This window comes from Athene cunicularia (genome assembly GCF_003259725.1).
Source record: "Athene cunicularia isolate RWA chromosome 4 unlocalized genomic scaffold, athCun1 chr4_part3, whole genome shotgun sequence".
Taxonomy (NCBI): Eukaryota; Metazoa; Chordata; class Aves; order Strigiformes; family Strigidae; genus Athene; species Athene cunicularia.
In genome coordinates this window covers 2173456-2317634 of record NW_020799100.1, presented here as the reverse complement: position 1 = coordinate 2317634, position 144179 = coordinate 2173456, and positions in this window count along the sequence as shown.

Here is a 144179-nt window from a genome sequence, read left to right as displayed (position 1 = left end):
CTGTGTATGTAATACACTACGCTCAGCTGGTATTGCTCCAAGAACTCCCCTATATTTTCAGTTGGAATTCTTCTTCAGCTGACTGTTCTCCTGCATTCAGACATCATGTAAATAGATACATATTCCCTACTGTAATGAACAGTTCAAAACTGGTGAACATCTTTATTTGCTGTTGATACTACTTTTACTGCTACTGTTTTATTCCCAAAATTTTGTATATGTGTGATATTACTTTTTAAATCTCCTGATATATTAATTTTACCAAAGTTCACACCTTCCTAAGACCATAATCTTTATTATATTAATAGAAGATATATATTGACCCTAATCCTCCCATTCAGTTCTTCCAGATAAGTTTTACATCACCATTTTTCAATATAATGACTCCAATATTTGAAGTACATATTGAGCTCACACTTGAATCATCTAAAAGATGTCATAAACACTTTCTGAAGAACTAACGAAATTAGTTTGCCTTTACTTTCTAGTTTCAGAGCCTAATAGAAACTCTTCTGTCCAGATTTTTTGCAGAGACAAACTATACGGGGTATTTCAGTACCAGGTATATGAGTAGGGAGCTTCTTGCTTGATATATTGACCTGAAAACCAAGCTCAGAATGCCTTTCATGCTGCACCTGATGAACAAAAGATCTCAGCTTTATGATTCTAAACCTTAATGGAAGGAAAAGAACTTAAACCAGCACCTCATTCACTTCTATTGACTTCCATCTAGGAAGTGTGATCTTAGAAAGCTTTCAGAAGTTTTCAGGATACCAGGAGACAACCAATCAGATAAGAGTTGTTCATGAAACTTGTCTGAAACTCTTCATGACACTTTGAGACCATACACAATTTCTGAAGCCATTCTCTGCACTCATTCCTTCTAAAAAAAAAGAAAAAAAATTGCTGGCATAATTCTAGACCAGCCTCCATAAGGTAGTATTCTAGAGAACTTAATCACCACAAAAATTTACAGCTCTCCCCATGAATACTGTTGTGAGATAAAAAAAAAAAAAACACAAAACAAAACACCAAAACAAAACAAAACAAAAAACAACAACAACAACAACAACAAACTTTATTCAGGCTTCCTCTACCAAATACATCTTTGAGATATTTACTTTCATAAACAATATACCACATCTTCCTCCCCCTTAGAAATCTGTGCATTTGTGCCACTGCCAGCCACCTCAGGAACAGGGAGCTCAGCTAGAGAATAAAAAGCAAAAAAAAAGGAAAAATAGTTTAAGGTCCAGAGATTTTAATTTCCCTTTAAGAGGTATGAGTATTCAACTTGGCCTGAAAGCAAATGCTAGCACCTAAACAGGAGTCTCATTACCACAAAAATCCTAACATAAATATGTTTTGACTATATAATTTTCTGCAAGGATAAAAGCCAGATAAATCCATTTGTCCTTCAGACTGGTTGTAAGAGAAGGACAGGGGAGAGCTTATTTCTAAGGGCAGTTAGATAAAATACTGTCACATCCAAAGCTGGCATAAATCTCCACTGTTCCATTCACCTTAGTCAAGCTACAAAGATTACACTACCTGAACAGCTGGTCTATTTTCCCTTTCCATGCAAACTTTTTAAAATTTCATATACAGATAGTAAATTTCAATATGTGATCACAAAAATTGAATTGAGTTCCTGTTCAATGACTTCATAATTTAAATAAGCAGTGTTTTGAAATCCTATCCAAATTATTCTTGCAAGCTGAACCCTTGGAAAAACCTTTTGACATTTGTAAAGTAAAGGTTAATTTGATTATTTTTGTTCATGCGAGTTATTAACATTTTAATATGCAAAAATGTGACCATTTCAAAATAAACACAGTAAATCCTTTACAATTCAAATAGATTTAGTCCCTTTCATTTAATAATGGAAATAAGGCTTTCGGTTCCCAGCAAGTCACAAGCATACTTTTACTCACAAAACAAGTTAGAAGGATTAGAACATTAAATGTTCCTGAGAACAATTCATTTATAATTTCAGCCAGGAACATTTGTAGTGATCATTCGAAGGGGAATAAGATGAACAGAAAAAAACACATTTTTATTCAATTCCAAATCATCAATTTCCTACAATTAAGGGTTTACATTGACATAACACTTGCCTTCTGGCTCTTTTCTGAGTCAATTATATTATCTGCTTTTGACAGAAATGAGATTTGACTTAGATATTGAAATTTCATCAACAGAAAGTGCTTAGTGAAAACAAAAAGCAACTGAGGCTGTTTAGAGAACATGTTTTGCACTGACTTGTGTGTCTCTTTGCATCTTTCTCTTCCCTGTACAAATACTTTAGATTTTCTAGTATGCTGCTGTAATTCCGGCCTTGTCCCTTATCTCCTCCTGCTTTGTTTCAAAGCTAAAGGAATATATTACTTACAAGCCTTTTCTGAAGTTTCTCCTAACAAGTTCCATCTTAGGTGCTTTAGTCCTTATTCAGTTGCAAGTCAGTAAGATCGACTGTTCATCCTTCTCTGTGGAAAATACTTTTTTCAATACTTATTCCAATGTCTTACTAACAGAAATCAAGAAAAATCCCCGCTACTTTTTCTTACTAATATTGTTTCTTAACTGTAACTTCATAGATGAAAAGCTGTCTAGTCATGGACTGAAAGTGAAGAACAGACAACCACAAAACTACATCAGGGTGAAAAAAGCTGCCAATTTACAATCAAGACAAAAGGACCTTTAAGAGAAAGATAGGAGTTATTTTCTTTTCTTCAGTACTTGCTTTCTTTGGCATCATGCAAATTCTCCAAACACATAATGGACTAGTTTCAGAGACATAGGCACATTTAACTCACAAACACCAGTAACAGAAAAAAATCAGAAAAGATTCTACTGACAGATAATCTCTATCAACAGAGGGCCAGGTAGCCCTCAAGCAGCACAATAGCATTAATGGTCTGAAAATGCCAGAGCAGATTCTCAAGGAATATACATTCTGAAAATTATCTTTAGACTACCTAGCAATGATGCTGTGTGATTAATAAGCAAGAAACATTAGAAACACCATTTAATAGGAACCATTCTTTATACAGCAACAATTACAATAGCTTTGATTGAAAAAATATTAGAAAAAATAGCTCTTTTGTGGTACTATCTGCTTCCTAGATTTTAAGTAATTGCCTCCTATCAGAAATTTTTTGCCTATTATATGCTTCAGTACTTGTCTGCTTCATAGCATTCTCTGAGTCTTTGTACTGAGCTATGAAATCCTACCCTTCAAAGATCCTCATTCCTTTTACTTTCCTTAAAATAAGCCTATATATCCTGTCTTGATTTAAAATGCATATCAATAACATGCCAAAGGGGTTTACTTAACCTAAGACCTTTCCTTTTTTTTTTTTTTTCTTTTTTTTTTTTTTTTCTTTTCCCCTATAGAAGAAATCTCCAAGGCAGGCTTTTTATAGTAGTTTCACAAAAGATCATAGCATTACTCAACTATTTTTGTACACTCCTTTTCTTTCCACTTGTTTTTGGTAGTGTTTTCATTACTGAAACTGAAACCCAAATTTGGTGCAAAAAACTGGAAGAAGTAGGTGCAATCACAAGTTGGCAACAGCCGAGAGGTGAACAGCAGAACTGGTCACCTGTCTGCAGTAATGGCATTTCATCCCTTGCCAAAGATTCATCAAATTCCATCATTCAAAAAACATCTTTAATGGTCATAACGAACAAACGAATGCTGCATATTTGCATAAAGGCATGGTGGATTTGCTGTATTTGAAAGCTGTATTCTTAAATTTTATGGTCCTTTTTGTCCAAACTGGACTTGGACTATAGTTGTAGAATCTGAAGCAAAAGTAGGACACTAAGGAGGAGCTTAAATAACTTAATTACATCACTAACGTTGTTTTTTAACACAGATGAGCCATGTACAGGACTGACTGTATCTTGGCCGCTTCTGCAGACAGTTCATCTCAGAGCATGCTTGAAAGTGAGAAATAACACTTAAGTTCAAGTAAAATGACTTTTTTTTTGGAAGTTTTTCATGTCATGTATTTGAGACTTTACAAACCATGCACCCATGAGACATTACTTTTCTTTTTTCTTCATTTATTTCCTCTTGTACACCTGTTAAATTTAACTGAAAAAAATAGCCTCTGTGCATTGCTAAGAGACTACTAAAGGTAGGTTAGAAAACATCTGTAGTGTGATAAAACTTTAAAATGTAAGTCTAGAGGTTTACTTTAAAAATGTTGACTTGTGCTACTTATCAATCATCATATGATACCTTAAACAGAGAGTGTCAAAACATGTCAAATAATATATTCTGACTCATTTATATGTTACTCACCAGGAAAGAGAACTCTGAAGACTGAGGACCCTGAGGATACACACACATTACTCTTTTTAACCTGAAAGAAAATGGGTCTGAGATGGTTTATCTATTTTACATATCCTGTCTCTAGAAGGCAGATTTAATGTTTAAAACCGACTCTCATTCTAAGGTAACTACATCCAACAGAGGCAAAACCAAAATACATAGATGCAAAGTCTCTCTCTACATATGCAGGTTTTTTGGTTGTTTTTGTTTGGTTTTTTTTTGCTTGTGGAGTCAAGGAAATACCTGTAAGATTTAGATTCTGTTTATATGACATGGGGTCATTAAAAAAAACCCAACAAACCCCAAACCAAAAAAAATCCCCCCCAACCCCCCAGGCAAGCAGAGCAGATAACCCACTGTACCTGAATTACTCTGTCATTGGAAATTCAGCAAGGAATGGCCTTTTCCATTAGGAGCCACTTACAGCCTCTGACTAGAGGTCTCTCCTGCACAAATTGAGGTTAATTTTTCCTCTCACAAAACTTAGCTGAAGGCTACTTAATAGGACCTGATCTTGCATATTCATCTGTCAGATATTCCTTTAAGACTTTTTTAGCAGACATGCTACACATTCACAGTCAATGACTTATTTCAGTGGCAAATATTTATCAGTCTTTTTAGAGTAAGATTATCAAATGAGTTTTTCCTCCACTGTATCTCTGAAATCTAGCTACTCAAAATCAACTGGCTTTTTACAGTAATGAAACACATATTTAAATACCTGTGACAAGTTAAAGCAGAAATAGAGAGCAATGACGAGTGGCATCCTCGGGGGTGGGTGCTGGTACCATCACTCTTTAACATCGTTGTCAGTAACATGGACAATGGGATCAAGTGCACCCTCAGCAAGTTCACCGATGACACCAAGGTGTTGGGTGCAGTCAACATGCTGGAGGGAAGGGATGTGCCATCCAGAGGGACCTAGACAGGCTGGAGAGGTGGGACTGTGTGAACCTCATGAAGCTCAACAAGGCCAAGGGCAAGGTCTTGCACATGGGTCATCAATCCCAAGCACAAATACAGGCTGGGTAAGGAGTGGATTGGATTATTATTTCTTCATAATGCAGTTCATCATGTAATGTTTGAATACTATTCAAATAAATACGCAAAGCTAGAAAATATGAAGTAATATTAAATGACTTGGTTCCTTCAGAGTGATTTTTTCCCATTTCATGGAAATTTTAAAATCCTAATTTTGTGATGAATCAAACACAAAACATGTCAAAAATTTTCCATGGGTGCACTTAAAAATTTTAAAAATTGAGGCAAATATTGAGGAGTATAAATTTCTTTGAAATTGAGAATTCCTAAATATTTTAGACAGCAAACCATTAAAAAATCAAGCACAATAAGAAAATAATAATGATAATCCCTTTTGACTTGAACCTTCTAGTCAAATACTCTATAGTTATGTTCTCAGTTACATTTCAAATGCCCTTCTTTCTCTCCTCTCTCATGACTCCGAGTCTTTAACAATGTCAACACTGTTAAAATCACATTTCCTTAAGATATTGTCAATACAAATTAAAATTATGTATCTCTGTTTTTTATCAACATGGGAAAGATAACTCCAAGCACTGTAACAATTAGATATCTTGGAAGTTTTTGGATAATATTAATAATAGTAATAATAATGATGATGAACAAAAAAATTACTTAAAGCTAATAGATCACAATGTCCTTCACCAGGAAGGGAAGACTATCACTCAGGATGCCTACATTTTAATTAGATTTAGGCACTGAAACTTAGATTTTAAATTTAAAATTTAATTGAATTTGCTGCTGCAACTGCATGAAACGTATCCATATTATTTCTTATTTAATTTACTCTGATCATGCTTAGAGTCCCTGAATCCCCCGTCAGTCCACACAAAGATTCTCTTGGCCGACAGAGGATATCCTTATTTATTATATCACTTTGCTCATCACTCACGCCTAACATTAATTTTGCAATGCTACTGATTCTAAAATGATCCAAGTTAACTCTCTGACTGCCTCTTTACAGCAGGATTGGAACTTTTCTAGTGAAATCTAACAGAATTTAATTGTCTCTTGAGACATTTCCATTCAGTTTACCTCCAACTGTATTACCCATCTTCAGCCAGGTTGCTAATACTGTTAGACATATTTAAAATCTAAGCTTTTTTTTTATCAGTTAACTATACAAAACAGAGATTGCAAAATTTGCATATTAATTTTGAAAAAGTATAAAGCTCTTTGCTAAAATTAATGCTTATTCTGTATGAAATAAAAAGACATTCCTAAAATTTTAATTGCAGCCATAAAATTACATTCAAATTTTTATACTTTGGCCATTGTGCCTGTATCAAGGTACAAAGACTCAGAACTTCAGAGAAACCAATGGATAAACAAGGCAGAGTCAAGAACTTTCTGTGCCTGTTTAGATGAAACAGTTCTGCATAATAATTGTAGGACTGATGCATGGGAGAGGAGAGGGCGAGGGGAGAGGGAGAAGGATAGGGGAGAGGGAGAGGTAACGTAAAGTCTCTTCCTGGAACTACTCCTAACAAGATGGAGGATGGAGAATCCCAAAGACTGTGTAGGGTTCTGGAGTCACATTCAGCAGTCTGCTTAGTAGTCCTGGTTTTATTGATTTTTTGATCTCTGAGATTATGGACTTAATGCGCTGTGTTTTGGTACAATATAAATATATTCCCAGTTTAAGAAACAAAATCATTGTCGTCACTGAAGTATATAACCACACACACACTTTAAAATATACCTAGAATAGAAAAGAACGCTCAACATTAAAAAACCATGAGCTTAGAAAATGCCAGGCTTGACTTTAAACTTATTTAATAGCTCTGGATTGTACTGGTAAATACAATCAGTATCAAATCTTCCATGTTTGCCTAGAGTTTAAAGAATGAGGGCTGGTCTAGATATGAATAATTCTGGAAGTCATTCTTTTTCATGTGCATAAATAATATATTCTAAGAAAAAGCTTGAAATAAATTTAATCAAAGTTCATACTATTTTTTAAAAATCAACCTAAACAAGCAATTCTTGACTTACTCCCAAACTGAGACATTGTGATCCATTTCTTGGCTGGAAGATTTTTTTACAGTGAAGTCACAAACCCTTGAAAATAAAGTATTATAATGAACAGTCTGTGAAACCCTGAAGTGTAGCAGCAGGAATAGTGCTCCTATAATATTAAGAACAAATTCATACAGCTGCTTTAAAAGCAGAGTAATAGCCGAACAGCATAAAATGACATCAAACCCAAAACACAGCAGCATTTTAATAGAAGAGAGAAAATTTATCATTCTGGCAGTCAGTAATTTTATAAAAGCTCCTGTTCTCATTATGCCTTTTAGTGTTTTAACTACAGATGAAAAATAGAAACAATTTTAGTCTATTCCCGGCAGACTCAAGTAGGTTTAAGGGTAGCTGACCAGATGGAAGAGGCTTACTTTTAAAGCACTATATTTTACCTTCCGTTCCCTCTGGCACTGAAAAGAGAGGGAAGCACTTCTGAAAATTTCAGGCTCTGCTTGTGGAAGCAGTAATATATGTTTAGCTAAAATTATTTTAAATAGGCTTCTGTTGCCACTGAATTTACGATCATAAAAACAATTGGAACATGTTTCATGTAGCGCAGGAAGAACCTAATTTCACCTTAGATTAGAGAAACCAGTGAGAAAATAAATGTGTTCCATAGTGAAACACGAGAGGCCATAGGTAAGGAAAGGTTTACATGGAACATGCACAATAGATATTTAATGCTACTGTCAGGAAAACCTTAGTTCTGGAGTAGTGAGAAAATTATTCTCTTGGCCTGTGGTTTGAATCCTACCTCAGGTCCATGAAAACAAATTTTGTCTTCTGAGTGTCCAGTGAAGACAGGTTATTCTTAGTCTTAGCATGTTCAGAACCATTAATGCTGTGCAGTATAGAGTATGAAACAGATTTATTCATCAAAACTTTCTGACCATTTTAAGAAGATATAGTCAGCAGGACTCTACTGAATCCTCCCACTCTATCCCTATGATAAAATATCTCTGATGATTTTAATTGGGATCCAGTTCTGATCATACTGACATGAGTATAAATTCAACAACAACAGTGGCATAAGCATAATACTCCCTACCCAAACCATGTTCATCATATAAAGAGTAAATTTTCCAAACATTTTAATTTGGAATGGTCACTAAAAACCTCTATTAGGCTTTTAGCAATAAAATGACAAGGAATAGAATGCCCATCTTTTATTATGCTAATAAAAAGAGTTGGCTTTTTTCTTTTATAGTGGGTACCAGCATGAGAAAACTCATGCCACAGGTAATGTATTTGTGACTTTTTTATTAACTGCCACTCAGAGTCAGTGATGTTGGATGCTCTTTTTGGCTGTTATGTACCAACTAATGGATTTTGAACTTTTACTAAAAAAAATGCCCTCTTTCCACTAAGATGCAAGTGTTGGGTACAATGGCCAGCCTGGACATCAAAGCCAGTAATAAGATTCTCTGCATGATTTCTGTTGAAAATGCATTCAGCAGTCCACCCTGAGCTATGGTGTGGTGCTTCTGAGGAGGGTAAAACTCGTAATGCTTGCAAAGTAAGGAGTGACTTCTGAAGTAGAAAATAAAAGTGGAAGGGATTCCTATCTATTCGGCAAACTGTGAGTCTAAGTATAAACAAGAACACAAATAAAAATAGTCCAAACCTGTTGGAGCATAAGTGACCCAATGGCAACACACCAGTTCCACAGACAGTATCTCACAAGTGCCAATAGATGGTCACCCCTCATCTAGACAAAACAAACTATCTTCTTTTTTTGTTACTGAAGTGAATTTCACTGCAAATGCAGAGCAAGACTTCAACTCCTTGAATAAGAAAAAGAGACACTTTTTCATTCTATCCAAAACAATACAAGTTAGATTATGCAGTTCCATTGATTTCATCACTCCAATTCCTTCCTGACCTGATTATAACTGAAAGTAGAAGATGAGTAATTCAGATCCATGGATGAACATGAGATATTGGCTATGCACAAGTGTTTTAAACTTGACTGTTAAGGACCTAGAACGTTACGGATTTTTCCACTGACTTTTAAATAAAGCACAGCATGTCTAAAATAAATTGAAATAAATACTAAGAAATGAAGCCTAGGAAATCCAGAAAAGTGAGTAGTCAATAAATAGTAAGTTTATTGCCCAGTTTGTTAAAAGATGTAATTAATAACATTACTGTAATTGAAACTTACAGACATTACATGTTTGAGCCCATGGCAGGTTCTCTTTTTGTGCTTATGCTACGTTAGTTTACAGAAGCTGAGCTAGTGAAATCCATGGGGGAAGATTTTCTTTCAAACATATTGCCCGCTATCAAGAGCTGGGCTCTGATATAACTACTTGCCTAGCAGGCATCTTGGTCTTTTTCTTTTATATCGAACTGAATAGAAGTTCCTTTGATTTACAAGTCTTTAAGGGATAAAGATCAAATTTACACCTTTAGAGTAAAAAATAAATAAATAAATAAATAAATCTGGATGAGGGTTTTAGGAAGAAGAAAAACAGAACAGGAAACAGAAACCGGGAATGAAGATTCTGGAAGAGCAAATACAGGAACATCCCAACCTGAGCACTAACCTAAGATATGTGCTTGACAGAGTAAGTGTGCAGATAAGCAGCAGGAAACGAGACAGAAACTGGCTTTCACTTCCCTATTTGTTATGATTTTATTGTAGCCTAATACTTATGATAGTTTTCCTATGGGCAGAACTAGTGGCTTTGCAGATTTCACTGACTACGGTGCTCTGAAGTACTCTGATCTTACACATCTTTAGAGTTGTTATGACTTATTTTTAGATGGTTGTTCTGGTTATATGCTGCAGTGACTGTGAGAGTGCCTTCTTATTCCTGCAACTTCTAGCTGTGGGAGTGTATTTCCATTTTACTACATAAACGTCCAGCATGAGTAAACAGGGAAGTTAGGCAGACATTCTGATTTTCTTTTCATTACACAATCTTAGCAGTAGTGCTCCTGGGACATGTTCATCTATTGAATGGACTATATCACCCATTTATACTTATTTTGAGCAATGGCCTCTTAAACACTTATGTATTGGCATGCCCATGTGGTTCAGCCTGCATAGCACAGAAGAATGAGAGGTAAATATCAGGGCAGAGGTCAATAGTTGAGACTGGAGAGGTATAAAAGTATTCTAAAAATCAAGTTACAACTTGTCGTCCTTCCCACACATCTCTTCTCATCAAAAACACATAAAAAGAAAATCAACAACCTCAGTAAGTTGATGAATTTCACTTATTTGACTTTCATGAGTACGGATTGTATTGAAGGTTTTCATAGGAGTAGAGTTAGCAGTATTTCATCCTTGCCATGTAAACTGCAGTTGTCTAATTCAGCTAATTAGGACAAAAGCCAGTTTATGTTGAACTCAGCAGTGAATTATGTTCCTGAATCCAATATTTTATCCATAGTTACAATTTAAAAATAGTGACATCAATTATTAGCACTTCCACACACAGTACCGATCAGCTTCTAAAAGTCACTCATCTTGGGCATTGTACACTTAGGTTTTACAACACTCAGGCAATAATTGTCATGTCATATTCACCTCAACGCAACTCAAATATGTGGGCAAGACAAAATTTTACTTCTCCAAAGATAAAAGGAGACAGACTAAGAAATTAATCTAGTAGTCCTAAGAGGAAGCCAGAGGAACAGTAATGAAGCCGGGGGGGAGATCCTAGAAGATGTGACTGGTAATTGCTGCTGGCACTAGAGAGTCCTAGTAATTACAGCTGCTGTGGCCCCATACAGACTTATTTGTCCATCAGTGATGATACGGCAGCAGCTTTCTGCAGCCCTGCAGAGAAGGACTTGGGAGTAGTAGTGGATGGAAAACTGACTGTGAGACCCTCTCCCTGCAGTGCTGTGTCCAGCTCTGGGGCTCCCAGTATAAGAAGAACATGAACCTGTTGGAGAGGGTCCAGAGGAGGTCACAAAGATGATCAGGGGGATGGAGCACCTCCCCTGTCAGGACAGTCTGAGAGAGTTGGGGGGGTTCAGCTGGAGAAGAAAAGGCCCCATGGAGACCTTAGAGCGGCCTCCCAGTTCTTAAAGGAGCTACAGGAAAGGTGGGGAGGGACTTTTTATCTGGGAGTGATTCCAGGGATAGGATGAGGTAATGGTTTTAAACTAAAAGAGGGTAGATTTGGATTAAAAATAAGGAAGAAATTCTTTACTGTGACACTGGAAGACGCTGCCCAGAGAAGCTATGGATGCCCCTTCTTTATACGTGTTCAAGGCCAGGTTGGACAGGGCTTTGGGCAACCTGGGCTAGTGGAAGGTGTCCCTGCCTGTGGCAGGGGGGTTGGAACTAAATGAGCTTTAAGGTCCCTTCCAACCCAACCCATTCTATAATTTTATATTCTATGATTCCAATGCTCTAAGGTATGAAAAATACTCAGAAATTTGGCCATTTTTCTGCCCCCCGCAGTGCAATGCCCACAGTGCAAAATCCAGACATAACTGGAATCCAGGACCACTAAAACAGAGAGCTCAAGTTGCTTGTCCAAGGTGAGCAGATAGTGGGAATTCAGCTTGTGGTTCCTAGTGAATTTTTCCCCCTTGGTTTGCACTCCCAAGACAACACATTTTGTTGTAGATGTGCCCATTCAGCAAAGGATTTGAATACATAATTCATGAAAAAATTTTAGGCAGATGCTCAAAAATCAAAATGCTGACAGACTTTCTGAAACAAGCCCATACAAATACTCAGAATACTGCTTGCAAAAAGTTGCCATTTCATTCGTGTCACCAGTCACTTGAGTTTTACAGTGAGTACTGCAGTTTCAGAGAAGCCATGAATCCTGAGAAGTAATTAATGCACAAATTAAAAGGAAGACTCTGACCATAACTATTTTTTCTTCATAATCTAGTATCTATACAACAAGTGGATTTCTAAGAGAGGTCATCTTTACTGTTGCTGAAAGCCACATAGTGTATGCTTTTATATAGCAGCAGCAGCGCAGGCACAGTAAATTGAACTATGTCAATGAAAGTTTCATTGATTCTTCTTGCATGGGCTACTTGAGGGCATTAGCCCTGAGGATTTGTTGTGATTGTGTTCCAAGTTTACTGAAGACAGTCATTAGAGAACAGCAAATCATCATCCATTTGACTGCAATCTGCAGTTAGTTATGTAAGTCACATCCTCGAGCTCACTGTTTGCATACTCATTATAGCTTGGTCTTAACAGTTTGTCATCTAACTTTCCATCCCCTTCTTTTATGAATTCTATCATTCAGTGACTGTTCATAATTTCATTATAAAGTCTATTTCTCTCTGGTGAATTCTTAACAATTGATGGGTCAGAAATTGGCTAGTCCTCTTAGGAAACAAGTAAAAATTTCAGAAGTAGAATTAGTGGTTTGTTGGTTTTTTTTTGTTGTGGGGTTGGGGTTTTTTAGGGGGTGTGTGTGTGAATCTGGCTAAACTGCATTGCTGTTACTGTATAGAATATTAGGTAATTTTTAAAGTTTGACTAGAAAATGCCCTTATGTCATCAGTTATTCTTGTGCATTTTTAAATAAATATTTGGAGATTTCATAGGTATATCCAAATTTCTTTCCCATTAATATTAGCAAGAATTGCTAATTAATGCCTAAAGCTATAAAAATCTAGAATGAATTATAGAATGAAGCACAGTACTGTGAAGAAGATGCTACCCAGCTACATCAGCTGAGCAAAAGATACATTACACGTGATTCCTGTGTGTATATTATAAAGATTCTGCTAAACAGAGATAAAGATAAATGTCGACTCTGGATCGGAACGCTTTATCTATAATTCTCCAAAGCCAAAGAACTACAAGAAGTTTTACTGAGTTTGAAGTTGTACAGTTCAGATATAGTAAAGACATTCTGTTTAGCAGAATAATCACTGTATTGCAAATTACACTCAATTTATGCCCAGTACCAGTTAATGTTTGGATCTTCCATCTATATTGACAACTGCTGCTCTGCATGAGTTTATGTTCACATTTCATTCACAACAAGCCAGGAAAGTTTTTAGCAGATAATATTAAGCCTGGAACTTTTCAAAATAAATAGGTGCCATCACATTTTAAAGCAGACTTTACAGCCTAGTCCCACACTACTCAAAGAGGATTGGGTTCCTCAGGCCCTTCTGTGGAATACTTTGCATATTGCAGGATCTACCTTATCCTATGTAATATAGGGACCTCAACATACCAAGTTGACTTTCTTCATTGAATGTCCCAATTTAGAAATATTGACAATTAAGATTGACCTTTCTTGTTATATGTTTATTGATTGTGCTTTTTATTATTTAATGGATGCCTTTATGGAGGGACTGTTATAGAAGATCAATTTTAAATTATAAACTTGGCTCTGATAATTTTTTTAGCTATAAAGAAAGATGAAGTGTTACTATGATACTTCTGTGAGTTAGATGAATTGATAAGTATGTGTGAGATAGTTTTCATAACTCTTAAAGAAAAATATGGTGGAAATAAATGCGAACTATACTGAAAGAATGGAATAGGTTTTTCTAAGAAATGTGAACATTAATTTAAAGAATCATATTTCTATTTATTTTTATCTTTTAATTGTTCCCAGCTTTATTATATCCAGATTCTTTTAAATTATCACCATTATCTACAAGGTTATATTCTATATTCTGTATTCTACAGAGCTTTTCTTGAAAGACTTAAAAAAATAACTTAGGAGGATCTTATCAGGAAATAGTTTTCTTATGATATTACACTTTTTAGATTTTTTTGGGGGAAAAGGTCATGTAAAATTACAATAGATTTTTAAACTACAAAGCAGTCACAGGTGGAAAAGCAACTCTCCCTGAAACCTCATCTGTTATACTAAACATATATATATATATATAAATTCTGAAATGTTTCATTATAATATGAACAATTTTGTCTTATTTATACACATTTTTAATTTCAAAATAAAAAATAATTTCAAATCAATCATGGGCCTTGCCTTTTCAAAAATGTAAAATAAAATATTTTTATATTTTAAAACATTTTCTATTTAAATACACTGACAATCATGTATTTCCAAGCTTTTTATGAGCTAACTTTTTATGAAGGCAAAATTTCCAACTAATTCTGGTGATTTCAATTTATAAAATAATTCAATGTTATTTCTCCTTTGTAGTTTCATTAAAAAAATCCCAAGAGTTTAGTGCAGTAACATTGCTTTTAAAACGATTTGTTTGATACCCAGAAGAAAAATACCTCTTTTGGTAAGATAAATCTGCTGCAAATATCTGTAAATTAGGCAAAGATATATAGCAAGGTGACATTTATCAGTATTGCTTTATCCTGCAAATAACTGAGCATTCTGGCCTCAGGCCAGCTAAACAAGGAATGGGCTATTCACTGTAGGAAGTTTAATTCATGCATAAATTCTTTAGGATATTAGAGAATAGCACTCAACATCTAGCAGATATACTTTATGAAAAGCAGGTTAGGGAATATACAGTGGACTTAAAAATTTGTTCTGAAGTCTGCATAAATACAGCAAAGGAACCCCTTAACTCCTAATCATATAGGAGATAGATGTTAGACAAAATGTCAGTATGATTCAATGAAGTATCACAGAAATGCTCAAGCTGTACTACTAGCACATTCACACACTACTAGATCATTCAGTGCTCTCTCAGGCAACTCTACGATGTACTTTACTGGGTAGAGTAGATATATCTGAGATTTCAACAAAGGAACTTGGTGAAGCTTAAACTAGACAGTCAGCAAGGGTGAGAGTAATTAAAACAAATGACTAAAGAACCATTATTGACTGTATGGGTTTCATCAGTACAGACTGTTTGGTTTAAAGTTAGTGTTTTCACAGTTCAGCACATTGGCCTAGATGAATGAACGTGAGCATGGTCTATGGAGTGCAGTAGATGCTATTGTAACAATAATTCCAACTAGTTCTCCAATTATTCATCTATGAATATTGGCCGCTTTACAAAGAGTACATTCAAAGGCTACAATCAATTAGTTTTGCAACCAGGTATAAATACAGAATAAATACATTGAGTTCATAGGATCTTATTCGCTGAAAAAGTGAAGAGGAATTTATCCCAAGGTATCTTGTCTGAACGGATGTCGAAGTGCTTGAGGTAAAAAGAAACATGCATGAGATGAGCTAATGGACGGTACGTTCGGGTCCCAGTGCTGAAGGCCTAGCCAAATGATACATTCAGGTCTCAGAGCCTTAGTATCATGCCATAAGCATTTCTACAACTTGCAAGAGCAAAGTCTAGCCTCTTTTTCTGAGAGAGAGAAACCAAACACACTATTTAAGGAGAGATCCAAACTTTCTAGATCTGCATGGGTTTGCAGCCACTGATCTATAGAAGTAGGGAGATCCCAGATATACATCAAGTTCTGGACACTCTCCATTAGACTGTCTCCTTCTGCTCCATCAGTTCTGCTTGTTTATTTTCTCGCTCTCACTGTCTGCCCCCCACAAAGCAGAATGAAGTCTGGCTTGGATGTGAGGCCCAATTTCCTTCATTACATTTGTGGCCACAGTAACCACATTAAGCACCACTGTTCTATGGGAAAGAGGTGAGGTTTTAACCTGGGAAACAGAAAATCTTGCAAACGAGAGACTTCATAATTCTCAGACAAGCCCACAGAGGCACCCAGTTCATACATATTATCTACATAGAGCAGCACGCGAAGTCACTAATGTGTACATGACAGCAAGATCAAAACTTTAAACTGTATGTTTTAACTTTCAGTAATTTATTTTCTTCTTTTGTTCACTGCAGTCGCTATTTCACTGAAGTGCTGAAACTCAACGAATGACCCCAAAACATGAGTTGCTCATGAGCAAGTTACTCAGGAGCCACATCAAACCAGCATTGCTTCTTGCAACTTCCCGACAAAGAAAACCACTGGGAATCCAAATTAGTCGAGGAGCTCAGTGTTAAATACAAGGAATTTGTCTGCACTCCAGTCACTTAGAATTGACTCAAAAACTCTAAACTAACCTGATGTTTCTGTTCGTTGCAAAACAGTCTTAACAAAAGGTGGCAGCGCTGTATGTATAGGAATAGGTTGTGATGGCTGCACACAGCGTTTTTCCGAATTCCTGCTCTGCCCTCTCCCGGGACAGCCAGCACACTGCTGAGCCAGCCACAGCAGGGGTGGCGCGGGCAAAGCACCTCCACCTTCCACACACGAATGAAAGACCCTCTGGGAACCACTTCATTTTCCTGAATATCAGCTAGGAGAACAAACAATCGAAAAGCAAGACAATTCACATACATATCTGCTGTTTGCTGTCTCATTCTAATTATTATAATGAATTAACATTATTATTAGAAATTATCATTTTTTTAAATGCAACTTAAAATTAAAAAAAAAAATCAATCCGTAGTAAGAGTTCTTTACTTTTTATGTTATACTACCGGAATATTTTCTTTCAAATTTTGAACTTCAAAAAAGACCGGAAAGTACAAGACATATTTATATGGATTTGTAAAGAGATTATTAATTTTATATATGCAACACTGTATGTAGATTTTACCATTTGTGGGTTGGTTTTGACTGACATATATCCTTCTTTTTACTTACTTTTCAATGGAAAGAGGCATTTCTAGGTAATTTTAGATAAATCACTCATTGCTGGCCATCATTACATGTAAGAGTTTAAGGAAACTCAAGTTTAGTATTTTAAAATGAGAATGCTTAAAGTCTGAAATACATTTTAGGAACCTAAAATAACCTACTGTTTCCAAAGCTGCTGAATGCCTCCATGCTATTTTGGGGAAAAATAACCCCAAACCAATTCAGAGCTGTTTGAAAGTCTAAAAAGAAAGGTACCCTAATTTAAAACTGTAAGTTTACCAGCATTTGTGAAAACTTTTAACCAATTGAGAAACAAGGTCAGAAGTTCACATAAGTACAATTTCTGTTTTAAAATTAAATTTTTGTGGTAACTGCCTTCTGACGGGCCAGACAGCCTTTAGATCTGTTCTTTGTACAAGTTTAAAAGCATTCTATTAATAACGCTTGACTGAGTAACTGTCACTTTACAGCACCAATATCCATCAGACAAAATGTGTACATCTACTTCAATTGCAAGCATACAAGAGTAAAAGTTACAAAAGTAAAGCATTTTAGAGACAACAGGTTATTTTCATTGACAAGATCTCTATAAGAGACTATACGCTCTTCAGGTGTGGTAGGTCTTGTCTCTTCTTGAATTTTGAACTACACTTTTTACAAAGTAGAGGCCAAGAACTTAGACAAAAACTCATCAGCAATTCATCAAGGCACAGCATAAGTACACTTCATGAATTGTTTATTTGCCGTTTAGTTAATGCAATGACCTGTTGAGCTGAGGATAAGTTATTAAGTAATGAAATAGGATGATTGGATTAAGCTAATTACTTGCTTTGAAATGACATTTGTACATAGATTCATTGGCCTTGCCAGAATGAATTATATAATTTAAGTGGTGTTTTTTGTATTCCATTTCACAATTTCCAAAGCCACATTTTACCTGATAGATGGGATCACTAAAATTGTGATTAAAAAAATAGGTCACATAATACACTATGGCTGTGAAAGATTCTATACCAGGAATCACATGCTAATCAATCTAGCCTGAGGTGCCTAGGCAGAGGATATTTAAATAAGTGTCATTATAATAATAGGTTTGATCTGATTATTTACCAGAACCAATATTCTATGCAGAGGGATATAGAATCTAGGACTGCAAAGTTTTATATTGAAAATAATCATACTGACAAAAAAGCTGAAGTATGAAGAAGTGTTTTTTACTTCTGTTGAATTTTACTGGTAAAACCAAAGTTCAGAAAGTAAAAGAAGGCGTTATTACAGTATATCTGCTGGGGACTCTTTGTGAACAGGCTAGAAATTCCCACTGGTCATGCTCCCCATCTGCTCTTTTTTACTTTGTGTACATGAAGTGAGCAGTTAATGGATCTCTGGGTAGGAGTACAAGGCTGGTAGCTGTTTCACATTTAATCCTACAGCCGGAACAAGCCAAATGAGAAAATGTTTCTGTAGTACATCTCTACCTGCATTGTACGTCCCAATACCTTAATCCATCCTGACAATTCTGCCACTGTTTCTGACAGGTTTTCTGACAAGAACAACTGAATGGAGAATAGGGGATCCATAATCAATCTATCATTAGCTCAATCATTGCAGCCTTTGGCACAGAAAACAGCGGGATTAGGGTCAAGAGAGGCCGAACATGTTGAAGGGGTGGAAAGAAGGCGAAGAGAAGAGAGAAAACACTGCAGAGGAAGAAAAAGGAATAAAGTAAATGAAAGGAGTTGAAAAAAGATGAAATGTCTCAGAAGCAGCAGATGCTTGCCATTGTTGTGTTGCCCCAAACTGGCCCATTCCTGTAGAATCTGAAACACCTGCACTCGCAGGGATAATTGCTATGGGTAGTTTTTTGAGTAATTTTTGTTCTTGGACTAATTTTAAGGTTGAAAAAGGTGAAAGGAGCCCAAGAAGAAGTGAATAATCTTTCCTTGCGATAGCTCAACAGATACTAGTGCTGACCTATTTCCCAGGGTGAAGCTTAGGGTAAGGTAGGTGTCAGGGCACTGCTCCATCCACTGTTCCTGCAGAGACCTACCCCTCCTCTCAGGAGATCTCAGCATCTCTGCTGACAGCTGCTCACTGCTGTACATGTGGTACAGACGTGCAGCATGTCCTACAGCTTCATGGCATGGATTTTCTTTCCCTTCTGTAGCTCACCAGTTGAGATGCCAAGTCATGACATGACTTGTTCCAGCACAGTCTGGAAGGCTGGCATTTGTGGGAGTAAAACCATGCTACTGAGTTAGAGAGCCCAGCTTCTTAGAATGACTCTGTCTTTCCTCCAGGCCACCTGTAGTTTAAGGCTAAGTTAACAACCTCTGATATTTTAAGTGCTAATATTAGGCATAAAAAATATAATTATCATTCAGTATTCATTCCCATGCACCTGTATATATATTTCTTTCTCAGTGTGGCAGCAGAAAAATATAGTGAGATGTTAATGTTTTAACCAAGCTCAAATCATCTCCGTGTTACACGGATCAAAGTTATTTGAAATTACACTCACAAGCAGAATTTATATCTGAAGGGACTTTTCACAAGTTTTTCATTGTCTTAGGTTAGAATCTGAGCCTTTGTATACCCACGAGACAGCTAAGAGATACCATTTCTTGTCTCAAAATCTTGGGGTCTTTTCCTCTAAAAAAGTAATGTTATTTTTATCTATTTTAGTTTTTAATTCCTTCCTGAAAGATAATTCAGTTCTTGTAAAGTGGCTTGTTCTTTCCTTTGCTGTTAATCACAAATCGCTTGTCACCTCAAACTTTTATCTTGTTGTACACTACATATTCGTGCCTCCACTTGCATGCATCTTGGCTCTGATATATATGCTCTGGAAAAAGTCCTACATGAAAGCTAGTGTTCTTCTCTTCTAAGATGTTTTGTTATATCCTAATGTGAAAACAATTTATTAGATTTGTCCAAGAAGACAAGAATCTATCTGCAAAGAAATGATGAGCTAGTAGAGTTAAATATATAAACTCCGTGAAAATGATTACAAAATAGGATCCTGCAGAAGTCGGTTAGTATCATGGAAAATGTAAAGCCACAAAGTTTAATACGGCTAAAACACTGAAGAGGTTTTGAATGTTAGCTTGTCAGAGTGAATTACACCTGAAAGAAAAAGGGGTCTCTCTTGTAAATATTATCTTTATAGTCTAAGTGAAACCTTGAACTGTGGTTAAGTAGTTAGCATGATTTTTTGTTGTTTCTAATTATTTTTAATAGCACAGTACCACCTAGAGGCTCTCTTGTTCTCTTTGCTGTTTATGTGAGAAGTGGGAAGCAAAACTTTTGGAGCATTTTGACATTAGATAAGATAGACACAGCACGAGAAAGGAAATGGAGCTCAAAGGTGGAAGGATCGAGTTCCTTCATAAAAAAAAAAAAAAAAAAGAAAAAAAAAAAAGCAGCGAAATGTCAAAGAGAACAGAAGTCATTTCCTCAGTCTTGACATTTCTCCAGTACAAAACAAATAGCCACTCAAACTGGTGCAAAGATTATTTTAGATCTAAAGCAGATTTAATATCCAGCCCTTTTTCATGTCTCAAGTCATGCTATGTCATATGAATTTCCTACCCCAACTGCATCATGGAGTAGGTGCAGATTTTTCCAGCTGGCAGAGTTATATGATCCCTCACTCTCATCCTTGCAGATATTTTCAACCTGGAGATAAAAAGCATGATCATTTCCGCAATGCAATTTTACTGTAATTATGCCAGAGAAAATTTTCCTTTCTGAATTACTAAATGAAACCATTAACATCAGCCATACAGAATACTCATTCTAAATATAAGCATGCCATCTTATTGTCTGAGTCTAATTCTTTCTCAAGCACCAAAACCTACCAGACTAAACAAATTAAAAATATTTTAATGTTTGCCAGCATAATATTGTGTTGGTCATATTTATCATATGTCATGCTACCTGATCATTTATATTATTTGCAGCCTGTGAAATTTCCTGGATGTTGCAAAAAAAAGGTAAATAGGACCAGAGTGATTCTATTTAGCAGTCACTGAAGATAATCTGGGGGGACAGGGCCTTAGAAGACTGTTGCCTCCATTAAAGGGAAGTAGAGGCAGTGTTTCTTGCCTCCTCACTTGCAAGGTTTCCACCCTTTTTCTTAACTCCCCTTATTGCATTTCAGCAATTGCTATTTGTCAGGCTCTCTTCAACACGTTCCAGGCAGGAATCATGTGCATACAGCAATTTCCATAAACAGGAGATTGCATAAATAGGGCTCTAATGTAGACAAATAGAGTTCTTATGACTGTATATTGCTTTAAGGGTGGGATTTTCAAAAATAGCTATTAACTCTTCTCCCGTTATAGTCTCACCTGTAATTTAATGCTCTCAATTTTTCCTATTTGAATAGTCCTTATACTACAGCAGAGACACTTGATATTTGCAGGTATTTCATATTTGCTGTTATTTCCCATGGTTTTCTGGGTCCTCATCCTCCAAACTGCCAAGGGGTCTTAAGGGAAGCTGATAATTTCCCTTAACTATTGTAGCTTATAGAGCAGTTTCTGCGATTCAATATTACCTGTTTGACAGTGGCGTTGGGGTAAGCATGCAAAACTTGCTCCACTGTGAGATAAAAATCTCATAAATAGGTGGTGTAATCTATTAATACAGAAACAAGAAAGAAGCAAGGAATTCTCTGATGTTATTCTATCAAGCTTTTAGCTCATAGAAAATTATATTTGGGTCTTCACAGAACACTGTATAATGATAGTGACTACTTAAAATTGGAATGTCGAATAAATAAAGCCTAAAGTTGCTTAATGTGTTTCCAGAGTAAAATTTCTATTAGTTATACAGGAACATAAACTATTCTAAAACCTGTAGCCAATGTTAGGAAGAGTTACTTATTTGGGATAATTTAAGAGAATAATCTAGTAGCGAGGTTTCTAGTGTTCCTCTCTACCTATGATTTTCTCTGAAGAACTCATCAAATCACATAAACAGCTCAAGAAGTTGCAGTTGAGCCTTGGAAAATCAAATCACATTTAATCCACAACCACAGAATTTACTGTATGGGTTCTCTTAAACTAAAGGTGATGGTACTGTTTTCTAACTTTAGCTGGGTGTTTACCTTAGGCACTCATACACTATCTCCAGCTCTTCCTGCCACATGCCGTCAATGTTAGGCCCAAAATTTAGAGTCCTTTCTAGTTGCACAGGGCCATATTTTTGACTACGATTATTATTTACACTAGCATAACTTGTGAAGCTAGCATATAAAACCATACCAATGTTCTCTGTGAGGAAAATATACTATCTCTAAAGAGAAAAAAATATAATACAAGCAGTTTTTGGTTTCTAAATATTTTCTTGATTATTAGAAATGTTAACAATGTTAAAAGTTGTTGTTAACATCTTGGTCTTTCTCACAAAAAGTATTAAAGTCAAGGTTAAGAAACTGGGTGAGAGAGACAGAAGATTTGTCATTGCATGTTATTGTTTATTTATGCAGTTGTGATTTAAAAGATATACTGTTTGTTAGTTACCACGGTATTTTTTTGAGAATGAAAGCAAAAAGGTCATAATATGAAAGTAGACACGGAAATTATTCTTCCAAGTACTGATCCAAAATACTGAGTCTGTGCATAGGCAATTATAATTAATTGTTGTAAATATGCAAGCTAATATTATCTCATGACAATCATGTCATGAATGTCAGACAAATTAAAAATTATGCTTAAATTAAGATTGAACAAAAAGAAAAAAATCACTCCAAACAACTCATGTAAATTTGATGTTTTTTTAGGAATATCTTATCTTCTATTTCCAGCAGTTCGGTATTTTTAAAAAATAGAGTTGTATTTGAGCTCACTGTTATTCTTTTGATTACCAGAAAATCACATTAAAAGAATTTGGGTCCAATAGAACTCTCAGTACCACTCCCCATCTATTTCAGGATCAGATAATTACTGAGCAACGAGACATGAAATGAAATAATGCCATTATGATAAGAAATGCACTAAAACCATCCACAAATCTGGCCTTTTAGCATGTCAGGCAGTGACATTTTCTATAGGTCTATATATGCAGATATAATATAGATTATATAAAGTTATATAATATATAAATATATACATACATTATATGTGTGTGTATACATGTGTACTATGTACATGTATATATACTTAAACCCAATTTAGTTACCATGATAAAAATGTCACACTACAGTCAGGGAAAGAAACGAAGTAGCTGAGGAAAAAGCCCTCTTTGAAGGCAACAGACATAACTGTACATTTTCCTAACCAGATGTCCAACCAAGAAATTGCAACCCTGAAAGAATACCCCTAAAGAGGAGGGTTTTTAACTGAGTCTGAAGCATTTTGAGAAGCTGGACAAATGCTTCTGAAACGTTGTCTGAATATTAATATTGCCCAGACCAGAACAGCTTTTCCTTGCACAGCAGGTCTCCTTCCTCAAATGCCTTTATAAAAGCTTTTTGAAGATTTTAGTAGAACTGTCTGGTATATTCCTGTGGGTATGTCTGGTTTCCAGGTTCTCTTAATCCAAAAAATGTTACTTCTGTGGTGAAGCTGTATTGAGTAAATTTATCTTGGCTACACAAAGACCTGAGAATCATTTTCTACTGCCTTCACAATTATTTCCTCAGACAAGTAGTTGGATCGGTTCAGAGGTGGTTGACCAAAGGTGCTCAAAGGAGTGAAGGGATCCCAATTTGGATCTTTTACATCCTATGCAGGTGTCTGAATAGCAAAACTCCTGGGCAGTGTGAGCTTTTCCTCTTGATAAATGCATTACACTTTGGATCTAAGAAGCATCCTCAGTGAAAATACTGTTTTTAAAAGTATATTTCTGAAAAAACCTACTGCTTTGATAAAATGATGTTTGTTACAAAAATCAAAATAACAGTGAAGAAAACCTAAACGGTTATACTAATTTATGTTGTGATAATAATTTGTTATTATTATAAATATGTCTTGGAAATACAGGAAAAAAGTGTGTCAGTTATGCAAAATACCACTTATAAGCCCTCAATAACAAGAGGTCTTTGTTGTTGTACTAAAGCCATAAGGTAAGGAGCATCATGTAATGACTAAGCGATCTGTAGTCAGTAAGCAGAGAGGTGGCTTCCTGAGCTTTCCCGGCAGCTGGCTGCCTGTGAGGCTGTTATGAGATATTCTGGATTGGACTTGTCAAACAACAGCACAGGAAATCTCTTATTGCTTATTAGATGATTTTGCCATCCTGGATACTCGGTTCAGAAGGACATATCTTCACAGCTGCAGCTGGCTACTGAAAAAAGGCAGAGTGACATGGGTAATGTCATCACATTTTAGCACACTCCCATGGAACTAACATTCCTTCCCATTTGAGGAATCTCTGTCACAGCCTGGAGTGCAGCCCAAGGCCACAGCCATGGCACAGCTCCCTGGAGGGCAGACAACATTTCTAGTCTCTGAAGATGTCTCCTAACACCCTCTGAGTGACCCAAAATATACAGACTCATGGAAGGTTTTTGCAGGATCGGTTATTTAATCGCAGAACCATTAATGCAAATTGAAATAGAATGAGTATTCATATTTTAATGAACATTGTGATCATCCTGTGAAACCACATTTACCACATTATGCATTTAGAAAAGGAAGTTACAATTAATCTTTGCAGAGTTTTCTCCTAAGTACAGTATTTCATACTGAACAATTCATGAAAAATCATATGATATATGCTTATTCCATTATGAGATCATTACTTTCTGCAGTTATTGTGCTAGTTTCCTTTGTAATTGGAGGCTTAAAAAAAAGTGCTTTTCTGTGTATGGGAGCATCTGTGAGTGCCTCCATCCTCATGCTTAATTTACTCTTCTATATTCATACAATATGAATATAGAACATCAGTTTTTAAAGGTGTTTCAATGATAAATAAGTTTCTTTCTGTATGATATTTTTTCCTGTCAAACAAGTTATATTTATTTATTTTTAACTCTCCTTTATGTTAGAATAAAATGTTGATGGATATTGGTTTGCATACATTTCATGAGAAGCTGAAAAGATGATTTAATATTTTCTATTTGCAGTGCAGGAAAAGGCTTCAAGAAAAATGACAGCATTCAAGATGTCTTGCCATTGCTAGACTGAATATCAGTACAGACTGATGTATTGTTTCCTTGCTTTTCTTTGCTTTCGATTTTTGCTTTTTGTACGACCACGGCTGAATTTAAAAATAAACAATTAAGCTAAAACCTCATTAACGTAGGCAACATGATTTCTCAGCCTCAGAAGCTAACTTTTAAATCAATAAAAATTGACCTTGTGATGGTGTGCAGTACAGTCACATATTCTCTCCTTCTATACTCAGTTTATTGTCATCTTCAAGTTTATCTGTAGGGGGCAATACGTAATAAGAAATGTCTAATCTTTTTTTTTTTTTTTTTTTTTTTTTCCCAAATGCCATCAGTAAAGCTGCAAGGAAAAGGTTGATTTTACCAAGTCAACTAAAGTCCAGCATGTGAATTATAGCCCTTTATTGTGGCTCTTTATGTATGTAAGCTGAGAGTTTATCTGCTATTAATCTGTAACAATGACTAAATGGTTGCCCTGATTTTTCAAGCTATTCAGATTTCCCTATATGAACATTCTGCTTTTGTACTTTTAGGGAACTGCACTATTTTCTGCATTGCCTAACACAATGATGTGCGGCATGCACACACACAAACTCACAAAGCACAAAATAAAGGAAGGCTATGGGCACACTAGAGGGAGAGGATAATAAGGGGCAAAAAAAAAGTTTTCACTTCCTTTCACTGTCAGAAAATTCTACTTAAAATGAACACATTTTCAAAAGAAACAAGCCCTAAGATTAAGCATCTTAGTGTAACTGTTGGCTATCCTAAATTATACAATGACTGTCTCACAAGAGTGTGCATCTCAGAAAAAGAAACCATGTGAATAAGACAGAAAAGATGATGAAGAGGAAATTGCTTAAAATAGGATGTCAAAAAAATGCTTGCACTTCACCTTGGCTTTGTCAGGGCTGATGATACTAACAGAATGTGGTGAAAAGTGTTTAAACGAACTAATAGTAGCAGACATCATGTTGAATAGGAACAGAATGGAAACATATTCAGGAAGGGCAGACCAAGGAAAGCTTCTGTCTCCTCACAAAGATTTTGTTCAAGATTCTGCTATTCAAATACAACATCAGAGACCTTAAGAAACTTAATACCTCTGTCCTTAATACAGGTGTTCTGACAGATAACTGCCATCTTAATCATTAACATATTTCGACCAGAAACCAGATATTTAGACCAGAAACAAAGAAGAAACCTCCGTGGTAATATACCCAAGAGAGTTCACTGATACTGCTTCACTCACCAGATCTGTAAAATCTCTTTGATAAGGCTTTGAAGCAGGCAGAGCTTTGCAGTGGATCTGCCTAGACCTTCTCCTGTAAGTCTAGGCAGAGGAACTCCCCAGAGGGCAAAATACTTCTGCATTAAAAAGAAACCACCAACAGTTTCTATTCAAATATAAACCTGCATAATTAACTATTTAAACGGACAACAGATGATTACTGGGGAAGACAGAATAAAAGTAAAAGAGTTATATAAAATTCTTCTCCTGCCCACACATCTGTGTGATGCAGATGCTTCAGCCATCTCGGTGACTGCAGCTCTGAGCTGCAGCAACCTGGCTAGTCCCTTTGGCCATGCCTTCCACCCCCTCCTGGCCTGCTCCTGCCTCCTCCCTCCAGCCTTTGAGCAGGCACTGGCTCCCGCATTATCGAAGTGCCAGCATTATTTTCTTTTCCTAAGCATGGAATTCCCTAAATAGCTCCTTCACTCCTTGCAGTCCTGTCTGGTTTTCCCCTTGATCAGCAAGATCGTCAGCAAGCAACCTTTCTTTAATTAGCAACAGCAGTATTGAGGCATTTTGTATTGGAATAGCGTTTGACACAATTTAAAACAGACTTGCCAAAAAGCTATGCTACTGCATTCCTAACTTTGCTCTTCTGTATGACCCAAGCAGAACGCCATGAAGAGAATCTTCCTCGATCTTTCTCTAAGTCTCACTGCACAGAGCCAAGAGGATTTTCTCTTTAATGTTTGTGCATGACATGAAACATGAATATTAATATATCAGAAGAGGAAATGAAATTCAGATGCAAAATTTTTCTTACTGGTTTTGATTGTTCCAAGTAAAAATACAAAATGCAAATATGAAACTCCTATAAACAATAACCAATAAAAGTCTAGATCATAGTACTGAAAAAGATATCAGATGCATACATGAATTGAAACATCAGAAATTATTTCAATTCTCATTCAAGCACATTGATGTCCTCTAGCACAGAAAAAAAAGAAGCAACTAAATTTACAGATTGAAGTAGTTATACATTGGTGTCAAGAATATATTTAGAATGCAGTATTCCTTAGAGGCTACTTTTTGTGTCATGCAGTATCAGATTCCAGTGTGTTAGATGGGAAGCAGTATTTCTCTGTAGGGTTTTTGATGCCAGGATGCTCATCAGCAGTTTATTAACATAATTTGTTGGTCTTCCCTATATTTAGTATTTAGTAGCTGTTCTACAAAGGATTCTTTGTCACAATCCACATCTCTGCATATATGTTGACTCCATGTCCTTTTAAAATCATATTCTAGTTTCAACAATATGCGATCATTAAATTCTGCATATACAAAAAATACCACTTCAACTCACCAGAAGGCAAATACATTGGATGCTGTGTATTGGTAGTTCTTGAATACAGGCAAGACGTTCAAATATTTAACTTCCTTAAAAACTAGTTTTGATATGTTTTGGGTTACTACTCAAATATATTTTGAATAACAAATATTGTTACTACTCTAATAGGTTTTGAGTTAGTACTCTCCAATCACCAAGTGGGTGCTCTTTGAACAACCTTGTAAGTCTTTGCGCAATATAATTGTACCTTGCACAAAGAAAACACATATTTATTTAGAGCAAGGCTATCGTATTTAGAGGATAAGACTGGACATTGGGACATTTTGATTCATTTCTTCATTTGCTGCAGACCTCCTGTTTAGCTTTCTTGACCTTGCCTTTCCACTGTGTGATAAATCTAACACCTGTATAGGTGTTTGGAGAAAAAAAAAAATCACTGATATCTGTACTTGGATACTTCAGCAGTAAGGCCCACACAAGCATCTAGTAGATGTGTATTTGAACAGCAGGCTGGCTGTGTAAAGAAACAACACATTTATAGCATCCTACAAGGTAACATTTTTTGGAGAAAATGTTTTGAATCACAAGGGAGGTTTAATGGCTTTTAAGTGCAAATTAGAAATTATTGAAAGCAATTGATTTTCAACACTGTCAAACAGCAAAAGTGGGAGGAGAATGTCTGTGTTTTTAATTTGTAAAATAATTTTTGTACGTTATAAAAGGTTTCAGTGATTGCTTAAAGATCTCACATTTTTTTCAGGTTGCTATAAACCCGTTATTAAAGAACACGTTTTTGTGGAATGTATTTTTAAACTCTGTAGATTAAAAAGACTATAAGTCTTAGATGAAGGTGCAGGCAGAGTTTCTCAATCACTAGTGAAAGAAACTTCAGTCTTTTGTGTGACAGCTAGTGGATCTATTTGAGTCATTCTGTCCCTAATGAAATGCACTTGCCTACAGAAAGCAGCACTGCAGCTGCTTTGCCATGCCTGGGACAAAATTCAGAAGAGTTTAGCAAAAAATCTCAATACCCTGAAAGTTTAAATAAGAAGGGAAGAGCATGAAAATTTGGAAGACAGAATACCTAGAACCATACATTCAGCTCTCACTCTTTTACAAAAGGGGATGCAAATTCTTTAAGTAATCTAGAATTTGTATCTTCACTTGAGAGATGACATTCAGACCAGTAGGATGGCCACTAGCATCCTGCTGGATTATTGATTCATTACAGATAAAAGGGGAAAGAGGCATGTGGGACTATCACCAAATCTACTTCCCAGGGAAGACATCACAGTGCATCATAAGGGCACTTATATTAAGACAATTCTTCCTGTGAAATTCAGGCAGATGTGACTGAAAACATCTGTAATCAATGCTTTTGGGGAAAAAACACAATACTATCTGTTTTCTTGCAGATTCCAGCTCCCAGGAATCATGCTTGCACTGTTATCTCACTGCAGAAGTCACAACAACAGTGTAAAATACAGTAACACTTGCAATTCATGAGCCTGACCATAAAAAAACTGAGTTCAGTAGAACATTGTGTAGGCTTGACATAAGTTTGTACTTAAGCACAGAATGGGAGATCAGAATATTATAGAGCAACTATAAAAAAATACTACTTGTTCAGATCACTTTAAGCTGACAATAATCTATCACCATGCTCTCAGTGTGTTATTTTTCATATCTTGCCATTCCATGAATGTGTTTATGATGCTGTTCCAGTCACTCAAATATCATAATATGGAAATAGCCACCAAGGCCTTATTGAATAAGACAAGTGAATAAGGAAAACAATAATATGTAAGTAATTCAGAGTGGGGGGTTTTGTTCTTTAAATAAACAAATATTTTCTTTATTAACTGGTTATGTGCTATTTACAAACTTGGAAAATTTACTCATTCTGCTGTGGACTCATCACATCAGTGATTCTGGGGTTAGCTCAGTGACAAGTACCAACCACATTTGTTTTGATGGTTTTTGGTAGAAGTAAATAGGTGCTGTTTCGTAGCATCCTCTGGAAAGGCCTGAGACAACCTTTCATGTATTCATCTGCTTCCCTTTGATCTTCAGGAGACAGCAAAACCTCACCCAGAATCCTTAAAATTTATCAGTCCCTGATCTTTCTTAGGCCCATCAAAATCTATTTTCATACTGTAGTATTCCCTGTCCACCTTTATGTGGCAGTTGACAGGCTTTTACCTCTGTGCACTCTTTCAGACTGGCCTTGAAGAATCTTATTGATTCTCTATGTCTCCTCAGATGAGTCTATAAAAGCCAAGCACCTTTCTGTGTCTGTGGAAAAGGTGCCCTAAGAGCACCTTGCTAAGAGAGGCAGGGCTCAATTATGGTGAATTTCCTTCTCTTTCAGAAACTACACAGTCTCTAACCCTACACAGTATTAACAAAAAGCACTATGACTACTGCCACACTAATGAAATCAGGAAAGGGGGAAAAAAAGAAAAAAAAGAAAAAAAAAAAAAAGGGAAAGGACATATTAAATACAATAACCTGCAGAAAGATTGGGAGCCCTACATAGACCTGAATTTTTAAACCCAGAGTTTAAAAGTGATTAGATCTAGTGATCACAGTTCAATTTCCTGCATGGGAAGTGCTAGCAGCAGAATTCAAACCAAGAGTCAGAGAACTGTATTTCAGTTATGATGAAATCCAGCACTTGGTTCAGGTGCAAAAATAACACCTAAAATACATTTCCATCTTAAAGCATGGCAAGCACAGTATTCTAAAGGACAGGTGCTATGGCCATTGATCTTATTTTTGTATTGAACTCATCACAAAGTCTATTCAGCTAAAGGACACAGAGTACAGGTTAGAGACTGGAAACAAAAAAAATCAACAGATGGAGAAGCCCAAACTCTTGTTTTCTATTCAGATTTCTCTGACTGGTTCAATTATAGCTGTTTCAATACTACTGTGTTAGGGCACTTTCTCCAGCCATACTTATAAAACTGCACTTAAATGAGGTGCTATTTTGGACATGCAGCATTTTTTAGATGCTAACTAATTCTTTTTTGTTGCTATGAGAGTTTTAGTGCAGTTGCTCCATCACCACTCTATTAGCCTGACACAAGCTCCCATATCATGAAGTCTCCCATTTCATGCATAACTACTCCTTAGGTTTGGAGCCAACTTACTAAATGTAGCATTATGGTATACCTGGGAATAGGCAAATTTTCAGCCTTGATGGAAGATCAGGAGTGCTATGAGGTCAAGGCAAACAGCACACCATACAATGGACTGCCATGATCAGTCAAAGACCCAAGCTACACAGAATTGTTTTTTGCAATTTCCCCTCTTGACCGCAATTCCACAAGGTATCATGTTGGTACTTTCTTCTACTAAAGTTCAAGTTTTATGAAATCAAAGGATTACATTGTGTTTAGATCAAGTGTGTCAGCTTGTACTTCTCAGTGCAAAAATAATATGTTGTCAGAAGCATAGAGAAATACAATCCATTTAACCTAGAGGTGATGTGATCTTTAAAAGCTATGTGTTGCTCAAGGAGAACCAACATCAGATCTCCCTGAAATGTGATTGTAATAGAAAATGAAGAGGCACAAAGCACTGACATACCTCAAAACTAGGAGTCTAAGCTGAGCAATGCACCCGGAAAACATTAAAATCACTGAGATTTTCTACGGTTGCAATGTATCTTGTGGTGACTAGCTCTTGCATTCTGATGAGCCTTCAGGAGACATACCCACTCTTACTACTAGTAACTCTATCTAACATGATACCAGAGTCAATCTTTTCACTAACAACACAAGATACAGAGTTAGTTTTTTTTCCATAAAGTCTGGAGCATGGACACAGTTACACCTATGTCTGATTTGAAAACACTTTTTCTCATGGTTTCCATAAGTCTTTCTGATCTTATTGCCCATGTCCCTTGCAACTGTTCCTGACAATATGAATTCACTAATCTAATTCATATTTATTGACTGACGGTTCATGACTCTCACTGTGGCATCAAAAAGCAGTTGTGTGAGAATGCTATTATGTTCTAAGGAATTGAAAGTCTCCTGTCAAAACTCTTTTCACATTATTTGAGGAAGTGAACGTGATCTCTCGATATGTTAATTAGTTAGGACTGCTATCAGGGAAACATTTAGGAATCCATTGCTAGAGGTAAATGGAAGACTGGAGGGGAGAGGGAGTGACCTGGATCAAGGATTCATAATTTTTTTTTTGTTTTTTTTTTTCTACAATGAGTAATGGAAAAGCATTGGAAAGACACCACACTACATTACCAAGATGCGGTTTGACACTTGAGGAAGACAAAGATGCAGAGCAGCTCCACACCTCCATTTATAAAATTCTGAACATTAGTGTAGTGTAAATTTCAGTGGGAAATGGGTGTGTCTGCAAAACCTTCAGGATCTGAGAAACTTGTGCAGAGCACTGTGCAGAGGGAGGCATTTAAAAGCCATAACTATGAATTCCATATACAAAATAGCACAGATCAGATGTGTCAAGTCTTTATGAGAGATGACACCTTCTGGATCGCAGGTCCTGCTAAGTAGCAAACTCACTGAAAAGTAGGGAATGAAGACCTTGTTCATAGAAATGAAATGCTCCCATTGAATTTTTATTTTTTTTTGATAACTACCTTTAACAGACATACACTTACAACCTCTCTTCCACTTCTTTCACTTCAACAACTGATTTTAAGTTCCTGCTCAAGGAAAATGCCACAGAAATGTTACCCTGAAAATTGCTCAGGAGGCTCCAGTTCCTGATCCTCCCTTGCTCATCTTTCCTACCAGAACTCCAGTGGTTGCCAGTTTTAACCACTTGTTTCTACTCCTAATCTATAAAGCCGTATCCGCAAAGTGGTCCACAGCCTGCCCAAATCTGCCAATTCATCTGCCTTTTATTGCATTAAAATGAGAATGTCTTCTTGATTTTTTGTTTTTCATGTTCAGCAGCCATGAAGCATTCCTTCTATTCTGATTGAAGATGAATGTTATTTGCAACTTAACTGATGAATCTTCACTGCCATCCCCAGCAACACAGCTACTGTAGAAAGGAAATCTCACCATCCACTGCTTACACAGCACTTAAAAAGCCCTCCTGTGTTCAGTAATGTCCTTTACAGTTCATCCACACGTCCTCTAAAGACTATTGTTTCATAACCAATTCAATTATATTAAATTAAACCAAGTTAGATTAAGAGATTAATTTGGTCACTTTAGAGCAACCTTTTAGACAGCATTTGTATACAATTTGACAAAATCACCACCACTGTTAAACAGAAATGTAAAAAATAAAAATTAAGTTATGTCACCCTTAACATACAGGAAAAAAGATGTGCTGGTTTTCCACACAATTTCTTCCCCATGAAAGCATTCTTTCATCATGAATAATTTTTTTTTTTAAAAATTCCTAGCATTTATCAGTAAATAACATCAAAATTGCAAAAGATTTATTCGTGGCTTTAAAGTGAAGAAAATATATCAATAAATTATGACATGGAGATTATGTTTCCTATTACTGAATATTACAGAATATCTTATCTCATCATTCTAAAGTGATAATGTTTTAATGCAATGCATTCTTAATTCCCCATTGGGATTCATATTGTATTAGTAAAGAGCAAGTTCAAATTAGACAGACAATAACCTGTGTTCTGTTTTCATCTGTTATCTACATTAGGCAAATTTTCAAAAATGTAGGTTTTAAGGCCTGAGAGGAAATGAAGCTTTTTAAGGAACAGTGACTAATAATCTCCCAAATCACTTTTTCTTTAACTTCTTCTCCAATTAATTTAGGAATATTAGGGCTACCATATATACGGGCTTCTAACATGATCTACTTTTCTGTCCAGAAATGTTGCCAGATGGAACGAGAAGCCTTTGGTCATTTCCCTGGATTCCTGAATTATCAGTAGTGTACTCAGAGCAGCAGGTAGTTCTGAGAGGACTGCAGATATCCAGACATCCCAGTCAAATGGACAACGATCACATGCAGATCAAAAATATGTTGCATAAATTAAAAGCATTCCCATGAGAGTTTTATACAATATTATACCATACACAGTCTTTTAATATTCAGTCATTAAAATAAAAATAAATCAAACATACAGTCTTTGAAATAGAAAACAAATTATCCTTTTCCAGAACTATTTTTTTAAGAGCATGGCAATAAAACAGATATACATATAAAAAAATACAATAGTATGTTTTTTATTCAAAGAACCATTATTTCTTATATTCAGTGCAGTGATATGGCTTCTGGTTATTCTTCTTTAAAGAGTTTTAAAAATAAGCTGCTGCTATGTCCAAGAAGGAAAATCAAAGCAGAAGGTCCTAGTCCTCATTCAATCAGATGTTTGCTTTCTCTGGCTTGGTTTGTCTGGTCTCACTATGTCCACATACTTCTGCAGATCCGGTAATAGTATGCTACAATTTACACAAAAGCGTTAACAAGCTGAAGGTTTCTGTGCTACGGCTCAGCAAGAGAAAGAAGTTGCAGCACTCTTGTTTCATGGCAGTGCTCAGGCTTCTGAGTAAGCACATGTAGTATCTATAACACCTTGACTCCTATCAGGTAGTGAAGAAAGCAAAAGGAACAGGGAGAGAGGACAAACAAGATTCAGTGCCAGACTGTCTTGCAAAAGCATACAACTCCCCGAATTTTTTAATTGCAGAAGTATTTTTTTATGGTCTGTACTTAGGAGGCACAGTGTTTTTCCAAAGTAAGCAGATTAGTCTTCTAAGAGATGCCGGGGTCAGCATGCTCTCCACAACCCTCTGCTGTGGGATTCTGGCCAAGCTCTTTGTCTCTCTTTAACAGGCGTTTGGTGTTCATAGAAACAGGAAATGGTTGCGGTTGGAAGGGACCTCTGGATGTCATCTTGTCCAAGCCCCATTGCTCAATCAGGACCACCTAAACCAGGTTACCCAGGACTCTGTCCGGACAGCTTTTGAATATTGCCAAGGTGCAAGGCTACGTAACCTTTCTGGGCAACCTGTTCTAGGGCTCAGTCACCCTCAGAGTAAAAAAGTGTGTCCTGAGGGAACATCCTAATTTTCAGTTTGTGCCCACTGCCCCTTGTCACTTGGCACCACCGAAGAGAGCCTGGCTCCATCCTCTTTGCACCATCATTTTAGATACTTATAAACATTGATAAGATCTCCCTTGAGCTTCCTTTTCTCTAGGCTAAACAGTCCCAGATTTCTCAAGAGTTCTCCTCAAAGGAGAGACTCCAGTCCCTTAATAATCTTTGTTAGACTATGTCCATGTCTCTCTTGCACTAAGGAGCCCAGAGCTAGACACAGTACTCTAGGGCTGTCCTCACCAGGTGAAGTGCTAAGGCTTGGACAACCAGCCCAAGCCAGAGTTGACCTATAGATGAATCCTGCATGTTTTATAACTGCTAACCACTGTGCTAGTAGGTATTGTACTAAGTTATAACAATGCACTTATGCTGATGTAAGAAGTGCTCAAGCATTGAAGAACTGAAGCCTGAACAGGCCCCAGGCTGAAGCTGTTTAGTCTGTTTAACAAAGTCTGTAAACTCGCTAGTGAAAGATGCAGCTTAGACCCAATATAATCAGTAGTGAGGAGAGAATGCATCCAACTTGCCTTGTTTAGCCTTGTTCAAGGCTGAGAACCCAAGGATCTGCCCTTGTTAGAAACTCCCTTGGTTTCCCCCCCTGAGCCCTGGCCAGGCTTTGGGTGGAATCCAACGGGACAATGAAACCAGAAATTTTCTGCTCAAAACAAAGGTGCCAGCCATTCTGGCTGTTCAACCTCTTGTATATAAGGCTGGGCCCGTTTGCAGCGACTTTGGAAGTCAACCATAGGTGGACACATCGTGTAGGATTTCCCACTGCCCAGGACAGGCTCCAAACCCTCGCTGTGACCGGGGCTGCCCAGCGCCTGCGGGGCTGGGTGATGATAATATATGCAAGTGGTGATGTATTTTTTAATCTCCATTCTCTCTCTCGTGTAGTAATGATTTAATGCATTACCCTGTTTTTCCCTGTTTGCTGCTTTAAGTGCACTATTCTGCTTTTTCTTACTGCATGTTTTCTGTATTACACTGTTATCACTAGTAAAATACGCCTGCTCTTTTCACTCTGGTGTCTGAGTTTAATTGGTATCCTTAATCAGCAGAGCACCACTGCTGAATAAAGCAGAAGGATCACCTCCCTTTATCTGCTGACAGTGCTTTCTCTAATGCAGCCCACATTGGCCTTCTTTGCATCAAGAACACATCGTGGCTTATGTTCAACTTGGTGACCACTAGGACGCCCAGATCCTTTTCTGCAAAGCCACCTTCCATCTGGGTGGCCTCCAGCATGTATTGATATATGTGGTTGTTCCTCCCCTCAAATGGTTATTCATTTAACTGGAGATGTAGAAGATTGCGGCTGGAGAGGAAGGTTGTAATATCCTCACCCTTTATTGTGTGGTTTAGATAATGGTCTGTTATGTAGTGTATGTGTATCTAAAGTACCATCATGTTTTCATTTCTCTGAGCTCTGGCATAGTGCATTTTTGTATACGCTTCTGATGAGTCATTTCACGTTTTGTTACCCAGAGGACCATCACAGAATATGATGTCTTGCCCTTTGTAATGTGAGAGGACCAGGCACTTGTTGCTCAAGTGCCAGGGGCAAAGAAAGTTCAAACAAATGTTTCCACCCTGTTCTGTGTATAACAGTGTGCTAGTACAAGAGACATTGACAGACATCTCCTCCTCTCCATTTGCAACATTACCATAAGGAAAGGACCACTACACAAAAATCACTGTTTTCTGCTTTGAAATTTAGGAAACACCGACCAGACCATGATGGTTTTAGCTGACATATTTATGGAAGTAGAATAATGATGAGATCCCATAAAAAGAGCTACTACTGCTGTGAATCTGTGGGTAAGACACACACCAAGTTGTTGCATTGTGCATTCAATATGCTATGAAAACTCTCTGCATGTACAGCCAAAGTGGTAAATGCAAACTAATCCTCATCCTGAAATGAAAGAGCATAAATAAACCAGGAAACCAGCATTAGTTTTCAGCTTTAGCCAAAACACTCTAATGTGATTTTCTGCAGCCTCTTCATAATAGACCACTACTGTGCAACAACTCAAAGTGCCTCCAGAGTGCAGATGGTCACAGTGAGGGCCATGTTTAGAAAATTTATTAACAGAATCTAACCAGAGAAGGAAAAATGACCCATCTCCACACTGAAAAGCCAAGTCACGGGAAGGTAATAATGTCATTCTCTACCACTGTAACAGAGAAATTTGGGGAAATGATCAGAGAGTGTTTCAGCTCACAGAGGTCACTCACAGATAGAAAATCATTACTGGATCAGACTAAACACCAAATTGATCTGAAGTGCAAGCACCTTGCTAAAGGTATTAGCTCATCTATACCATCACCTATGACATCTGCATGCCAAAAACCAAAGGGGTGTAATGGCTGTCTTCAGTGGAGATCCAACTGGTCACATGTGCAGCTGGTGGGAAAAAATAATCTCTGAACCTTGTGAGTTAGGACCAAGATAGCATCCAAAGATTTTCTGTGGTTTGGGAAGATAGTACATAATAAAGTGTTGTATGAATTTGCAGTGTATTACCTTACCATGCATTAATTTCCATCACTAATATCCCCCAAACTCCATCCAACAGTTTAACATGTGCTTCCTGATCCCTCAGGTAAGCAATGACACATGTCCACAACGTAATACAAGTGCAGGTGGGTAATCCTTCACAGCAATACACATTTTTCAATGCATTACTACGACAACAGGAGATTTCAGGTAAACTCATTGAATTCTTACTGCTCAGAACTACACCAAAGGTCTAAGGTTGCAGAAATGAGTTTATAAATTGTACTCATTCTGGAGTAGCTTGGGAGCTGCTGGTACTCTTTGAAGGACACTGAAAGGGGATATGTAAAAACCTCCCATTCTGTACTACCATGTGACTGGTTATCTGCTCTTAGGGACTGAAGAAGAGACAAGGAAGAGAGTCTCTATGAAATAGCCTCTTAGTACTGTGTTTGGCTTGGTGAAATACCTGTAGCATCCCTTGAGTAAAGCTACTGGGAAAAGACATATAAAAAAGAGTGTTGCTTCACTATTAAAGAGGGAAAAAAATATGTTCAAGGCATGATTATAATTTCACCATGGTTCTTACCTCACAGTACCTAAACTAAGCAGTAAATAAATGATAATGTGAATTCTGACTTGGAGTAGCAGGTAAAGATAAAATCCCCGTGCCAGTCTGTTGCAAAATGTGAACTGCAAACCACCATGCTTGACTTAAAAATCACACACTTCCACTTTGATTCACCCTTCATTCCACTAATACCAGCTAGATGATTTAGGAATGGAATTGCTTTTTGAGGAGGTCTGATTTTTCAAAGTCAGGCAGCTGCACATAAATGCAACTAGTTATCTATGCTGACTATTAAGGAAGTGGAAACTTTAGACATTTAGAGCCTCAGTCTCTCGCTCAGATATAGGGCAAACCACTTAACCTTATTCCACAAAAGTCTACTTTATAAAGTCAGTGGTAGAAATGACAGCTTCCCACATCTATTGGCATAACTATGTCAAGAATCATGTATTTAATTTTATGCTACAGAGTGCAATGAAGTTGTTTGGGGTTTTGTTTTTTGTTGTTTTGTTTTGTTTTTTCTCTAAAATTCTTTATGAGTTTCCAAAATTATATTTCTCTTTAGAACTCCTTAGGCATCCTTGAAATAAGAATAAATTTTCTATGATGAGAGTGGCGTGATTTTCCGTTCCATGCCATACCTCATTATTCCTCCCAGTAGAAACTGTTGTGGAGAAATACTTTTCTCTTCAGCAGAAACATTTGTCTGCTTGGCAGGTATTCCCAACAGTTATTTTTATCAACTAGGGTGATATTGTTTAATTTTACCTATACTGTATAGATAAATCAATGTATTCATACATATGTACACACTCACCTACCCATGAAAGCAACTTTAAAAACATGCTTTGAAATCAAATATTCCTATTGATTCTACCAGATTTTCATTATATATTATATCACCCTTTCTCTGTAAATTACTACTTTCTTTCTCCTTTAATTTCAGGAGACAATTTCTCTATCCCTTCACCCTGTCATGAGATCTCACTATATGTTTTATTTTGAGAAGAACTCTTGTATCTCCCAGTCTGGAGAAATCATTATTAAGAGAGGTACAGAACTTTTTTTTTTTTTTTAATGGGAATTGCACAAACTCATAAAATTCTTATTGAATAAATTTAATTTTCACTCAGCACACTTTTAATTAATGTCATATTATTGGTCTAACAGTCATTGTTATTTTTAATTTCTTTATTTTTCCTATAACTTCTCTCACAGTGTGTGAAATTTCATTTTCAAATACAGTTTTGCCGATCCCATCATGTACCATTCTTTTTGATTCATCTATTGAAGACTGATTTAAAATTAACTAGACATTACTCATAAGCAACTACATCAAATTTCTATAATTCTTTACTATCTGACTGAAAGAATATGACATTCTGAAAGTAATTTTTACTTCTTACGGGATATTTATGTATATTTTCTTCCCACTCCAATTCAAATTCTCTGTCTTCCAAAGTATAACGGGGAGACTGCAGCACAATGAGGAATTAAGTTATTTCTTCCAAGCACGTTGGTTCAGAAACAGGGTGTTTGGTTTTTGGTGTTTTTTGTTTTTTTGGTTTGTGGGGTGTTTTTTTGTTGTTTTTGTTTTTGTTTTTTTTTTCACAGCACAATGCTTTACTACAATTATGATTTTAACTACATATCTATAACATATATACATACATAACTACATATCCTGTAACTACATAGAGTTCCTATACAAGCACTTATTGTTTACCTGTTCCTAAACCCTTTAAATCTCTATTTACCTTTCTTTTTATTTTATTGCCTCATACTGTACCCTTTTTCAAGCAGAGATTAGCCTCATGTCGATATACACAGCCACATGCAGAAAGGTTGCCATTCCCAATTAGAGCCTCTAGGCACTCCTGTAATACAAATACTAAACATTTCCAGATTCTTCTATCTCTTTGACTTGCTGCCATATCCAAGCATAGGCTTGCTATGAATAGTTCAAAATTGTGGCATCAGTTGCATCCTGGCAGTTTGTAAGTCAGTGAAGTCTTCAAATTCCTTAGGACATAAAGACTTAGAAAACTACCAAATGAGCCATTTCAAACCTAACAGACACCCTCTCTGAGCTGTTACAGCTTGCAGGCAATTATTATTTTCTTGGGGAAATGTCTGGGAAGGCTTTCTGTTGGAGAATGGCTTGCAGAGCAAGGCCATGGGTCTCTGCAGAAGCTGATTGCAGCCACCTGAGGTAAACAAAGGAAAAAACCCAGGGTACAGTTATGCTAACAACGGACTGTTATGTTAACAAAGAGAGAAACTGAGGTACATTATGGCCTTGTGTATGATAAAGGAACGGCCTTGGGAAAGAAAGCAAGCCAGAAGAAGGAAGATGTTGTGACATACCTGAAATGCCACAAGGGGCTGGGATATTATAATGTAGCCTTTTACATGTATCCAATAGATTTATGATTAGTGTGCATAATTGTAGTTAGTGCTTATATAAGGTGTGATTTCTTTCAATCTGATCAAAGCTTGCTCTATCATTCACATTGAATCGGCTGCTTGCCTCCTCTGCCCGCCACAGCTTTCCTCTTTAGTGCTTAGCCCACAGAACTTGATGTTTCTTTTTCATCTGGATTAAGAAAAAACATGAATCTACATCATGGATCACTTACGCATCCAGCATAGACAAGAAATGTCTTATATCTGCAAAACTGTCGGAATATGGAAACTGAGTTCTGCCATTTGTATGACTCTGAGAAACCATGTAACATCACAGTACCACAACTCTCTCCAATACTTTCACAGATATAACTAATAATTTGCTAAAGTCAGAGAAGATGCTGCAAATTGTCTTTCCACAATACATGTTAAACTTATTTTGAAAGACCCCAAAATACTGAAACTGTTCTCTCATTGTGAAGTTTTGCTAGTTAGCAGCAATGGGATTTTTTTTACTTAGGGATTGACCACATTGAAAAAGATTAAAAGTCTTGACAAAAAATTAATCTCAAAGTTATGTCCCGATCAAAGCTGTTAAAGTAAGAGGGCAAAGATCCCAGCCTGTAATTAAGACAAAACTATGTCCTGACAAGAAGAAACTCGGAAAAGAATTTTATGACTTTAGGGATGAAACCTGCAAACTACTGAATGACCTAGTAAAAATATCAAAGCACTAAAATGTTTTTGACTGTGATCTCATTTCAGAGATTGGTCTTATCATTAATGTAGTCAGAATACTCAACATCTGACATGTTGACTACTGTACCAAGGAGTTTAATCTCTCAAAATTCCATTCTTTTTAATTGGGCTGTAATTAGGCCATGTGAATTTGTGTGTATGCACACACAGACATGGACACAAATTTAGTTGTAAACAAACAATTTTTCAATGAGTAAGTGAACAGCATCTACATAGCTCTAATTCTAGATTTATTCTCGTAATGCTATGATATATATACCCATTATTTTATACATCTGGAAGCTATGTCACACAGATCAAATGCACAGCCGTCCTTTAATACAGCAAGAAAGACTACACACATAAAGAATATAAAAACAACCTAAAGAATCTCTCTTGCTATCAGAAAAAGGCAATACAAAAGGAAGCAATAATATTAATGAATGCCTATTGAAGATTTTTAGTTGCATGTATAGTTGTAATTATATGTATAGTTTAATAAAATAACTTCAAGGATAGCATAGTTCTGTGCAATCAAAGGTATATTTTCATGTCAGATGTACATGTGGAGTCACATTCTGAAGCAGTTCTTTGCCCATTTCAGAGTAGGATTTTCATAAGTGTTCAGATTTTGCTAATAAAAGAAGAGCACTGCAATGCTGAGGTCTTCTGAGATAGTCTGGCCAAATCAGGAAGTCCTGATTTTAAAAATTATTCCCCCCTTAAAAAAATTATTTTTGAAGGTTTGTAGGAAAAAACAGGGTGGTATTTTTGGTTGTTTTTTATTTTTAAGGACAACTTCTGATACTTACTTTAGATTATGTCACAATATGGAGCTTTAATTTGTTTTTCAAAATCTAAAGTGAAATATTAAAAGGAATTTGGCTGGCTGTCATTCCTGGTTCGTAACAATCAACTTTCCAAAGTTCCTGTGAATGTGTAGTGCCAAAGGAGGGTAAGAAAGACACTGCCATGCTATTCATTCAATTATTCTCATGATACCATGATATTAATAAAAAATGTTAATGGTTTATGCACTTTACAAGTATTTCAGAGAAGTATCACTATGAAATTAAGCCCTCACAGTAGTGGGGGCACAGTAAACAATGGAAATACAATGCTCAGAGAATTGAAAAGAGTTCACACACCAGTAAGAATGTCAACCACATACCCGTGCCAAACTGTGTACAGAATGTGCACCTCAGTATGCTAAAGTGTTCAAGAGAATTAAAGCAATGAATTACAATGCTAATTAGTTTATTCCATGGAAGAGCTAGTTGTTGGTAGGTAATCTCATTTCATCACACAAATTGTTCTTTTTTAAGGTGAGAACAGGAGATAAGCAACCTTTCTCAGAAGTAAATATAAACCAACAATTAACAGCATCTTACTAGGTACCACTATTGTAAACGGAAATTCTTTATTATCAGTTTTCAGGATACCACCACTCCGTGAGTATGGAACCATGCTGAATCAGGAATTCAGCTCCTCTGCTAGTGCAAGACTGAACCTGAAACCTCTTTATACATGACCTGAACAGCAAGCTGTAGAAAACCTGCATAAACAGAGAAAACCTCTCAAAACCTCAGAACATATCTAAGTGACTGCTTACTCTGCAGCATTTGCAAGGAGAAAAAAAGGGAAATAGATCCAAACTTTCACAGTGATCCCAAACAACCATGGAAGAATATCAAATACTTTCTGTAATAAGTTAAATATTTGCTGAAATAACTGGGAAAAAAAAAAATTTAAAAAAAAATCAGAAAATTAGATTAATCAGAAAGGTTTTGGCAAGTTCTCATGGACACAAGGTGCTTTAAGATTTGTGGTTTCAACACCATTTGGAGAATACTCTTCTTGCGATTGCTTTTCAGAACACATGCAGCATCAGAACCAGTTTAACATTCCAACCTGCAGATGTCAGAAAGTGCGTCCAGGAGCAAAATCATACTTGGGTGACTTAACCATCCATGACTAACACTAGCGAGTAGTAGAAATAGTTATTTAAAAATAAGGACTAATGGAATTAATAAGAAAAAAATAACTAGCCCCAAGCTTAACAAAACCAAGTAATAGTTTTGAAGTGCATTGTTTAAAAGAGCAGAGTGAGTGAGACTCTTAAATAGACCCTGTTCTTGTAACTTCTGAGAATCTATGAAAGTAATTATTAGGATTTCAGCAATAACAAAAATAAAGATATGCAAAGTTTTAGAAGACTTTCAGAGTCAGTAAGGCACATTGCAATAAGTAAATAAATACATTTATTACTCTCCAACAAATTAATCCTCAGAAAGTTCCCTGTTGAATATATGTAAAAACCCATGAATTCCAGCTCAAGAACTAATTCAGTGTGAACTACCAGCTTAGTTAAATTCAGAGAACAGTATCCTCTTCTGGTTTATACTTTGAAGAGGCAGGGATGTAAATTCTAAGATGTATTAAGTGCTTAAGATGTACAAAGTGCTTACAAACAGATGGAAATAAATGCACCCAAGCATTTAAGTCATAAATAAACCTCAGTCAATAAGAGTAAACAAGATTATTACTGTTTCATACTGTAACTAAGAAAAAAACAATTCAAAAAGTAGTTCAACATATTACGAACGTATTTTTCTGAGGCCTTGATTCTGTTAATATTTTTCATTTTTTCAAAAAGTCAAGGGTGGCATTCTGCTCAAAACAGAAATACTAATTCTTTCAATGCTCTGAATGGGCCAGACCTAGAATGGCAGATATATATCATGCCTTTTTGTTTTTCATGTTTCTTTGCTTATTTCTTTAATGACAAATTACATCAGCTGAGATGAAATGTGATATGTGTGGGAAAATGAAGAGTCAGCAATTTAAACATATTGAACTTTTATGGTAGACAAAATCTCAATTATTCATTCTGCCACTTTTTCACCTGCACCAGATGCATGGAGGTGTATGTAACCCTATTAATAATTTTGATGTAGCTGTAACTTTGTTTTTTCTATATAGTCAATGAATAAACTTGGCACTGTTAACTGTCCCTGACTTAATTTTGTGTTGTAAAATACTGCAAGACAACATTTTCTTAATGGCAATAATGAATGTGACACACGTTACTCACTACTCTGATCAGTGAAACCCCCAAACAGTCCTGGTTTGAAGACAAACTTAACTTTTCAGATGCCATAATTGATTGCAAACTTCAGAATGTAAAAGTAGGCAAGAAACTCTGTTGCTAGTTTTTTTAATGAAGAATTCTTCTAACACTGCTTTAAAACATGATCTGAAATATCTAATTTGTCAAAGCAGTAACATTCTTAAAATGTATTTTAAAATACCAGCAGTGAAACTGCCAACAAGAAAGAGAGTTCTGAATACCTCTGAACACTTATACCTAAAAGCACCATAGGGCTTGTGCCATAAGAGCACAAAATCTGCATACAACATTATTGCCAATCCTCAATTCCTTCTTTCAAAAGGCTCAAATAAAAGAGATTCTGCACTTACACTTACCTGCACAGAGAAGACTGAAGAATTGGCACCCAAGAATTTCTTAGCTAACCATTACCATGAAAGAAACTCTTGTATCTGACAAGGAACTATTAACAGGCTGTAGTAAAATTTGGTAAATATCATAATTACAAAATACAGGTTTCCTTGTTAATGTGTTAATTGATCAGTTCTGTCTACTGATTAGAGTGGGCTGGTAGGGGGAACATGATTAAATTCACCTTACTAATGTTTGTGCTTATTGAAATATTGAAAAGATATATAACAGAATCCAGCCAAAAGAGGTTTATGGGAACTGAGATTTATTTTTTTTTTTTCAGTGGGTTCAGTACATGTTTATACTGAAAATAATTGTACTGATTAACAAAAAAAAAAAAAAAAAAAAAATTAGCCACTGACACAATAAAGTACCATGTTAGCATTCTCTTCTACAAGGTAGAACACAGTTCTTTTAAAAGATGGTCATTTTATTGTTCCATAGACTGTTCTGTCTTAACAAATTCCAGATTGATTTGTTCATTTATTTTGTAGGCAAAACCAACACAGTATTAATTCAAAATTACCAAGTTATCTCTCTGTTTGTATTCTCTTTTGTATGAGCCAGAGTCTAGCAAAGGCTATTCCATGAATGGAATCCTATGATTATATACCTTACATAACTCAAGAAAAATAGAAAGTGAAGAATTTAAGTCTGTATTCCAATGGATTTATTCCATTGAATTATTGGACCTATTTACTCCAATTCATCTGAATATATGTCAGAAAATCTGAGGTAAGGAACAACTAACCGTGGGAGTTGTGTCCCAGGATGCATCTGCAACTACTCTGAAAGAACAGTGGACAGTGACACAGATTTTCATTGCCCCTGTGCTGATGGAGCCTTGGAGAAGCTGGCATGACTGACAGGGGACAGATTCATTCTAAGTAGGTCTGATACAGTAAACATGCCTCATGAATTTATAGCTTTCCAAGATACAGAGTGTCAGAGTCTCAAATAACAAACGAGAGATAATCTGGCTGTCTCTACTAAAACCTTTTCTAATAGACTTTGCAGAACATAATTTTTAAGTTACTTTTAAGTAACTTTAAAAGCTACTTATTACTCACATTCTGTCCCAGAAATTAATCTGTTTAATTTATGTCTCATTTCATGAAATGTTTTAAAAATCTGGGTTACATTACGCAAAACAAAAGTATTTTAAAAAGACTACAATTTTTTTTTACACAAAACAAAATCCATCCAGAGTGAGACATCTGGCATGGTAATGGAAACTCTCTGGCCTCAGTATAGCTCTGCTCCTTACACTAGATGTTTCCTCATGTTGATGGTCTTTCACCTAAGCACTTATATTTCAGCTGATCGTATAAAACAATATCTAGCTCATTCAGATAGTCATAAGATAAAGTGAACTTACTATGCAAAAATAAAGTAATGCCATTTATATTGCATTGCTCTCAGGCAAGTAATCTTAAATCAGGATGTTTGAAAACAATTACAATAAATCATGGCCAGGGCTGAGCCTGCTTTTCATTCAATTCATTTAACTACTTTATCAACAGAGACAGATCATGGTTCTTCACATGAAAGACCACAAAGAAAATTGCTTTTGAATTTCATCAATCCTGGTCATGAAAATATTTCACAAAATTTTTTAGGGAATGTAAGAAAGGGAATAATGACATTTTTCTTAATACAGTTGTAGCAAGTTGCTGATTCAGGTTTTTGAAGACTGGGACTTAAATGAAAATAAAATACAAATAAATCCTTTGACGAAGATGCTAGGAGAAAGACAATGGGGTTTTAGAAAATTGAAAAATAAGTCTGTCACTAAAATGAACTGCTACTGACTGTGCTTCAATCTGGGAAATTTATTTTCCCCCAAGTTTCAGAAAACCAGTGAAAAGGATAAAGATAATAATAATAACGGTAGCAGTAGTAATAGGTATTTATATAAATTGTACATGCTGTGAAGCTTTAGGAATTAACGTAGATACCTGTAAATATGGACTTTTTCCTCTGTTAATATATATGTCATGTTGGATTTAGGAGGCATTAAAGAGTAATTGCACAATAAAGACACTGCAACTCAGTTCATGTCACACTGAAACAGAAGCTGTTCATCCATTTGTCCATGGAAAAGTAGTACGCCCTTGTCTGAATAGCACATTAAAGATTATGCGAGTTGGGCATGGTAACAAGAAAAGGATTCATTCTATTTAAAGGTGACTTCTATTTTTGTGGGTCCTGTAGATCATGCAGACGGTCAGATATACATCCCCAGCTTTGTAAGAGCTACTGCTAGATGGGAGGTTACTTCTGGAAAGCTTCTGGATGTTTAGATATCCTGAAAAATTGCCACTGTCCATAGTATTCCCAAGAAACTTGGATGAACTCAACAAGCCCCATGTAGAGTTGATCTGCCCAGGACAGAGAGTAAGTAAACATGGTTCAGGCAAATGGGGATCTTTGTAAAAAATATTCTCTAAGGAAGAATATTTTATAAGACAGTCTGCAAAAATTGTAGAAATTCTAACAAAACTAACTCTCAGGCAGAAACAATGGCCAATTTGTAAGTGGCTGTAATTTAAGAGTATTTTCTCACTTTATTCTGTGAAGTTGTCACTCATTCATTTAACTGTTCTTTGTTGGGTACAAAGTACTTGGTACCCCATTGTGCTGGTGTCATAATGTTTGTTCTGGTAGACTGGTTTAGATCTTTTTTGTGTGTGCTTTGTTGTTTGTACATTTATTCCTTCACATTATATAACCTACTGTTTGCACTGTCTACGTTACCAAATACCTAAGCATTCCTTACATGTGCAGAACTTTTAGAAGTATATTAAAAACCGAGTTTCCCCAGATGGTTGTATAGTAGTAATTAAGTAAAAACTGCTATTCCCAAGGTGTGCTCATTTCTGCTAATATCATCAGTGCTGCTGCTGCATACTCAAGCAGGTTAACAAACAGAGTCAGATTAGCTTTTGTTCTTCTAGAACAGCAGGACTAAATCTTCATTAGATATAAAACAATGAAGACACACGGAAGACAAATGGAATGCTATGTGTTTATATCAGTTGAACACCTGATCTGTATAACTATTTGACAAATGTAAAAAAAAAATAACATAGAATTGGTTAAGAAATTTAAAAATTCAATCATTTTTTTAGTTTTCTGATCAGTCACGTAAGAAAGACACAGGTTTGACATCAAAAGATCTCATGAGTGATACTTGTAAAGGTAAAAGCAGATTTAATTCACTGTTTGCAAACCGAATGCACTTTTTGAGATGGGAGAAGAAATAAAACGAACAGATGCTGTTCCACATATAGAATGTAAAGAAATTAATTAGAAAATTTCAGGAAACAGAGATTTTAGATATTTTTAAGTGTATAGATGGGAGAAGGAAACAAGGAGATGACTAAGTGTTGTCTAGTCTAGAGTGGAAATGTTTCCTGGTGGAATTATATTAAATAAGTCAATGATTTATTAAAAAAAAAAAAAAAAAAAAAAAAAGCAGATCAATGATTATTCCTGAACGTCATTAAACCACTAAAAGTACATTTCATGCCAGCATAATTATTTCATTTTTCATGCACACAGATAAGCGTATCAACATAGGGCACATTTATAGCAGCATAGCTATCTACGTAAGAGATGATAAATGATACAACCTTCTAACTAATACAGGTTCTAATTCTTAAAGGATCAGAATCTTAGTGAAGACCCAGCAGAAGTTCTGCCATAGCTTAATGCACACTGATTTCTTCTAACACACTAATGTTATTAAAGTGCATTACTCTGTAATCAAGCCTGTTTTATCAGACTATATATTTGGCTTCTTTCAGCAAATGTCTCTGCAGTGGTGCATTCAGAAAGATTTTGGAGAGTTTCAACTCCTGTATTGAAATATCCAAGCTTTAAAAATCTACAGATCTGTACCTGTAAAAGCACCACCCAGTGCATCTTGGCCAGTTTTGCCATATTTGACTAGAAATATCCTCCTGAAACATCCACCATAGGATCCTTCTCAGTACTGTGGCTTACACCTGAATGTCTATACCAAAATACGACTGTAAGGCCTTTGGGGGGGGCTTTAAATAGGATTTTGCTTATTAGGAGGTATTTGATCTGTGTTTATGAACATATATCAAATGCTCATTTGCTCCCGCTACTGTTTTTCAGTCTCTGAAACCACTTCCCTGAGACCAGTCTGCAGCATTTTTCCAATCACCTCTCATTCAGCAAGGCCTTGTGAAACAGACTGCAGACTTGCAGGTCTCAGGAGGGACATTTTTACCACTGTTGCCCTAACTTGCTGGCCTCAGGAGGGATATTTTCCCACTGTTGCCAGCACTGCTGTTGTTTTATAGGAACAAGGACTGGAGGGAGGTGTAGTTAAACACTCAACAATGACGCATCTTGATAAACAGCCCTTGTATTACTGCAATTACCGTATCTCTTGATTGCCAGGAAATAGGCACTTGATAAACATGTGGTTTCATTGTTAACTCATGTTTGTTTTCAATTAAAACCAGAAACCTATAATGTGTATTAGAACATTGCTCAGTTCGGTTTGAAACTAGGCAGGTAATTAATGACTAGACATTGCATCTATTTATTTAAGACAGTCTCCAGAGACTTGAGTAACTGGCTATTCCAAAATCGTAAGCTTGGTAGAAGGCTAGAGGAATAGCAGTTTCTTTAGGACTTTTTCCTCCTGTCCAGTTCTTGCACTTAAAGTCTTTAAGTTATTTTTTTGGTTTTGTTGGGGGGGTTTTGTTTGGTTGGTTTGTTGGGGGTTTGTTTGTTTGTTTTGGGGTTTGTTTTTTGTGTGTTTTTTTTGTTTTGTTTTGTTTTGTTTTGTTTTTTAAAATAAAAATAAGGTCTCCTGGCTAGGCATCATATGGATGTTCAATACAAGCATAGCCTTTCCTCACACTCTATCACGGTATCCTGGATGTTGCAATTTCTAGGCTCCCAGCTGCCCAAAGCTTATTAGAGCTGCAGAGCAAATCATGTTCTGTAAACTCTTTCATTGCAATCATTTTTGCTTAGCTGCTGGTCTGATTATGCTATTGCACTTTGTCAGACTATCACTTGATAGTTCCTTGTATTAGTAGATGACTCACAAATTTACTCAGTACCAAAGTATTGTTCAACACAAGTGTTACAGCATCTCTTGTCAGATTCTGGAGATAAACCACTTTGTATCTGCAGCTATCCAAACCCCTTTGCTTATCATCGTCTCCAGCTTCAGCCAAGAAGCACTAATAGGCTCCATGCACTTAAACCTCTGAGGTGTCTGTATCAGCAAGGACTGTGAAAGCATAAAAAATACTAGACAAGACATACAACGCTGAAATGTGGACAAGCCATTGGGCAGGGGAGAGAGCCTGAGGTGGGTGCCATACAGGAAAATGGAACACCCGACCAGCAGTGCCACGCAAGTCAGCTTCAGGCTGAGGCAGACAGACCTGCAGGTAACATCACATTAAGCATAGGTTTCCTTCATGATGTCACTGTAACTTTAATAACCCTGCACTTCAAGCTGTGTTTTTTATGTTAGCCACTCTAAGTGAAAGCTTTACTTTGTTTTTTACCTTAACTTGGTTAAAATTCACTATGATTTGTAAGATCAAGGGATACCACTCCCTTACAGAATAAAGAATTTATCAGGTACCTGGTTCCTGAACATAAGATAACAGCCTTCATCTTCGAAGATACTTGAGTTAGGTTTGAGATCTGGTACCACAGGATTCATAAGAGGAGAACACATCTCCTCCAGTGATCAGTGTTATGCAGATGGACATCCTGGTATGGAAAGAGGCAACAGAGGCCACTCCTGAACCCTCAAATCAAATTGAGATCATCTGAACAACAGTGACAATATCTGGTAGAGCATAAACATTAAACAGCATTTCTTTGAGTAATAACCCAACTTGCAGGAGAAAGCACATATATAACATTTCATACACCCTAAACCAGGAGAGATAATTTTAAGTGGCCATTAATTTACAGCAGATGCAGAACAAAATATTCCAGATAACTTCAAAATTTACCAGATGCTCAAATTATCATTTTCAATGAGAGTTAGGCACCTAATTTAGACAAAAATTATTATCTGTGCTTCTTCTGACTTTAAAAAACTGGGACTGAAGCTTTCAGTTCACAATAAATTTTCTTCATAGTGTATTTCCTTCAGTTAGAAAAAAGTTGCACATACATGTGTATGATATACAGATGCATATTGACCCCATGTATGCAGCGTGTGTCTACGAATGCACACACATACTAAATGTACATAGGTATGAAAATACACCATAATTTTATATTAGTACATGGCTAAGCATGTTTCCTCTATACAAAACAAGGTCGATCAGTTACTTACATCGCTTAAATATCAAGTCACCTTTTCATCATACGTTGTGTCTGTATGCATTATACATAACACATGGCCCCTTTTTTAGACTTATGGCTCATTTTTGTTTTGAAGTTGCTCATTCATTTGCATAACTGGAAGTTGTACTGATGCGCCTGAGGAACATAAGTTCTTTATATAAACAGTATTTCATGGTTTTTTACTATAAATAATATGGTCATTACTCCTAAATGACACTTATTAATGAGGCTAAATAATAGCCTTTAAAACACCCTAAACGCAGTCTAGATTGGTTCCTTTATAGAAATAATGAAGACATAATCACAACATGATCATTTATGTAATTGAATAAAATGATTCACTGAACTGCTAGAATCAGATGGCTATAAGGCTACATAATGCTTCGCAGTCACATCTGTTGTCATTAATCTGATTCCCACTGAATTATATGGAAAGATATCCCCTCAATTCCACTGGAAATCTGAGCTGATTTCTGCTGACTTCAGTAAGAAATGGATTATGTCCTTAGCAACATGAACAGTGGAATTTAAGACCAGTATTTCAGAAGTTTGAGAATGGGATCCTATATTCAACTTGGTTATAATTATAATGCAAGAAATGAAATTCTGTCTAAATCATGCAAAAGAACATGAAATGCAAGCAATTGATCTTGTGATTTGGACTAGCTCATTGGTATAATCCCTATGCTGTTGCATGTAAAGACACATTCACGAATTCCTTGATGAAGTAGGTCTTAATGAGGCAATCTGGTTTCTCTCAAATCAGGTCTATACCGAAAATGTAAATTTGCAATATTTCTGACGTACAAGAAGTTAGGAAGTGTTCTCTAAGGAAATGTGCATCCACAGACCTCTTCTTTGTTACAAAACAGACATTATCTGTTGAAATCTGCACTTATTTTTTGTGAATAGTCAACCTTATTTATTAAGGACACAAGAAAATGTTCTGGCAGACACCACTTATTTTAAAAATTAGAGTAAGGTGGGACATTACTTCAACAACATCAGCTGCTTAGTGGGAATTCTCCAAAACTTTTATGACACAGAAAACAATAAATGTGTTAAAAAAAAAACCCAACAAACAACAAAAAAACCCACACAAACAAAACAAAACATAAAAAACAACAGAGAAAGATGTGTGTGGTTTAGAGACCCAAACAGATAACGATGGATTCAAATTTCTTCAAAGATAAAAGTTTTGCCTCTTGAGGTTTACTGACCTTTAATGCAACTGCAACTTCACTGAGACATGCACTACTGAGAGTCTGTCACTCTCCAAGTAAGCACACAGGTGTATTTTGTTCTTTACGGCAGTTACACATGCCTATAGGGATTGTCAGATGATAACAGACACAGTAAGGTTCTGTTTAATCATGAAGAAATAAAACAGTGAGTCACTTCCTAAGTTGCTGCATTTAAGACAAATTTCATAATTTCACTTTGGATGGCAAACTACTGTATGAGATGGACAGAAATACTTTCCGCTTGAAAGGTAGTGTTGAATCCTGTACGTTTCCGATGTTAAACTTGCTAATCATAATTTTTCAACATTTGTATTAGTGAAACAGTAAAATATTGTAATTATGTTTAAGTATCACATTTATTTGTTATCAAAGAACTAGGCAATTATGAGCTACTGGGAAATATTTGCACTATCGGAAACTGTACATGGAGTTGCCTTGGGTTTACTCCTTGTTGTATACAACGCTCTCCACAGAGCACACTCTCGTTCAGGAATAGGCTGCATTTTTCTAGTCTGTATGTGTATTTGATTTTTAAAGGGTATTTCAGAGGGAGCTAGAGTTCTGATATACTAGAACTGTAGCTCTTCATTAAAATAGCATTATCCTGTGCAAAGATTCTATCAGAAATACTGGATAGCTGTGCATCTGAACTGTTTTTCTGATTCGGTTTCCTATTTCAAGTTCCAGGCCTGAAAACACCTAATTATATTAGCAAAGGAGGACAAGAGACAATTGTGGAAGGTCAGTATATACTCATAAAAAGAGATAAAACATAAAGAGGAAGCAGGGGAAGAAAGATAACATTGCAAGAAGATAAGCGATGCCAAAATAAAGAAAGAAAAGAAGCACATACACGATTGTACTAGTGAAGAGAGCCCATAAGGGAAGCATTCCAACTTCAGCCAAGTTGTGGGCAGAAAGCTACAGGTGAACAAGAGGCAAATTTTCCCTCTGCTCTTTTGAGGTATGAGGAAATCCTAAATCCTTCTGCTAACTCCTCCTCCTCCTCCTCCTCCTCACTCTGGCTCCTACCAGTGGGACGCCAGAATCTAGAGAGGTTCTGCAATTCTAAGAAACTGATTTAACTCATGAGAGCTAGAAAAGATGGGATCACCTGAAGATAAATGCGCTGCCTAGCACATCCGCGATGGCAGAGCATCAGTTAGAGAAGTGACCCACTTAGCTTTTCCCACCCTCAGCCAATTCCTTATTCACACCGCCATACTCCACCTACTGTTGAGAGCCTGCAGCACTGTTCAAGTGCAGTCAAGGTTACCAAAAGAAGGATTTTTAAGCAGATCTTAGAAAATATTCACAGAAAGAGGGTATTAAAAAGAGTAACAGACAGTATTTGAGCCAGAAATCTAAATTATTATATCATAACAGTTACACGTATCAGTTCACACAATAGAATATCTGGGATTAATCTGGTTGAACTGCAACCATTTTATGTATAATGCATTTGTAGTGAATGCCTAACAAGCAGAAAATGGTCCAGGAAATATTTTAGTTTCAAACTACCATACACAGATGAATTATCATCCCTTCATTTTAAATATACAACTAAGGAATAAAATGTATCCAATCTATTTGCTAGGAATTATTTACATTCTCTTATCTATACTATTTTGAAGGCTGTATCCAGAAACAGTTTGGAGATGTAGTTATGGAAAAACAGAGACCATATTGGCCATTATTGACCATCCAACCTACTTCTAACTGTCCTGCAAGTTTGCAATTTAAAATTATCAAGAGGTGAATATCCATTCCATTGTTATACATAATTCTTAATCATCTATTACTTAACCACTCAGGCACTAATTAAATAAGAAAACTTTCACCACTAACATTCAAATATCACACTATTTTTCAACAGACAGTATGTTCCAGTGCTATTGCCTGAATCTGAATAAGACAAACGTCCGAGCTGCTTAGAGCACTGAACTAATCCAGGGGGTATCTGAAGCCCTTCTTTAGGAATGCAGTTCATTAAATCCAGTTTTGTTTATTTGTTTGTTTGGGTTTTTTCTTTGTCACATCACTGATTTAGGTACTTTGATGAAAGGGAGAGTTTTGTAATGTGAAAAAAAAAAGAAAATTTCTGGTGAGAAACAGGTATTCAAGATATTATGGATTTTCATACTTCTAAGAAATGCTGTACCCTTATTCTACAAGTATTTTATCATCCAGTATTTTAGAAACTGGAATAGGAGTTTTTTCACCACCTGTACCACAGGGAAGATAATTTCTCCTTATTTTGAAAAGAGAATTCAGTTCTAAGTATTATGTAAAGAGAAGCACTTCAGCCTGAAGAAAAATGTAATTTCTTTTCTTCTAAGCAGTAATGGGTTGGGAGGTACCCTCCTCCTGTAGTATTTGCCTTAATACATGGATTCACTCTTTATTGCTACCTTGCTTTATTCTTTTTCCCACTCTAAACAAACAAACAAAAAGAAAAGCAAAAGACCTGACAGTTTCATTTATGCCTCATTTTATGCAAATATATAGCCAAATATGTGTAATCTAGAGCTTGAACACTAGAGAGAAGTGAGGCAAATGAATAAATTTAAGTTAACGGTATTTTCATTTACTGGAATTTAATATATTCTGCTTCAGTAAGCAAATACATCTGCCTGAAGGCTTGTAGTTAGGACATACATCTTTAGTGGGGTAAACTCAGTACAAAATGTCCCAAAAATCTAGACATTTGAACACACATCTGAAGTTCTTATCTCAGATCTGAGAGATCTGCAGGTTCCTCACATCATCAAAATCTGCCCCAGCAAAAGTGAAATATATTTGTAACAAATGGAATAACCCCACAGACCTCTAGAGTAAGTAACATCTGCAGCATGAGACAGTATCTATGGTCTTCCAGTAAGCCATGTATGAATGACCAAAATGTTCTCAGAACACCAAAATAAAAAGGGGAAATTTTACATTAAATAATCTAGCAGTTTTTCAGTGTGGCTTTTCATTTGAAAGGGCAGAGATCTTACTTTTTGTGTTCTGCTGCTCTGTTTGTGAAAGAATCATGACTGCACAGGAAGATCTTGTAGTGGTCAGAATATTACACTTTTTCTCTCCAGCATAGACTAAATGTCTCCCATACAGCTTTTGTTTCCTTCCATTCTAGGGCTGCTCAGTTTGAAATCTTCTGTAATGCTGAGCTTCATGAGAGCATAAATGCTTTTACTCATATATGATAACCATGTTTCCTTTCATACTTAAGTTTCATATACATTTTGTAGACAGCTATTGTCTAGAAGGAAGAAGATAGCTGTTCTTGCTGCCATACTTTCCCAGAAGATGGTAACTTTTTACCTGCTTTGTTTAGAAGTGCCACTTTGGAGCCCTACACTCTTAATCCATGGATCATTTCAGACTCTGTGGAACCTCTCTTCTACCTGCCTTTCTTCTAAAAGGGAGCGAGAAGAGACAAATGGACCCCAGCAGTTTTACCCAGAAATTATGCAGGATTATTCACTCTAACTGCAATTTTTATTCCTGTCTCTTGGAAGGGATAGGCCTATAAAACGATTTCAGACTTACAGGTCATCAGCTTGGGAAACCAGTAACACTTTTTTCTTCAGTACAAAGGAATTCAAGTAGAGTTCCAAATTCAAAAGTTGAAGATCATAAACCAGATTTTAAATTTAAATGTGATTGACTCTAGGATTACATTAATACTAAATAGTACCCACCTGGAATACGGCTCATGGTCATTTCAACAAATCTGCATGTAAAATAACATGCCCTTTCAGCAACTATTTAAATTAAGTCATCTTTGACACAAAGCTACACAGACACTGTCTTGAAACTATTTTCAGTAGTTTTAAATATTTGCCCCAATATTTTCATTTAGATCCATTTTCCCATTTCCCACAAATGACACCTGCATTTAATAACTTGCAGTGCTGCTTCATAAACAAATTTTAGATTTAATTTCAGGTCTCCCTCAACCTACTGGGAAATATTTCTAACATTAAGAACAGACTCCCAGCCTTGCCATATCTTTAGTAAAGTCAGATGAATAATTGTATAAGAAGGTAAAATTCACTATAAAATCTGGTATCTTTGATCTGTTTCTCATTTCAGAAGAAAGCTGAACTGTAAGCATAGATTTGTCAACCAAGATCGGACTCTAACATTTCTGAGCATATCTTTTTGAATAACTGCAAAGAATCATTTACATAATTAAAAAGCTTTTCCTGTAAGCAGACATATTTTCTCAAACATATTCATGATTACTTGAATTTCTTCCACAATTTGTTATATGAATCAAATAATTAATTACTTCTAAGTGGATGTCAGTTGATATTTAAAACTTATACGTTACTCCTTTCTTTGATTTGCCAGGTAAGCAACATAGTTTTGCCAGCTTCTGTGCTGGTGGATTATATGGATGTGCTTGGCCATACTTGAAGCCTGGAATTTAGAAATTCATTTTTCACAAACATTAAAGCCACTACACCACTACACATCTATTGCTCAGCTCTTCACATGAAATGAAAGGGATGTTATTTTTTCAGAAGACAATAACTCATGGAAAATATTCTCAGAACACATCACTGATACTTACTTGGGATCAGTCTGATGTAATGAATTCAATGTATATCCACATCTGAAATCTTAGATAGATCAATAAAGCAAATATAGGCTTTATTTAGTTGCCCAGAGAAGCTGTGGCTTCCCCCTCCCTGGCAGGGTTCAAGGCCAGGTTGGACGGGGCTTTGAGCAACCTGGGCTAGTGGAAGGTGGCCCTGCCCAGGGCAGGGGGGTGGGACTAGATGATCTTTAAGTCCCCTTCCAGCCCAAACCATTCTAGGATTCTATGATTATATAATTCTATGATTTTCGCTCTTGAGATGGAAAAACATAGCCATTTGGGGGTATCAGCTTTTGCAAGCTATAAAAGTGGAATAAATTCACCAAACTGACAGGAAGAGCAGAAAAATTATCCCCACTTATTTTCTTACCTTTCCTTGTCTCATAATGTGCTACAGTATTTATTTTGAATGAATGGTCTTCCACTAGTTTTAGACTGGGTACACATTACTGCAGAATCCAGGTCATACAAATCTGTATAAGATTTGTATAAAAATAAATATAACAAATCTTCAACTTTTTGGAGTGATTGAAATTCTGGAGATGCCAAAACTAAACAAAAAACAAATAAAAATGTTTTTTAGTCTTGAGATTGTGTTTTTTTCTATTACTTTGACCCTAACTGCAGCAGTGACATGCTTAGTCTTGAGAAACAATTAATGACATGGACAGCAGAGTCTAATACCAGTGAGAACAACTTTGATCCTTTTCTATTTTTCTATACACTGTCTGGCAGGAAATATAAACAGCAGTTTTAATGTGAAGGTTGATAGAACTGACCTAATAATTTAGCTTTCAGACTATTTAAAAGCTTGCAATTCTCTCAAAAACTATTTTCTGTACCTTCTGTTCAGCAGAATCTCGGCTGAGCTTCCAAAGTAGAAATACCATTCTATTTGCTTCTAATGCTACTGTCTTCTTGCATCAGTAGGAGACAGTTTTAAAATGCTTGCTAATACTCTACATCAGTTCTGTGCATTTTTTCATACATTGGCTTACAGGGTTACGAAGGAAGAATCACTCATGACTACAGCTGATTTACTGTCTTGATGAAAAAGGAAAGAACTCTTAACACCTTTGGACTCAGCTATTTATATAAAGCTGTTTCTTTTGCCAAGTAATTTCAGTGTTCGTTGTGCTGGTCTGTATCAACCTATTTATAAAGAAGGTCCCTCCACAGGCTCTTCTGGGGTGATTCAGTAACATTTTATAAAAGACAAAGAGGGAAAAAAAAAATCCATATTCTGAATCCTGAGCATGAGCTTTAAGGATTCCCCTGCCCTCCATTTGCTTAACATACTAGATAGCAACAAGTCACAAAAAAAATGTTTCAATTGCTTCCATCTTTCAAATTGTTCTGCAAGAGAAAAGGTCCAAAGCACAGAGGAGATGATGAAAGCATTAATATGGAATTAATTACCAAATGATATTTGATCAAAGTTTAAGCCCAAAAGAAAAGTATGAGCTGTATCTTCTACCTACTTGTACTCCACCCGGATCATTGGTTCCTGTCTGAATCTTAGCACAACAGAAATTTTGCAGAAGCAAAATGGTGCCATGGAGGAAGAAGACACTCCACAGCAGGGATTGGAATCCTCTGGCTATCAAAAGGTTATACAGCCCTCTGAAATGATGGTGAGAGTCTGCAATGGTTGACTCTTCAAACACGAGTATCTGTAACTCAGATCCTACTCAAAATGTAAAGGCAGACAGGGATGTGTTAGGAGAATGTATTAAGACTGTGAAGAAATCAGACATTACAGTAGCAAAATAAGTAAAAATAACTTCAGCTGCAGAAGGCTGTTGGCCTTCTCATTGGCCAAGTATATTTTAGTTTCCTCTTTATGCTAGAATACTTCTTTAATGATACTGCAGTGGAGAAAATTACTGTGGTGAGTTGATTATACCGTATGGTGTTTTGTTTCTAAATGAAGATGTTTGAATTGCCAGCTCTAAGCACTGCAGTGCTGCTAAAATTCAACAGACAGCTACAGACGAGCATTTGGAGAGGTCTTTTTTCCAGACTGAACAAACTGTTGATTATTTATACTACAACAGTGCCTTGGAGTAGGACTGATAGGTCAAAACCCTAATCAGAGAGGTGCTGCAGAAATACAGTATGTCTTCCAAAATGACAGCAGTTCCACAGAGCACTTTTCAGTACTGACTGCCAAAAGAATAGAAAGTAATTCTGATCATGAATTAGATATCAAAACCTAATAATAATAATGAAGACATCATGCTGAATTATAAATATCATTTTATACTGAATTGTTTTGTATCACGCCCTCAGTGCCAGATTATTTAAGTACTTCTCAGTTGTGTATTAAGTACTATAATTAACATCCAACATAAATTAACTATAAAAACCAGTGTTATATAATATTGATTTACTTTAATTTGTGGTGTGAATTACATTTGAAAACCAGAAAACAACTGCAGACCCAGTCACAGAATATCCCCATTGCTGCACTGGTCTCCACAAATATCTTTCAAAGTTAGAGCACTGGAATTCATATGAAAATTCTGCAGGAGAATACAAAATGTACGGATTTGTAGGTTTGATTTTCTGAAGCACTGAAATGACTGTACAGTGAACCATTTTCTTCATACTTACATGCAGATAACTTAAGTTACAGGAGCAGTCCACTGTTTTGCAGATCATTTCTGTTTGTAGTGTTTGTTTTATTAGTGACTACAGGGCCCTAATACAATTAGACCAGAAATCCTCTCTAAAACAAAAGTTATCATTGGTCTGGCAAATGCAGCTTTGATTTATTAATTTAAATATATTCATAATGCCCAGACATCAATAACTTCTTTATTTAATTCAAATATGATAACATCATTATCTTGGCTTACTTGTGACTCAATATAAAATCAAGAAAGATACAAAAGAGAAGACAAAGCAAGTTTTTAGGAAATGTAATCATTCCACAAGACAATTGGATCAGATGTCCTCTTCTGAAACACTTTTAGTATCTTATTTGAATAGAAGTAGCAAGGCTGCACTAAAGTCAACAGAAAGGGGCCAAAGAGCTCTACTGAATCTCTAGGGTTAAGATTTTGATGTAAAGAGAGAAACATCAAGGTGACAACTATCCAGGACTGTCCATGAGAAGATTAAATTTATCAGTTCTGGCAAATACATTTGTTTAAACTTTGCAAGTGCCACATAACCATTTTATTGACTATAATTTCTTAGGTTGATATTACAGTTCAATTTCTCAGATTTAGGCATTTACACAAGTTTTACCAAAACAGTCATTTGAGGGGGAAATGGAATGCAGCTCTTCCAATGAGTTTGTGAATACTCAAGGTGTTAAGTAATATAATATTTTCTCTCTCCCTGCATTTTGCACAGGCTTGTCCATAACTCCCACTTTGAGCGTGTTTACTGATTTAAACTCCTTGCATGACATAGGTATGAAAGACCTGGATACCTTCTGCTTGGTGTTTTTCTCACTACATTACTATCACCACATGACTAAGTGATTTTGAAACACTCATATCATGAATTGCAGCATAGATTTATGAGTCACTTTTGAAAAACAGGGCTTCAGCCTTCAAAGATCTTATCACATGATTTGCTAGAAGAAAATCGTTATTGCAACAGCCGAGTCTATGGTAGTATATTTATAGCAAACAATCTGCTTTCATTGTAACTATTCCCAGTTCTGTCCCTTAGCTGCAGAACGATCTAGAGTATTATTAGCTATGATTGCACTTTGGTTTCTTCAGACATAAAACTGGACTGGAATATTATTCCTTATGCCCCAGAAGTATTCTCAGACCTATGAAAACTTTGCAAGTGTACACAAATGCATGTGTAAGAAAATAAGTACTGGCAGTTCCTTTAGCATCCCTATTAGTCCTTGGTCTCTTCAGAAACTATTTGCAGACACTAGTACCAGTAGTAGTGGCGACAGATTACGTGAAGATGCTTTTACCTTCAGATTTAGCTTGTGATCTTCAAATAAAAGCCACAAAAATAGAGAGAAGTGAAATATTTTTAATTCAGGTGCACATGAGAGTAGGTGGAAAGAACTGATAGGATGGAAGCAATATAAAATCCTGTACATAAACAGAACCTCTTAGTTGTTGTTCACTAGAGAAACACAGTGTTGAAATTTCTATCACACCATGTGGTGAAGAGCACATAAATGTGATGTTAAATGCTGAAGATCCTTCAGCCCCTCAGATGAATTCATGTTTCTAATTTCATGGAGGTAAAGAAAACTGAATGGCAGGGATGAATTGTGTGTACTGTAGCTATTCTGTAATTCAGCATATGTTAACATCTGATATTTCAGGATTCCTACACACATATAGAAAGATATCCCTGTTACTTTAAAGAGTCTTTGAATAGATGCAGAGTAATACTAAATATATTATTATACCATCCAACCAAATGTTCCTTGCAGTTTGTAGTAATAAATTTATAATATTTAACACCCATTTAGCACATTTCATTAAGAGGTATCAAGACTCATCATAACAAATGGCAAAATCATTGCTCTTGCTTTGCAATTAAGCAGATTGAGAAACAGGTATTTAGCGGTGATAAAGGAGATTAAAGAGGGAATGTTAGTGATTAAACTTGTCTATGATAAGGCTAGGAACCATTCCACTCACCACACAACCTAACTGTTCTATTAATCCATGCTAATTGTGATAGTACTCAAGAGTCAGCTATATTAAACACCCTCATTAGGCACTCTACCGAGTAAGAAAGTCCCTGACATAAAGAACTTGTAGTTGAAACCAGTGAAACAAAGACTACCCGTAACATCTGATATAAATGAGACAAAAGGAATAGTGCTATCATGACAATGGGATAGCATCAGTGCATGCACCAAGAATGCTACATTCATTCTAACAGATATCATACTCTCCTCCTGCAGAACTGGGTTCTATTTCAAAATATAAAACAAGCTTTTACAGTAGGGTTGAAATTGTTTAAACATTAACTTTTTTAGCACACTGGGAAAGTAATACAGAAAACTGGTTGTTTTTTTACATAATTCTGGATCGGTAAACTTCTTTGATTAGGGAATAGGAAATGTTCTAGAATTACAATAGAAAATCTGCCACTGTCATCGTGTTTTCACAGTTCGCTTTTGGCAATTATATTTGTGCATATGAATTTGTTTCTAACTGCTGACAATACGGCTGCCCCAGGAACAGTTAGAGGTATTCTCTCAGGTAATTGTACTTTTCCCCAGTGATTTTCAGTAGTACTTATGACAGCTGGCTAAATTATAGCTATGTCCTTCACTTCAGGAACTGATGTTCATCAGACTTTGCGTTCTTGACTACTTGAGCAGCCCATTTCATGGGTGTTTTGCATCATGCACCTCTGTAATGCTTATACCTTATGCTGTTACTTATCCTTGATCAGGATCTTTTATAACTGCAAGTTCCATTTCCATATTAACATTATGATTCAACATAGCTAGCCGTGTCCAAGGAAGCATGCCAAGATACATAAATTCAAAACACTTTGGAAAGTACTTGGACAGAAAAGGAAAAATAAAAAGTCCAGCCGCTCAGCGAGAATGGCTTCTGACAGCTGTCGCATGTCCTTCAGAAAAGGACTGTTAATAACTATCATTTTCCTCAGCCTGTCTCATTTCAACACCCCAGTGGAGACATCTTCTGAGACCTCAGAAAGAGATAAATGGAGCATTAACTAATATCTCTATTGAGAAGGTGCTGTAAATTTACTTGTTGAAGAAGAGCTTAAAAATAAAACGCATAGAGGCAGTGTTCTTGTGTACAGCCCAAAGCTCATGCCAAGAATTGCAGTTTAGAGAGGACTATAAAGGGAATAGCAAGTGGAAGATCTCATCTCCCTGTGCCCAGGTGCCTAAGCACCATGGACATTTTAAAGGACAGGTACTTATTGCAATAGAGATATAGTAATATTACTTCAGGCAGGGAACCAAGACTGGTCCATAAAGGGTCTACTTACAGCAAAGAGTTTTGTATAACCAGCCCCACAGCTGTCAGCTGAGCATTGCAAAGTTTTTGCCCTGACACTCAGTTTTTGTGTTAAAACCCATTTTTTAATTGATAACATTTTTGTACTTGATAAACGTATTGGAAAATGCCTAGGGAATCATATAAGAACACCTTCAGTTTCTCTTAGCTGAAAGATATTTTCTTGATTTGGGTAACACACTTAGCAACAAAAATGACTAATAAAAATAATTAGATTGGGGAGTTTTTCTTAAAACACTGTGTGTACTGTCCTGCCTGATACTTGATTGTGGAAAATAATTTTGGAATGGAAGATTACTCTTTTCATCAGGATTCAAATCAAGGGTTTTTTGGTTTGTTGTTTGTTTGTTTTTTTTGTTTGTTTTTTTTTTTTTAATCTAGTAGGAATCTAAAATCCTGTGTTCACAACAAGTAGCACATTATCTGAGGTTTCCCAAATCTATTGCTAATATATGTATGTTATCTAAATTAGTTTAAGTTGTTTTCAGGTATCTATTACCAACACTCACTTTTCCAAATGGCTCTGAAATTTTAAAGTCTTCTGACCAATCAGAACACCTGATGTTGTCACATTACAAACAACCTAAACAAAAGGAAACAAAAAATTCAAAGAGCAAAGAAAATGAGATGTGAAATAACCCAATAGAAAGAATATGAAAAATTACTTGTTGCCTCTCAATTCCTTTTTTCCTTTTTAAATCTTCAGAACCAAATCAAATTTGAACAGGTTTAGTTTCATGCCTGTATATTTTTGTTTTATTTCTATGCTGCCTGCTGTTTGGGTAACTTTTCTAAAAAAATATATATTTGTAACTAGGAAAAGAATACAATGCAGGCATTTGATTTCTGGCACTGTTTATAAAAAGCTAATGATCACCAGCAGTACTAAATACATGCTCATTTTTTAAAATATGTCCATGTAACTCAGATCAGTTTGTGAACAGTGACCTGAGTTGTGTCCTTGAGGAATTTTTTTTTTTTCCAGTGCAGAATTATATTTACTAGAACCAATATTTCATGTTCACTACCTAGGTTCTTAGAAGAAAAATCATTTTCAGCGAGGAACTAATTACTTGCAGTATCTACAAATGTTAACATGCAGAAACATCTCAAAGACACCTGCTAAGGTACTCTTTCCCCCGATCCTTCATGCCAGAAACTCTTGTGCTCAATTTTATTTAAGTCGTCTTTCAAAATAACCTCATATCAATTATTCTCTTTTTACCCAGAAATTGTTTGTGCTTTAAAATCCTCACTTCATGCACCAGTCCATGCTCTGGGATTTGACTGTCAGAGAATAAGCTCGAGGTACAGTGAAAGAAATTAGAAAATAAACACTTTGGGGTAGTTCTGTATGCTGGAGGTAATTTCTGGCTCCAGTAAACGCAGGGCTCCTAAACTCAGAGACTCTTAAGGTCTCTAAGACCAAACTCAAAATAAAGTCTTTCATGTAGCATGTAAAAATGTACTTTTTGCAGCAGGGAAGAAGAAACAGAGAGGCAGGAACAGAGGCAGGAAGAAAGGTTGACAAACTGTGCTATACTTAAAATAAGAAAGCAGAAATTAGCTTATAGTCTGTCTATGATTGAGACATAAATGTCTAAATCTGTAGAAGGTATGTTAGTCCACAGGACAGCAAACCACAGCCTAAAATCAGAATGCAGCAAAATTCTGTGGAAGTTCTACTGCCAGAGTATTTTGGGGAAGAAAAGTAGGGAAGGAATAGGAAAAGCCTTCATTTTTAGAGAAATGAGCAAGAAATTACCCGCCTTTAGGACATGAGGAGAAAGTCAGGAAGCTAAATGACTCAGATCATTTCATGCACAAATGAAGGAGAGGTTAAGTCCTGTTTTAGATTCATCTAGGAACTCCCAAGAGCCTAAGGCTGGAGGCTGTATCTTAAGTCACTTTGGTGAGGCCAAAGGAAGTTGCTGCTCTTCCTAGATGAAAGAGAATAAGAGAAAGGGGCCAATTACTTTAAGCAGCAATACAGAAGAGTAGCTGTTTTAATCCAATGGGAAAAAAATAGGTCCTTTGAATATGAATCTTCTACTGCGCTACAACTGCAAAAAAAACCCCAAAACATTAAAAAAAAAAAAAAAATCAACCCTCTTAGCTGAATCCAGAGTATTTTGTGCTTTTACCCTTTCATCTAACAACCTCATAGTAAGTCAGCTAGTTAACCATTAGCTTGAATTCTAGTTCTATCTAGTTTATCTGGGGAAATCTCTTGGTTCGTTTTGTTCATTGCTTTAGAAACAAGGGAGAGTTTCAGAAGACTGTGAAAGTAATTAAGCCATATTTTGTGTGAATTTGTGTCCCGTGAAGTTCCACCATGCTATGCTAGGTTCCTTTTCTCACATCTACTACAACATCAGCTACCTAGGGTACCTGCAAGTACCTATGTCCTGATCGACACCTGCACTGAAATCTCTTCATTTGTATCACTAATATCTTCCACAAATTCTTTAGGAACTTGCTTACCTTTAAGATCTTTCTTTCATCTGGCTTGTGAAGCCAGGGAAGCGGTCATGAGCTTTATTTCCTTAGGAAAGGAAGCTAAAACAAAAGCCCCATTCATTTCAGTTGCTGAAACAGAAAAAACCCAGTGTTTTCACAAGTGTAAAGAGTATGAAATTTTATGAAAAAAAAAAATATGAAAACACACTTTTTTTTTTTTTCATATTTCTGAGAAATTATTGCAAAGAAGACTACAATCTGAAAAAAAAAAAAAAAAAAAAAAAAGTACTGAACAGAAACAAACACCTGCACTAGAAAAATACCCTATGACTTGTAACTGGAAAAACATATACAAAAATAAGAAGTTCCCATTGATTATTTAAAACTGGAATCTAACTTAATGTAGTACATTGATTGAAATTTTTCTGATTATCAGTTTTTCTAGAAAGTGACTCTGTATCTCAGATACAGGAATTAGATATCAAAACTAAAATTTTTTGTTGTCATCTCAGAAGCTGAGTCTTCTCACATTCTACAACAGGAAATTAGACTATTGTGGGATACATGTTACATTTTTTTTAAACTATAAACAACTTACTAGAGGTGCATCTCAACCATAAAATAAGCTAAAGTTACAAAACTCTTAAAATTCCTGACCTTCAAAGCTTAAGAGAACACAAGCTGTGTTTAACTAAGAACATTTTCAGATGGAAATCCTAAAATTTTCTCTTGTCATTTATAAAACCATAGAAATTAATTAAATGGTAATTTAGATGTTCTAAGTCTCTTTTCTCTAAATGCAAAGATCTTTCTTTAGATGGGATTTGCCAGTGAGAAATTTTGTATTCTTTTTGCAGTCATGACGGTATTTCAACAATGACCTAAACCACAATTTCATAATATTCACAGCCTTAAAATTAGCAGCAGGATTATTCCTGTGTCACACATTCTTTTTAAAAACAGACAAATCTAGGACTTTTCCAAATTTTTGCTAAGAGAAAGGACCAAATATCCATAAAGCAACAGAAGTTACTAATTTTTCTTCAGAGTCTATTTTAACTAAGAACTACTCTCACAGCCTTGATTTGATTCTCAGTTTATTAAAAAATCTTGGAAGGTACCAGCACAATGGTCATAGTTGCTCAAAACCTTTTGTACAATGCACAGAATTATATTTAGCTTTAAAATTAGGGTCATTTTTTCAGTATTAAAATACTTCATTAGTACGAGAAATATCATTAAATGCTTCTCACTTTAGCTTCATGTGAAGTTCACAGGTCACTTTATATATTTAAAAGCCATTCAACAAAGTGGCTTAGTACACTTGCAGCAGGGTAACCTATCGTTGCCTGAACCGATGACATTAGTTACTGTGGAAACAAGTATTTCAAAGGGGAAGAACATAAAATGAGACTGAAAGAGACAAATGCTAAACATAGGACAGATATATGAAATAAAATATGTGTCTGTGTGTTCTGGATTGCTAGTTGTTAGGAAAATAGAACATTATTGCTACCAATTGGTATGATTTATACAAATTCCACTCCCTCCTTAAGCCATACGCACGCATCCTCCCAACTCATACAAATGTCAGAAAATGTAAGTCCCTTACACAATTTAGAAATGGTATCCACCTTTTTTGTCCATGCCTTGATCCCGTCTTCCTCTATATTGATGCCTTTCAACTATTTCTCAGTAGCATTTAAAAGGGTTCTGACAAGATAAACTGCTCAGATTGTCTCTAGTATAATACAATCTGTTCCTTCAGGCTTGACATTACTGTCTTCTCTCTGACACCATCCAACACAAAATTCTGTCCTAACTTTTAAAGTCCTCCATTTGAAGGACTCCACTTTATATTCGCTCATGAGAATCCTTTAAAACATGACAAAACAAAAATCTAGAAAATTATTATTATTTGTCAAAATCTCCTCTAAAGACTCCTATCCTCCCAATACAGACATACAACCGGCATAGAAGCAAAACACAAGTGACCAGGCTGAATAGCATCATAGGTTGTCCAGTAACCTTATACACATGTCAACTCCAGTAAAACAAGCTCCTGTTTTTGCTATCGGAGTGTTTAGTTGCAGTCACCTTTACAAACTATTGTGTTGCACCCTCAAGTTTGTTTCACTCCTGTTTCTTTCTTTTCTCTGGCGGGAAGATGCATCAATGACATGGCTGTTGTCACAATGCTTATCATAATAGAGTTTAAACATGTTTGTATAGGTTTGGCAGAACAGTATTTGCCACAAATGCTCTGTATTAGTTTCACATCTCTTTTCCAGGAGGATCTCCCCGTCTCTCTTAAAACAGAAGAAAATATGTTATTCTCCTATGAATAACACACATGATTAAGGAATAGAAGAATTTCAACAGCCTGAATCAGCTCTTCACTCCCCTTTGACAGCATAAGGAGGTCTGCTGGCTAGGGTCAGAATCTTCTATCAGTTCCCCTGCACAAGTGATGGGGAGGTGTAAGGATAAGCACAGCTACTTCACTATTAGTTCAGAAAAAAAAGGCAGAGAGCTCCAAGTCTCTTATGGATAAAGCAGTGAAAGTGAGACCAATTTCCTGGGAGACTTTGCCAGTGGAAATGGAACTGGTCTGGATTTTACACTGAGTAGAGCTGATTGACTACCAAATTACTATCTGCAGAAAATATTGACATTTTTACATAAGTTTTGTCCCCAGATAGAGAGAAAGGGTTTGTTTTGTGCAATGGCAATTTCCCAACCTCATGACTTGGAAACAGTGGTTTGAATACTGTAAGGTATTTCAAGCTCAACACATCTGAAATTAATATATTTAATTTCTGTATCATGTTGAAATAAACATGCTCCTACAAAATCCTTCAAATACAACAGAGAAGCATTTCTCTACAGAAAACTATTCCATTAAAAATGTAAACTGCCTCAACTGTTGTCATGTGCAACCACTCATTCTTCAGTGCAAGAACAGTTGTTCTGAATAAGGCTGACAAGGCCTCTGCTGAACTTACCAAATGTTTTGCTAGACAAGTTCTCCTTTTGATATTTGAATAATCCTCTCCTTGCTGCCCATACATTTGCTAAACAGAGGTAAGCCATAGTCTTTTTCAAGAATATGTCACAAACATTTTAAAAACATCTCTCACACCAGAGACTATAAAATTATACTATGTATTATAATAAAGGAATGCAAAAAAATAGTATTATGTAAATCTTCAAGTTCATCTTGAACCCTTGTATCCAATATCGAGAGACACGCAGAAGTTAAGACCCTGATACCACAAAGTATTTCATATAGGTGTTCAAATGTCTGCATATTGCTCTTTGGGACTGGTCATATATGTTAATTTATGGCAGGATTGTACTTACATTATTCCAAAATAAATGAAATAAGGTATAGATCTCCTTCTCTTTCTCTCTTTTTTTTTTTTTTTTTCAATTTTTTCTGGAAAAAAAAAAAAAATCTATAATTACTTCTTACTTAAAACCAGAAAGTAAATCAACAAAACTCTCCTGTTTTCTTTCCTCTTCCACAGCTTTTTCTTCTAAAGTTTAGGTGTGACAAAGAGAACAATATATCCTTCACCTCACCTTAAACTACATGTTACTTAAAAAACTACATCAGAAAAGAAAATATTGCTCTTTCCTCTTTTTTCCAGTTATCATAATTTGATTTTTTTTCATACAGATAAAAAAACCCTTTTGTTCTTGAAACAAAGTTAGACAAACTGCTGAAGTGATGACCAAATTCAGTCACAGAAGTTTGATACTGAAACAGTTGTTTCTCCAAAGCCAATGTTGAGATAAAAGAAGCTGATGCTTGATGTTATTTGACTTTCAAAACCACCTTCTCAACAGCATAATCAATGTCTGATGGTGCTGTCAGAATACCAGCACCATGTGAAAAATATTAAAATCAATTCTTTACAGGGCTGGATTTGAATAAGACAAATGATATCTCCTTTTCGAGTATTAATTGCTAATTAATATATTTTAAACAGAAAGTCCATGCAAACTATAAAAAAAATCAGAGATTCTCCTTGTGCTGCCCTCCCCTGTAACTGATGAGACATCTGGAATATCAAAGAAAATCAGACATATCTAGAATATTTCTTCCTTTACAGTATCTGGCCTTGCCATTTCTTTAAAATTCAGGGAGCGCTTCATGGACAAGAGAAGTTTCTTGAAGGAGAAAGCCCATTTCTTCATGAAGTCGTATAACCACTACAAACAAGAACCCCTTATGATTATGAAGTAGCAAGATCCTGCTTGATCTTCTGTTTGCAGTGAAACGTATTTGAAGATATTTAATATGCAACTGGTTTTATACTCTATCAAAAAGTAAAGAAAGCAACCTTAAGAAAGAAAAATAGCAGTCAGCTGCACTTGCACACAACCTGCTGAAGCTCCTACTATGAAACATTTTGGTCTCATATAAAATACCAAGGTAGTGTTGCTAACGCCAATACCTTTGTCAAATCTTTTTAAATATTCATCTCCTTTTTACTCATGGCCTTTAGTGATGTTTGTAGACAAATTACTATATAACTCAGGTGTCATTTCTTTTAAAAAAACCAACAAACCAACAAACAGGTTGAAAAGGTAAAAATTTCCAGTCTTCACAACAATGGAAAAGAGCTTGAAAATATATTTAAACGTAATGTGAAGGCTCTGTGAATTTCTTAAAATCTCAGGATTACACTAACAAATCAAAATTTCTTTTTCTTCTTCTGAATATCCCCCAGAAGATTTGTTTCAAACTCTCTTAAACTTTCTATTTACTGCTATGCACTTAAGAAAAATTAAATTTAATGGAGTTCACAATATCAGTGCCATTGAATAGGAGGTGTTTTCCTAGCCGTGAATGGCAATCAATTAATGCATTAAGGATAGAAGATACTGCAAAAAACCACTTAAATTCCTGATTTTTTCTTATAATTCCATTCAGAAGGAAGCACATATTTTTCAAAAATATATGCTAAGAATAATAATGGTCCGTGTAGACTGGAGAAGACAAAAAATCTGGACTCTGGCTGAAGGAGACCAATGATAGGCTAGCTGCTTTGATCTAGAACTCTCTGAGTTCAGGCTTTTATAATCTAAAAAGCAACTTGTAGAAGGTGAAAGAGCCAAATATGTTTTCTCTCCTAGTTAATCAAATATAGATTCTGTCAATATTATATAGTCATAAAGCAGTTTCTATACACACATCCACTTCCTGAATCAGCCTAGAATTTAATATGCCAGTAATTAGAGGCCAAACTGAGTGATCTTTCATCTCTTGCCATTAGTATTGTTTGCTTCCTTTTAGCAATGTTGTTCATTATCTTCTTCTGAATATCAAGCAGGTTTTAATTTTAATTTTAATTCTCTCAGATAAATTATAATACATGTGTCTGATCCACTTAGGTAGTTCAGAGCTAAGATTTTTCTAATGTTGACCTTTGTAAAGGTCTCTTTGCCATCTGTTTTTATATTTAATTAGCATTTTTTTTCCTTCTTGCAGCTATCTCTCAAAGAATGAAAGAAATTACTATAATTATCACTATCAGTTTGCCCTTATTTGATCTTCTGACCATAGCATCACATGCTGATGTTTACACAATTATTTCCACTGTGGACCAGTCATTAGACATCATACTTGTTATAACTATTAATCTTGATAAGAAAATAGAAGATAGATTGCCTCTCATTCCCAAGAAAACTCTTAATCCACAACAGAAGAACCATTTTATTTTCATTCCTTCTCTTGTTCTTATGGTTCTTTCCTCACATCTTTTGGGCGATCCTATATATTTGTTCATCAAAACAATTTGGAAGTATTTAGATATTGATGTAAGAAGCTCCACTGCTGGTGACACACAATTTCTGACAGCTAAAGATGACTTAAAGTACTACAAACACAGACTTAATACCAGAGATTAGACTGGGCATTTCAATCTTCAGAAGCTGACCAACAAAATGGGAGCTATGTCCCACTTCAAGGCAATTCTGTGCACAGCAGTGTAAACATAATATATTATTTCTAAACAAAGAACCCAGGGCCTAAAGTGTGTTCATCTCAATAGTTAATACCATTACTTGGTATATGTCAGGCAACAGGGTTTTTTTTGTTTGTTTTTCTTTTTGTGTTAAGGTAGGTTCGTTTCAGGGCAAAATCATCCACGCCTGGATTTCCAGGGCATCACTCTGGCATGCTTTATGTTGGGGCAATATATAACTGGAACAGAGTTCTCTGTCATAATAGAAAGCATTCCTCTGTAATAGGTATAAAATTACAAGAATGGAGGAAGGACCAAAAGAAGGAGCTTATACATCTACCCACATCCAGCAGACAGGGCTTACTAGCAGGGAGCTGCCTTTATGCACACCTCAGCTGGGGGCTGTGCAGCTGCAGCATGGCTCTTCTCTTCCATAGCGTCTGAGCTGCCTGTGAGCACTGGATCTCATTCCTTACAGTTTTTACAGAATTCTCTGCATTAAGACTGATTATTTGCTCATCGAGGGGTGAATTTAATCTTTCTAGCACATAACTTTAAAAAACATTTTATTCCTTTTAAAAAGCGTTTAATTTGCTTCCAAAATTTTTCGCAAGCTCATGCATACAGAATTAATATTGCCCTAATTAACGAGGCATATGAATTCCTACCTCCTGACACAAGATTTCAAAACATTGTATCAAATATTCCCATCCCATAAATTGAGATCCTCTGTATTTTAATTTCCAGTGGATGCCTTTGGTCTCCATGGAAACTCCTCCAAGGAGGTTTGAAATGTTACATATTATTTAATATATCTTATATTCACATAAATGTTGCCAGAAGATCTGTCATATCTGTTCAAGTGTAAAGTACCAAGGGACTTAAGCAAAAAGGAATACATTAAATTGAAACTCATTGTAGCCCATCACTGTTGACACCACCGGCCTTGAAAGGTTTTCAATGAGACTCCTGAGACCAATCTTGAAAAATCAATAATCTCAGCAGAAAATGCACCAATTATTATAGTCAACAAGCTCATAATAAATCATCATATTCTATAATCTATGCCACTGAATTTAGGGTAGTTTTTAAACAGTTACGGCTTCATTTGTCAGTCAAACTTAAAAAGTAATAAAGTTTACTGAGATTAATGTGGCGATTCCTTGATATCTCACAGAAGTTATATGCTTAAAATCTATAAAGAAACTTCAGTGATCAAGGCAATAATACATTACCATTAGCTGACACTCCTTAAGTTTTCACAAAAGAGAATTTTATAACAAAATTGCTGTTTACTAGTGGGTTTAAAGAAAAAAGTAACACTATATAACTGCATTTATAATTATGCTAAACAGAATAATTTAAATTGTTCAAAACAGCGCACCAAGATTTCTCCTGGATGTAAAACTACTTCTACTGAAATATTCTTACATTATGGTACAAATCACTACATGAACCCCAGCTTCTTTGGTAAAAGACAAACATTTCATCTTAAGAATTAGATACTTGAATATACGCAGCTGAATTTTTGTGGATGGTATTGCCTTTTGAATAGCTTCCAATTTCTGTCCTTTATGGGAAGTTACCCCCTGCATGTGTGCAGCGAGTACAGTGACTTGTGATAGCATCAGTGACCCCTGGTTGGTGATCGACCTACCATGTGAACCTTTCACTAAAACTCTTTGGGCCTCTGTCAGTGCTGAAGTTTAAAAAATGTGCAAATAAGGGGAGTGTCATTGAAAAACCCATTCCTTTTCTCAGTTGAACTATATTTGGGTTAAGCAAATTGCAAGGAAAAAGCCCAACACCCTGCTGTCAATGAGAGAGACTCTAAAACTGGTCCTGTCAAACCCTTTATTAAAACAATGAAGAAATACAAAAGATCTTTCTGTCACTGTAACATGCAGAATGGCTGCAAATTGATCTTCTTTTCATGAATATGAGAAATAACAAGTAAAGAGTTCTGCCTGCCTCATTTTTAAATATTGACAAAAGAAGGTTAAACTAACTTGTTTCAAGATCTCCTTTGAGACCATTAGTGCCCAAAGAACCAGAGGTGATAGACTGTGATTGAAATTTAATGGGGAGGGGAAGAAAATAAAATACCCCAAAACAAAGGAGGAGTGACTTAAAGAAATGCATAGTCAGGAAATGCCTGCATAGCAAGTGAGACTGTAGCATGCACAAGCTGAATTTGCAGCTAGCACAGATCACAATAACTGTGAAGACATGGTGTTCTGATCTCTAGATGTTCACTGAAGACCCTCAGCAGCCAGTTGTGCTGCAGCTGCCTCCTCTTTCCTTCTGCTATGTGGGCCTATACTTTAACAATAAACTCTGCCTGTAACCTCTTCCAAAAGCAGGGCATGCCTACTGTACCTCATTCTTTAATACTAATAAATTCTCTAATCCTAACTCAGAAATAGAGGTGTATTCTCTGTCAAGATGGCTGTCACAACGCATGTCACTTTGGCCCATCTTTTCTCGAGCTGTGAAGATCTGCTGCTGGAACCATCGTGGCCCAGAGCATCTTGCTAAGGATACTGGCCTCTGCTGTCTCTAAACCAAGGTAGGAAGTGTTTTCCTGGTGCTTGCAGGGAGAAAAGACTGTGAGGCAGGGGGGCATTCCTAATAGGGAACTCCCTTTGGAAGAGAGACTCATTTCACGTAGCTTTGCTTAAAACATGGGACTACAGATATTTCTCATACTTGGATTTAACACTTAGGAAGCATTCTCTCTCTCCTGTACTGGATATTACTAGTGTTACAGAGAATAGACTAGCTAATGTACACAGTAATTATAGTACGCAACATAACAACAGCAGTATCATGCACTAAAGAGTCAATATACCTGTGGGATTGATTCTTTGCTTTGTATTGCACTTATAATAATAATACTAAAAAGTTCAGCATAGAGGATTTCTCTGGGATTAATGACTGACTGGGTTAATGGCCTGCAATTCAGTTGTTATTGCTTAATAATGATGCTTTACATTCATGTAGTTCCTTTCTTTGAAGGATCTTAAATTTTAAGTATCAGTTTTCATTCAGTACATTTATATTCCAAGTGTCCCAAAGTGCTAGTGGAAAGACGTGGGCAAGGGCAATAGCTATTATGTGCTTAGCAGTAGTGCAGAGGTTTGAAAATTAGTTTAGTAGCACTGATAAGAGAGCTGCTCTCTGCAGAGGAATCTACTGCAATGGATTAACAAAACCACATATTTATTTTAACAGCCCACTCAGAAGGGAGGACAAAGTAAATAATAGTTCAAGCATAGTAGACTCCTGAAGATTCTTTTTCAGTGTTTCACTGCCATTACTAATAACTTCTGGTAAGTTTTCATATAAAATTATGATTGTTTTAAGCAAGCTATGACAGACGTGAGCAGATCCTCAGCTACTAGACTACTGTCATCTTTGTTGGAGTGGTAGATATCCTCAGCCTCAGATTTCTAATCAATGGTTTGTCAGGGACAGTGAGAAATAATCTAATCATATCCCTGTACATCTATTGTTTGTATTAGTAAATGTTTTACCGTTACCAGCAAGGACCAAATATTAATTGGCCTACATTTCACACCATCTGTGGAGTTAGAGCTATTACATCAAAGATGATATAGCCCAGAAATGTGTGTTAAGTTACGAGTAAAAGCTTCACTTCATTGTGTAGTTCATTGTCAACTGCCTTACAGCTGAACTGTGAAATGCAGGAACCCAATATTGTCGTGAGAAAACAATCATGGTAACCTACACCAGGGAAGAGGTTCATGTAAAAAGTGTTGTAAAGAAGCTGTATTATGCTCTTCACATAAATGAAAGATTTTCTCAGTTCTTGAAGGTCTGGGCATGAGTCCCTGCCATTTGGTATCACATATGTTGAATGATAATTCTACTTTCATGTTGTAATCTCCCATTCAGAAACTAAATAAAACAGAAGGCTGAAATGAACAGGAGTTTGAGATTGCAGAAGAAATGTGAAGTTTTTTATGAGTAACAGACTGTTAGACCATGAATCTCAGATAAAAGGGGAACTAAAGGTCAAATTAATTAGAACATGATGCATCAACATGTAATTTTGTGCTGAATGAGTGTACATAGTTCCTGGCAACCCAAGTTTTCAAGAGTGTGTTTGTGAAACCTCACTGTGTTTAAGCCTGCATATTCTAATGAGTCATTTGAAAACAACAACCACCTCAAAACCCCAAAAAAAAAAAAAAAAAAGGCATTCAACTCCTTAAGTCAATGTTAACAACCGTGTGATTCATAAATCAGTTTTAGCTTTTAAAGATGTTTTGTGGATTTCTGCCATTTGAATTAATGGAAAAAATGATAGCTGCTGTAGGTTGTAGTTCTCTGAGTGAAGAGCTGCATACTGTCACTGGTTTTGTAACTATGGACAGCAACAGAACTTTCTGAGTAAATGTGAGTTTTGCCTTTAGGTTCCTAAAAAACTGGATTCTCAGACATAGATTACTTTTATTATCTCCCTCCTCAAACCCTGATCCCTCTCATCTTACCATATTCAGCATAGAAGTTTTCTTTATTCCTCTTCCCTGAACCTTTCCTAGACCAAGACTCCATTCCCAAATGTGTTTCCCAGCTCTAACATATACTTCTGCAGTTAGTTGCAGATCCTCAACTCAAGTCTCTTACATCAGCCAGTCCCAAACATATTTGACATCTAAACCCTTGGCTAAGCCTCAACACTTTAGTGCAGTTCTTGTCCCCCTGTTCACAACTGTCAAAAACAGGACAGACAAGGTCACCAAAACCACAGGCAAAAATGCCCTTGTTTCATTTCATGAGCTTGGCTCCAGTGTCCTCCACAAGATCCCCATATCATAACTTCAGGCATCTGAAATGTTGGGTGATAACCAGCAAGAAGCCTCTGATCATCTTAACCTGTGCATTTAAAAAAATATATATATATTTGACAAATACAGCTCAGTTTTTAAGTTGCTGCTCAGAAACACAGTGGGCAATTGAAATTAGCTGTTAAAGATAAATCACCACAGTTTTTGTTTTATTTGAAAAAGGCACAACAATGTGTTTTGCCTGATCTGACTGGCTACAGAATATTAAAAAATTATCTTGAGTCAGTCACAACCTCAGACAGTTACATAGTTGACTAAGAAGGGTTAATTAAAATGTGTCAGAACCCCTAGCAAAAGCTATGGCCGTAATCAATATGCAGGTATCTGTTCTGTCTCCAGCGATAGCAGTGTAACCCTTATTGAATTCAGTCATTTAAAAGAAGAAATTTGCCTTTTTATCAGTTATTTGTCTATCAGACTGTGAGTACAGTTCAAGATATACTAAAAACCCTTTGTTTTCAAAGCTGATTTTTCAATGAAAACAATAGAGAATGAACCGATTTCCTCAAACAAACAGAAATTTGCAGTATATAATCAATTCCAGACATTAGAATTGGGAATTACTTCCCAATTTCACAACTCATTTATAAATAAACATGTACTTGTGGTATAAATTTAAAAAGTATGAATTAACATGAATATTGTGATGATATTTCTTTTTCTGGTCTGCTGTGATATATGATTTGTAATTTTATGGCCATAAATTGGCTATAACTTGTTAGAGAAAAGCACATCTGAACTCCAAAGACAGGAATATGACAGATCTATTCTTAATCAAAACCCTTTAGACTGAAAGGCAGTGGGATGGAAGAGTCATTGTATGGCACAGAATAAGGTCAAGAAAACCCTTATGTATATAAGATGCTCAATTAGGTCCATGAGATCTCTACTAATATGGCAGCTTTTCTTGTTTTGATTATATCCAGCATCTTGTTTATTTAATATTCAACAGCATTCCAACTAAGCCAGGAATATCAGATGAAATACTTCGTAAAACGTTTCCTGGAAATTTAAGTACATCACATTCACTGTATTTGCCTCTTCTATAATGGCAGTAATATCTCTGAAGAATTTCAGCAGTTTCATTAGGCACAAACTCTCCTGTTTTCACGCAGTCAAACTGTGCTTATCAGGAGTACAAAATAGCATCAAACTAAACAGCAGCATCTCCTCTTTGTATTCCAAAAGACTGAAAGAAGAGACATTTAAATGCAGTAGTAATTTAACCAGTCTTTACCAACAGCTTCATCTTTACCTTTCTAGGACTAGGAAGGGCTTTCCAAGGTATTTTGCCTTCTCATATATATTTATGCTGTATTAAAAGAAACCTGGGATCATATATTAAATTCTTTGACGTTGTTAATGTACAGAATTTTGTTTCTGTGCGTTTTGGGTCATTTGGAGTGTTTTTTTCTAAGTGGCAAAGCCAACATTTTAACCAGACTAAGTAATAGCAGACCATAACCTATACAATTTTCAAATAACAGTATCTTTTTTTTTTTTTTTTTTTTTTTTTATTGATGTATTTAAATCTAAGAGTGGTTTGAGACACCATAATGTCAGATACCTGCCTGCAGAATTTCTTCAGACAACATTCCTATCACCATATAAATCAGTAATTGTCATAATCCTACCTAGGGTCTGGTTTCCTGAGGAACTGATAATTCCTAAGAACCATTGTATGAAAAGTGTCTGAAAGAACAAAACACTTTGAATCGTATCTTCTTTCTTTTCTATGTAGTGAAATCACACTTGATTCATGGTGTGTGGTGTCCTCCCCCCAACCGGACGGGTATTTCCTGCCCAAGTGACACCCCCCGGGGCAGTAGCAATGGATGTGTCTGGTCCTGTGGGTTCAGGGCACACAGGTTACACCGCAATAGCCGAGGGCTCATTTGAGCAATGAGCCCACCCAACCACAGTGCTGGGCAGTGTTGGCTCCAGCCAGATTTGGGAGAAACCGACGTCTGTAATCGGTATGTAAATATGACCATGGGTCACTCATCTCACTCCATAGGGGTCAGCCTGGGGCCCGCTGAGCTCCCAGCACGGCAGCGGCTGCACACCAGGATCTCCCCTTGAGGAGGGATGCCTCTTCTGATCACTTGTCTAGGTTAAGAAAGTCCTTGCTGCAACAGATTCTCAGTAAGTGATTAACAGCATGATAAACTTTGAAATCCTAATTGATACAAAGGATTATTTGTGTACATATAATCCTTTATACATTAACCATTGACCAAGTCTGGCATTAAGTTTTGATCCAGTCACACTTAAACTGCCCTCTGAGAAGGAGTTCAGAAAGCAAGGGGGTCCTTTCTGAACCTGGGAACTCAACAGGAGGGTCTCCCTGACAGTTTTGTCTGACCCTGTTCTCTGTGCAGTAAATACCCAGTGAACCTTGTCATTGAATCTTATTAAACCACCGTCATACCATCAAACTTTGTTAAATTGATGTTTCATATCAATAAATATATTGATAATTTTCTCTTACAAGTGAAGTGCATCACTCCATCTGAGACACATAGTCTGTACAAAATAAGCTGTAGGTATTTATCTGTCTGCAGCAACTGGAGAAACAACAGTTAATATCATTGGACGTACAACTATGTCTTTTAATCCAATAGTCATCACAATATATACCTTTAAATCATATTGGAAGTGATGTTGAGTGTCCGTTGTTTTTTACAGAAGAAGAAGAAGAAGAAAGCTTTAAGAGAAAAGGATTGTGGATGTAAACATATTAGGACAGAACTTTCTCAACAAAGAAAAGATTTGTATTAGCTGGTACTGCATAAAAACCCCCAAACAACAACAAAAAACCTCTTGAAAGAAGTAGAATTATTTCCAATGAATGCTTGTCAACTGCCCAAGTAAAATGTAAGTACAGAGCATCTGAAGATAGCAAGCTTAAGTGCAGATGTCAGTTTGGTTTACCTAATTATACATACAAAGACAGTTTGAGAGGAAATAATCTTTTTCTCTGTTCATTGTGCTTTAGTGTTTTCTAATACCTCTCTACCACTCATTTCATTCAACCAATTGCATTTAGAACTGCATAGTTATTCAGAAAAAAAATATATCCTTTCTGATATGCCAAGAGAAAATGTAGTTCCCTTTATGAAGTGAGTCCAAATGGGCTTATAAGATTTGGCTTATAAGATTTGTGTACAAAAAACATTTAAAGGTTTTAGCTCTTCCTTTTTAAAATAATAGGTGAACAAATGTTTTGCCAATTATCAGGCCTAGCATAAAGGACACAGCCAGCATAAAGATGAACCCATAACCAGATTGTATTTGATACAAAAGGGTCAGTACATGGGTGAGAACTGGGGGTACAAACAAGTCAGTCAGATTATACATAATTGACATCAATCCCACTGACCCCAACAATGACACCGCAACACCAACAATGGGTGGAATAAATGATGACATGCAGTCTCCCATAGAAGGGACAGGAGACAACCAAGTCAACAAGCCAAACACATCAGACCAAGGAAGCCACACACTGAATCTCCGCACATCCCACGTTTACAAAAGCCAGACCTGACTGGAGCCCAGTCCCAGGGAGGCGGGAGGTCCTTCCCCAACAGGGAACTCTGCACAGGGCACCCACCTCACACACAGACACTGCCCCTGACTGCAAGGGGTGCCAGCTTTTATCCCTCAGTGGGACACCTGACCTTGGGTTACTGACTGCGGGACCCCTGGGGCTCCTTTACTCAATGGCTCTGTCTGCCAGGCCGGCACCACCCTGGGGGGAAGCCTAAAGGTAAACTCAACCCCTCTATGTGAGGGGCTGTGGGAATCACCCACATGTCAGCCCTAACTTGGGGCTTGGGGCTGAAACCCCAGCATTTCAACAAATACCTGTTAACAGTGCACAATGACTCTGTTTGTTTGGTTTTTTTTCCTACAGCGTACCTCTACATTTCCCTTCTCCCCACTGTTTATTCACTTCACCATACTGTTCCCCAGTACAAAACTACTTCATGATGAATATATTAAAAAAGGAAATCCTGGTACAAGCTCAGATAAAGTACTGTTTTGAGGTTTTTATGATTGCCCAAATCATGATTCCACTTGGTTTTTATACTTCATTATAGAATAATATTATATCAGCACTTTCACATGGGCCCTGCATACTGTGTATCAGGTACAATGTCAAATTATTGCCACTCAAATTTTCTGAAAATACTGAGTGTGATGTTTAACTTGGATTCAGTTTGGCACAAAAATCTTTGAATCTGAAAAGGCAGAAAAATTTCTACTGACTTCAGTGGACTTTTTGGCAAGATAAAGTGAGCCTTTTTCAACACTTTTCAGGTTAAGAATACATCTGGAGTTGCTGTATTGCTTGTACAACAGATTTGAATATTCAGATCTTCCTAAAATCAGATTAGGAGAGAGATCAAGAGAAAGAATTCATCTTGCATGAAGAACAATGTCAATAAGAATGAATATTCTTAAAAGAACATTTTCTTTTCTTTTTAAAAACTGATTTTAAGAAATGTGCTTCTTCTCAATAGGAAGTGTCTCAAACTGCACGAATTAGAACAAATAAAATGGTTTTGCTCTTCAAAATTCAGAAGATAAGTTTCATCGCTCCTTTGAAGTACCTGGTATTTCTGTGATATTCAATGGAAGATCTTTGCAATGTACAAAACCTACGGTAGCTAAGTAAAGAGGGTGTGTTTTGGGCTGTACGAGTGAAGCACACAACCACTGACAACTTGAAATTTTCTTGCCAGTTGTGAGCCTGCTATAGAGATACAACAGCAGCCTAGGTTCTCTGTGAGTGTTGCATCAAATCCTGCAGCAAGTAGATGAGCACTGATGCTCCATGCCACTCCTAGTTCTGTTCCTGTTCACAAACTGGCCTGTACACAGCTGGTATTTTCTTCCTTCACAGTCTATCACTTTTACCAACACCGTGCAGATCACAGGAATACACAAAGGCATTAAGTAACATTCCTTGGTTTTCACTAGAAGAAATTTTCTAATCTCTTCAATGCTGAATGTTTCAGAAATATTTTAACAGAGAAAACCCTTCATCTTTGAAAAAAACAGTCAAATTGCCCTTAAAAGTGTACTTTTGAAGGTCATATTAGCTCCTGAGCATATCCAGGAAGGTACCTTTTTTATATATGGGAAGATAACAAAGTTAAATAGTAATCAATCGTAGAAATCTTCTGGCAAGATCTGATTTCAAAATGTAATTCTCCTAGCCTATGCTCTGTAACTCACTATATATCATCATAGATCCCATCCTTATTGACGGAGCTGGGAGAACTGCTGGGCTTCTTAAAGTCTATAAAATCTATTTAAAGAGTCAACCTGACATCAGCTAATCTGAAGTACTTTATCTATGCAAATAAAAAGTTCACTGTAGTTCTAGAATTTAAGACAAGAGCTTTAAATTTTTTAAAAAATCTTTTGGGCCACATGTTAAAATGCAACATAACACATTTTCAGCATCTGTTTTTCCCCTAAAACTTTACTCCATAATGTAGTCACTTCAATGACATAACTTTGTGAAGGGATAATCTTTAGTCTAGCCAAATATTTCTGCTGTGTAGCCTCCCCAAAGGTTCACACTAAGAGAAACAGCTGCACAACCTTTCTAGGGGTTGTTAGTAACAGATGCATCACAATTCCCATGTAATTACTAGTACAACATACAATAAAAAGTTTTGTATTTTTGGACCCTGGTTCAACACTTAAATACAGCATGCAAGAAGTCTAACTGAGGGGTGATAATTTAAACACATACCTATATTCTGCTGAATAAATGCTCTTTCTATTCAAAATGTTGGGTTTTTGTTTTTTGTTTTTTAGATATTCATTTGCACCAAATATTGACAGAGTTTAGTGTAACTTCAGATGTCAGACTTTTTATTGATTCCAGAATGCATAGGCAGGAATAAATGAGATTTAAATAATCCAGTCTTTATTTCAAATCAAAAAGACCATTCTGTAAATATTAAAATTGTGCAGGTATCAAAAGTCTACAAGGAGTTCTGTGGTAAATAGATATTACAGAAAGCTCCTGCTTGTGCTCAGCCTGTTACATTCAGGGATTTTACTTACTCCAAAGGAAAGAATCAGGGTCAGAATGAAGCACTGTGGTGGGTTGACCCTGAATGGACACCAGGAGCCCACCAAAGTTGCTTTATCATGCCCCTCCTCAACTAGACAGGGAGAGAGAAAATACAATGAAAGGCTCACGGGTCAAGATAAGGACAGGGAGATCATTCATCAATTACCGTCATGGGCAAAACAGACTCGACTTGGGGAAAAATCAAATCAGAGTAGGATAATGAGAAATAAAAACTAAATCTTAAAACACCTTCCCCCCACCCCTCCCTTCTTCCCATGCTCAACTTTACTCCTGATTTCTCTACCTCTTCCCCACCAGAGGATGGGGAATGGGGGTTGTGGTCAGTTCATCACCCTCTGTCTCTGCTGCTCCTTCCTCCTCAGGGACAGGACTCCTCACACTCTTCTGCTCCAGCATGGGGGTCCCTCCCAAAGGAGACAGTCCTTCACCATCTTCTCCAGCGCGGGTCCCTCCCAGGGGCTGCAGCCCCTCAGGCACAGGCTGCCCCAGCGTGGGTCCCCCACGGGGTCCAAGTGCTGCCAGCAAACCTGCTCCAGCGTGGGCTCCTCTACCCACGGGGCACAGCTCCTGCCAGGAGCCTGCTCCAGCGTGGGCTCCCCACGGGGTCACAGCCCCCTTCAGTTGTATCCACGTTCTGTGGCATGGTGTGTCCCCCAGGCTGCCTCACCATGGTCTTCACACAGCCTGACACCATGGGCTGCCCCACGGGCTGCAGGGGGGTGTGCAGGGTTTTTTCTCTCACATATTCTCACTTCTCTCTCTGGATGAAGTTGGAATTGCATAGGGTTTTTCCCCCTCTTCTTACATACCTTATCCCAGAGTTGCTACCACCATCACTGATGGGCTCGGCCTTGGCTGGAACTGGCTCCGTCAGACATGGGGGATGCTTCTGGCACCTTCTCACAGAAGCTGCCCCTGTACCCCCACTGCTTCCAAAATCTTGTCACAGAAACCCAATACTGATAGTAAAACGTATCTGCAAGAAGGTACTTTCCCTTTTCTGTTATAAACCACTACCATTAACCATCATAAGATAAATAATATGCTTTTAAATTTTAATAACCAACAGTTTGCTCCATATTTATTTATTAGAGGACTGTTAGGTAGTTTTTATCTCTTTTGTGTTTGCACCTCCCTTTGAACTTAAGGTCACAGATGCAAAAACCTTTATCAGAGTTAAGGATTTGGAAAAGACCTGCCCTTATGACTTTGCTTCTGGAAAGCATTTGATTGAAAGAGTAGTCTGCAGATAGGGGTGATAGGCAGGTCATTGTATTTTCTGCTATGAAATTTGTAGAGGATACCTTTAGTTATTACTGATTGACAAATGAGATGTTATGTATCGAAAAGCAAAGGCAATTTCACAAGCTACTATTTATGTCAGAACAGTGACAGAGTATTTTAATTAAGAGAATAAAGAGGTGAATGATTAGAGAGGGGAGGTGTTGTAACACTGCAAGCACATACAAAGCTATCTAGACATTTTAGCCATGTTTCCTCAGATATACCCTTTCATTGTGCAATGTTAGTAGCAAAAAGGTTGCAGGGCTAAGAATTAACTTTTTGATCTGACAGCACAGTATTACTGAGAGATTCAAGAGGCTCAGAGCAATGATCAGAGCAAAATCACAGTCACTTTTTGTAGGGTCAATAAAGCACTGCAAAATATCACATCACTCTTCCCTTGTTGGGCTGAACTTAGTGAGGATGCAAGTGTTTGTTTACCTTTTACAAAGAATATGCCAAAGCGATAGCATGGTCCCTAGTAAGCATCGTATCACACAGATTTTTATAAGCAAACATTCTGCAGAACAAGCAGTATTCACCGATGATGCTCCCAGTTAGCATTTGTGGATATGACTTCTGTTGTTGGTACAGCAACAGATCTCTAAGGACAGGGTAGGTTAGAAGTTAGAGATTTGCCTTCAGACTTCACTCTTCATGCTTCATTGTCCTCCTGTGCATCTTTGGACATGAAATTTCAGAGCCTTTAACTCAAGGATTCTGGCATAACATCATTCATGTAGGGACTAATATCCTTCATCTCTCTTGAAAGATATGTGCTTCCATTAAACTGTGTCATAATGGTTTTCCTTTGGCTCTGATGTAGCCAAGTGTCATTTTACAGAATTGTAAGTAGATCAGAAAAAGACCCAAACCACCAGCTTCGAGAGATAGTCATCCATTACAGAAATCTTATCCAACAATTAAATGGTAGGAACTACTGATGACCTTAGAATGACTGCCTCCCATTAACAGATAGGTACTGAAATGTGGTTGTGTTATTAACTAAAAGTAGTTTTAATAAAAATGCCAATTTTTCATTAACAGCAGCCAGCAAGCACTTCTGTTTAATCGTAGAATTTTGAGCTCAGTGTTTTGCAAAGTTTTCACCTTCTGCCCTTTTAAAGCTACCACACTCTTCCAGACTTGCACAAAAGAATTAAATGTGTGATGTGATCTCACATACAGAAAGAACATAACAGAACAAATACAGAAGAACAAAAAACACTATTGAGCACTGAATTCTAATGGTTACCTTTGTAATACATGGGTGACAGAAATATAGGCAACTAATAAACACTTTCCTTGTGCTGGAGGAGTCAAATCAGTTAAATGGGCTCACACAGCTTGACAACTGTTCTTTAAGGAAGCAATAAATTGTTTTTATAATGTGGGGACAAATAAATTGCATAACTAGATGGACATTCCCACTAGGATTCTTCTAGTTAATTTATCCTCACCTTGTAAACCAGGCACCATGAATACTGGATTCCTGGCTAGAAGAGGTGCAGCAGCACTTTTTGGCAGCCTCCAGGCAGGATTGCCTACAGACAGGGTTCATCCCTCAAAGCAGTCCTGCTGGAAGCAAGGTCCACAATTTTGCACTCTCTTCAGCCTGCAGATCAAATTGGAGAAGATGGAGGGAAGGCATGGATGAACATATTCCCCTTTACCACTGCCCAGACCCATGGTGGAAGCACAATGTGTTGACAAGAAAAAGGATGCCAGTCTTCTCTTCTGGCATCAAAAGCCACAAAGGATTTCACTCAAGAGCACTACTGAGGAACCACAGCAGCCATTGTTCACTCTAGTCTGTCAGAGATAGGACTAAACCTAAACATAAAAGGCTCAAAGTACTCTAAGGGCAAACAATGATGAAATTTTTCTTTAATTTAGCTCTGCTATTTATTTCTTTACATTACCTCTTATCTCCATTCCCTATTATGCGTGTGAGATCAGAAAAAAAGGGCAATCATTTATGACCAATAGGTGATGTTTAACCATGAAAGTGTATTGACCCCACAGCTTATAGAGAACATTTTTTCTGGAAGCTGTGAAATCCAGCAGAGCAATATAACCACCACCATCTCCCAAAACACATGCCGACACAGATAACTTGGACAACAGGGAATGGAGCCACAACAAACAGTAGCAGATTTTGGCTTCACTCACTTATCGGGAATAGCTAGAGGAAAATTACTGTTAAGGAAGAGGAATGGCAAAAGAATCATAGGACTAATAGTAATGGCTCAAGTATCTGGGAAGCTGATTAATGTTCCTGATCCAGCCCCTTTCAAAGCACCAGAGGAAATAATGTCAAATGTAAGAAAAATTTTAGGAACAGTAGAATGAAAATATATATGGGAGATAATGGCTCTGATGTTTATATCAAATAGCTGCCTGAGTATGCATGCAGTTCTGAAGGTACAAAACAGCTACTAGAAGGACATGTTTTATTTTTCAAATTGATTTTCAAGAGAGACACTAAAGCTTTTTTCTTCCTTCTCTCCTTCATCCACAAGGACAGCCTGAGTAAAATGGAATTTAGCATGCAGGAGTTCTGGATCCTTGTAAATGTAATTATTTGGGGAGAAGATGTTGAATGGTTGGGGGTTTGGAGTCTGAACAGAGTCAGGAAAGGAAATAATAAATAAAGCAGCATAGCAAATAGACAAAAATATTATTAAATACTCAGACTTGAGGAGAAAATAATCATGAGAAATACATAATTGGAACAGAGTAGAAAAATAGTTTCTTGAAGATATTTCTCATAACTAAAACTTCAATAGATTTCCTGGGTTTTGGATCAGGCTTCCAAGAATGGAAGATATGAATGACAAATCAAATAAGAAAGTATTGGAAAAAAATTATCTAATAAGGAAGAAATAAACTCTCAATTTAATAGATGTTAGTATTTAGGGACAAAATATATTATTTTAAAAGGAATCATTCATTCAGCTTAAACTCAATATAAATTGTGCAATAATTTTTTGCAAAGGAAAACACATTGAAGCTTTGACTAGTCTGTGAGAAACTGTATAATAAATTGGTATTTTAGTTAAATGCTAGTTTAATATAAAAATAACTTGAATTTAATAAATATTAATTCTTAAAATTATGAAATAGAACAAATATAACCTTGAAAAATTCTGCCTACACATTGCTGGCAGGGATTCATATGTCAATAATTACAAAAAAACCCAACCCACTGAAAAAAAACGCCAACAAATGCAACAACCAAAGCCTCAAAATTCAAAACAAAAACCTCCCTTTCAGCTGTTTTTTGCCCTTGAAGTATTTTCTGCCATGAGAATACATCACAACCATGACATTGGTCATTTTACCTATATATCCCCCATCCAAGACAGATATTGCAAATAAGGGAGCAATCTATCTGATCTGTCTCCAAAGCTCATCATGCTTTTTTTGGTTCCTACACAGAGTATTTTATACAAGCATCTTTTTTCTCTTTCTTTTTGACATTTTGTCCCTTCTTATCTGTTCCTTGGCTTTCCCTGATTTTATCTGTGTTTTACTCTTTGGGACTTGTAACTTGCATCAAAGAAAGAAACAATTTTCTCTTCCTCCATTTATTCTTCAGCCCAGATCATGACATCTGTCAAGGCAGTGTAAATTAGTAACGCTATGGAAAAAAAGGCTTTTGATATTTTGGTGCGCTGCGACATTACAGGATTACTGATGATGACTGTGACTGATGATAGAGGCTAAGAGATCGTTTTCAGAAAGTGTCCTTCTGAAAGTTGTCTGAATGCTCTTTTACTGCTGAGGAGGAAAATAAAAAATACTAATTTTCCCATCACTGTTGACATTAATGAAAGAAAAGAAAAAAAAAACCAAAAAACCACAACATAGTTGCCCCACTAAGGTTCCTTTTGATAAACATATCTGACTAAAAATCTATGTTTGTTAAAGAAACAGGTCCTCTATTAAAAGTATATATTTCTGACGAGCCTTCTTTAGTTTTACTATCCCTTGTATATTAGGAACTCAAATCTGTGGATTGGTAGAAATCAAGAAAGGGCAATTTTCATTCTTATTAACACACTTATTATCAGTGTCATAATGGACTTGTAGCAACAGTTCAAATTTTTAATTTGCATATTGATTGGAAACTGCAAGGAAGACAAAAGACACTATCACCACAATGTGGGAACCATCTTCCTCTAGGAAACATTGAATTGACAAAGGTTCTCTGTTTTTAATCAATAATATGTCTTACTGCTTCAGGACATCCAAAAAATATATTATCATTCTGTTGCATGCAAAGCTTATATTTGCTTTTGGCTGATCTTCATTGACCACTTGAAAGAATTTCAATGAGGGGGGCAAGCCAGATAACTTCTTAAATCCCTGGTAGTCGGCTTGCTGCTGCCTGCAGACTGCTGTGGAAGCCAGAGTTTGAGCATGCTGTTCATTTTCTGTGGCCACTTCCCGCGCCTACAAGTGAGTTCTCAGTTCAGACGTGGTGGTGACGGGTGGTATTATCCATCCATAACACCCACACTTGTACCTAACATTCCACTTCAAGGCCACCACAAATCTGGATATTTTAAAACATTTCAAGATTTATAGCACTTCACTAAAGCAACAAATGTATGCAAGTAAATGAAACTGATTTTGCCGTAGTGAGATAGCAGAGCTTGCCCGGCAACAGTCTCTATTCAGGTTGAAACAGGATTTACATGTTCTCTTAAATAACTGGGCAGAAGTAGGATAATAATAGGAAACGCTTCAGGAGACAAGACATATATACACTAAAAGACAATCTTACTGCAATGATTAACTCTGAGAAAATAATAGTGTGAAATAATAATGAGGAGGATGATGATGATGATGATGATGATGATGATACAGTTTATATTAATTTTCAGCAAAAGAATTTTCTTACTTTCAAAGTTATCTTTTTTCCAGGGCACTTTACTGCAAGAGCACATGGCAGAGAATGATACCATCAAGACTAGTGACTGATCAAGGGAAGTTTTATCAACAGTTTAATTAAAATAATAGGGGAAGGTATTTTTGCTGATTGTAAAAGTGATGATGCTTCAGGACTAAAGTCCTCAGGCAGAAAAGTGGGACACCTCAATGGAAGGCAGAGTAATCTTAACCAAAACCAGTTACTTTCTGGAACACTAATTCCACTTCTTTTGTTTCTCAGGGATTCTGATAGTAGTTTATATACAGTCTTCACACTGAAACATGTGTTAAGGAAAGATATGGTGTTGGAGAACGGCTTGCAGAGAGCGAGGCCATAGCTCCCTGCAGGAGCTGGTCGGCCATAGCTCCCTGCAGAAGTCAGTCCCAGCCACCTGAGGTAAACAAAGGAAAGAACCCAGGGTACAGTTATGTAGACAAGGATGAAGATCCAGGGCTCAGTTGTGCTAGCGAGGATTGTTGTGAGAACACAGAGATAAGTTGGGGGTGCATTACGACCTTGGGGGTGAAGAGAAGCAGCCCTGGGAGAGAAGCAGGTTCACAGCAAGAAAGATGTTTATGCATACCAGAGATGCCACAAGGGGCTGGTGTATTATAATGTGACCTTTTAGATGTACCCAATGGCTGAGATTTATAATGTAGTTTCTTAAATGTATCCAATAGAGTTACAAGTAGTGTATTGTAGACTGCTTATATAAGGTGTGATTTCTATCAATAAAGTTGAAGCTTGCTCTATCATTCACATTGAATCGGCTGCTTGCTTCCTCTGCCCGCCGCAATATGGTTGGTCTGTTCCCCTCGTCTACACCATAGTCAGAGTAGCAGTGACAACTGCTTTCAGCATTGAACCACCCATGACCCTTAGAGTAGATTACCATTGAACATTCATTTGGGAAAAATTGTTGTATACACTTGCACCCACTAAATTTATACAGCATTATTCTCTATTTTGACACATACGAAATATTTGATGTCTCCTCCTTCATCCAAACACGACTTCTGGGAGTGAAACCAATTTTGTTCTACATGGCCACTTAGAGTTTAAATAATCAGATTTATCATTAACTTGTTCATTCTATTCCTTAGAGAGGAACTTATTTTAGACTTTTGTCTTCTGACAAATCTATCAAAAAGATATTTTTACTCTGAGCTACTTTCTACTGAAACTTTATAAAAAGGGATTTATTTATTTATTTAAGTTATGGTATATTTTCTTTAAATTTCAAATAGCAAATTTAATCTTTGCAAAGGTGCTGACTTTTGTGAAACTCTGTGCCATTGTTTAAATTTCTGCTGAGGAGTAATAAAAAAAAAGTCAGCTTTTTTACTAGGATGTGCAGTTGGAGACAGCATAAGAAGATTTCTGGTTAATATGCATTAAAAGTAGTATTAGCTCCAGGTTTGTAAATCCTCTGAGCTAGTTACACTCCTATATAAGCATCACTTTTGACTATTTAAAATGTGGTAGTATGGAAAAATTTTTACATTAGTTTACTACTTTAACAAAAGAGGACTAAATTCTATTAACTGTTGCATTTAAAATGAGACACTCAAGATCACAACCCCCTAAGGACAAATAAATTTATCATGAATTTATAGTATCACTCTTGTACTGAATACGTTTGCATGAACTGTTTTGTATCTGATACTACTGTCCACAAGTCTGTTACAAGTTTGAGTCAGAGAACTTGGTTCTCCTCTTCAAGCCATATGGGTTTATACTTCTAGTACCTCCAATTTCATAAAAAAGCTAGTCAGCCAATGTGGCAGCAAATATCTATTGAACATCCAAGACAGACTCCTGCATGCTTCTCTCATTGCCAGGAACTCGTTTTGAGAAACAACAATGAAGGCAAAAATATTTAAGCCTTTGCCCTTTATCCTCTTCGATCATGACATCAGGGTAACATTCAACTTTATCCTTCACAAGCAGGCTGAATCCTGTTTCTGCACTTAGGGAGATATTAAAGAGCCTGTATAGGTGCAGGTTTTATTAGCACAATTGTTGCACTGGTGATACAAAAAGGGTTTTCAAAAGAAAGCTGTATTTTTAAGAAAATCTGACACAAGAAATAGATGTAGAATTACCAAACTCTACAAGGACCAGTATTAAAAAAAAAAAAAAAAAGCAACCAAAACAACACCACTTTAATATAACGCACACGTTATCATAAAATCACAGAAAAGATTCACTGCAGGAGTCACTCAGAGCAGGGCTAACTTTAAAGTCAGATCAGCTTTATGTTCAGCTGGAGTAGAACTCAGAAGGTGATCTTCATTGAACAAATTGGTGTCTGAAAATGTTTCTGGTAAGAATGACCTTTTTCCCTACAATTAGAAAAAGCCAATACATTTTCATGATTATGAGATCTCTTGTCATTCTTTTGGCTCCACACAGGAAACTCTTGAGACTTGTTGGGAAATTCATGGTCTCTGACAGTGTTTTAAGCGGTCAAAAATGCAACCAGCAAGTTCATGCATATTTTGTTCAGCTGGTAGTTCAGAGAACTTACAAATCCAATTATTTATGGAGCATATTTGTGGAGCAACTTTTTTAGGGTAAAAGTTTTTCACAGTAGAAACTTATCCACTGGGAAATTACAAGTGATATTTTTATAAAAGTTAAGGCATCTAAATACATTAATAACCTGTACTAGCTGGATAATGAGTATACCATACCAATACCCTAATCATTTCTTCTCCCCCTCTACTAATATTCTTTCTTACTAATAAGTACTATACACAGTGCTAAAACTGGAGCTGTAAACTTCAATATATATTATCAGATTTCAGAATTACTTCTACTATTTTATAATGACTCTTATTACTCTGCTACTAACTATATTTATTAAAAACATAAAACAGAGTAGCATAGAAATATTTCAAAGAAACCCAGTTTTCAATAAATAAACAAATAGGTTTTTTACCCACACATGTACATATGTATAGCATACGAGGTTGTAAGGGCAATTTACAATTTTTCCTACGTACCTGAAGGACCATCCTAGAGCAACAGCAGATAAAATATCCAAACACTTTTACTATAAAATAATAATAAAAAAGGCTGTTAAGCATTTGAATGTGGCAGAATACTCCAATAACAGTACCTTTGGGATGGACTTTTAAAACTATTTAGTTCCTAATCTTCCACATTTGAATAAAATTACCTTTTTTCACTTGTCCCTTCCTGCCCTAAATTTTATACTAGTCTTGGAAAACCTGACAGGGATCTACCATATTGTAATGCAGCAATTTTCATCGAGTGTCTGTTATTCCGGTGGATTCAAAGATTCTATTAAAGTAGTTAGCACTTCATTTGGGGGAAAAAAAGGCAGGCCTTTGGCTGTAAGCATGTGCATTAAGTCAACTGAAAGATGTTAAAACCAATTTTGGTAGCAGTAATGACAGGGTATTTCTGCAATACTGCACACCCAGATAACAAGTAAGCTGGTCTTGAAACAGCATTTCTAAAGAATGTCTAAATATATTTAGCTAAACATTTTCATGTCTCAAGTTGTTTTGGATGTAGTACCAAGCATATGCTTGGCATCTGCGGACCCAAACATGAGATGTAAATCAAGAGAAGTTGAAGAATTCTGCCCTGAAGTAACTAGGTACTTTGAAGCACTATTTTTTTAAGATCTCCACAGAAAAATATTAGCCAGAAATGGACCAAGTGAATAAAAATATACCATAATTATAGTTGTATAAAATTGTTAGACTGAAAAGAATTTTCATCAAACATGTATGTTCAAAAGATTAAAACCCACCTAGAGATGAGCTGTTAATCAGAGGGAATCTTTTCTAAGGTTCAGCTGTTTAAACTGAGAAGGGTATCACTGCATATGCAGGAAGGAACATCAGTGTGAACTGAGCTCCGTACCAGATGAATACCTTTTGTCGTCTAATCCTTCATATTTAATTACATTACAATAAATTTGGCAAGCTCTTTGTTTCTGAGAGACAAAACTTCAATTGGATTTTATGCCCTGTCAGTCTGACTGTCAGGGGTGACTAGTTATTAAATTGCTAACTATGTCCATTACCTTTCATTCTTGTTTTTGATATTGCTTTTTGGCCTAACTAAGGCCAGAGACTTACAGGGAAAAAATTTAAAGTGCCCCCCACTAAGGGCTACAAAGTGTGTTATCATCACACCAGCTCTGACTGTATACATTTTCTATTTACTGTACATATTTTCTACTTGTCCTTTGAGGAAAGAACAAACTTTTTGCCTTTCATGTTTGCAAAATGTAGTTTTGATTGGTGAATGGGATAGGCACCAGTAGAGAGATCAACACCTCTTTGAATTATGATTTCTAGTTGTACGGCTTTCATATTCCTCTTTTGTCTCCTCACAATGCAAGCTACCTTTTTGTTTGAACTCATACCAAGTATTAACAATTCTCCGTGCAGAGTGGTTTAATTTTCTTTCATCAACAGACTTAAAGAGCACTAGAGTTAAGATTTGAAGTAATAACATTTCATTCTTGCATTCAAGCCCTGGAGGCTTTTTAATTTTTCAATAAATCTTTCAATTTCTACTTTTTCAACAATTTATCCCAGCCCATCCATTAGTAAATTTTTATCAAATGACTCTGTAAATGGAAAAAAAACTAAACTTGATACTTTGATGGCACATATTAGTAATCCTAACCACCTTTTTTTTTTTTTTATAAATACCATTTATGCACCTGCCATCATGAGTGAAAAGATATCCTGTTTCTGATCAAATCAATTTAGAAACTGCCAACTTAAAATCCCCTGTGATATATGAACTATATATTAACCTTTCAAGTAATACTCCAGAATATTCTAAAAAATAGATAGTCATGATGGTCTTGATAGAAACCTTGAAGGTATGCTGCATATAGAAGCCAGTGCAGGAAGGTGTTACCAAGGCTGTAAACAGTAAATATGCTAATCTTGAAGTCCAACAGTGGGAATAGAGCACTGTTTCACTGAGGTGATATGAAAAATGCACAAAGATCCATACAAAGATGTGCTAGCCACAGGCTCCAGCATTTTACCTTTTTAAGGTGGTTTGAGTTAAAAGTCAATCTAATAAATGTAACATTCAGTATGTTTCGGTACTCAATGCATGTAAATGAACGGTAGGGGGGAAAATTTAGTGGTTCTGTCTTGTACATAAACAAGGGAGGGGAAATTTAGCCCCTTATATTTCCCAGACTTTGTACAAGGTATTAAAAGTACATGACTGAGCAAAGATTTTGTACAGCATAGTGTGTATATTCAGTTATGTACAATCTGCTTAGTTTCCTATACTGATAAGATGCCACAGAGCAAAGCTATAACTCCTAAACAGTGTTAGAATATTGGTCTAATGCTGTCAGAAACACTGTTACTTTCTAACCCAACATCTTTTTGAAAATAAGGCTATGCTTATTACCTTATCACTAGAAAATTTCAGGACTGTGAACAATCTGGGAAATTCAGAGGCAAAATTGAAGAGTTTGGATGGATTTACCATCGTGGCTTACCACTGGCCTGTGCTGTGGTTGCTCCTGTCTGCTTTAACAGAGAGCAGAGACTCATTGTGAAGGTAAGGTAATTCAAAACCAACAAAGTTTCAGCAGTCCCAAGAACACTTTCAGTGATTTTGAACAATGTCAAAATATTGATAGATCACCTACCATCACCATTGCAGTAACAGACAATGTGATAAGTGCAACAGACAAAGCACACTCAATGTATCAAGGGATTTGTAGGCATTGTGACATGAATCTTTAGGTGACTTCTGTATTTTTGATGGAGAGTCCCTATGTGTGTGAGGAAAAATACAAATACTCCGAAGAAAACGGAAAATGAAAGTTGGTACCACTGTTAGAACAAAGGTGCAACTGGAAGCTTTGAGAGGTAGAATAGCGTAGGTTTTTGAATAGCCTTAAAAATGAAGTACATAGTCTACTTTTAATGCACTGGAAAACTGGGAGTCAGTATCTGACCTATACTGTCTTCTAGATGGTGCCAAGACTTGCAACAGGATAATTACATTTCTTTCTCATAAGGGCAAAGAGTAAGAATCTTTATGAGTGTAATAAAAAAAAAACCTTCTTAGGAGAAAAATCAAACAAAGAGCTAGTAGTGAATCTCCAGTTCAGGAGGGTTCCTTGCAATTGTGAGTTGAGAGATATAAGATCTCCTTTGGGAAGAAAGTAGAGAATTCTTCAGAATCACCAATTATCAGGCTCTTTATTGAAGTCCCATCATTCATGTCTTCCACATAAACTAGGGAAATTGTGAAGAACCCAGTGCTGGCGATTGATTGGTGGTAGAGTAGCTGTTCCTTTTACAGAAATACCTGACTGTAATGTCTATGAGTAGATTAATCATTTCAAGGATGATAATGAAGATAAGAAATGAGACTGAAGGACTTAGTTATAAACAACTCTAAAAGTCACTGGCTTTAAGTTAACAACTGTCAAAACTTCATCTGAGCATGGATAATTACACTTTTCTTCATAAAGTATTTTATGAAGTATTTTATTTGAGTGTATGTTTTTGTTCTTGACCTGTGTTATGATTTTTTAAAATGAAACAGTCTGTGATTTTCTGTTGTGTACCTCTGTTTGTCATTTCCCTGTTGTGCAAGGATTTAGAGAAATTTTTCAAGCATGCACATTTTTTTTTTCAGGCAAAGAATCTGTATGCATCCTAATCATCTTACCACCTATTTACTTATTTATTTCCACTAAAGGTCTGACACATCTTTTTCAAATTAGAGAAAAAATAAAAAAGAGAGATCCTGTTGTGAAATAAGGGTTTAATAAGATTCGTAAGTATTTGAAGTTAGTGCTAATAGCTTGATATTTCTCTGCCCTTCAATTAGTTAATGACCTTAATATATTTACACATGGAAGAGAAGGAAATAGAAGGTGATAAGCAATGTGTGAATCCCAAAATTACAGCTTTACAAGCTTTTTCCCATATAATACATTCTTGAGTAGCATTGAGAGGTGCCCAATTTCAAACTGGGGAAAAAAATACAGTAGTTGAGCATAATTTATATGTCAAAGCCGAGGAGACCACTGCCTTGCAGTACTTACCCTGAAGTCTCTGGGAGAAAAATGAGATTTTATTCTTTATGACTTGGGCTTTATGTTAGCTTTCCCAAAGATGTTAATAGTATACTATGCCAGCAAAGTACTGCTAAGGTGTTAGTGAGGAATCAATGTATGATTCTCAAAAGCTTTCTAGTTCTAACATAGAGAACACTGTAGATATTTCTTTAGAAGTATGCCCAAAGAAAAGCTATAAATTTAAGCTAACAATATCCATGCAAACAATAATAATAATAATAATAATAATAATAAAAAAAGTTGGCCATTTTGGAGCCATTTCTAACATGCAGGTGTTGTCCTTTAGTTCTTAGGAAGTGGTTTTGCATTTTTGTTTGGCCCCAGGATCCAACTAAAAGTCCACTGAAGTCAATTGAAAGATTTCCATGAACTGAAGAAGAATATTATGATATAGAAAGAATATTTAAATATTATTCACAGACATATACATATTTTAAAAAATATCAGCAGGACTAACAAGATCAACAAGTCTGCTCCTAAAAAGACTTTGCTAGACTATCATATCTACTGGATACCTTCACTCTACACAAGTACCGTAAGAGTCACTGTGGCTTTCTTTGTAAGTTCTTTTTTCCACATATTTAATTCCTACAAACACTCCATTTCTATGAAATTTTTCATTGATTTAAAGTTTCTTGATACATTTAAGAAAGGAATTAGTTTTTCAAAAATGTTAAATACAATGCAAAAAAAGAAGTAAGTATGATACTTCATTTAGAATCATTCATTGCAAATCAATGAATCAAAAATAGGTAATGGAGGAAAATAATGACAATCTCGTTCAGAATTTTTTTACAGTTTTTTGTTAGAATGAATGGGAAAGTATAACTATTATAAAGTTTAGACTGAATCAAGGGTTAGCTTTCAGTATGGTCATATGTTAGAAAAAGATCTGAAACCAACAAGATAAAATCTAGAAGTATGTATAGACTATTATATTGAAACAGGTGGAGGAAGAAGGAAGTCAGAATCAAAGGGACCAAAACAAATAACTATTTTTTTTCACTAGGCAGCAGCACTACCAAGAAGAACTGGAGATACAACAGAAATGCAAGTCAGTCATTCAATGCTGTTGAATGCAAAGCTTACTTACTCAGAGAGACAAAAAGCCCATAACATGCACGAAGGAGAAAGTGATTCTTCCCTTCTTAGCACTAATGAAACCTCAGCCTGAAGAAAGTCTTTGGGTTTTGTTATCACTTTTTAAAATGTGATGTATATACACTTTTATCAAATTGAGATTGTCCTGAGGAATTCAGACCAGCGATAGTTAAACAAGCTTATTCTTCTCTCAGGAGTTCATATAGGAGTCTGCCAGTCTCCCCTATCTATATGTAAAAGTGCAGTCCATTTTTCAGCTCACATTAAGATTAATGGGGAGAGATGGTAAAGAGAATCACAGTACATTCTCCTATGTATCTGCCTAAGATTGTTGAGGATGTACCATTGGTTTTGGCTAGTACAGAGTTAATCTCCTTCATAGTAGCCAGTATGGGGCTGTGGTTGGGTTTGTGCTGGAAACAGCTCTGACAGCACAGGGATGTTTTCGTTACCACTGGGCAGCGCTTACACAGAGTCAAGGCCTTTCCTGCTCCTCACCCCACCTCGCCAGCGAGGAGCCTGGGGGGGCACAAGGAGCCGGGAGGGGGCACAGCTGAGCCCAACTGACCCCAGGGACATCCCAGGCCGTGTGGCGTCATGCTCAACAATGTAAAGATGCGGGAAGAAGAAGGAAGGGGGGGTATGTGCGGGGTGGCGGTGTTTGTCTTCCCAAATCACCATTGCGCGTGATGGAGCCCTGCTTTCCTGGAGATGGCTGAACACCTGCCTGCCCATGGGAAGTGGTGAATGAATTCTTTGTTTTTCTTTACCTATCAAACAGTCCCCATCTCAACCTGTGAGTTTTCTCACTTTTACCCACTGAGGGTGAGTGAGTGAGTGGCTGTGTGGTGCTTAGGTACCCACTGGGATTAAACCATGATAGCTAGGGCCCAAACTTCTCAAAACATATTCACATGGTACTAAAGAGAGCACTTACTGAACCAGGATTAGTTACAGTCATGCATCAATTGCTTTTTCAGTCACACATTTAATAATATTAATTTGAAAATTAATCAGAAAAGTGTCTTCTTGACAGCCTAGGAAAAAGCCTTTCTTTTCCACTGCAGGCGCCGTATATCGTCCTTTCTCTCACCTCTTCCCAATTTGTCTTTTAGAACTTGTAAAAATTTCTTGCTCAAACAATTTAACATAACCAAAGGTCATTCTTGAGACTGATATGATTCCTCAATGATTCCACGTTCTGTGAAAAATGGCAAGCTACCATTCCAAGTTTCAAAGTCATACTTCTATTTTGCCATCCCAAGACAGTTCTTATCTTCGGATACATGTGCTGGTAGACAAAATCCCTGAATGGCTGAGGTTGGAAGGTACCTCTGGAGATGGTCTAGTCCAACACACTGCTCAAAGGAGGGTTAGCTGGAGTACATTGACCAGATCCTTGTCCTGTCAGATCTTGACTACCTCCAAAGATGGGGAATCCAAAACCCCTCTTGGCAATCTGTTCCTAGCATGGTTCTTTATGTTCCTGTTCCAAGGGTGTTTGATCACCCTCACAGTGAAATTTTTTTTCCTTATGTTTAAGTGGAATTTCCTGTATCTTTTTCTTCTCCTGTCACTGGGCACCACTGAGAGAAATCTGTCTCTGTGAAACTAAGACAAGAGATACCAAGTTTTTTCAACATGCTGTCAGATATTTTCTCACTTTCATCTTTAGCCTCTTGGAGAGTGTTGCTGTTTTTTCCATTGTCACAAAAGCATTTATTCAATATCTTGGTCTTTTTCACTTTTGAAACCTATGATACCTGGACTTCCAGGAATGAAACAGACTGGATACAAATATCTTATGCTGCAGCTATGGCTGACTTCTGCTTATAAGATTTATATTTCTCCTTCATTTCCCAAAGCCCATTCTATTTGTTAACAACCAATCCATCACCCATAACCTGTAATGCACAAGATTAATGTAGTGCTTTAACTATGAAACACTGGACATTTGCTTAACTCAATTTTCTCATTCATTGTGGATTATAGTAGTAATCAAGATATTATTCAAATTGAGGTTTTGCTTACATTTTTTTCAGCATCCTAGTACTCTTTCATTGAAAGTGTCCTGCTGTTGCCTACAATATTTTAATATTTCAGAGACAAAAAACTCATCAGCCAGCAATTTCATAGATAATTACTGTGCAGTGTCTTGCAGTTTTCACCACTGAAGCTCTTGTATGTAAGTAGTAAGAAACCTGTCCATTAGCAAAGACAATAAACAACTCAGAAAATGCAAAAATTCAAATTATGCTATTTTCTGTTAAAGATCTATCAAACATTGCGTTCTAGCATTAACAGAGAATTTAATTCAGTGACACTATTATGTTTGCTCCGTTCTGTTTCAGTACAACATATTGAAACATCATGTACTTTTATCTCTTTAAAATCTCTGTATACACAAGGTTGTCTGTAACCAATCTGTTATTATGGTGGAAGCACTCATATATCAAAAAAAAAAACCAAACAAAACAAACAACAAACTCCAAAAACCAAAAAGTTCACCCACCAGTTAAAGCACAACATTAATTTTAAAATGTCTGTGCCATGTACATTCAAATAGGTTTTTGTTCATAGTTTGTGTTGTGCCTGACAGAACAAACTCCACCTTAACTAAGGCTTTTAGGTGTTCCTGCAGTGATACAAAAAAACCCCTCAAACATAAAACCCAACAGAATACCCAATGTTTTATCTCTCTCTGCCTCATCTGGTAAGAAGGTTAACATTGTTAACTCCTGAAGTTTACATGAGTATGTACAAAAGAAACATGTGGAGGTCATTCTGACTGTAGAGGATTCTATCTCCCTGTTCCTGTATCCTGGTTGAACAGGCCATCACTAGGGATCTCTGAAGGATGCTAATAATGTCTGAGCAGCCTTGTGGATTTATCCTCCAATATTTTCATCACTCCTAACGTTACCTCCAGGGACCAAACAGTGAGGACACACCGGTGATCTGCTGTTCCAGAACTCTATCACAAGATAATGCTGAGACAGCTGACTCTATCCTGTCCAGGAGGTCTGCAGAGTAGGGTTTGCTTTGGTTTTGATAGCCTCTCTGATCTACAAGGAGTGTTACAGAAGGTGTATTTGTATAGGTACACACACTGAGTCAATAAACAAAATACCATTACATAGTGCTGAAGTTTACGTAGACACATCCTATTTTTTGCCAAACCAGTGAAATTTATTTATATTATAAACAGCTTCATTGTTCCAGCTTTTTTCTACTTGGTCTATAGGCAGAATGCTTTTAATAAGTGGTGAGCAATACTGTCAAGCTGGGTTTGTGCTACTGAATATTGTACACCATATGCTACTTTTGTACTGACTTGGAAGTAAGGGGTCAGGGAAACACTGTAATTTGTTTTAATGGATCTGTCCCAAATCTATTTGGATCAGTGTGTGTAAGAGCATGTGTATAAAAAGGAGCTCTTTGGAGATGTATTTCAGCAGCTAACTGGTAGAGGAATGGCACTTGGTTTTAAAGGGATGAAAATTAACATTGCCTTCTTTTTGAGTCCAGGATAGCTCTAATAGCTTGGGACTTTCTTATAGAGGGAAATGTATAGTTTCTAACATCATAGATCTAAAAGGCTATCTCAAATGCAAGTATGAACCTTTTGCAGTGGTTCATATTTATTGCTTTTTCATCCTACTGGCTGTTAATGATCTTAAAATCCTGTTGGTTAAATGGCTTTTTAGGCTGCTGAACATTCTACAGGAATACGCTTATTGTTTTTTGACAATGAGCAACACTCAAACACATCTATTGTCCCATCATACTCTTTTATGCATTAAAGGCCATCTGTCCATTCTTTTCATATTCCTCGTTCTTGAACTTTGTCTGAATGTGAGACAGTCCAAACATAGTTCTGCCTTTTAACAATCGCTCTGTGCAAGATGATCACTAAAATGTTTTAAACCTTTTAGGGATTAATATTAAGTGGATTTACATTGTATAGGTCTGTCTAATGGATCAGCTTATTGTATTCACTAACAAAGTCATCCGCATGAAGAAAATGCTATTAGCTGTACAGCATTTTCTGTTCTCTGAAAAGAAGCCCTTCTTAGCAGTCTTCTATTCTCTTGATGTCGATTATAAATCATGAGTATTCTGACCTCTGCTGCACATTGACACTAAGAACTTTCTAATGGTTAGCTCATAATTATGCTGCTTCTTTGTTTTCCTTTTATTCTTAGTTAAAAGTTAATATTATTTCAAATCTCCTAATTCCCCAGGTAATCTATAAAGACTTTCATGTGGAAAAATTAATTTAGGAAAAAAAGAAAGGAAATTACATATCTCTACTGTGTCTTTCTCCTTCTAATCTCTCTCATCTTCATTAGAATCTCTTTCAATGTGTATTATCTAACTGATTTTATAGTATCTCATTTGTCTCTAATTTTCACTGACTCAAAAAACCATAAAAATAAAAGATATTACAATACCTTGATATCACCTGGCCTGTACTGTCTCATTTCTGCAAGATGAGAAGCTGCGAAACTGCAGCTGAGATCAGGTTCCTTTATTGGCAGGACTGTCTCAAAGCCTGTAAAGTCAATGAAAGTTTTGTCCTCAGCACTTAGTGATGCTAGGATTTCAACAGGCCATAGATTTCTAGAGTTTGGGATGTTCCCATACCCACTCACAGTGGCCTATAATTAAGACCATGTTTCACATCCAGTACAGTCATGAACCTATATTCAAGCAGGCTGCTACTTTAGTTTTGCTTCCTTTCAATGTTATATCTTTCTCTGAAGTATCAACCACTGTTCCTATGTTCAGGAAGAGCAATATTATATATATATATATATATATATATATATTTAAAAATATATATATATAAATATCCTGGGTTACAGACATTATCAAAACTGAAAAAGTATTGAAGGTAGAGCACTGGACATGCTTCAGATGGGATAATTAAAGTGGCTTTACAAGAGCACTAATCAGCTCAGCAGACCTGCCTTTTTTAACATATGAAGCTGCTGATAAATCACTTTGCTGGTGAATTTGAAAATTAAACCAGAACAACTGCTTACTCAGAACTATTTTTGCTCCTTGAACTGGGCTGGTGAAAGGATCTGGATTAAAGAGAAAAAAAAGACAGCTTCAATTTGGTATGTGTTAAAAGGTTGAGGAACACAGTGATACTTTCAGGAATGCTGCTCAGTATAAGGGCAGAACAGGCATTTTTCTGTCCACAGTCCAGTAGATGGAGTTGATATGAACATCCTGACATCCTGCCTGTCTTCCTGTGTCTTAAATTATGCACAAATAATTTAAAGCCAGATCCTAAAAAATACCTAAACACATCATGGAAATTCATAACTCTGAATGAGGGGCCTGGGTACAGCCATCAGATTTGATTCCCATTTTGAGATATCTTAATTTTCAGTCAATCTATGAAGCTGAAAACCAACAGAAGTCTTCATCTACAGAAAATTACTTCATAAGGCAGACAGAAACTTTTTGATGTAAAATGTGGAAATAATCTGCAGGAGCATGTTTCGTTTAAAATATGCAGGCTCTGGTTCCATACTTTCTCTCACCATATACACATCTGTCTAAAGAGATCTTGATAGGTTTCTTACAGTTTTAAACAATTTCAGTGGTGGATACAAGAAAACTTTTACTCCACCCCAAATAACTTCATAGTATTGTAGTCCTGGCCAGGAGACTTGGAGATAGGTGTTTGTCTCCATAGGTAAAGTCAGGTATTCATTCAGAACTCATATGAGATATTTCCCATATCTTGGTTAAGCATGCTAAACTAATCAATGCAAAAAAAAAAAAAAAAAAAAAAAAAAAAAAAGAATTATCAATGTCACATTCCATTTTCCTATTGCATCTAGTCACAAAAAGTTCCTGACCTCCAATTCAGATCTTGTGCATACATAGAGATAACTAGATGGACAGGTAGTGAATAGGAATGTGCTACAATGAAATATTAATATTGTTGAAACACTTTTTTTTTTTTTTTTTTTAAATCAAGAAAATTTGTGAGCTAGGAAATCCATCTCCCATTCAGGTTTACAACCAGTCCTTAAAAAGACTGGTAAAATTCTTGTCATCTCTTCAAGATCTATCTTTATTGGGAGGAACCCAGATTGTTCTGGAGTATTTTAATGAAACCTGCAGAGAGAAAATCACACTTGACAAAATAGCCCCAAACCTGCTATTGATTGCATGTACTCTGGGCACAGAGGAAAACTGGTAGAGATTCCACACCTAAAACAAATCAAGCAGAGATGTTTAACCAAAAATCTCTCATACTGCAGTAAGTCACTTTGCCTCAAGAAGTCACTTGACCTTCTCTGCAATGTGAGCTGGAATCAATCCCTATTTGAGAGTAAGAAATCTTTTCCCATTAAACTTTCATCGAACAAGACAGATACTGTCAAAAAGTTTTACTGTTGACAGATCAGCTTTTACCGACCCTCTGACCTTCTCTATTAATGCCTGACACCCCCCCAAAACCAACCCCCAGCATATTCTCCACCAGCTCTGTTGACTTTAATTTGCAAGTAGCTTCAAATGAACTCTTACAGTAACAAACAATAATTAACATGTCTTAGAATTTAATGTTGAACTCAAGCAAACAGCTAGGACTATTAACTTTTATGAGTGTCTAATGACAGAACAAAACCTCCAAATGTAAGTGACCTCCAAGATTCATTTTGATTCCCAGACATTAAGAAATAAATAACTAGTTCATTATATCATGTGGGGAGTTTATGTGGGCAAATAAATCAGGCTATGTTAATTAAAAGTAACATCCCAACTTCCATAAACTGTGTCCTCAATTATTATCCAATTTGTTTATTATCAAACTGGTAACAAAATTTTAAAATTCTGACTTCTCAACAGGGAAACATCTTATGTATACAGAAGTCTCCCACTTCTGCTTCTCCCTTACCCTTCTGTTAGTTCTCTTGGACTAACACCTTCTAACTTTGAAACACACGACCTGTGATTCAATTGTTCTAACATAAAAAATAAATAGGTTATCTTAGGTAGATAAACTATCCAAACTTTTGTCTTCTAACAATCAAGACACCAGAATAGGCATTGTAAATTCCTGTTTAAGTTAAAATTGAGAAGCACCACTCCAAATATTATTTCATCTTAAAATAGGGAGAAAATTATTTTTACTTTCTGTTGAGGATTAAGTTTTTGCTGTTGTAGTTCCCTGAATCAGGGGAGTAGGCTGACCTTGGATGGATGCCAGGTGCCCACCAAGCCACTCTATCCCTCCTTCTCCTCAACTGGAGAGGGGGGAGAAATAGGAGGAAAGGCTTGTGGATTGTGATAAGGTCAGGGAGATCACTCAGCAATTATCATCACGGACAAAAACCAGACTCAATTTAGGGAAATTAATTTATTTTATTACTGGTCAAATCAGAGTGTGGTAATGAGAAACAATGTTAAAATACCTTTCCCCCACCCCTCCCTTCTTCCCAGGCTCAAGTTCCCCCCTCCAGTGTGGGGTGCTTCCCCCGCCAGCTGAGCCTGCGTGGAGCCGCTGCCCGCAGAGTGCTGCTGGCCAAGGGGCTGCGGGCCCGATTCTCACCTCTCTTGGGGTATGAGATGATTTTACCCCAGTGTCTGAGACATATGAAAACAAGGTTATGAAGTGTAGTTTCTTTTTCTTTTTCCTTTTTTTCTTTTTCTCCCTATCTGTTAAGTTGATTCTCCTGTGCTCCTTAATGTGACTTTTCCATCTCACACTAAGTGTGTCTCATGACATTACATTCACAGTTTACCTTCTGAGAACAATTCCATTTAAGATGATTATTTTTCCATTAGAGGTGCACTGCTAATGGTAATAAATGAAATGTCAGCTTTATAGGTGCTTTACATTTCTACTGATAATTTTTGCTTAAGGATTTATTGAAGAAGGGAAACTCCTGCTTTTTTTTTTTTTTTTTTTTTTTTTCTGTGCACCATTAATATTTTAATATAAGCCTTTCATTTCTATGGATTCTTCCCGCACAGCAATGTATCACATTTTTTTGCATGATGGGTTAAAAAAATCTCATCCAGCAATTGTTACTGGTTTTGCTTCAGTTCAGGTAAAACTTCTTGAAGCCAGTGGGAGGTTTGCATGAGTAAGGACTGACTGTAATTGAGCAAAAACTTGAGAGATTGACCCTTACTGAGATTGAAATAACTCTTCGTTAGCCTTTTCACTACCTTTATATAGCTCACAGTTTTTGCTGGACTTCTTTCCAGATATAAGAATAATATGCTTGTCTTACTGCTAGGCACTCACACATAACCTGTGGAGTTTTAAAGCAATCTCATACCAAATCCACATGAATCTTATATCTTCCTTAATGTATTCCAGTCTAGTTCTAAGTAACCAAAATCTCCTACTCTATTTACCAGGGCTTCTCCTAAGGTTTACATTTTTATTTGCTCACCCATTTCACAATGCAGCTATTTCTTTCTTGGACAAATCTATGAACATTAAAGTAATTAGTTTATTACTTGTAACCTTTCCAAGTTCAGTCAGTAACAGTCATGTAATATCAGTTTCTCTAAAGTCCACTTTTTCTGTGACAAACATTCTGCGAAGAACACATCTTCAATTGCCAACCCACATGCAAATGTGCTTGGCTATAATTACTACAGCAACATAAAATGACTAATAAAAAGTAATGAGTGAATGAAGAATAATTATACTTAACAAACTAACCTGAAGATTTAGTTTGCTCATTAATGAATACATTGAAATTCACTTATGCTACATCTTCTTAGGGTTTTCTGGAAAATATCAAGTATCATCTGAAATTATGTGAGAAACGGTGTTTGTTTCCTTACACAAAAATGCAATTTGGCCCCCAAACCATTTCACAGTCTTTGACCTCACATGACTGCCCTGAACGTGGATTTTTCCCATTAACTCTTTTATTGCAAATGGAAATATCATTCCCTTGCTCTCAGGCTGCTAGTGCCAAGGGCTGTATTCTGTCCAGGGCTGCACACAGGCAGCTACTGGTAAGGGGAAATTTGCAAGTATAATTCTGTTTTGTCACGATTCAAACCTCTGAAAACAATCCAGCTAAGCAAACAGAGGAACATTTGGGGAAGAGAGAAGAGGTGAAAACCATCTAATGCATACATGTGTAACCACATTCAAATCTCGGGCCTAAATTTAATGAATCACATATGGCTTCTTTTTAGGTCAGTTTTTGGCAGAAAATTAATTTAATATACAGACAAGAAAGAACTAAATTTGAGATGGTGTTACATAACTGCACTCTTCACTAGGTTTTCTCAATGGTATGATTTATGAAGCAGTTCCACAGTACCAGGATAAATATGATAATCCTGTACTTTTATATGGCTTTTGTTTATTTGGCACAGTGAAAAAGAGTTTATAAAAGCCCTGAAAAGCACAGCCCCTCAGAGATCTTTAAGGAGCTTTCTTCTATCTACCAGAATAATTAACACCATTTTACATGATGAGTAAACTGATACTGGTCTACTTGGCAATATTCTCCTATCTCTTTATGCAAGGTCAGAATAGAGCAGGTGCCGTGGAGCGGGGCTCTGCCTCACTGCTTCCTTGACCAAATATTGGTGTTTAGTGTCAGCATTCATACACAGGCCCCCTTGAGAGACTTGTCACCCCTTTTAGGCCCTAGGTTCTCTGAAGGTGCACGGATTCATTCACATAGCTGGACTGGAGCTTTTCCACTCTACAGGACATGTTTTCTGAGTGTTCAGATTCCAGATCTCCAGAAGTAGATGTGTACTCAAGAGTGGTCAAGGTAATGTGGCCTTAAAATTTTTCAAAAATACTTTCCTGCTGGTAATACCTGGGATGTTGATGTTCCCCTCTGGCCTTTGTTCTCTGCTGTGGCACCTTATATCTGTGTGTCTTGGACATTCAGTTTTTAGTTTCTTCCAAGGCGTTGAAATTGCTTTCTGCCTGGCTGTATGCAAAGACATGTAGGTATTGATCCTGTTAGATTATTGTATGCTTGCAGGGATTGCAAAGGACTGGACTTTGCAATCCAAGTGGCTGCTTCCTTTTGTCCATTTTTAATGATATAGACAGAATAGGAAGGAGAGCTGAATGTGTAATTATGGATGTAAATTCTGAATTACATGCAAATAACAGGTTTTTCTCTTTGATCTTGTGCTTTCAAAACCCCTATTTCAGTTTTGTCAGCAAAATGGCTACAGAAAAGTTGGGAAAAATCAAATCCTTGGAACTGCGTATTTTTCTTCAAGAAAATAATATTCCATCTCTTTACAGTGGTGTTGAAAGAATTCTCAAGGGAATTTGTGAGTGATCTTATATTATTTTAGGATCTGACTCAATCCCAGGAGACAGGCTACATTTTGAAAAGTGAATAAGAATATACCTCAAACTGTCTTAGCCCAGATGTTAGTATTCACAGTGTGGCAAAGGCAGCTTCAAGGAGTTGGGAATAGAATGCATGGATCCCTTTCCCACATACCTCTGGTGGGTGGTATGGAGTCACCTCAGCTACTTGTGCTTCTGTTCCTCTTTCTCTCATGGTCTGTCATCTCTACAGATTTTACAGGAGATTACCTTTAATTCACACAGTGACCCCCCCCAAATGCAGCTAATAACTTTACCTGTGGCTGTCATGCCAGTATTAGTTTTTAGGACAATCAAGTAGGAAACAAAATTAATTCAAAGACATTTATTGCTTAAAATATAAACATGGACTTGATTCTCTTTCTCCTCTCCAGAATGATAGTTTTCAGCAGGAGGCAGGGACTTTATAGTAAGTTAAGTTTGGTACTGAAAGAAGAGCGTCTGGTTGCAGGGATCACTACAGAGACTTGTCCCTTCTTTGTCGTTATTACAGGTCATTAGATGCCAGTGTCTTAGTAGTAAGAATGTTTCTCAAGTAAGAGACAGAAGCTCTTGGAAATCCTAAAGGTGTCTATCATATATTCAGCCATGACCCTGATACCATAGTAAAATATTGTGTTAGAAATAATTGAGTCCTTGCCTTATTACATATAGACTCGTTTCAAAGGTCATTATTTATTTGACAACTACTTAGCATAACGAATTAATATAAAGTGATGTATGAGAATAAAGTAAGTCATTCAAAATGAAAGCCAAAATCAAGATTAAAGATCAAGCCTATTTATATTGAACACTAGTAAAATGTTTTGATAAATGAAAGAGTTCCAAACAACAGTAGAAGACCACAGATAAAGAAGTTAATTGCAATTTGAGAGTTTATTCATGGAAGAAGGGTACAATGTCCAGTCTACAGAATTCTTTTACATATGGCTATTTGTTTAGAAAAGCTACCTGAGGACCTTTCTTTAACTGGATAGATGTTTAGTTAGAGCATTACAGTAACTTTTTCTTGTATTACAATTTTCTTCACTGAAGCACTGTAAAAGAGCCAGAATCTCTGATTCTTTGCCATGTGTGCTCTCAAGAGTTTCACAGAAGAACAGGTGAAGTGAGCATAGGTCTCTCAAGATAGATGGCTACTCAGAGTGACAGACAGATAAGCATGTCCTCAGGGAAGGGAAGAGAGAGAAGAGGAAACAGATCTGAGTGTTTCAGTTTCACTGTCAGCATCAGCAAATTTGAGTACACTTGCAGCATGTGGTGGCTGCAGCTGCATAGCCGGTGGATGGGGCAGCTTCTGGAAGTAGGCTTCAGGGCATTTATGCATAAGTAAATTGTATTGCTTTACTTTTCATTGCTTGTTCACTTTATTTGGGTCGCAATTCAACAAAACATTTAAGCATTTCAAACAGATGAATGCTTCTATTGAATTAAAAGTACGTACTTAAGAACTTTACTAGTTCAAGGCCTTAATCATAAAATGTCATAAAGAGGGCAAGGCAGCCGTTTGTGTGAATCAACAAAATTTACCTCTTTGAATCCCTTGAACACTGGGGCACAGATTTCATAGAAGGCCTTTGTCTTTATTACAAGATATAGTTCATTTCAGGGAAATGCAAAACCATAACCTGCTGCTCTGTAGGCTACGTGATATAGGCACATGGAGGTGAAGCAGATAGACTGGAGCTGCTTCTAAAAGTAGCTATATGAATGCATAGTAATTTGGGAGGATGATGAATCTTTTAATAACTGTTAGGATTTTTGGATATTAAAGAAATATTCTACTTTTAAAACATTTTTAGAACTCTGAAGCATCAGAGTTTGAGACAAAATAAGGAAACTGTTGCAAATTGAAGTAAATAAAATAGCATGTGAGACCATATAAACACAGAATAAAATCTTGAAGGAGCCATTTTAAACACCTCAGCTCAAGCAATGATTCCTAATTGGTTCTAACTGGTTGCAGTAGACATGCAACACAGCATTAATAAAGAAAATCAGTGAAAGGGCACAACTTTATATGATGACTCACAATAAACCCATTCAGCAGAACAGTTTTATAAAGCCAATTTCCTATGAAATGAAATTAATAGTTTGCTACAGATGTTTTATTTTTAAATAAAATATTCAGCCACAAGTAATTTTGGAAAGAATATCTTATTCTTTAAGAAGAAACCCCATATAACACTCAGTTGCACAGCTTCAAGTAGACTTTGGGCTCACAGTAGTTGAAATGTGAAAATCATGATGCTGGCATTCAAAAATGCAGGATTTCAGACTCATATTCCAAAATGTCAGTATCAAAATGATGCATAGGAATTTCCTTATCCCTGCCAGAATGCAAAATGATGCAACAGCAGAAGATCACCGCATAGAGGAAGTGACAGATTTTCTGGTTTTTATCAGTGTAGTGTGTGGCATTATGAAGCATTTCCAATATGTGTGGTATTAGGCAAATCTACCTCTTTAAAAGTAAAATTCATGCAAAATGTTAATTTTCCCAATTTCCAGTTATCAGCAGTTAAATATGAAAAAATCCACAAAACTGTGGGGTTAGCTAAAATCTTATGATAGTTTAGGACAATGAATTTTGAAGAATCAGTGTAACAGTTGATTTGCAGCACCAAGCGCCATGTGTTTCCAGGACTTTCGCTGTAGTTTTACCTTTGACCTAGGACAAAATCTGTGGAAGATTCTGGGCAGAATGGCAAAGTCATGAGAGTTGCATTCCTACCACACAGGTCAGTGTGAGATGGGGGCTTTGGAGACCATTTTTCTTAGTTCATCCATGACTAGGGATTTGAATCAGATGATGGGGATAAGGCTCTTTAACCAAGTAGTAAGTGATAGGACAAGAGGGAATGGCCTCAAATTGCACCAGGGAAGGTTTAGACTGGGTATTAGGAAGCATTTCTTTACAGAACAGGTTGTAGGTGTTGGAATGGACTGCCCAGGGAGGTGGTGGAGTCCCCATCTCTGGAGGGGTTGAAGAGTAGGGTTGACCCAGTGCTGAGGGATCTGGTGTAGTTGGCAACTGTCAGTTAATGGTTGAACTGAATGATCTTCAAGGTCTTTCCCAACCTAGATGATTCTGTGGTTCTGTGTTTAGGAGAGCTTCCTTTGCATGCAAAAAAAACCTCTATGAAAGCTGTGAGTCTCTGAATTACATCAGAGCATGTTACAGGAATAAATGGGAAATTTATGGTTTGTGGCAGCAGTGAATAAGATATATCTGGTAAGTGGCAAATAATGCTTTCACATCAAAGTCATCTTTTTGGTGAGCTAGAATATGAAACATTAGAATCAGGGACATTCAAACTCTCCTTCTAAGAAGCGACACTGTACTCAACTGTGTCTATTGACTAACAGATGTGAAATGTTTCACCTTACCCATACACAGACATGTATTTATGGGTCCTTTTGTTACAAGTTTTATTCAAATATTTTTTCTATACGTGCCATGAACTTTGGCAAAATGCTTACTGTCAGTTTCAATTAACTGAGACCACAAATTTTTCTAGTAAAGTGATACTTTTCAAAAATTTGTTTTGGTAACTTAAAATATGTATTAGTGTATCTTATATGGGAATTAATATTGTAGAGCATATACATTATTTAATATCTAAGGTTTTCCATACAAACTTATACCCATTTGAGGAAAAGAATAGATTTTTCAGTGATTTAAATTTTAGAAAATTAAGATTTTTGAAAAGACAACAGAAAAATTATATTTATAATTGGCAATCTGTTGCATGTAAATGAAATATTATCATTTTCCTTTCTGTTAGTAACCTTTCCTTCTCCCTGAGTTGTTTAAGGAATTCTGTCAAGTGGTAGACACACAGAAAATGCCTCTTCTCGTACAGCTAGCCAATGCTAGTGAATGAAGTGTTCCTTTTTGCAATTTTCAAGCACCGTAATATATGTATATATATACTCTTTTGAAAAAGGTTAAGTTAGGGAGAGATGAGACAGTGAAGAGAAGCATGTACCATGAAGAACTTTGCTCTTTTTCTAGTGAATTGATCTTTGCTTCTGGGTTCAGAGTAGTTCAGTGGGGAAAAGTCTGTCTTATTAGCCATAATACAACAAGACCTGAGGTTCTGGATATTTTTTTTTTTTTTCCTAAGCTTGCCTAGGAAAGACAAGGTGGCAGAACTGAGACATAAAGATACTTCCATAGGAGAACACTACATTGACTTCAATGTCTTAAAATATAACTCTGGTTGATGTAAACCACCCTGTCCTGAATCTTAGGTAAATGTGAATTAGTACATTAAGCAACTTAATGTTTGTCCACTTTTCATGTGCATCAGACACATGAGTTTACCCATTCTTCTCTATTTGCCAGTATATTACGGAATCCATATGAGGAGCATCCTTGATGGAACATAGCTAATGTATCAGTTATTGGCCAGTGGGAAGCAGGAGTAAATCTAATGAACATCCTGACCCTATTCCAGAATAATATGGGGCTGGACTAAATGCATGTATCTTACTACAGGTTTTAAAATACATTTTGTTTACTCTGCAGTTCTTTTTCTTTATGTCAGAGCCAGATAATAAACTACGTCAGTTGGAAAGCTGTGAATCCTGTTTTCTGACCTTGTTAGTTTTCAAGACACAAACATCCATCACCAGTTCCAATTGTAAAAGAAATGGATGTGTTCAGTAGCCAGCATGGTTTTCTGCTACTTGCTATGGCTTACATTATGCAAGCTGAAAAGTTAATCATGCTTTCTGCTTGTATGCATGCCATCGCTATATATCATACCATGGGGATATTTGAAGCTACTGGAGTTGGAAAAACCTCTGCTTCATCATATTTCTATGAACACTGTTATCATAAGTTATATGGCTGATGCTATACTTACTGGAGAAATTAAAAGCTATAAAACTACTTTCAGTAGTACCTTAGGGTGACATTAGAGAAATAATTGCACTAGCCAGTTTTGAAATCCATAGCCATGATAATCTATATTTGTATATTAATACTTGCAATATTTTAATGGCAAATGCAGAACTATTACAAAGTACATGTGTTCTGCATATATAGTTAATCAGGCATAACTTAAACTTTAACATAAAAATGATATGAACGGTATGGATAGAAAATCGTACAAAATGAAAGCATTACATCTTCTTTACTATGCAATCAGATAAAGGAATAACCTGAGTGGGAATTATAATATCCTACATTTGTAACGAGAGAATGGTGAAATCCCAGTAATGGTGCACCTGTCTCCATGTTAACTATTTATATGTTGATATTTTTAATGATATGAACCAATTGGGCTGAGAATTCTGGGAGTGAACATCAATGGAAAACCAAACTAAACCAAAAAAATTGTATTAGGAGGACAAATTCATATTATAATAGGAAGAGATTCAACAAAGGAGGAATAAATGGGGCTTAAGAAAAGTAAATTTCCTCTCTAAAGGTTGGCAATAAGGAAAGACTGCATTTTTCCCTTCATCACTGTGCAATCCCTTTCCTGACATCTGTGAGGATTCTCTGTGGAAAATATGTAATTTTGCTTTGTGTCATACTATGAGACTGCTGTCTGTGACCTGAAGAGTGACATTCTGCAGCTATTATTCAGTTCTGGCTTTCTTATCTACACATCATCATTGCTATAAAACTTGTTTGGGTTCCAGTTAGAGCTGTGCCATCACTGTGCCCATTTGGATTCTTCTAGAGATGCCCGTCCTCTGAAATTTCTTGGCAGGCAGAGCTGGTTGGGATTTGGCTTGATTTAATTTCACTTTAATATAAAGAAGATGAATGCTAGCCCTTTAACTGATTCTAGGAAGTGTTCCCAGCAATCTGCAGTTACTTTTCAAGGCCAGGTTATAGAGGGAATCAGCACAGTGCATTTTCTAAGAGATGACACACTGGCTGAAATCCTCTCTGTCTCTGAGGAACAAGTCATGTAGCAATAAAAACGTTTTTAAACTGCTTCAACAACATGCCTTTATGTGAACTACTGGAAGAGATGGAAGCATCCTAGGCAGTGGGTGGAAACAGTGCCTTCCTAAGTCATGAGGGTAGAGGGTCCAAGTCCAGTTTGATCCAACAGTGATTGCTAATGCATCCAGACACTATGGTATAATATGGGATTTCACATATTTTACCATTAAATCCTGTCTCCCATTAAAAATTATGCAAGATGTCATTTCTGCTATATTTTTATAGCTTTTGGTGGCTTTTTCTGTTATGTAAAAGCCTAGACTGTCAGGTGCCCATAAAATGTCTGGTAGTCATATGCAATAAATCATACATGGTGTCAGGATACATCGGACATACTGTACAAAAAGACATACTTCTGCAAAATAACTCTGTTCATGCATAATTTCTCTTCCTGGGGCCACAGAGGCCCAGATAAGCACACAGCCTCCCAGATCCTTAGCTACTACAGAGTGGAAGGCTACTCCTTTCATCATTTCAAAACACTTTTTGTGCTGCTGTTTTGCAGCTGTTAAGAGTTGCTCAGTTGGCTGGACAGAGAGGCCACAGGACAATTCAGTTCAGTTTGAATTCAGTTCAGTCCTGAAATGTTTAATTTTAATGTTAAGAAGAAACTGGTGAAGCATGTGCGGTCTGTTGACAGATGCTGTAGAGAAAATAGGAACCACTTACGTCAAGGTGTAATTCATAACATTTAAACAAATTGACATGCTTTTAGGGCTTTGCCATATGTTCCATGCATTCCAGAAAGGGTCCTGTCAGTCTCTCAGAGGTGTGACATACAGTTTGGGATGATTCTGGCTATCTTTCCTGTCAAGGCCCAACCACTGATTGTCATATGCTGGAAATAGAAATACCTGAAAAATTAAACATACATGCACTATTTTCAAATCTATGTTTAAAAATATATGACAGGTTTTTGAGAGAAAAGCAGGAAAGCATGCCATCCTTACCATCTCTTTGATTCTATTTTATGTGGAGAATTCCTTTCATTCAGGGCTGATAAGGTGAAGTATGGACACCATTGATACATGTGAGAGCTCTCTATCAAGCTTGATTGCAAATAGAACTTGTTCGACCTAGAAGGTATTGTTCAAAATTTATGTAATATTTAATCACTACTATTATTTGTTTTTCTTCATAAATTCCCTTCCATGAAGGTATAAGCTGATTTGGAATATAATGTTCTTCCTTCACATGTGGCATTTTCTTTCATGATCTAAAAATTCCTTTTGCTTCTTGGCTTTAACACAATTATTTCCCACTGAAAGCTGTAGGAGCATTTTTATATGTCTTTCTTGAGAATATTTGGGACTCTAAATTATATTTTCTTTTAATTGTCAGAACTATGCATAAAATAAAATGCAGTGAAGGATACCTTACCAGTTATCATCTGTTATTTTGGTCACATACAGAAGTATTCTGCTGTTACCAACCACTGCTGCCTTCCTGAACTTTGAACTTTTAAGAAAAGCTTGGAGCAATAGCACCAAACGGGAAAAGTCCATACCTGTAAAAGTGCCTACCAGGCAGTGCTCTACTGCATGCTGAACAGGATCCAGGGGCCAAGTGCCAGCTGTGATGTTTCAGACGATAAATGCATTACCTGTGCTGGGCAGAGGTGCTTTGAGTTCCTGGCCTCAGGGTGATAGGCAAAGGGGAACGTCCATACAGATACACCTCTAGGAAGTGTAGATGAAACTTCTCAGAGTGCTGGTTTTCTGGTTCGGTTTGTTTATGGGTTTTTCTCTGTTATTGATTCCCCTCTCTCCACAGGAAAAGTAACCAAAGTAATAATCATTAGAAACAGAGAGGATAAATACAACAGAAAGCATGAATGAATTATGTAATCTAGAGAAAGTGAAATTCTACAAAATATGTCAAAAGATGGCCTGTACTGCACAGTCCCTGTTTTGGAGATACAAGCTATCTGCATGTACTGTTGACTTCAACAGAAGTAGAAAATACTCTTCAGGTTTAGTCCTAGGTATTAAAGTTAGGGAAGACAGGGGGTAACTATAACATTGAGTAAATAGTGATGTTAGTTCACTTCCTGCTTGCAGGACATTAATCCCATAGATTTGCGTTGCTCACATAAGTAATTGTACTGCTAAATCCAAGCAGTTGCAAGGCTAATGGTAGTGTTGCTTGACAATACAGAATTGCCCTTTTTGTTCTTAATTGTGTCTAATTTGCAGAATATTTCGAATAGTTGTACATGTCAATCATTTATCACAGACAATTATTTTACTCTTGACTACTTTGGAGGGTTTGTATGAACAAGCAACCCCCTTAAAATGGCAGAAGCAGGAAGAAGTATTAGTAAAACATTTGGATTTTAAAAGAGTCTTATCTGTTTTGTTTTGACAAATATTTAAAGTCATCAAAATTAAATTTAAAAACATTTGTTTTAAACAAACAAAAAAACCCTTTCAATAACCTTATTCAATGGACTCTTTAATTGTAAAAGTTTTTGACATCTTTTCTAAATCAGAATTGCCTGGCAACAACAAAAATATTGATCAATTTAGGGGATTTATTACTTGATATTTAAAAAACTAGAAAATGGAAATTTCTCTGATTAATCAAAAATTTATTGTACTCCTTTTCATTCCAAAATTAATAAATGTACATTTATACAAATTATATACTGCATATAGCAAAACACAGCCGTTACCAGATAAGATGAGCTCAAATTTAATTAACATCATTCAATGAATAGCATTTAATTAACTATAGAACCATCAATTGAATGCCATTTTCTAGTAGAAAATTCTCATGCCTCATCTGCTCATTATTGCTTAGTCTACTATGTCTGGCATTAAAAAAAATAATATCTACTTAGCCTTCCCCCCCCCCCATGTTATTCACTGATAAAGCACTGGTAAGATTGTCTGGGTTTTACTTACCTTGGTAGTTACATTCCAAGATCTTGATTTCTTGTCTGTCTCTTGCCTCTACTTAAGACCACTTATTTCCATTGACAAAGATCTTTTTTTCTTCCCACCCTTACCTAGAAGCTCAAAGGTATTTATATTATAGTGATACGTGTACTTAACTGTCATCATTACACTATTTAGCTAGGGTTTTGGTAGGTGTTATCATATCCCATAAATTGCATGATTTGATATCAGATTATGGTGAACCTATATAACATTAAAATGGAAAATTTATGTAGAATGAAAGTGCTTTGCATTGTATATTTATTTAGCTGTGTTATTATCTTTGTGTCCTGTCTATCCCTTCTACTCTTCCTGATGCGCACTCTCCTGATTGTTTAGGTTTATTGTGATTTTTTTTTTTTTTTTTTTTTTTTTTTTTTTTTTTTTTAATAAGGGCTATGAAGCCATAATTAGTAATTTGTCTGTCATTTACCCTAATGTACACTCAAGAGATGGAGGAATGTCTCAGCTAATTGTTTAACAACTAAATCTGAGGTACATCTGTATTGCTGGTTTAGTACAGATTAGCATGACTCCACAGCTCCCTGACAGATAATTTATTAGTAAATTATTTCATTGACTCTCTTAATGTTTGAATGAACTCAGGTTCTTCACTTCCTTAATGAATGAAGGCTTGATCTTTATGCCATGGAACGTGTAACTTCTGTTTGATATTGCAACTGAATATCAAAGCCAGAAAGGCTTATAAATAATTTTGTTACTAAAGTATGGGAATAAATAAGCATGTGATGAGGATGTCCTTTTATTTTAAGCTCGTTAGCATTTTTCTTTTTATGTCCCTGTGGCTCTGTGGTAGATGTGAGTCATCAGGAAGAGTAATAAAGGTGAAAGCTTGCTTAGTACATTTGTAAAGGTGATATGTGATAGAAGAAGCTCTATCAAAGCTGACATCTAGGGCTTGGGAAGGGCAGATATTTAGGAAGTAAAACTAGTCAGAAATATAGGTAAAGGCTTAATGATGTAGGATTAGATTGTTAGAAAAAAAAATGTAGACACTAATCAAAACAAATTAAATCTGTGCACCTGTATATTTGCAGTTTTCACTCACTGTGTTTAGACGGCATGCTTAAAGTGTACAGCTTAGTGGATAGTTACCCTGAAGTAGTCTGATTCTCTGAAGAGATCAGGTGTCATGGTTAGAGCAACAGGTAAGAATTATTATTATAGAAGTATTTTGTAGTATTGACTGGACTAGTGAAATTCTGGGGTTTCAGCCCCAAGCCCCAAGTTAAGGCTGACATGTGGGTGATTCCCACAGCCCTTCACAAACGGGGGGTGACTTTACCTTCAGGCTTCCCCCCAGGGTGGTGCCGGCCTGGCAGACAGAGCCATTGGGTAAAGGAGCCCCAGGGGTCCCGCAGTCAGTAACCCAAGGTCAGGTGTCCCACTGAGGGATAAAAGCTGGGACCCCTTGCAGGCAGGGGCAGTGTCTGTGTGTGAGGTGGATGCCCTGTGCAGAGTTCCCTGTTGGGGAACGACCTCCCGCCTCCCTGGGACTGGGCTCCAGTCAGGTCTGGCTTTTGTAAACCCGGGCTGTGTGGAGATTCAGTGTGTGGCTTCCTTGGTCTGATGTGTTTGGCTTGTTAACTTGGTTGTCTCCTGTCCCTTCTATGGGAGACTGCATGTCACCATTTATTCCACCCATTGTTGGTGTTGCGGTGTCATTGTTGGGGTCAGTGGGATTGATGTCAATTATGTATAATCTGACTGACTTGTTTGTACCCCCAGCACTCACCCATGTACTGACCCTTTTGTATCAAATACAATCTGGTTATTGGTTCATCTTTATGCTGGCTGTGTCCTTTATGCTAGGCCTAATAATTGGCAAAACAACTAGTCAATAGTAATGTCTGTGAAAATTGTTCCACATCAAGCCTTAGTAGCCAGGAAACTCTCTGATACCTAAATAGAATTAGCTTCTTCTTAGTGTCAGTTTGTGCTTAATTAGTGTGTGAAATTTGACTAATCTAATCAGTTTAGCATGATCAACAACTTTATTCTTAGTGCAAAGATATACATCTGAGACAGAGTTTTACCCAGAAAATTTTTCAGCAAAAAACTTGAAGGTCCATAAAGGTTAAGTGACTTCATAGGTTCCATATATCTCTGAATCTCAACTGTCCTGGAAGCTGTCACCGACAGACCATTTTCAATGAAATAAACAGGCTTCAGAATTAGCAGCTGCAGGCAAGGTAAATGAAAATGAAGGAATGAAGACTGCAAAGGTCCTTTAATAGTACATGTGTACTGGTTTTGTGGTTTGTTTTTTTTTTTTTACAGATAGAACTTCCAGCTTTTTTTTACAGATCAGTTCATCTTCCTTGAAGCAAGCGGCCCTATCATGCAGAGCTGTGATGTCACCTGTTAGCCTTATTTTTGTTATAGCTGTCCACGGCAATAAACATTAACAGTTGAGGCAGTAAAACTTTCTGTTATATCACCTCTCTTCCACACGCTTGTAACTTCCATTTTGTGCTGATATTTTCCACACGTTGTCTCTGTCCTTTTTAATGTACATTTTGAATAGAGTGCTCATGGTAGTCACTGAAATGTGCATGATATATTCTTCCATAAAATAAAATAAAAGCATGACAGTAACTTAATCTTTGACATGAAAAACTTTGTATGATGGTGAAGACTAGTGGACAGGGGTCAAGACTTTGGAGCATGAAGATTTTCTGTGTTTGGAGTGTGACAACTTGGCAGAAGTCTGTACAGGAGATGAGGAGTTGCCCCTTGCCATCTTTGTGAAACAGTCAGCTAAAATAAAGCCTTTCTTGCTTGTCTTTGACCTCCTTGTTCACAGTACACTGCAAAATGTGTGGAACACAGTTTCTCAAGCTCACAGCTTGAATTTTGGTTTGCTTAATTGCAAACTCACTATTAATACGGTTGTGGTGGGAGATAATAAAATATTCAAGCCATTCTTGTAAAGCAAAATAATTTTGTTTCTCAGTAGTACAGATGCAAGACTGATGTTTTATGATTACCTAATTCTGCTTAAAACATGTAATTTGAAACACTAAATGGAGTTTGCTTTTTCATATGCTTGGCATGACTGTGACTGCATATTATTTGGAAAGGAAGAGACCTCCAGTTCTACAAAGTAAGGTTCTGTAATATATTCAGTATGCTAAATAATGGACTAGTTCCTCTGGGGAGTTGTATATTATAAGTTTTACTTTTCAAACTGCATTTGGGAAAGTTTACCAGATTCTGTCAATTTAACCTATATCTTTTCATATACGTTGTTATGTTCTTTTGTTAAAGGAAGTTAGGGAGGTATGCAGGTGTTAGGCAGCACTCCCCAGCATGAGGAAGAACATTCCCATGGTCCCTCATCAACCCCAGAGACAACACACCAAGTTCCTCCTGATCATGGAAACAAGATGTACATAGTATAGCATGAACAGTGGGGTTAGACTTGGTGCAACCTCTGGCTGTGAAGCACAGGGCTGATCAATAGGACTGCCTGAACATAGAATCATATTGTAGAACAGTTCTGGTTGGAAGGGACCTTAAAGCTCATCTGGTTCCAACACCCTTGCCATATGCAGGGGCACCTTCTACTAGAGAAGGCTGCTTAAAGCCCCATCCAACCTGACCTTGAACCCTTCCAAGGAGGGGGCAGCCACAGCTTCTCTGGGCAACTTGTTTTACCAACCTCAAAATAAAGAGTTTCTTCCTTACATCTAATCTAAATCTCCCATCTTTCATTTTAAAACCATTACCCCTTGTCCTATCCCTATCTCCATGATGAAGAGTCCCTCCCCGCTTTCCTGTAGCCCCTTTCAGCCCTGGGAGGCCACTCTAAGGTCTCCCCGGAGCCTTCTCTTCTCCAGCTGAACCCCCCAACTCTCTCAGCCTGTCCTCACAGGGGGGTGCTCCAGACCTCCGAGCATCTTCATGGCCTCCTCTGGACCCACTCAAGAAGGTCCATGATCTTCTTATGTTAGTGCCCCCAGAGCTGGACCCAGCACTTCAGCGGGGTCTCATGGGAGCAGAGCAGAGGGTTAGAATCCCCTCCCTGTACCTGCTGCCCACACTGCTCTGGGTGCAGCCCAGGACTCGGTTGGCTTTCTGGGCTGTGAGCGCACATTGCTGGGTCACAGACAGTTTTCCATCCACCAATACCCCCAAGTCCTCCTCCAGAGTTTGTTTCTTTGTTGTTTTTTTTTTTTTAAAGAAAAGCTGAACTGAAATATTTTTGCCACTTTCTTTTAAGAGAAGTTTTAATCTGATATATGTTGTGGTTCATTGTTATTCAAGTGTAAATGTTGTGCAGGACAACAATCCTGATTGTTCTATATAGTAGAAATCTTAGTTTATTGAAATTTTGTACCCTACATATGTGAGCTGCATGGAGAGAAACTTTTACTGTTGCTGGCTTTTTTTTGGTACTTTTATTCTTATTAGGCCTTTTACAGTTGGGGTTGAGATTCTTATTAGTGATGATTTCCCATGTTACAGTTTTCCTAAATATGCTGGATTTTTGTTTTAAGAAGTAACTAAATGTCCAGATGGAAACAAGGATTAGACTTTGATGCATGCACTCAGACACGTACACAAAGTTGGATATGCGATTGTTGATGACTGGTGCATAAAGTTTTTCTGTATAATTTCCTCTGAAGGTGAATACTTAGCCTTAATACTTCAGAGACAAACTTACATAGCTTAAGTAGGTTTATTAATGTAGCTTTGAAAACAGAAAAGACTTCTGTGGTGAATGTTTATTTGTTATGTGCAGTTATTGAGTATGTTGGAAATGTACTTGATGATTTCATAACACATTCCAATGCCATTGCTGCTGGAAGTTAATGTGCCATGTTTTTTAAACTTGAGCACTTGGATCAAGCTTCCTTAATGTTTGAAGAAATAACTCTTGTTATGCCTGACTACCATTTCTAATGAATGGCTTTAATATGGACTGACCTTTAATCTCAGTGGTTTTCCATGGAATTTTGATTTGGCATAATTAAGAACTAATTTCAATGAAATTAGTTTGACTACTGTGTTATAGTTTTCGCTTATTTTCTAAGAAACAAAATTGTGATTAATAAATACTACTTTACTGCTTAAAACATTTTTGGTAAAAAAGAATGAGAATTACATCTTGCATATATTGTAACTGAAAGATCTTTGTAAAAGAGGTATCATCCCTATTTTATAGCCATGGAAACTTATAAAACTTAATCAGGTAGCTTCCTCTAAACAATTTAATGACATAAGGTTATATGTGGCTTTCTTGCCATACTTATTGTACATTACTACAGGAATTAATTCCTACAGAACATATGCTTAGGCTATTTAAATCAGATATTATTTCATTTGTAAGTTAATGTAGCAAGATTCCCAGGAACAGATGAAAATTTACATCATGAGAGGCATGTTAAAATAAGGGAAGTAGAGGCCAGGAAAATTGTGGATAATAGTAGTGAAATAAATGGTTTAGAGATTGAAAGGCTAAAGGATATAATTTAGGCCAAATAATTTCATCAGGTTATTTCAGTGATCAAAGTTTACATAAGCAAATAGCTCTACTGAGCTCATATAAATATGGATTGTGAAAATGAATGGATTGTTCTGGAGAGTGTGCTTATTGAAATGATTCTCTCTTCTTTAAAACTTTAGCTAGATCAGAGAAGTTTGTATGAATAAAAGTTCTGCCAGAACCAGTAAATTTCTACAAGATTTGTTTCTGAACAAAAAGTAACCCTATTCCTCACCAGAAAGCTAGAGTAAATACACCTTCTTCCTAGGTAAAGGAATGCTATTTTTCAATGACTCGGTGGTAATTTCCAGTACAAGAATTACATTTTTTCTCCTGTTTTCTAGAATTTGGAGTGGCATTGCAGATCTGTAGTAAATTTCCAATAGAAAAGAAGAGGATGGATGAGAAACTGAAAGTCCTTGCAGCTTTTTTTTTTTTTTTTTCCTATAAGTAGCCCTGACACCAATAATATCCACCTTTTGAATTCCTTCTGATCTGTTTACTTTTTGGTAACCTTTAAAAATGGGAAGTGTTGCTTCAGTTTATTTTCTGCAAGTTACTCTAATTTTTAGTCCCTGTCTGATAGTTTTTAAAGAGATTTAGGATAATTGGTTTTGGAATTAGTTGAATGTACTGGACAAAAGTTAGGCTCCAATGCCCATTGCATTCCTCTGGGTAAGATAATGGGAGCTGGCATACACATTCAAAGATATAGACTGGAGGGAGGGAGAGAGTAGCAGTTTGGGGGTGGAATTTGTGGATTGATTTGGAATTATGACCCAGAGTTGGTTCAGAATCTTATTGCTGAACTTCAGCAGGAGGATTTTTGCAGATGTGCTGACCATGATGCTGGAATTGTGTGAAAGGCTACTTTCAGATAGTGTAAATTTGTTTAAATTTTATGGCTCTTAACTGTGGACCATCAGACTTTCCAAGTTGTAGTTGTGTTTAAGAAATATATAGAAGTAACTTTTCACTGGTTTGAGTTAGCAAACCTGTTTGTTTCCCATTCAGTTCTCAATCTCATTTCCATTGGGTAGTAAATTAGAGTCCTTTAAAAACTTTAGATCATTTTTTTTTCTAAAAATAGCTCACTTGCAAAAGGTTGGTTTCATAGGGTGCACACTTGGCTCATGTGTGATGGTGCTGGAAGTGCTACAGAGCTCTTTAACAAAAAATGGCCCCGTTCTCCACTAAACAAGCACATTTCCTTTCCAGGGTGTACTGGACTAGTCCTCCATCTCTAGCTTGCTGTGAACGAGCTGTAAACCATCTACTGTTAATCAGACTTCCTAGCCTTTACAAGGCATAGCTGAAGGGAAGAGGGAAGGCAGCTTACTTCACACAGCTGCCAGTTTTATTAAAAGGGAAATACCGTAACAACGCTTTTTTGACTGTGCTATGAATCTAATGTTCCCTTGTGTTTTCCTTGTGCTTTGTATTAGTTATTCAGACAGCCAGACTCAACACTTCTGTAGATAAAAACTGTTGTTCCATGCATGTATATTTTGAAAATGGGCTTTTGCATTGTAATTATACTTTAAAATGATGTTGTTTGCAGGTTGAATTTATATTCATTTTAAAGGTAAATCAGAAGAATCTGAAGAACCATCTGCTCACAAAAAGCAGCCAATGAAATTACAACATTTCTCCTTTGTACTGCATCAATCAGCTATCCAAACATGCAAGTAGATAAAGGGGAAAATATATTTTGAGCAGGCTTTGTATGCTTATTTGAGAGAAGTGTTACTATCACAAAAATCCATTGAGGACATAGTCTTAGAAGTATTTGGTGTATATATAGTATTATAGTATGATTTCCCCAAAAACAGGGGACAAATGAAGGGCCAAAAAACCCAAAACAAAACCAACCCTAATTTTGCCTTTCTGTATCTTAGAAGTGATTATTTTTTTTTTTTTATTTATTCTTATTCAAAGAAAAAAAAATAGTTCCAAAAACAATTTTAGGGGTGTTGTTTCCACTAGTACCCCCCAAAAGAATTTTTTTAGTCCTCTGAACAAGCTAAACTTTCACAGTGCAGATGTACCCCACTGCTCCAGCACCTCAACCAAACAGCTTATTTCATGCTGCCCAAGTGTTCTGGGAAAAGAAAGACATTTCAGCTGGTTTCATTCTCTGAGTGGCAGTATGCATTCAGAACTCTAGGTAAATATAGACAGGTAAAGATGATATGCGTTCTGTAACTGATCTCTGGAGGTGACACTTTTGGAGAGGTACTGAGGGTTCCGAGCTATCTGTAACCTTCAGTCACTCACGGTATTGGATAAAGTTGAAGAGCAGTGGGTTCAAGGACATTGTCTGTTGGAGCCTGAGGGTTTTACAGTACAGCAGCAGTGCAAACAGGAATGCAGCAAGACCTGTGGAAGTTTGTTCTCAGCACACAGAAAGTCTACAGTCAAGCTGACTCTTAATTTAGGAGCTTTAAGGTATGCTTGAGCTTCCTATGGGCAAGGCATACCTCATGGTAGCTGTAAATTATATTTTTTTTCCTGAATGTAAGTTTTTACAAATCTGTTTTCAGCAGAACATGGCTCTATCTTATTGGGATCTTTTGTATGCTTGCAAAAAAAATATAAATTAACCTGTTCCTCCCCACCACCTCTTCCTGAGTTCTCATTTGGGTAGTTAGAGGTTTTATGTAAGCGCCACTCTGAATTTGTTGCATTTATGTCTTTGGAATGCACACATAAAGATTATGTAATGCTTAAGCATTTAAAGGTTATTGCATAAACAGGTATTCAGTATTACAGGTTGGTTCCATATTCATGTCCCCACTAAATACTTCCTTGAAAAGGAACTGAGAAATTAAAGAATATGTACCTTGCATGTTTAATATCTTCTTCAATAGCAGTTTAAATTATATCTGCTGAGATAATATACTGACAAAGAATCTTTTTAATTATTCCATTTATTCTCTCTTTCCCCGGCCCCCAAGTGTAGACTGAAATAATTGAAATCAATCTTTTTTTTTTTTCTATTTATTGTTAGTCTTGCCTTCAGGGTATCTGGACTTGAGTAGAAAACTGTATAGGAACATGTTTTTAAAACAATCATTTCCATTTTATGTGAAATTTCTGCTAGCTCTGGCTACATCATCCTGTTAGATTCTGCTCTGAGCACTTTGGATTTAAACTGTACTGTAAGTAGTAGTTGGTTGGTAGCTGGCTAATGGGTATAATGGATTATTCACTGTGTGCGTGTACAAAAAAGAGTGGAAATGAGGTAGGGGAATTGGTTACTTGTAACTGGGTTTTATTCCTTTTATGCTGATGAGCCAAAATGGAGTTCAAGCTGTACACAGATTAATGTTTTATTTTTATTTAAAAATAAAAATAAAAAGCTGAATTATTTTTATTAGAAATATATTCTGATCCTTCCTAGCTGTCTTATCAGAAAGGATTTGCCTTAAAACCAAAAAGCAAGAATTGAAAGTCAAGGGAAGTGACCTTCACTTGTTGAAATGTCTAATGCAATTCTCGGCTGACATAGGGTAAGAAATATGGCTGGTGAGATAGCTGGGCCACCAGTGTAGTGCAGTGGTGGAAAGGTTAGCATGAATTTGAGATATGCAAGCATGATACTTTAAAGGAAACAGAAGTCTTGGTAACCGCCCATGAAAATCCAGCAGGAGGAAGGGAGCATAAACCTTAATGATAAGAAAAACTGCTTAACTTGAAGAATGATTTGAGACCAAGTTCTGATGGATGTTCACAACTACTTTTTTTTTTGGAAGACTAGGAATTAGGAGGCTTCTTTTAACATTTCTACAAATTCTATTATTTTAAAAAGTGACTATTCATTTCTAATGATGAAGCCTGATAAAGCTTTTGGAAAGGACTGACAGAATAGGGAGTTACTGAAGAAAGGAAATCAAGTTTGTGCTATGAACACTTGGGTGCTGGATGTGTTGATAATACAAGATGGCAGGTGCAGAGTGTGAAGAGTGATCAGATTGTTGTTTGTACTGTATCTGTATTCTGTTAACTCACACTTAAGGGCTTCTGCTGGTTATCTGCAGGCAACCAGAAAATATTCCTCTCTCTCCTTTTGATAGATAACTTGGCTTCTAGGGTTTATATTAGAATTATCATTTGTTTGCTTGCCTTTTTTTTTTCTTCCTTTCTGATGTATTAGAGCTTAAGCACAAATAGAGAAAGAAAGTGGGATGCAAAAGTTCATCCTGAGGCTGATTTCTGGCTTTATTTGGTCTCCCTCCCATCAGGGAAAGAAATTATGTCTTTCCTAGTACTTTTCAGGAGTTTTGGCAAACAAGTTCTTGGTGACTGAAAAATATCTAATACTCCCATTTTGTATGATGTAGTGCTTTATAATGGTTAGTAAAAGGGGCTACAGCAAGTCTAAGTTGGCTGTATTTCACGATGAGCATCTGTAGCCATCAACTCTGCTTTCAGCTCAAAGATCTAACCATTTTACCCTTCCAGGCCATGCATCTCTACTTTCATTCCAGGTCACTGAAGGAAAAAGGCTTGTCATTTTATTATTACTGTGGCAAATAACCAGCCAAAAAGAAAAAAAAAAAAAAAAAAAAAAAAAAAAAAAAAAAAGTACTAGCATTCAGACATCAGCAAAAGGGGTTGTCTGAACTAGTCTAGCTGTTCTGTTTGCTCAGCCCTCTATTTTAAAGTTCTTCATTCACTACAAAATATCTTGTAGTCCCTTTGTATCTCAAATATGATATAGATTCCAAATGACTGTAATTAGGCAGAAAAGATAATTCTTAGGGGATTTTGAACATGAACATGAGTAATGGTGGCTTTTCTTGTTGTGTGTTAGGATCATGAGGAGGTGCTATTGAGTGATGTGGTTCAAACATTACTGTGCCTGTTGAACCCAATCTTCCTTGGCAGTCTTATACTTTCTTTATCCCCATATAGCCACCTTTTTGTGCTTGCTGAGTGTGGGGATCTTTAATTCAGTATAACCTGGTAAACACTGTTCAGGTGTCAGTATAAGCACAGGATATCTTAATGTAGAAGAATTGCCTCAATTGCAGAATTTTTCTTGCTAATGGTAAAGTTGAATAGATCACAAAGGCCATTAAGAAGCTGATGATCCTGGAGGCGATTAGCTGGAAAAGCCAAAGAAAAAGACAGAGTATATTTCTCAGTCACTGTGATTTTCACACACTGGAGTCCCAAAAAGCAAATATTCTCCTTGCAGATGTGTGTATCTATTTTGTATATGTAATTTATGTACGTATATAATATATTAAACAAGCCATTTGCAATGTAAAAGTGATGCTGAATTTTATTTCCCACTGTAGTCCATAGGCATGCACACATGTATCGGAGCAGTTTGTCTAATGTTTTCCTTAGTACGTATGGTCTCTGTGCAGGGGAAGAGTATTTTAAAGGAAGAGCAAGATTTGCCCAATCTCATGGGCCGACCTTAAGTCTCACTGACTTGGAGCTTCTTCAATGTTCAATAGATGCTGTGCCTGCACTGAATGTACATAAAGTACATGATTATTTTGCCTGTTTCATGGCTTTATGTGCCAGATATATTTGACAAAATCCATGGTTAGTTACATCTAGCAAATATATAGGTGATTTCTGTTAGTGGGGTTCCCTGCTTATCCTGCTATTAAAATGTGTTCTCCATAACCAACAGTCTCCTTTCATGCTGCCTCTCAAAATTACCTGCTTTACTTAAGTATGTGCTATTACATAACTCCATCAACTGTCAAAATTCACTCAGTATCTATCCCATCGTATATCAAGCTTCAGTAAACCAAGCAGTTCACCAGTAATAACTCTGAAGTGATGCTAATTTTCTTCAGAAAAGATTGGCAATAAAGGGAGACGTCTTCATTCTAGATTCCTTATTTTTAAATAAGGGTATGCTACATCCCCTCACATGTCTGTGAGGCTAAATCACATCAGAATAAAAGATGGAAATTACAGGCCCTAGGATATACACCCAAGAATAATATAGGGCCCATCAGCAATAGCACCGAAGCTGATAAATATTTGCTGTTGACTTCAGTGGGAGTAAGAAAAGGGGACCTGTGTAATTTATAGTGAGATTCTTAATGCATGCAGTTTCCTTTCATCTTGCTCAGTGCAATTACATTGATCCAGACATTAGATTGTGGCATGCTCTCCTTTATTAATGAGTAGCTGACCTCAGCAAAGATTTTGTTTTTAGCCTATTTTGACTTCAAAAATGCCATTTTATACAGCCTATAATGTGTCTGCTCTATCTTCTCCTATGAATGCTTTGCAGTATTAGAAAAATCAGAAATAGTAACCTTTTTACCCTGTGGTTCTCATCTGCTTAATACTATTGAATTTGGAAGGAGACAAGACTATTATAAATTTAGTATTTGAAACAGTACTGTGCCTCTATTTTTCCATAAGATGGATGTGATTCATCATTATGCAAAGTCTAACATAATTAATAGTTATTATAGTCTTTATTATGGATCTGTAGATATATCTAAATAATAATAATGCCCCAAACACACCTTTCTATTTTGACTTGCTAATTGTTAGTGTTGTGCTATTGCTCTGACTGGCTTTATAAACCGACCCTGTAAGAACACGGGGAAATTGCATATAGTGGCTATCTAATATGTAATTTTCTTCAAGCACCCATGTATTTTAAAGCAGATTTTGCTTAAGGGAGTAACTTCAAGCTGTTCTTCAGATTTAAGTGCTGTGTGGAGAGGATTGCTTTGGATTACTGTTCCATTTTTCAGGATATTGATTTAAAGCTTTTATTAGATTGATTAATGATGTATCACTAGTATCTGCATTAGACTTAAGACCTGGTATTGATAACAGAATTTGTTTTCATTTCTGAAACCTTAATTTAAAGCATTAAATAATATATCATACTTCTGAATGAAGCCTGTTCAGAAGAATGTCTGAATATGGTCCAACACCTTAAAAGACAGAGGAGTTAGAAGGCAAGCAAAGGCTGGAGTATTCATGTCCCTGTCTAAAACAAAGGCCTGGGCAGCCTCGTCTAAGGTCTAAATTGCAACACTTCGATAAAATTCTCCCATTAACGACCCTATGGCCTAGAGTCTTATAGTCATTCTATATTCCATATTTTCTATATTCATGTTCTAGTGGAACAGATTAAAATTCTTTTCCTTAAAATATTCGTTTTAGGTAGTTAGTAGACACTTTCGTGTGAAAATCCAGGAATTATAGGGCCACAATCTTACTGACATCACAGAGATGTGGTGGGATGGCTCCTATGACTGGAGTGTTAGAATGGAAGGGTACAAGCTCTTTAGGAAGGACAGGAAGGGGAGATGAGGGGATAAGGGGAGATGGATGGAGAGTCGCCCTCTATGTCAATGACCAGCTGGAGTGCATGGAGCTCTGCCTCTGGATAGATAAGGAGCTGAGCAAGACCTCCATGGCAGGGCAATTGGAACTAGATGATTTTAAGGTCCTTTTCAGCCCAGACGATGCTATGATTCTGTGATATAATCAAACAGTTTAGTGCATAGCTTTTCAAACTGCTCATAGCAGAGCCTTTGCAGTTTTAACTAGAAAACAAATGTGTTCACAAAGATGAAAACAAACATGTAACACTGGACAGAAACAAATCAATCTATCTGTTGTAAGATACTCACCAAATGATAATGTAAAAATTCTTTTTTCTTCACTTATTCATTTTTAAGTTAAACATAGTTGAATATATTGTATAATGTTACAATTTAAATGTTCTGCCTGACCTTGCACACTTATTAAGATAAGACATCCACTCTTTTTTTAACGAGCACTTTGCAGGAATGATCCCTTTGGGATTAACAACTTGGAGGACATGTAAGGAGTAGTGCAGGATAGAAAAAGACTATGTTTGTGTCCAAATTAATGTTAAATGATAGAGGCAGAAACCAAATTAAAATTTCAGTTAAATGGACTTAATTGATATTGGCTAATTTATATGTCAGATGTCACACTGCATTTGGAAGCTGTGGTGCATATTGCCCATTATGAGCCACGTAGTCAATATGGTTAAAGTAGGTACACATCTGACAGCTGACACTTCTTTTGGGGGGGGAAGCTTTGTGTTGTGGAATTTCATTTTCAGGTCTCATTATGTTAACTTGAAAAAATCTGGGTTTGAGGTATGCATTTGGAAGATGCTTCCCCTTGAGTTACATGGCTTTTTCGGATTTTTAGTTTCACTTGGCATATGTAGGAAGATAGTATAAGGCCAGGATCATCAGCATCTGGCACAGATGCCAAAAATAGATGGATTTGTATTTTAAGAGGAATATAGCTCACCCAACACACTTCTCCCTGATCGGTGCTATGAATGCAGATAGTGTCAGGCCTCTGTGCACTCTCCTTCTGTGAGCTGTGAGGAACAGCAGGAACCATGTGCTGGTTCCTGTCGTGCTCTAGATTTGGTGGAAGTCAAGACCTCCTCTCTGTTTTAGAGGCACAGCAATGATAACTGACAGTATCTTGCTTCTCCCAAGCCCTGCCGAATTTCTACAGATGTAATAATCTCTAAACTAAAAAAAGAATATGATCTGGCACGGCGTCCTGATTTGCTGCTGATCCTTGTTTCAGAAGTGTGAATTGTTTCCTGAGTTAATGATATTTTCTTTCCATTTGGTCCCCACAAGCACTTCTATGATAACCCTGCTACGATTTAACTCTACCTTCTGTATTGTCATAGTAGGGTTCATTAATAAGGGTAAGGCCTTGAATCTACTGTATACTGTAAAATATCTCCTAGAGATCAGTTTAATTATAGTCATATAAAATGTAGTTAAACAGCTGTGGTGAAGCTTGTTATTACTGTCACATATTAGTGTTTCCAGGCCTCCTGCTTCATGTGGAAAAGTAGCCAACTTTTGGTTGGAGTTTTTACATTCCAAATGTTTTCTTAGCATAAAATCCACTCATGTGAAGGATTGTTTGGGTGTGACAGATGGAATATTCTGCATGATGTAAAAGGATTTCGGGGGCAGAATTTATTTTTTTAAAGACAACTTTTTAATCTATTAAGTGATTGGCAGATTATTTTCGTCCACTTTTTTCCCCCCTTCTGAATTTTTATGCTTTTAACACAGTTCTTTGTATTTATTTTCATTCTTCTCTGAAAATATTCATGGTTGCCATCTTGCGTTTTTTTCCCCATTGTTGAGTGCAGTTCTGTTTGGATTTTATTATTTAGCTTGTGGACAGTGTGAATAGTTTTTCAGGCTCTGTCTAACTTCTGCCCAAAATTAAACACACTAGGCCAGAGAGAGTCAGAGCAAGTAGATCTGAAGTTGTAATAAGTGCTATTATAGAAACAAAGCAATTCTGAGGGATCTGACAGGGTTGATTACTCTACTTACCTGTGCAATAGAGAACAATCTATACCTATTGATGTCAAATGATTGCCGAACTTGTTCCTAAATATACTAGCCATGAAGATTTCACACTGCTTGAAGGAAATCTATTCCATTGCTTTGATATTCTTATCACTAGAAAGATTTTCCTACTTACAAACATAAATCTTGCTGAAATCTAAAGAGTGTTGCTTCTTTTCTGTAATGGGAATAAAGATTTATTTTTTTTTTTTTAAGTCAGCTTTTATGTACTCAATGCACATTATTTGCAGATTGCAATCACAAAAGACTTAATGGTTAGGGAGACTTGGTTTGAACTCTTCAGAGCCACCCCATGCTAACTGCATTCGTGCAGCATTCAGACACAATATTATAGTACTGCCGTTGAAATTGATCAACTCAGACTTATAACCAAGTTTTTGGTTTAGGCCTTCACAGTGTCAAGACTATTTTTAAGCATATATATGTAGAGTAGCAGTTATACCATTTGTTAGACCAAACAAAGCGGCTGACAGAAAACATCTGAGTGTTGTGGTTCCACAAGCTCTTTTCAGGTTTGAAGTAAAAGCTGCAAGCGTCAAAGCTGTTTTTGTTCTGACTGGTTAATATATATAGTTTAACTACCTCAGAGAAGAAGCTATTGCTATCCATGGAGCAGACGGGCCACCTTGGTGTGGAAAGGTATTTCAGGGTGGTTTCCTTCTCTTGTAGAACATGAAAAAGTTACTGTCAAAACCAGATAGTTTAATGGATTAAAATGTGATTAAACTCGTCACACACATTCTGATCTTTAACTTTCAGGTTTATATTTTTATATTATATCTGAAGGAGGAGCCAGGTGAGACTCAGTTATATTTTTCCAAATAACCCAGTTAATGTAATAAAATGTTACTTCTAGTCTCCAAACTTGTCTGTCATATCTGCTTAAAGTGTCAGATTTATAGTAACTGACCTTGGAAGTATTAAGACTTTTGTCTAGTTGAAGATGTCTTTAATTCATTTGTTAAATTAGCACAAAGTGTTAAATTAGCACTTTGAAGAAAGTAAGAATTTATCTAATGTGGTTTTATTGCTAGTACATAATCCTAGCCAGTGTCACCTAATCCTAGGTCAGTTGTCTAGTATTGAAATTTATGCCCTCCTGCAAAATTTTAGACACCATAGTGTAGGCTCTTATCTCAAAGATGGTATGTCCAGCCACATACTTCCAAGAAAAGAAAGTCTGTTGAATTTATTGATTTGTCCTGTTACTCCATCGCAGGTGGCTGCACACACGTGATTGTGTGAAGCACTAAGTGTATTTCAGTGTATTATTTATAGCTGCTCTGTTGTTAAACTCTGGGTTGACAAATATCAATAAATAATCATGAGTGTTCAGTGATAATTACAGCTCCAACATTAGACTCTTAAACAGGCATATATATCTGTCATACTTTATAATAAGGTGCTATTTTAAGTGGTTAATTTGTGATTAGGAGATATTAATAATAAATAATATTTCCCAATAGGGTGCACAGGTCATTAGTTACATAAATCATGGCTGTAGCTTATTCCCATAAATCATTAACTCCTATGGTCATTCTTTTAAATGTATATGCAGCATACTATCTATGATAATAACAAGAGGACTTAAAACATCTCTTAATGACCTACTAACCATCTATGAATGAACCCTTAATCCAAAGGAGGCCTCAATCACCCGTCATTTATCTATAGTTTGTTCTTTATACCATTACCATTTCTTATTTTCTGTAACATACATGTCACTGAATGGTTGTAAAGAAGTATTGAATGATTTGACTTAGATTTGTAGGCCTATTGCAGACTTGGGAATATGACTTAGCAAAACACTCTCCAAAAAGTGATCTATTACTTTCATTGTTCTTTTTTGTAACTCAGCTAGTTTTTATAGGTTATGGATTATATATCTAGAACTGAAAGGCCTTCTACCTATCTTAGCTACTTACACTAAGGTATATAAGTAATACAACTTTAAGTACAAAAGGGAATATCTTTGTAATAAATCTCTTTTGCCAGCTGTGAAGAATCTGAGGTTATCATATTCCACTGAATGATAAGCTTTGTACCAGTTTGTTCATTAATAAATACCATGAATCAGACTTCTAAACAATTTGATCTTGTGTTGTTTAGCTTTGGCTCTTGACTGAGGCCAGACACTGTGCAAACTTCAACTTAGATCAAGTATAACAGTTGTTTTTTCTGAAAATGTTATCACTGGAAAAATAAAAGCATTATGGTTTTGAATATCGTTCCATATGTACTTAGTAGATACGCCGGTGACAAAGGCTCATTCCAAAGGGAACTCACAAGTTGTAGTTTTATCACATGTTGTTTGGAGGACTGTTGATATCCAGTTTTCTTTGTATAGCTGCAAACCTCATTCTGAATCTTATCCACCCAGTTGTTAAAATGCTTTCCATTTCCCTTACCAGAAGTACTTTTCCTCAGCTAATGTTGTTTCCTTTGCAGTCATCAGATCACCTGGTTCTGCTCTATTCTTCTTCCCTGAATTGCTGTCTACAGACTTTATTTAATCTACCTGCCAAAAACATTTTTCTCCTTTTATTGATATGGAGGCACTAGACCAGCCTTCAGGAATTCAAGGAAAAAAGAAAAAGCTACTACTGTGAACTGAAAAGGGAAACCAGAACATTAGCTACCTTAAAGTAAGAATAAGATTTGCTTGTGGTATATATCATGTATCTAAATGTGATGATTACCTGGAATTATACAGTTATTTTCTCCTCTGTGATATTGTAGGATTGTATAGATTAGCCTAGCAATGTGTTCTGGGATGCTAATCATGGTGTAAGTCCAGAGACTTCTACAAAATTAAATGGGGTATAATTTGTTGAATTTTTTTTTTTTTCAAAATAATGTTGCTTTTTAAGACTGACACTCATTCATTGTGGATATTAAGTGGGAAAGGGGAGTCTTATCCTAGCAGGAATAGCAAGGGAGAGGCACAGAGAGTCAGATATGGTGTGGGAACTGCTGGGATGCTGCCTTTCGGAGAAATACTTGTGCTTCTGGGAAGACAGACAAATGTGTGCAGTCTACCTCTTCAGACTAAACTCTTGGGAATAAGTATCCCTGTAAAGCCAAGGAGTTATGGTAGAGATAATAAAGAGACTGTGTCTGACTTCTGTACTGCATAGCAATGCTGCTGTTCTTGGAGGTGGACAAGACTATTATCCAGTGACAGAACTCAAGGGGTGGGATGTGTGTGAAGTGTGATTGTGTGGGGATGTCTTAGTGTTACATGGGCTCTCCTAACATGGTGAGATTTGGCAGAGGCTAGGAAGCAATGGTGTTGAAGTACACCTGTGTTCCTAATAGTCATACTGTTGGGTTGTCAGGTATATTGATTTTGGGGAGACTTAAAATCAGAATTTCATGAAGGCATCCTGACATGGGCCTAAAAGATGAGGGATCTTTAGATTTAGCTTAAGCTATCCGCATTATCCTTGAGTCAACCTTAAATTTAGTTTGGATTTGGGATGCTGCAAATTCCACCTGTACTTGTGGATGGAAGCCCTTGTAGAAAGATCTCAGGATGATTTGTCTAGCTGTCATTAGTTGTGTGGCAGTGCTGTGAGGACAGATGGCACATATGGAAGGTGAGTGTGAACTCACCAGGAAGGAGGTGCTGTGCTATCACAACTGTGGTCTCAGAGTTTTACTAGTAGAAAAGTAATATGCAAAGTTGACAAGTTTATTCTTAACCATAGCCTTGAACTTGTTTCTACATTGGAGTCCAGCCATTCTACTACATCCTGGTACTGCCTGTCAGATCTTTAGGACTGCTCAGTCACAAGGCTTAGGACTGAGGATGTAACTAGCTTTATGACTGTGCTAAAGGGAGAAGACACCTTTGTACATGCTAAAACCTGATCTGAAAATTCTGTGCAGAAAAATGGCCTGCCATGTTGTAACTGAAATACAACAATGAGGTTAATAAACTAGTGCGAGTAATGAATTAAAATGTGAAGAGACTGTTCTAATCTTTCTCCTTTCCTGAAACTGAAGCTATAACGTAAGGCACCAGGTAATGCGAAACTACAGTCACAGTTCTTCAAGGAAGTTCAGTGTTAATTTTGTTCTTGAAGTCTCTGAATTTAAATTGTTGTTGCCAATATCTGAGCTGATGAAATATTAAATCTTAGTGATCATAAAACAGAATATGCACACAAAAAAGAAACCATTTTCTTGTCACTTGTAAAACTGCTTCACACCATTCTGGGACTTGTTTTCACCAAAATGGTCAAAAAATTCCATATTTTTATAATTTCTGAGCAGTGTTCTACATTTAGAGCCTAATCCCCAAATCTGCTAACGTCCTGCTATTCTGCTAATTCATGTGAACCATCTTTTAGAGATGGTATAATATTTTTAGCCATGTACAAGATGATGCAGAGTTGTACTCACACAGTGCAGAACAGAGTTAATGAAGCAAATAGAATTTCTGCTTGGGAGTCTGTTTCTCTGGTGTTAGTGGAGAGATCACTCTGTGACATAATATAGAGATGCTTCTGATTCAACAGGCTGAAGTCCCACTTACTTTAGCACTTGAGATTAAACCCCTTGTTTCAGTGCTCAATTATTTCAAGATTGAGCTGAAGAAAGTAGTTTTCTGCTTAAGGACTATGAGCTGAGGCCCTGCTCTGATTTTGAAGGTACTGCTTATCCATTACCTTAAGTGTAATGTGTTATGTCCAAGAGTACTGTTCTGAACATTTGGGAAATTCCTCTGCTTGTATATTGCTATAGTTTTCATCACCAAATAATCTCATCGTATATATTGTACGATATGCATGATGCATATTGCAACATCCTGTATTTTTTAGAGCATAATGTATGCACATCACCTGATTGGTGTATATTCTACTATGATATATTTATTTCTGAACAGCAATATTTGAAGTATGTTCCCAGCAGACCCTGAATAAACAGTGAACTGGAGTGGCCCTGGAGCAAAGAACTGAGATACCATATCAATGTGCTTGTGTTCACACATTTAGCCTATGAGTGATGAGGGATTTAAAGGTTTTTTGTATTTCTCTGCTGAAAGACTTGTGGGGAAGTGCAGGCAATCCACGTGTATGTTGGTCTAATCTCTGGAGAGCAGGGGAACCTACTAGTAGTGAAGCTCAACTGGGAAAGATTCAGTTCATTTGCTAGACTGGCTGTTTTCTTGGGGTGTTCATAAAAAAAGTCACTCTGCCACTTTGTGCTCTTATCCATCTCTGGAATGTATGGATGTCGCTAACCCTGAGCCTTTGATGACTGCTGAATGAACAGGTGACACACTGCTGAGTCACTCCCTAAAACAGAGAGAACAGATCTGATCACACAGTTTGGTGGTGCGGAATATCTTCTCAAAGATCCCCCTCCCCAGAAAACCCATCAGATAACGTACCTCTATTTCTGTCTCCAGTGCTGAACTGTATTTTTTGCACCTGTTAAATATTAACAGAGTGACTTATCTTGGGCTGGCTCATCGCTGTTTATGCAGACACGTAGGTAATGGTGCTTTGGAACAGAAAGCTATGTACTCCTCTGCCAGCCTTTTGCTAGGAGTGCTGCAGTAAAATTAATTACTTCATCTCCCTGTTCCAGAAAGGTCATGCGAACTAATAGTTTTTCTTTACTGAGCTGATTTGATCTGCATTATATGCACTCTTTTGAGGAAGCTTGGTCAGCCTGAAGAGTATGACAGGGTAGCAAGTGCTTTTACGCTAAAATTGCCATCTCTCTGTTGTAATAAAAACCCTCACTTTGTCATGATGACAATGACCAGCAGCTCTGCTGGTTTTCACTGTCATTTCCAGCCTTCATTCTCTTTGTAACTCCTGACTATAAATCATCTTCAGTACTCACTATACACAGCAGACGTCAAGACATATAAACTGCTGATTATTAAACTGTTTTCCCCAGTCCCATTCTGCATAAAAGGCCACTGTCTGCTGCCTCTGGTGTAGTAAAATATTTACCTGTCAACAGGAAATTATTCCTTCTTTTGTATAGAGAGAAGATGAGATTACTTGGTCATATTCATGTAATACTCCATTCATCTGGGAAATTCTATAGCTCATTGAACGTTGTGTAGCACAGTAATATTTGATGCAAAGAAAATAAATCAGCTTCTAACTATTAGTCTAAGATAGTGATAAGAATGGAGCTGGGAATTTCCTGCATCATATAAGGTATTGTGTGATTTTGTTTGTTTGTTTGTTTCAGGTCCTCATTACAAGTTCTGCAGCAGTAGTCCTAGCTTCCTCCTGTTCTGTATTCCTTCCAGTAACAACTATGGGGTGATGAAATGTAGACACTGGACAGGGTCTAGGTTGTAAATCATATAAAGTATTCTGGTTTTCCACACTGTAACTTGTGTTCTTGTACTTATTCCCCTTTTTTGGTCCCCTACCTTACTCCTCACTACAAACTTCCTCTTTCTTTGCTTCATCACGAGTCTTCACCTGCATAAAGGCACTGCCTCATACATACTCTCCACACAGAATTTGGCTTGTATTTTATAAGAAAATTGGCAGAATTCAGCATGACACCACTTACAATAGCTTCTATAATTTTCTCCTTTTCCCTCTGTTGCTCCTTTTCCCTCTCTGATCTTTCCCTTTATCTTTCCCTCAACTTCTTTTTCCTTGTCTCTCTTCATTCACAGCTGCAAATCTGATCTTTACTCTTGAAACAAAACAAAACAAATCAAATATTGTGCTAACATATATTATTTAATTTTATTTTTAAAGTTCTGTCTTAGATAGCCTCAACTGTTGTTCTTAAGCCATTTTCAGCTGTGTTCTAGTTGAAGAAGCAACAAATCCTGATTTCACCAACTGTGACCTGTCAGGAAGCTGCAGTCAACATTCCATACATATTGAAACTTTTCCTCCACTACGCTTTTCTGGCACATCACTTTCTAGGATGGAGTTAACAGCAGCTTTCTTCCCAGGATTTGGGATTTAGTCCATGAGCTTTGTCTTCAGTCCTTTGCTCATCTTCTACAGCTACTCTTATTCTGCTCTGCCAACCTAAATTAAATTGCAAATTTGTAAGCTGCTTACACATCATAGTTCTGTCCAGCTAAAATTCTTACCAGGTTCTTGATGAAACAACATCCTTGTTTCTGGAGTTGACATTCTTCTCGTGTGCATGTGACACAGTGTATTCTGTGACCCATTTTCACCGTATTGCCACTTTGCAGTTCCATAATCTGTCCTTTTTTGTTGTACTAGAAATACAGGACTTGCTTTACTTTCCATGCCTCAGGAATCAGAACAGCAGCTCCCTATATCATATGTATGTATTGAGATGACATCTTACACCTTCAGTTTCTTGTTGATTATCTTCATTCTTTCACTTTCTCTCATGTTGAGCTTACTTGTTAGTAATTGTTAATTGAGCTTTACACACGTTGAAGGAATTTGACTTGAATATCTTCAGAAGCATGTGAGGTATAAAAGGAAGGTTAGACATGTTCTGTTTGGGTGGTGCTAGGTATCCTGTCTGGATAATGTGGAAGTCATGCTATCCCTATTCTTATACATAACTTCTTATGTGAAGACATCAGAGTATAATAATAACACATGTTAATTAGACAATTTATTGCTTTCTTCATCCAGCTAATGGCTGGGTTAACTGAACAAATAACAGATATCAGATTCTAAGCTAAAAGAATTTTTTCTAGTTTGTTAAGCAACTTTACTAAAATTATAAATGTGGTACCCATAGGAACAGATCCAGAAATACTCAACTTCTGGTCCAGTTTTGCAGGGAGATATTACTAACATGAAAAATCATTATGAATAAGTAATGTGACTCAAGTTTTCCCCAGTATGCACAGTGGTGTTTCTAGGTAGTATTGATGCTTTGTTCATTTCCCCATTCCCTTTAGAATTGAATTTCTAATGTCGTCTTAAAAATATAGGGATTTTTTTCTTTGCTGTGTAACTTCACAAATTCGAAGAGCTGGATATCAAGTATAACTCGTGCCCAGTATATTTGTGCTATTGTAATTAATTCTTGAGATGGATTTGCCTAAGAATGACAAACTCTGGAAGAACTGCCTCATGAATGCTATTGCAGCCCTATTAAATCTTGTGTAACAAATCTTTCTTCGGTTAGTTTTAATTATGAGTAATTTAAACAGATAAAATGCAATCTTATGCTACTAATAACTGCACAGTCCTCAGGCTAAATTCTGCTTACCTGGTCTCTGAAGCAGAAAATTTATCCTCCCTTGGTGTGTGGATTTAATTTTTTGTTTGTTCTTTCTTCAGGGTGGAGGAGTTTGTATTGGACTTTGTGTTGCAATGCTCAAAGACAGTGACCTCACCATGATACCACAACTGTTGTTACACACATGCAGGATATAAAGGCTGTGTATTAAAAACATAAGGTGTTTTTCCTTAAGATGGATGGACTGCCTCTTCCACTGTCTCCTTGAGCCTCCCTGCCCTTTCTGGTATTTTGATGCTGAGAACCTAGCTTTGCCATTACAAAGCCTCTTCACTGCTTTAATGGCAGCATTCACCATTGCTTTGCAATAAGGTCCTGGTGTAAGCAAAGAGCCAGAGATTGATTGAGGTTGGAAGTCATTGCTGGTGATAGTCCCATTCAATCCCTCTGTTCAAGCAATATTAACTAAAGCAGGTTGCCCAGTACTGTGTCCAGTCTGGTTTTGAATATCTCAAAAGATGGAGACTCCACAAGATCTGTAGGAGACTTGTTCCAGTGTTCAACTACCCTCAGAGTAAAAACCATTTTTTCCTTCTTGCATATGAATGGAACTTCCTGTATTTCAATTTGTGTTAATTGCTTCTTGTCCTGTCACTGAGAAGGTTTGTCTTCATCATTTTAACTTCCCCAAATCAGACATACGCACATGGTTAGGATCCCCCTGAGTCGTCTTTTCAGGTTGTACTGTCCCAGTTCCCAGTCTCTGCTCATATGTCAGATGTTCCAGTCCCTTATTATCACCTTGCACTTCATATTGGTCAAACTTACTGATGCTCAGATTTTACTTATCTGGGAAGTCATTAACAGTGCTAGGAATACTTGTGTGTAAAAAAATTTTGTCTATGATTTCAGTAATCTGAATGGGGCAGCAGGTACAATCTAGTACATATTTGAAGGGAAATACTGAATTTGAACTTTCTCTTCAGTCAGTCCAAAGCATTTAAGGCAGTTCTACTTTGAATGCTGTGTCCTTCTAGCACACTGATCTGCACTGCACACCAGTTATCCTGATTCTAGACTGCAACTGCCTGCACAGAAATGTTTTAAAGGGGAAAAAAAAAGATCCTGATATCTGACCTCAGTATAGCGCTCTCTGTTTAATCATGGCTCTGTGTCTTACTGGAATCCTAACCAAGAAATCAGGTTAGTCAGGTCAGTTCCGATTGGCTTTTTTTTAGATTTTTATTCTTAGCTTTTACTGCTTTTTTAAATCTGTACATTAATTTCTGTTGTTTCTTGTGTTACATTTTTTGGCTTTCCACAATTTTACTACTTGTGTTAAATCTAGAATCTCTTTCCATGTATGTAAGCCCTTCTTCATGCCTTTTTGCATTGATTCCCTCGCTAGAGTCCTGCTCCTTCTTGATTTTTTTTTTTTCCTTGTCTTTTGTCTTTCTGCTTCTGGCAGTACCACAGATCTCTGTTACCAGTGTAATTAAAGATCTTTTGACCTATCTTTTTTCTCCTTTTTTTTTTTTTTTTTTTTTTTTTTTTTTTTACAGGTAGCAAAAACTTATTCTTGGGTGTTAGAGTTGATACCAAAAGCAAAACATTCTGACACTGAGGTATCTAGATCAGAGGGATTTGAAAATAAAATCAGAGTACAGTAGATCTTTGTGCAAGATATCTGTACCACTCCTTGGGGTTAATTTAATGAAAATAAACTTTTAGTGAAAAGATTAATGCTGCAACAGTCATTCCCGTGCCTCAGACTTTACAGTATTAGTGTAGGGACACCAAAATGGCAAAAATGGGACTTAACTGAATCAACTTAGTAGGCAGGACTGAAAAACAAGTAACCCTTAAAGAATGCCTGCAATTAATGTTAATTATGATGACCCACCTTTAATGTTAGCTTGCAACCTGATTCAAAATTATGGAAAGACCATAATTGAGGTTAGGAATACGGTAGGAAATTTCTTTTTAACATCTTCTTATTCATTTTCTAAAAGAATTTCTTTTCTAAAAAAATTTCTTTTTCATGGCTGTAATGTTAATTGGAGGGACACCGCTGAATTAAAACACTGTAAAAAAAAAAGTATTTCCCAACACAGACTAAAATGAGATCATTTTGAAACAGGTGTCATCTTTTTTTCTATAAAGGTATTGTTCCAAACTCATTATTTATGTAATATTTCACAAAGCCAAGGTCCTGTTTCCTGTGGCAATAAGAGAATTGGGCTGTTACCATGTATTGGATTTTGATTCCCTTAGTCACTTGAAAGCTTTGGAACTTTCATCTCACTTAAATGTTGTCAGCTGTGGAATGGGAAGGAATCTTCCAGTGACTAAGTGTTGGGTGGTGTGTGTGCTTGGGGTGTCAGAATTAAACTCTTAAACCTGACAGAAGCTGACATTCTCTTTTCTCACACAGCCATTCAGTACTTCGTGTGAACTTCTGTTATGTCAGCACAAGTGTTTGTGAAGTTGCTTAATTAACTGAACAAGAGACTTAATGCAGCTTAAAACTACCCTTGGAAAATGTGTTATTTCTAATCTGGATCAGTTTGTTCCATCACTATGCAAATGATTGTGCTGACATGGATTGGGTGTAGCAGAGACAGTTATTGTTTGGTGGCAATGATTGTTTATAGCAGCTTCACCTGTTCATTAAATATGCATAAGGTGTGTCAGTTCCCTTTTAAAGTCAGAACTTCCCTAACTTACCTTGAATGTGGAAGTAATACCACTGCCTTAACCAATTTCAATATGTGTATTTGCAGAAGAACGGGCTGTGATGAAATGTAAGCTGCTTTCAAGAGCTAGGACACCAATGACCTGTTAGAAGGGAAATACTTAACAGGGTTCATGTTACTTTAGAAACTCAAAAATTTCATGCCATCTCAAGCTGTTCTGAAGTCTTGCATATGCAAACTAAATATCCTTATATAAAAATAAACATGTTTAATTTTCCCTTGGCCCCCCAAACAACAAAAAACAAATAATAAATAGCCCTTTGCCACTGTATCTCTCATCACGTATTTTGGACATTACTACTCACATCCATTTACTACTGATAAAGGTTAATCAACCTCAGCAGCATGTTATTTGCAGGGTAGGAAGAGTATCAGGATCAACAGGTACACCTTTATCTTCTGTCTGTGCCACATGCCCCTCTCTGTTACTAATAAAGCTGAAGAGGTTGTCTGTGTACATGCTAGATGTAAACTTTGAAATCTCAAAGTAGGAATTTCTATTATTGAGACTTTTTTTTTTTTTATATATATATTGATAACGTTGTGAGTGTCTGCAGTGTTTTTCTTTTGCAGCAACTGAAAATTAAAGTTCAGTGGAGACCTCTGAAGGCGTTAAGGGAATTATTCTTGGAGGTCTTTGTATGCCCTGGGCTTGATTTATCTCATTTGCACCATTCTAACTGAGAATAACACTGACAGAGTGAGAAAAGAATCAGGTCAGAAGATGTTAATTTACATTTTCAGCTTCAGAGCAAAACACAAATATAGTCTTCCAGGCAAATGTTAATAAGCTTCTGGTCTTTAAAAATTTAAATAATTTATGTAGGTTCTACTGCATTTACCACATTTCAGAAGAGTAAACATTAACAACTCTGCAATATAAAATAATTCAAAAGCAGTGAAGATGGAAGCAGCAGTGAAAAAAATGTGCATTTTGACCATAAAATATTAGTCAAAATGAATAATGATACTGCATAATTATTAAATGTAAATCTAAACATGAAAGATATTTCCCACTTCAAATTTAATTTTAAAAAGGCAGCTTCAAGTGATAGACTTTGCTTACCTCTAACTTTCTGCTAAGTCATGCTTTCATTTGCCAATAGTATTGAGAGATATAACGGATGGCAGATTTTGGTCTATTATTATTATTTCTACTGAAATATCTTTGAAATAAGCAACTATGAAATTATATGAGTCTTTGTGTCATTTCAATATTTGAGTTATTATAATCCTATTTATTCTCTAGGTGTAATCCTGTTCTCATTTGAAAGTGTAAAAAAAGTAGAGGAAATTAATCTCATTTGACTAATGTATAAGTAAATCTGTCTCTTTAGCACCGAAGTCTGACTTGTACCTGCTGTTATGTGCCAAGATGTGTAAGGGTGATGGGTAGCTCTGGGCTACCTCTTCCAGCTCTCTCCAAAATGAAATTGAGTGGACCAAATGTTATGGCATTAAACCTTTCTCAGGTTTGGATTCTGGGTTTTGTTACTATTTTAAACCGAACAGTTAGTGATTATCTACAAGTAACTGCTCATTTAAACATGTTATAAAGCACTGACACATTATTTGTCTGAATTCATATGCTGTTTTATTATGAAGATTTTAAACATCTCTTTCTAGTGTCATATTTATGCAATATAAATTTGTCATTCTAGAGTGCAATTGATAATTTTTAGTCTCTTTTCAACAGAATTATTTGGCCTTTCTGCTTTCCTATGTCTATCAAATGGGCTTTCTAATAGTAGTAATCTGTGATACTCATTTTATGGTGTATGATACGTCAGTAGAGAAGCACAGGGATGTGGAGTGTCAAATTCTTGATGGAATTCTGCAATTTGAATGCAAAAGCAACTGACTTTAGGCTCACTTGGAAAAACTGGTTTATAGTCTGGTTATAGACTGTGGGTTGTGCTTTATTCCCATTTAAGTTAAAGCTCTCGCATTTTATTTCTGTGTAATCAGGCCCGTAGGATTTTATGTGCTGGAGACTTCTCCATTTCGTTCCTCACATCTGGTAAAGCTCACAAAGGAAGAAGCACAGACGGGATAGCTGGCAGCGTGAGAAATATAAGTAGCTTAACTGGGTGTTCCTAAAGGTCCTTCTGTTTCTCTTTGCCTCTTACAGGTGTTACTAACAGCTGAGGTATATTACAGTTTCACAATTGTGTGCTAGGTATTTCTGAAGAAAAACCTTCTTTAACAAAATTTTCAGTACATAAAAAAATGCCTTAGACATAGTTGAAGCTTACACATTATATATGCACAAGCTAAAATCTTCCATTGTATCAAAATATTCCATCTCTCCAAAATTGTGGCTTTGGTTTAGTCTGCTTGCTCTTTAGTAGTGTCCTCTGGCAAGATGCCAGTCTGACAACTATCTATCTTATGAACAGCCATTTCCCCGAGAAATGCTGATCTAAACTTAAATTATACAACCAGGATTCAATGGATTTAAACGTAATTCTGGTTTTACATTTGGGATTATAAAATTT